The sequence below is a fragment of the Oxyura jamaicensis genome, chromosome 5 (assembly GCF_011077185.1).
Source record: "Oxyura jamaicensis isolate SHBP4307 breed ruddy duck chromosome 5, BPBGC_Ojam_1.0, whole genome shotgun sequence".
NCBI classification, from domain to species: domain Eukaryota; kingdom Metazoa; phylum Chordata; class Aves; order Anseriformes; family Anatidae; genus Oxyura; species Oxyura jamaicensis.
Window position 1 is genome coordinate 42,512,855 of NC_048897.1, and position 144,179 is coordinate 42,657,033.

At 38.8% G+C, this 144,179-nt stretch overlaps 4 protein-coding genes across 15 annotated transcripts in view; 2 read left to right on the plus strand and 2 right to left on the minus strand.

The window, feature by feature from the left end:
• The window catches only part of SLC25A47 (solute carrier family 25 member 47), a 16,268-nt gene extending 714 nt beyond the window's left edge, over nt 1-15,554 (plus strand). The window contains exons 1-6 of one of the 3 annotated variants that reach the window (XM_035327962.1): nt 1-452; nt 11,688-11,731; nt 12,010-12,081; nt 12,426-12,528; nt 13,217-13,490; nt 14,383-15,554. The exon at nt 1-452 is cut by the window's left edge and continues 714 nt beyond it. In XM_035327962.1, coding sequence (XP_035183853.1) covers nt 13,226-13,490; nt 14,383-14,669 — 552 coding nt within the window. In that variant the 5' untranslated portion in view covers nt 1-452; nt 11,688-11,731; nt 12,010-12,081; nt 12,426-12,528; nt 13,217-13,225 and the 3' untranslated portion in view covers nt 14,670-15,554. Of the gene's footprint in view, nt 453-5,039; nt 6,107-6,179; nt 6,364-11,687; nt 11,732-12,009; nt 12,082-12,345; nt 12,529-13,216; nt 13,491-14,382 lie in introns of those variants that run through there. The other 2 variants (XM_035327961.1, XM_035327960.1) reach the window with 2 other exon arrangements.
• A 2,394-nt stretch (nt 15,555-17,948) lies between these two features.
• Nucleotides 17,949-40,863, minus strand: WARS1 (tryptophanyl-tRNA synthetase 1). Its single transcript, XM_035327955.1, has 11 exons — nt 40,812-40,863; nt 38,082-38,298; nt 36,818-37,025; nt 30,205-30,313; nt 29,183-29,302; nt 28,423-28,605; nt 27,679-27,779; nt 26,362-26,474; nt 25,341-25,514; nt 22,294-22,434; nt 17,949-20,561 (listed from the first exon to the last, which is right to left on the minus strand). The coding sequence occupies exons 2-11, from the start codon at nt 38,193-38,195 to the stop codon at nt 20,403-20,405; spliced, it is 1,422 nt and encodes a 473-aa protein (XP_035183846.1). The 5' UTR covers nt 38,196-38,298; nt 40,812-40,863; the 3' UTR covers nt 17,949-20,402.
• Nucleotides 40,864-41,263: 400 nt separating this feature from the next.
• Nucleotides 41,264-105,854, plus strand: WDR25 (WD repeat domain 25). Of its 2 annotated transcripts, none has more exons than XM_035327953.1 (7): nt 41,264-41,404; nt 43,707-44,482; nt 78,498-78,645; nt 88,567-88,697; nt 102,687-102,857; nt 104,424-104,564; nt 104,945-105,854. In XM_035327953.1, the coding sequence occupies exons 2-7, from the start codon at nt 43,766-43,768 to the stop codon at nt 105,164-105,166; spliced, it is 1,530 nt and encodes a 509-aa protein (XP_035183844.1). In that variant the 5' UTR covers nt 41,264-41,404; nt 43,707-43,765; the 3' UTR covers nt 105,167-105,854. The 2 variants fall into 2 exon arrangements, with proteins under 2 accessions (XP_035183844.1, XP_035183845.1); XM_035327954.1 differs by lacking the exon at nt 41,264-41,404 and adding an exon at nt 41,705-41,745.
• A 20,365-nt stretch (nt 105,855-126,219) lies between these two features.
• BEGAIN (brain enriched guanylate kinase associated) overlaps nt 126,220-144,179 on the minus strand; it is a 161,645-nt gene continuing 143,685 nt past the window's right edge. For 8 of the 9 annotated variants that reach the window (XM_035327948.1, XM_035327940.1, XM_035327944.1 and 5 more), the window contains 4 exons: nt 135,081-135,188; nt 131,572-131,655; nt 128,440-128,487; nt 126,220-128,316 (listed from right to left, as the gene is read on the minus strand). In XM_035327948.1, coding sequence (XP_035183839.1) covers nt 126,964-128,316; nt 128,440-128,487; nt 131,572-131,655; nt 135,081-135,188 — 1,593 coding nt within the window. In that variant the 3' untranslated portion in view covers nt 126,220-126,963. The remainder of the gene's footprint in view (nt 128,317-128,439; nt 128,488-131,571; nt 131,656-135,080; nt 135,189-144,179) is intronic. The other variant, XM_035327943.1, reaches the window with a different exon arrangement.

Genomic DNA, 144,179 nt, shown 5'->3' on the forward strand with positions numbered 1-144,179 from the left:
TCCAGCTCCATATGGAATATGTTTGTTGCATTCGTCGCACACAAAAGGCACCTACTTCTTAGAAACTGAAAGAACAGGCTTAACAGCATGACTAATGCACCTCCGTGGAAGCTTCCCAAGTGCTCTGCATGATGGGCACTCATACAGCTCCTGAACTGAAGCCAAGGAAAAGACAAACAAAGGGTGATAAGTGAGGCTGTGAACTTCATGTGATATTCAGAGACTAATGCTGTTAGCCCCTGTGTCTGAGTGTTCTTTGCTAATGCCGGGGGTGTTACTGAACAGGCTATGCAAACTGCTGGCTTAGTCTTCGATTTTTCTCCAGCTCAAGCCCATGGAAAATGTCAGATTAATATCAGAGGCACATAATTGAACGCTTGCTGATGAAATAGGTCAGTATTTCTACTCAGATTGTGTACTCTGCTGCAAAGACTTATGACAAACATCCCTGAGTGAGTATCGATCAAGCTTGCCTGGTACCAGTAACTCGTCACTCACAACTATATGGTGATCTTCGCTGGCACTAAACTTGCTTTGCAGCATAATTTTTAAGGGAGGTGCTTTATTTTTGCTTGAATGCAATAATTAATTCAGCATAATTTCACTTGTTCTCTGCTACTGCAAGATAATAATCTTCTTATATTCCTCTGTATATATCCCATCTTAGCATAAGCTCATAATAACACTGGTATTTAAAAAACATTCTATTTTCTGAACGCATTGGTGCTAGTTTTGGCAGTTAAGTATCTTTATAACAATCTTTCCCATGTGACTTCAGCAGCTAAACTCCTAAATAATAATGGTTTATAGTTCTAGAGCTGGGGTTTCTTCCAAATTTCCAGGAAGTGTTGAGGTTGTTAAATCATATCAAATTAGGTAGTTCGGACAGGAAGAAAGGCTGCAGGATAGTCAAAATAATGCAGCATCCTCTATGTTTTTCACTGCTGTAAAGCAGAGTTCTGAGGTCTCTGTAGGGATGCACACACTGGGGAAAAGGCAAATCCACAGACACTGCAACAGCATCAGCAATGGATCTTGGTGCTTGTTACTGCTCTTACCAGAGATACGCTTTGCAGCCAAACTACTGAATGACTCCTGCTGCTCATGAAAGGTTTGAGAGCTGTGTATTAATATTGTAATGACAAATAAATAGTATGTTATTGCCAGGTGGGTAAAAGGAGACGGGGAATGGAGAGCCTCCCTGCGGTGGGAGCAGGGGGAGGGAGCTCCTGGCTTCCCAAACCTGCTGCAAGGTCACAGGCTACACCTTCTCTTCAAGTGCAGAAAATGTGCAAGAAGTTGGAAGGTGGCACAGAATGCAATCAGAAGTCAATAACAGTCCTGACATCCCCTTCCTCCGTCACAGCCCTTCCAAAGTGCAATCACGCTCAGCTGGCATAAAATCCTGTACAGGCGCTGGCTGAGATGGTGCACTGTCACTTTTCCTCCTTCTTATCATAAAGATTAGGATCTGGGAGGATAATTTATACAACATTAAAAAGAACCATGAGACCTATGGGAGTTTGTGAAGGGTGGGTGCTAATGCTGGTATTTCCACTTTTTCCCATGATTTACTCCTGAATAGCGGCTGGCAGACGTCTGACAAGACTCGGAAATCCTTGCAGTGGCTTCAAGGCAGCGGGCATAGAGCACACCGGTTGTGCTGATGAGAGGATTAGTTACAGGGAGATTGAGTGACTTGCCCAAAGCCACGCAATAAATCTGTGTCACTTCTTAATCACTTGCAATCATCATCTTCACCTCCCTTGGAAATGCGTCATCTTCCCTTCCCTGGGAAATGTGTGCAGAAACATTACATCCTTCTATCGGCTTTCCGGAGGCGAAATCACCAATCATTTATACCTGCCTAAAAGTGATACAGTGGCCGATGCTCAGAGTGGCTTCCTTGCCGGTTTTGTTTGTCTTGCTATAAAAGTCCTGCAGTAAATACACGAGTCCTTGGCATTGTTGGCTTTTCATTAATACCCGAGATAGAGCACAATGCGAAAATTTGATCTGAAGCGCAGCTGGAGCCAAGAGGTCCCACCCCCTTTTCCACCCATCAGCGCACAAGCCAAGTGCCAGGACCTGCAGCTCGTAGTGCTGGTGTCACTCTTCCCCCTCCTGCAATTTGCAAACAGCCTGGTGACGTAGCAGAGCAGTGCTATTTGAACAGCCCCCGCACTCAAGGATTTTCTGAAATGAATTGGAGAGGAGTTGCTGGGCATACATGTGAGTGTGATACTAGGCAGTGTAAGGGGAAGAGTATACGCAGAGCATTATAACTCGCAGTAAGGCAGGAATGTTTTCTCAGCAGATCTGGCTCGATGAGCTAGCAGGTTGTTGCAGAGGCAAGAGGACTGGCTTCTTGTTCACTTTGCAGGGTAGATGGAGCTGGAAATGTCCTGTGAGCGGTCTGGGGAAGAAGGGTACAGGGATGTTCCTGCTGTTATATCTCACCTAAAAGATGCTCCTTAACATTGCTTTCCCACCTACAGCCTCCCCTATCCACCTTTGCCTTTGCTCCGTACACTTGTAGCAGCCCTCTAACCTGGGTGCTGCTTTGGCTGTGGTGCTGTTCCTGTCTGGGTGGGCAGGCAGCTGCCTCCTCCTGTGAGCAAACGGAGTGTTTCATCCATCACACACTGTGCAAAAACTAAGCTCTTCCTCACTTTTCTATCACTTCATTTCATAACTTCTTGCAGATTGCTTCATATCATCAGATCCGTCTTGTCATCTGACAGCACCTTCCACGCTTTGCTTTTTCAAAATCTCCTGTGAAATTCACCCATTTTGAACAAATCACTCCTAAACACTTTGCTTCTGAAGAAAAGACTTTTGAGTTATTTCTAGCAGAATCCTCTCCCTTGTAAAGGATCACAGTGTTTGTGTTACGTATCAGATTTCCTAGGGTGTGCTTTGAGAAGACCGCCAGGGCTGAGACCAGGCACTTGCTCTTTGCGTAGATGTGGCCCTGATGTTTAGTGCAGGCTGGATTAGCAGTGATCTATGCCAGTACTTAGACATGGTGTTCCCTACATGGAAGGAAGACAGGAATGGCTTACATGTGGTCTGCTGGAAGAGAAACTTGAAGATCTCCCTGAGAATTCAAGATCACTTTGGGCTGGATTTTTGGAGCTGTCTTTGTTGACCCATGGCATTGAGAGGGCTGAATGCTGACGTGTGTTTCTAGCAAGGCTGGCATCTGGGAGCTGTATCTGATTATCTCTGAAACCTGGAGAAGAGGGGGTGAAGGAGGAAGCTCCTTCATCAAGATGTAGGGAAAAGCAAGGTGTAAGGGACATTGTAGGGGACGTCTCTAGGAGGACTCCTGGTACAGGAGGCTGAATCGCTGCCTTAGGACCTTTCTCCTTAGTGGGGCTTTGGTCTGTACTGTGTGTCTGCGAAGACAGGCTGGAGAACTGCTGTCCCCAGTACCCACCAGTGCAGGAACCTTGTGGGGACTAGAAGAGCCCTGGCCACACCATGGAGGCTGTGGGGCCGGTGCTTTCCTACCTGCAGCCAGCAATTGTGTCTCAAGAGGAAAGCAAGCAGCGGTTGGCTACTTGCTGTTCGGGGACTGCTATCAGGTGACAGTGTATACAATAACACAGGTTTCATGTCTCCGATGGGATTTCCTTCACTCTGAATTACTTCCTCCGTACTTGTTGCTGTATGGATGCTTCAGCCCTTGCGTGGGGCTGCAGTTGCAGAGGGCTCTGTCCTCGTGTCCATCACATGGCCACCGGGCTGAGTGACTCACATGTGGCTGAAGGGGACAGCAGCGGGTGTGGGTGGCCACACAACCAGGGAGAAGGAATGGAGACTACAGTAGCAGAGGCATTTTCCTGCTGTGACATTCCTCAGGGCTTGTATTACTCTGCTAAGTGCCCACAAGGCGAATGTCCATGACGGAGATGCGTGCTCGTGTCCTCCCGGAGCCGGCTGCCCTCAGCGGCAGCCCCACAGGGTGAGGGGAAACGTCTCGAGCACCAAAATGTCCCTCTTCCAGATGGCCTTCTTCTGAGCCGCAGCTGTTTGTAGAGCAGTCCCAGGCACGTGGAAAATGACTTCTCCTGGTGCACCTCGCCAAAATGACTGAAGGTTATCCAAGGGCTTGAATCTAGCGTCTGCTTTGTGCTATGCCCAAGCATTGGTGTCAGTGAAGGGAAACAAATAATACAAATGGTTAACTCTGTTGGAAGGGAAAGGTTTTGTTTGTTTGTTTTTCAGTCTCAGAAGTTTTCATAAGGAAGATTCCCTTTGAACTCTTCAGCTTAGCTGAAGAAGGTGGAATTTTTTCTTGGCTGTTGCACCATTTCACGGGAAGTATTTATTAGCCCTAATACTTCAGGCAGCCAGTCTCTATTTTCCTGCTGGTGTTGCGTCAGTATCTGCAGAATCTTGAAAAATCCCCACCCCCACAAAGCCCCCAGACATGTGATGGGAGGAACACATGGTGGCACTTTTCACAGTGGGAACATCATGAGTTTCTTCACTGAGCCTGGAAGCAGCTCCCAGAAAAGCAACTCTAAGCACCCTTGTCTAGCCGGTGGGCCTGAGGACACTGCTCCCTCAGGCACTGCAGGCTGCAGGCTCCCCGGCTGCCCGCCTGCAGGGACCGTGTCCTTGTCCCCATGTGTCACCGAGATGCCAGGTCCCACACCCTGTCCGCTGCTGGAGGAGGGCCACAGGGATGTAATTCTCCGGTATGAGGAGTGGAAGCAGCACCTTTCCCCACACTTGGCATGTACAGGCTGCTGATGCACCATGAACAGCTCCAGTATGGTCACCAGAAGTAACAAGGGAGGGCTACTGAATAACCCGGTGTGTTTCAGCAGCTACATTGCCCTCTCTCTAGGTAATATTTTACTTCTGTTTTTAAGTTTTTGCTGTCCTCACATGACATTACACTGGAGAATAAAATATGTTATATCAAGCGTAGCATGTGTGCAGGGAAGGATGCATAAAAAATCACAGAAGACAAACTGATAAAAATCCTTTAATTTTTGGTTCCCAGAAAATCCAAACTCTCATGGTAATCTGTGCTATATGTCACTGACACTTCCAAAGCGTGCACTTCAGAGAGAAACAGGGTCTTGTGAAATGTGCGGGAGACTTAGCACTGGGGATGAAAGTCCTCAGCTCCTCTGTGAAGCCAACCCAGGGGGGCAGCAGCCGTGAAATTTTCTTTCCACTTTGCTGCCAAAGTGCCTTGGCTCTGACCCGGTGAAACCTCATCAGGAGAGGTACAATTCAGGTCACGGCTTGGCAAGCTCTTCACTGCATCAGGACTTTCAGGTTCATTTGGGGCAAAACTTAACCTCTTCTGCACACACGTGGCAGCCCTCCAGTGCAGGGCTCTTGCAAAAAAAGAAAAAAAAAAGAAAAAAGAAAAAAAAAAAAGAAAAAGAAAAGGCAATATGGCATTGTCATGAGCTTCATGTGTGCTAGGATGCATTGCTGGATACGTGCATCCACAATGGGTAGGTAATTGTTTATGGGGCTGTGGGTAGGGCTTTAGGGCCAGCTGTGCAGGGAGGACATCCAAGGAAAATTCTCTGGGGAGGAAGGGTTTCCCTGATGGGAAGGGGGTCTGCTCCGTCAGGAGGGAGGGATGGGGGCACATCTCCTACACAGCCACGGTGCTGCCTCTCTGTGATGCAGGACGAGAGTGTCTTCTGTCAAACCCGAGCCAGGCTGGCTGCTGGGGTTAATGAGTGCAATGGGAAATGGCCCTTTCACAGCCAGCCTTACCCTGCAAGGCACCACCCCTTGTGATTTTCCAGGCAGAAAGGCTCTGGCGCAGCGTTGCAGGGTTCGGGGGATTACTTATTCACTGTGTTCCTGGAACAGCTCCAGCCTTCCTGTCCCTGCCTCCAGTGTACAAATTCATCAAGTATCCACAGGGCTCACAATCCCCCGCGGCAAGAGAAGACAGCAGGGAGGTGATTCATATCGCAGAGCACACCGTCTCCGAAGGACCTGCAGGATTTGGGGAAGGCTGAGCCGGCATCCTCCCTTCTTCCACCTCACTAACGCTTGTTCAGGGTAATTAAGGCAGCAGACTCGGTCCGGATGGATTTCATTGCCGGGGCCATCGGAGGTAAATAAATAAAGAGGTGCTTGTTGATGAAAGCGGGTAGCTGTGTTTCCTTGCTGCTAAGCTGGGAGTCTTTCTGTGGGGGCTGCTTGGTGAAACCCTCTCCTGCTTTAACAAGCAATCATAGCAATGTCATCAGGGCAGAGAGCATGCTGAGATTTCCTTGTCTGAGGTCATTGCCCTGCAATCTGCTCCCTGATGCCAGCGGGAGGAAATGAGAGACAAAGTGGGACACGCTGCGTGCGGACACAAAGCAGCGGGTACAGCCCGGGCAGTAAATCCCAGCATGGCTGAGGGGGTCCTGGCAGGGGCTGGCTGTGGATGCTGAGGACACGGGGGGGGCGCTGAGGACACGGCTGGCAAGGTGGGAGGGGTGGAGGCTCGGCTTTGTCGCAGCCGGGAAGGTCTGAGCGAATGGCATGTGCGTGGTTTCGGGCTGAGATGCGCTGGCAGCTGCTGTGGTTATTTCTGTGCAGGCGTGTTACATAGCAGGCTTCAGTATGGGAGAAAATAGGTTAGCTGCACTTCAAAAAAGGAAAAGGAGAAATGTGCTATTTCATTTTAGACATTTTTAGAGCACATGCTGTTCAAGCCCAGCTTTATTTTAAACCACAAAATATAGGCACCGGGCTCATATCTCTTCTGAAATCTGCCTGCCAGATCTAGCCTGGCATCAAGTACCAGGACAAGAGGCTTGGGGTTGCCGCTGCCAGGGACCAGGTAACCTGGCCACATGGCTGGGATGCCCAGCCCAAGCCTGCACGTCAGAGCTGCTGAACTGGGATGACTTTTGCCCTGCCGCCCCTTTTGCTTCTTGGTGCAAGCAGGATGAGGCTCAGAGTCTCAGCCCTGGAGGTGCCAGCTGCTCCAGGCTTTGGTCTTCCCAGGGTGCTGGGGGACCCTGCTTGGGAAGGGCCCCTCCTGGGAGAGGGGGATACAGCCAACCCCTCCCCAGCAGCTCACCCCTCTCCGCCTCTTTCCTTGCTGACTTCAGAGCATGCAGAGGAGTTGGGAGCCCTGTGCTGGGGCTGGCAATGGGAAGCCCATCCCAGAGGGATTCACCAAACCTCCTCTGATGGGTGGTGTGAATGGCTGGGCTTGACTGTGTTTGCTGGTTGGAGACCTTTGCTTGTGTTGGCACAGCTGTAGCTGGCAGACAGGGGTGCTTTCTGCTGTGCTGTTCCCTGCTGGGAGCTTACACAAAGGCTTCTGCAAGGTAACCAAGCTGCAAGGCCTACCCCAACATGGGACAGCTTCCAGGGCTGGGACAAATTTTCTGTGGGAACCGGGATGTTGTGGTGATGAGTTTACTTCACAGTTTGTGTTTGTTAGAGCTGAAGCAGTTTTTGTGTTCCCAAGGAGGCTGCAAACCCAACTGGAGTGCATCAAACTACTCAAGAGGCAACACAGATCACAACAGAATCACAGAATCACAGAATGGTTTGGGTTGGAAGGGAACTTACAGATTTTTTTCCCCTGCCACAGGCAGGGACACCTCTCACCAGACCAGGTTGCCCAAAGCCCCATCCAGCCTGGCCTTGAACACCTCCAGGGATGGGGCATCCACAGCTTCTCTGGGCAGCCTGTGCCAGTGCCTCACCTCCCTCTGAGTGAACAATTTCTTCCTAGTATTAAATCTAGATGTACACTCTTTTAGTTAAAAGCCAGTATCCCTTGTGCTATCACTACCCTCCCTGACAAAGAGTCCCACTCTAGCTTTTTTGTAGGTCCCTTCAGGTACTGGAAGGCCTTTATAAGGTCTCACTGGAGCCTTCTCTTCTCCAGGCTGAACAACCCCAACTCCCTCAGCCTGTCTTCGTAGGAGAGGTGCTCCAGCCCCATGATCATCTTTGTGGTCCTCCTCTGGACTTGTTCTAATACATCCATTTCCTTGTGCTGGGGACTCAGAGCTGGGTGCAGGGCTCAAGGTGGGGTCTCACAAGAGCAGAGCAGAGGGGGACAATCACCTCCATTGCCCTGCTGGCCATGCTTCTTTGATGCAGCCCAGGATTCAGTTGGCTTTCTGGGCTGTAAGTGCACATTTCTTGCTCATGTCAGGCATCTCATCAATCACCACCCCCAGGTCCCTTTCCTCAGGGTTGATCCCAATCCATTCTCCGTCTCTGTATTTGTGCTTGGGATTGCACTGGCCCCTGTGCAGGACCTTGCACTTGGCCTTGTTGGCCACAGAGTTGTAACCTTGATCTGTTTTCAGAATGTTTTGGACAAAGCATGGCTTAAGTACCCCAGAAAAGCAGCAGGGATGCTGCCCTTCTGAAACCCACGTAACCTCCCAGCCTGGCTCAGGCACCTGCACAAATGTTGTGCATCTCCTCTGGGATATTGCTTCTGTGTCCATGGGACAGGGTCAGCATCTTCAGCCAGGAAAGCAGTGACCTGCTGCTGTGCCTCCAGAAGACAATACCATGTGAGAAGCATGCCTAGTGGCTATGGAGACTTTCAATAACCACTAAATGTGGTGGGATGCCCCAGAAAGCTGCTTATAAGGATGTAAGGATGTCCTTCTTGGCCAATAAAGCCAGCTATGATTTGAGAAAGAGGTTGGACCAGAAATCTCCTGAAGTCCTTTCCAGCTTGAATTTCCCCATGTGTGTTTTGTAGCCCTGCTCCTGCATCAGCCCACGCCTGGCAGAGGATGTGTACCGATGCCTGGGGCTACTGCTGACCTGGGGATGACCTGACCCTTGTCCCAGCAGCAGGGATTTGGGATGGGGCAGCTGAGTCATCCAGCACCGCCCCAACAGGGTGGCAGAGCTGCCAGGGCTGCTTCCCTGCACCCTGCTGCGAGGTTACACAGCGGGAACACGCAGCCCAAGGGCAGATAAAATAACCCACCTATGGAGGGAACGCGCTGTCTCTCTTGCTGGCCACAGCCAGGGTCACGTTACTGGAAGGAGCTCAGCTTCTGTAGAATATGGGATGTTTCTTATGCTCCCAGCTCTTCACAACATAAAGGCCTTTGGAAACTGCTGTCTACCCACCCAAAGCACAAGGCCATGATCCCTGCTGCTTCCAGGGTCTTGGAGCCAGGACTGTGCCCCCGCTGGGAGCTATTGAAGGCTGGTGGGCTCTGTGAGGGGCCACTGACTCTCTGCTGACTGCTATTGCTGTGACCAGGACCCCTCCTTATTTTAGTTGCTTGGCCAAAGTGGCCTGATTGTGAAGAGAAGGTGAGCTACCCGTTTTTGGGATGTGTGTGTAGGGGATGCTGCAGCCCCTGTGCAGTACCTGAGAACATCCCAATGCAGTAGGTGTGACAAACGTGTCCCTGCAGCACATGGGGATCACTCACCTGGCTTTGCCACCTGTTTCCCTCACAGCCAGGGTGATGTTACTCCCTGAGTGTCCCATAGGACCCCTCTCCCTGTATGCATGCTATGCATAGCTGGCCTTGTTCGGTTCTGCCCCGCAGACAGTGCACGTATGGGTCATGCTATCTTTGTCCCAGGCTATTAATATCGGGTGACATTGTGTGGAGCCCTTCTTCCTCAGCCTTTGACAGACTTGGCTGGGCTCCTTGGCTCTTAAAACTTAACTCTGTTGGCTCTTAGGGAGCACAGTTCACAGCAGGCCTTGGTAGCTCAGAGGTGTTGGGGCTCACGCATCCACTTTGATGGGGGCAGTGACAAATTTGCCTTTATGCTCTCCCCCCACTTGGTCAGTCCTTGAACCAAGGTGTGCAGGAGCTCTTTGGGCTGAGCAGCAGAGTGAAGCAGGCTGGTTTGGGGCAAACAAACCCGGGTTTGCTGCCTGCTGCCGGCCAGGAAGCTGGCACAGGGCAGGTGGCCCCGGGTTACTCGGTGCGTTGTCACTGCCTGCGCAGCGCAGCTGCTTCGCTCCTTCCAGCTGGGTTACGTGTGCTCCAACCCCCTTCCAACCTTCTCCCATTTTAATCCAGAAATACAGAAAGTCATTTCTTGGCCCATTTTTACCTTTGCTGTTATTTATCTGTGTGCAGAGACTCCTACAGAACAACCCTCATTTTCCTGCAAGCAGGGCACTGTACTTTTATTTATTTTTTTCTGAGCTGTGCACTTCAGGATTGCTTCCCAGTGACTCCCACCAGCAGCTGCTGCTTTTCCCCAAAACATGGCAGCATTTTCAGAGCTCCCAGGCAGCCCTGTGCAATCACAGATGAATGTGCCCAGTGAAACACCCACAGCAACTACTGTATTTTTAAATAACTTATTTTTTTAAAAGAAGGAGTCACCGGGAGGCTGTTTCCAGCTGTGCACTGTGTCTGTGACTGCCCTGATGGGCTCACTCACGAGCTTGATTGCTGTGTAAATGACTCACGGGGGCACAGCTCTGCTGTTGCCCAGCCTGATCCCCTCTCAGCTCACTTGGCATCCACAGACCGGGGGGAATTCAGCTGCTCAGGCCCCGTGCCCTGTCCTGTGGCGGTGAGGCAGGGATGGAGGTTGAGCTACTTGTTGCCATATCCCCACTGCAGCTCCTTCGCTCTGCTCATCTGCCACCGAGGCAGTAACGTTGTCTGATAGGATTAATGCGCTTCCAACGCTGGTGGCTATTTTAAGGTCTTGAGCTGTGGCTGGGTGTCGATGCAGGGCTGACAAATCCCCCTAGCACACTGGAAATGGTGCTGCTCTCCCAGGCAGCTGCATGCAGGGTGTGCTGCTGGGCATACCAGCTTTGTGTATACCCTCCCTGTGCCTTCATCCTGCCCTGTCCCACGCCAACCTGGCCTCCTGCACAATGCTCTCTCGTCTCCAGCCTTCAAACCTTACTTTTGTTCCTTGCTTTGCTTTTGCAGTGTACAGTGTTTGGTGCACATGGGAGATGCTTTTCAGAGGCTTAACCCAGTGAATTAGTGCTAATGAAATAGGGTAAACCCAATGACGTCCTCACCCAGGGCTCCAGCTGTGCCCTGCGGAGTGCAGCCAGGATGTGTCCTGTCCCTGGCATGCAGGAGGCAGCAGGAGCACTGTTGCTGTCCTCAAGGCAGAAAACAGGTTGCTGAGAGCCTGTAGTGCCCGGGGACCACCCCTCTCTTAAAAGCGTCCTCGTGACTGCGGCTTTTATTCCTTAATATTCCCAAGTCAAGCACAGAGAGCCAAAATTGTTCCAGAGCCCCCTCGTGCTTCACTCCTCATGCAAGGATGCTTGCTTATGGCGCAGAGAGGCTTCAGTGACAAAGCTGAGAGGGGGAACAGCCCAGTATTGTGGATCATCCCCTCAGCCTTCCCACTGGGTCCCCTTTCTGTAGGGCCACACAGAGCCCCCACAGCTGGCAGCATGCATGCAGCTAGCGAGGCTTTCTGTGTTTTTCCCAGCCCTGCCTTGCACCCTGGTATTACTGATCCTGTCAGATTTCCTGTGGTGCTCAGATTCACTCTCTTAGCATGCTTTGATCGCTCATAGAAACCCACGTGTTTTGCTCCGTCTCTGTTGGCTCAGGCATTGGAGCTGGAGAGCAACCTGCTGCCAGGGACTGTCGGGCTCTGCAGCTGCATTTTCCTGCTGTCCCCTTAATGACCTCCTGGGGAAAAGGGCCTGTCATGATGTGTGCTGGTAACCGTCTCCAAAAACCTCTCTGTTTCAGGTGGCCTCAGCACAGCAGTGGGGTATCCGCTGGACACAGTGAAGGTACCTGTTTAAACTATTTCTTGACCACAGACTGAAAACAAATAGGCCATCTGGATGTTTTTCTCCTTTCAGAAAACAAGTCCCATGACTGAGTGCTTTCAGTTTTGTCACTGCAACATGTTTCGTTTTGTTTGTGTTGGTTTTCTCTTTAAGATTTTTTTTTTTTTTTTTTGAGGGTGTGTGTGCTGTTTTATGTCTGATTAACTACTTTGCTATGGCATTTGTTGATGGTTTTTAAACCTGATGCCCGTATTTCTAAGTTGCCCCTGTATTTGTAGGTGAGAATTCAGACGGAGAGGCATTACAAAGGCATTTGGCACTGCATTCAAGAAACATACCGGACAGAAAAAGTAAGTACCTCTCACCAGCTGCTGATACATGTTATGGATGGCTTCTTGTTTCAGAGGAGCAGAGCTGCCTTAGCTTGGGGAGGACAGGCAGCAGTTGTACAAGCACTGGCTGGGAGAAGGGTTAGGATGAATTTTAGCTTTGCCACTGATCTGTAAGATGTAAATAAGCTTTAGCTCAGCAGTGAATGGACAGTGTTTTCAAGCAGATACATTCCCTTGTCATTCTCTCTTAAAAGTCTTATTTTTTCCTCTGTTTCCAACCAGGTTCTGGGATTTTACAAAGGGGTGTCTGCATCGGTCTTCTCAGTATCGCTGATTTCGTCCGTTTCATTTGGTACCTACAGAAACTTCCTTTGTAACATCTGCAAGCTGCGATACGGCGCTGCTGACGCCAAGCCTTCCAAGCTGGACGTTTCCCTGGCTGGAGGTGCTGCTGGTGCCGTGCGGGTAGGTGAGCAGCCAAGCAGGAAAGCACAACCATGGGTCTTGTTCACAGACACACAGGGCTGGAAAAGCAGCGATGTGTTCTGCCGGGGGCTCAGCGGGAGGCTGGCTTGTTTTCTTGTGGGGTCCTGCTCTGTGACCTTGGCAAATGCAAAACAAAACAGCAAGGAAGAAAAGCAACCTGGGCAGCAAATGTTCCCAGTGGCTCTAATTGCAGGTTTATGTAAGAAAGGCGTAAGTCCGTGTGCAAAGCACGGGCTGGTGTTCTGGCAGGGGCAGAAAGACCTGGCTGGTCACTGAGGGCTGCCAGCGGGTATCGCCTTCCTGCAAAAAGGCTGTCAGAAAAGGACAGAAAGACAATTCCTCACCTGCAGCTCTGTGGGGCTGGGGGCAGCTGGAGCTGTCACCTGGAGGAATTAATGTGTGCCCACAGTGAGCAGTGTCATGGTGTGGGGGAGCAGCTCCGGAGTTTCCCATAGGCAGATGGATGTTTGTGAGCATCTGCAGGCACCATGAAGCCCATTACCCCGGGAGGAAACATGCACACAGTCACAGGCAGGTGGAGGCAATCCAGGTGTTAGGTAATAAACAATATTGCCTGAAAAGGTGGGAGACATAATCTGAGGGCTCAGGCAGGATGCACATCACAGTTTAAAAGTGAAGGTTTAAGTTACATTCTCTAATATTACAGGTTGTGCTGATGGCACCCAGTGAAGTGGCTAAAGTTCGGATGCAGACCCAGAGGAACCCTCATCCTTCTGCCACATCTGCCCAGCCCAACTCCAAGCCAAAATACCGAGGGTCTCTGCACTGTCTGAAGGTGATCGCCAAGGAGGAAGGCTTTGGGGGTCTCTACAAGGGCTGCTCTGCATTGCTCTGCAGGGATTGCTCTTCTTCTGCAATATATTTCCTTACCTATTCTACCCTCTGTGACTGGCTCACGCCAGCTGGGAAAAATAAACCAGGTGGGTATGGGAAAGAATCTTGGGTCACCTGCAAAAGTGGCTTATTTTGTACTGTGCTAAGAGGGAAATTGTGCTCTCAGGCTGCTGGGGCTGTGGTGGGTGTATAGGGCTGATGATGGGCCAGATCTGAAGTCTCCCAGTTGTGATTTGGCTCCAAAAACCAAACATCCAGTTTCAGAAAAGACCACGTAGGTGCCATTCCCCAGTGAGCATCTTCCTGAGAGCTGTGGCAGAGCCAGCTGAAGCGGGCGTCAGTGCTCTCAGCTGCTTCACACCTCTGTGTGTGGCAGTGAAGCGGTGCTGCCCCTGCATCAGCCCCTGCGATGAAAGCAAAAACAAGCATGTTGTGAAACCAAGGGGCACGTGGTCAGTGTGAGATCACACAGCTGCATGAGCTGGACAAAAAATAGCTTTTGGAAAACAGGTTAAAAGGTTAAAAAAGCTTTTGTTTGCCATGAGCTTGAGGAAAGAATGCTCTCTTCCTCTTCCTCGTCTATCCCAGAAACACAGCTCGCTTTTTGAGCTGCAGCTCCTCCATCCTGCAATTGTCTGGCTCCCTAAGAGGCTGCCAGCTCCCTTACACATCGTCCTGCAGGAGCAGGGCCGGCTGTGGCCATGGCTCAGAGCGCCCGGCCGTGGGGAGCCGCGACGTGTCCCGCTGGGATGGCAGCACGGTGTGAGGGGAGATGCAGGCCTGTGCCCTGGGAAGGCCAAGTCCTTCACACAGCGTGTGTGGCCTCACAGCTCCTTCCTGTCTGCCCCCCTGCCCCTAAAATTGTAGCATGAGGTTTGGAAAGACTTAAAGTGTCTGAGGAAAACAAATCTGAGCTGCTTCTAGTCACACTGGTGCAAGGCCGGGGTTCACTGCTCCTCCCTCTGCTCTCTCCCACAGGTTTCCTGGTCGTGCTGCTTTCTGGTGGCTTTGCTGGAGTCCTGGCCTGGGGATTAGCTACCCCCATGGACGTCCTCAAATCACGGATGCAAGTGGATGAGTCGGGGCAGGACAAGTACAAGGGCCTCATCCACTGTGCGAGACAAAGCGTGAGAGAGGAGGGCGTGAAAGTGCTTTTCAAGGGTTTGGGGCTGAACTGCATTCGGGCCTTTCCTGTGAACATGGTGGTGTTTGTCACATATGAAGCTGTACTGAGATTTACGGATCATTTTACAAACAAAAAGTAGCTCATGCAGCTCTGTTGTGAGGTGTATTTTGTTGAGGTTGTTTTATTTTTGTAGCACAACACGCACAACCGCTGAGCCCTGCTCTCTGCTGATGGACAGCGTAAGAAGCAGGGGCATTGCAACACAACGCCAGATGACCAACATCCTTGTTTTCTTCTTATAGGATTACAAACTCATCAGGGAGTCTTGCATTTGTGTACAACATCCCTTTTATCTTGTTAATGTATTTATACTGTAGCTGCTGAGACTTTTGTGAATATTTATGCTCTAAAAAGCTACTAGTCTTAGAGATTTTGGGAAAGGTTTCATTTTCTGTTCCACCTGCACAGAAAACAACCTTCACTGCTGAAGTTGAAGGGACTTTGTGTACGATTTAACACTACACGGTGTGTCCTGTAAGGCATTCACTGAGTAATTTACAGATTTGTACTTCAATCCACAACTGGTGGACTGTTCATTCCCAGCTGTAATTCTGCCCAAGTTCTCTACGATTACATCCCTTCAGTAGCAGCTGAAATATGAATCTCCTTGCTTTTTCCTGGCATTTTTTCATGAGTGGCAGAGATAGTCTGCTTACGTAATCGCTCTAATGGCCTCATTGGAAGTGAAAACAGGCATCAATTCTGGAAATCACGTGTTTTTCTCCCAGCGCAGTCCCCAGCCACAGATCCTGAGTCCCCTTCTGGCAGTTGAGCGCACCGCATGCCTGGCGGTGGCCAGAGCTTCCACAACCCTCTCTGGTCCTGCAAGGAGGGCTGGGGTGGATGCTAGAAAGCTTTGCTCCTCAGAGGAGAGACTGCCATGAAATCTGTGCGTTGGGCAGCTAGGTAAGTTGAAGAAGAATCGCAGAACTGTATAGCTAAGATTTGCTACTTAAAAAAAAAAGTGCATACTTTTCACTTCAAAATGCATTATCAGGAGCAGCCAACTGGCTTTTTATTTATTTATTTATTTATGTATTTATGTATTTATTTTTTTTTCTGAAGTTACATTTTGATGGAATCTGTTTTTAATCTTAATTTGCTGGTCCTGGCTCAGGAGCAATGTAGATGTTTTCTATATCCATTTTTCTCTCTGGGTGGTGACCTCTGGAGTACGCTGGATCTGTTCCCCCATCAGAACCTGCTGAAAATGTGCTTTTTTGGCGGGAAAGAGGAAGACCATTTTTAAAATGAGTTCTCTTACTCAGGTTTGGTGACCTGGTCCACATGCACTTTTAGCAGTTGATAGCACAGACCTGATTACACTAACAGCAATTTTGCAGCAGACAGGACTTGGCAGTCACCCTGGACATGGAAGAAAGGATCTTGTACTAGAAGGACAAGTTTAAAAATTTCAGATGCTACTAGGAAAGAATAAAGGCAATCTCTTTCAGATATAAACTAGTAAAAAGTTCCAGAACTGTCCTGAAATCTAAGCCTTCAACTTGTTATTTAGACACCTTCACAGCCATACTATTGAACAGTTATCAGAATTTTGGTCTGAGTCTGTCCAGATCTTGCAGCTGATTCCAGAGCAGGTTTAAGAGGCCAGACAGGTGCAGAGTATGTCACCTTACAGGGGAGTGAAGTTAAAGACCAAAAACTGGATCTGTGTATGGGCTCAGCAAGCTGCAGTCCCCATTTATGCCTTTAGGATGTCAGCTCCAAACCTCCTTTGTCCTTACAACAGAAGATTTAACTAAGTCCTCAAGGTTTGGAATTTCTCTTAAGATGGCTCCTAAGAGACTACTACTTTCACCTCTTTCTACGAGGGATGCATCTAACTGAGTGCTGTCCCAGTAGGGCAGGGATTTATCCCAGCTCTGTTGGGATGTTTTCTGGAATCAAGTTTCTTTACACCATATTATTCTCAGCTGACCTTACTTCTCAGGCATTATATCCTGTGAACAGAGACAGCAAAATATGCCTGTATGTCAGACAAAACAACCATTTATTATTAGGCAGTGTTGATACCATCCACGGTCAGCCTGAGGTTTGAAAATAAAGTCTAATCAAAAATAGCTCAGATTACCCAGTAAGTTCAAGCATTCAGATGACTAAAAGTGCCTCTTCCTGTGGGTGTAACTGTCATAGAGCTTGTTTCAAGAAGTGAGAATTACAGATGAATTATAAAATTGATGGGAGCAACCATGGAAGCAAGTGAGAGGAGTTGAGAAATGTGAGCCCCCAGGCATTTAGCATCATATAAAAGCAGGTTCTCACCTGGCCTGAATAAATACTGGATTAGAGGTAAGTTTTATCTTTATACAACTTATTTCAGGAAGCTAACTGCTTGGAATCCAGTGTCCCAAAAGCCTTTACTGAAAAAAAATACACAGGGTATGGCTGACAACCTGCTGTAGAGCAAGAACCCACAGTTAGTTCATGCTGATATAAACTACCCCCAGGCAAAGGGGGTAAGCACTGTAAACTGTCTGTGTAAGCACTGTAAACCCAGGCACATAAATAAGAACTGACTTTTGTTTAACGACACGACACAGTGTACATATTGTGCAATTAACTACATATACAGCAAGCTGGGTGCTTGGCTTGTGGATTTCAGAACTTGGCTGCTTTATTTTCTGATTCCTTTGTATTACCTTGACCTTCAGTTACTCTATTTGCCTCTCCGATAATCACAGAACCATTTCTTCTGATATCCAGCTGAAGGCCAGCCAGCAGAATGAAGATACCACATATCTCTCTGCATAGACTATTTCTTTCAGTAACAAACTTGCTGGCTGTGAGTAGACAATTTTCTTTAGAAGTTACGTTCTGCTTCATGTTGCTGGTAGTTCCTGTTTCCTCTGACAGTGTTTAACAATATGCAGACAGGTTTCAGTATTCCTCTTAGACTGTGGGAGAGCCAAGTGAAGCTATTCAGAATCTGTGCTCCCCAGACAGCTGGAGCCCATTTAAGTACAAATCTTTCACACCAAACCTACAGAAACATCGTGGTAACAGGTCACATTGACCTCCCCTTGTTTCTGAGCTGGCTGCTGTACACAGGGAAATTCAACATCCAGTCTTCCTTGCAACCTCTTAGTCTCTGGATGACCGACCTTCATTACCTTGGTCTGGGAGAAATCTGAGGTTTATCTGTTAAGATCAGATAGATGGGGTTACAAGGCCCCCTTTTTCACTATTTGAAAGGCACTGGACATCAAAACAATGACCAACTCTATGGAGTGACTAAATCAACAACCAAAACAGAAGGAAGAAAGGTCAGAAATATAGTAAATTAAGACTGTTAAAAGTTAAAAAGAAAAAAAAAACACAAAACCAACCACCAAGCGAGTTTGATACAGACTTTTTTATCTACATTTTTATTACAGTGAGATAAACGAAGTATTACAAGTTGAGGAAAATGTAATGAACGTTGCCTGATAACGCCATTAGACATTTCACCCATGTGTTTGAAGACTGCCTTGTCTTAACCTTTAAATACCTCTGGGACGTTAATTATAATTGCAGCAGATTTAGGAACTTACCAAGACTCCTCTGAGAAACTGTCATTTCAGAAGCACATTTTGTAAGCACATTGTTTGCTCAGTAAACAAGTATTAATTTTGCACTTTCCATTCCAAAACTTTCAGGACAGATTTTAACTGCTGTGTTATAAAATTAATCCATATACCTAATTAGAATAGAACACACTACTATTTCTCCTACAGTGTACTTCCCCTTCCTGAGTAACTAAATTTTTAGTTAATGAAATAAATCTTGCAGGACAGTTCTGCATATAATGTTTTCAGGAAGAAATCTGCATTATGACTTTATAAAAGCCCATAAAAAGTCACTTTAAGTTTTATCTTCTATGCATAGCTTAAAAACAGCAAAGAGCAGACTGCGAGAATAGGAAGGTCATCACTGAAGTCTACAGTTACCACAGATTAGTTTATTTGCTACTGTATTTAAGAAGCTATTTTTCTTTTCTACACAATCACTTTAAAAAATGCTTTTCTATTGATTGTTAAACACTTGTCAGCACTAAGATACTGTACCCATGGGTTATAGAGAGGCAGTCACTGGTAAACATTTACTTTAATATTTTAAAGTTCATGACATTAGATTAGTGATACCAGGTCACGTAAACTGTAATGAAAAAGACAAAACCTAGGCATTGATCTTTCCAGCACACATTTGGAACACATGCAGTAGGACTAAGCTTGCTTTGCGTTTCTGTCTCCCCTCAGTCCCTTGCACAAATATGATGATAACACTAGCAGTGCTACTTAATAAACAGCATGCATTTCCACCTCAGAAATGCAGGTCATTTTTGGGGAGGATGTGTACATTGTGTTGCAGAACTGCTACAGCTAGGAAGGGGGCAGCACCAGCCCCAGGCAGGGCAAATAATCCAACACATTCTCATGTGCTAACAGGCTGATGCAAGGTCTCCCGAATCAGTGAAACTTTTCCCTCAACTCAAGTGTAATCAGCTGACTTCAAGGGTTTACAGACTGAAGTGTTTGTTTTATTTTTTTATTAAAAAAAAGTAAATGCAGAAATCACTAAATGTCTACTAGACCCCACACTACAGAACCTGATGAATTTTAAATCTTTCACACCTTATTCAAGTGCCTTATGTTTTAAATGATTTGCAAATACCATGCATCAATACCCACCTGTATTATCAAAGGTATGTTTATTTGATTTAGATAAGGCTGTCTGGGCTAGCAACTGTATGTTCTATATAAAGAGAAGACAGATCTAATAGTTTCCATTCAGCACTGTACATACAGAAACAAATTAGCAAATTATTTGATTTTTTTCATAAATCATAGCAGACATTAAAGTTCATTTTAAGAAAGGAGATACTGAGATATTACATGAGGTATTTTAACAAAGTGTATTTTCTTTCTTAAATACATCTTAAAATGTAAGTACCCCTATCTTGACCTGGTGCAGAAGAACAGGACAGGGCAGCACTGTAAGTATCCCTGCGTCCAGCAGCAACTTCATATTCACAGTATGATTCAGCATTTAGTATTTTCATAACTAAAATTTGCATTTCTCTAATATCTTCCACTTGAGAATATCAAGGGACTTTATAACCTTGTGACTGCCTCTTCCCTTCAGAGGCATTCAGACCAGTTAAATAGCTGCAGAAACAGAAATCCAGTGAAACTTCTGTGACTTGCCCCAGGTCAAAGAGGAAGAGGATTGCAAAACCAACCTGATTTTCTTTCTCCCATGCTCAGTTCACAGATCTCTATTCCTTTTACATTGATCCAAGACCTAAGTTACTGTGTAATCTGCTTTGTAACATCCACTTTCTCTGTGTGTGCAGCATGCTCCCAGTAGCTCCAAAGGACACATAGTCTAGTAAATCAAGCTACACAAAAAACAATGGAGCTACCAGTTATTAGTTTGAGATACAACCTCTTAACAACATATCTACAACAATTTACAAGTTAGACTTCATCATTAAAATGGCATTTTTATTTATATTTTCAACATGAAATACAATAAAATACAGTCTTGTGCTGACAGACATGCCTCACTGCAAGATTGGGCCTTGTCTTGTACAGATTCAATGCCTTTATTAACACACTTTGATTTTAAATAGATATGAGTCCAATTTTCAATTTTTCATGTACTCTGATGTTCATAGGAAGTAACTCACTAAGCGCAATATTTATAAAGCAGTGATTGCAGGCTGTACCTAACTAGGGAATGATCATATACAACAGAAGACAACAGTTAATCAATTTTGGTTCATCAAATGATAAGTTACATAAGCATTACTTCAAAATTCAAAAGCTAGCTTCCGTGGAGTCATAAATTGCTTCACCACTTCATCTGTGACCTGCTTCCGTCTCTCTTGATGAGCTGCTATCATGGGCTGCAATGTTTCAATAAGCACCTTCTTCAGCTCCCCCGTGAGCAATTCCCCACTTGTATATGCCTGTCAAAAAAGTGTTGCTTGCTAAGTATGGTGCTGTATGGAAAAGGACCTAGTGACAAATATTTCTTTAAAAGCCTGGTTGTGGCAAATGAAGATCTGGATGTCTTAAAAAAAAGCACATGCCTTAAAAAATCATGTGGTATCACTCTGAAAATGTAACCTGTAAAAATTGCTTGTTGCCTTTTAAAAGATTTAAGGTAGTTTGGCAATTTAATGTATGACTAATTATATGGAATAAATAAAATACATTCACAAGAATTTAACTGGGAAATCTTGTAATTATTTGCAGGAAACTGTTTTTCTTCTTTACATACCATTTCAAATAAATAGTTACGCTAAGCTGGGTTCAAATTCCCCTATTGTTCTCTCATCTAGTTTGGGTAAGGTATTAGATGTGACTGAAGTATCCTTTTTATAGGAAAGAACTCAGAATCTCTGTTCACAGTAGTGTTCATATTCACGGTGGGTAAGCCACACAATTGTTCTGCTACTGAAAACGCTTTAGCTAAACAGGTGACTGGGTTCAGCCCTGGTTAAAAAACACGGCTGCAGCAGTTCAACTATGATTTGAAGTGACAATAAACATGATAAACTCACTTCCCCTTGCAATTAAGCCATTTGTAATACTGAATTGGTATTATAAAATAAATAAGTAAAATATCTTAACAAGAATGAACTGTTTTAATTTCAGATTTTATTTTTAATCTTTTTTTTTCCTCTTTCTCAATAACACTGATGTTGCTTTCTCTGAGTACCCACTTCTGAAAGCTTCTCCCTGTGGTACCATAACTGAAACAGCTCCTCTACTGCCACTATAGGCACAAACTTCATGTTTTCTAATCTGATTCTGAGGCATCAGTGCTGTAAGCTGCTGGCTGTAGTACAGGCTTGTGCCCCCTCTAGCAGAGTTGCACTGATTTTGTTTCAATGGTGGGAGACTAATGGAAAATTGCTCAGCGTGTCAAATGTACAGATTTCCATAAGGAATTTGCAACAGATTTCTAGGGGATTAGTAGCTATCCAACCCTGTCCTTGTGTGGGAAAAAGCAGAAGGTTAGAGAAGAATCTGTAGCTCTTGCCCTTCTTGCAGCTGTTTCTACCAGGAGAAAGCTGATAAGCCAATATGACGTGGGTACTATTAACTAAATATACTGCCTTCCAAAGAAGGTGTATTGCCTAGGATTGATATGACACCGAAGCTCAAGGCAGTGAAATGCCTTGCTACCATCCCTAGGGACGGATGTCCGCCAAACAGGTTCAGGGAAATGTAACGTATACAAAGCAGCTTGTGCTTGGGCTCACTTTACTCCTTATAGTTATTACCTTTCTTTTGACGATAAGAAAAAAAAGATCAGCAAGCTTTTGAAGCTGCAGAGTATTCAGGTACTTTACACATATGGAACAGGCAGAGTTTATTATACAATTAAAAATAACATTAATCCTAAGGTAGAATCATTTAAAAAGTTGGGGAGGTACTGATATACAGTGTTAGAGATCTTTATGAAAATACTTGGAAATAAAGTTTTTTTTTTTTTAAAAAAAAGAAGGACTTGTGAGAAAGGTGAACATTGCAACAAAAATACAGAGGTCTTAATATAAAAACTTGGAAGGAATGGAGACCGTAAGAGTAACAACACAATTACCTTCCTGCAGAAGGTTGATAGGAGGACTTAGTTACAGCCTTGCCCTCACAGTAAGAAATGAACAATACTTCTTCAAGTTGCCTACTTACCTGCTTCAGTTGTTCAAGCCTGTCATCATCTTCGAGGAAGAAAGTCAGGTACATAAAAGACACATCGACATCACAGTTACCTCCATACTTCCTGTGCTCTTCAATAGTATCTCTGCCTCCCGAGAAGGCATGCTTGTTTATCTGAAACAATGCAATGGTTTTATGGTATAATTTCTACTAAACTGCAGATTACTGTATTATAAAGAGGTACATCACAATCCTCCAAATCCTCTATTAAGAAGCTGAAGGGTGACTGGGACAAGTTAATGCAGAGCATCAAGACTAAAGCAGGAAGGCAAAAGTCATTGGAAGTCAGCAGAGAAAAATGCTACATACATACTCCACAGGCTGTGGAGTATGCCAGACCAAAAATGAAGCAAAAATTAAGAAGAATCCACACCATTATTTTGTGAAAAAAGTGCCTTTTGTTGAAGCTGTTGCCTGTTGGATGGACTTTGTACTTACAGAAAATGTACTTTCTGTAAGAAGAAATAAGACATTCATCCCATTAAGAAGTTAATTTTGAAAGAGATGAAGAAGGCCTGGAGAATTTTTGAAGAAATCCTAGAGAGAATCTAACCTCTTTTTCAGGGAAAAGGAAAACAAAAGAAAGCAAGGCTAAACATTACAAAACCCTAGCTGGAATGACTATCACTAGACAAATGCACAATTGTTCAGTCTAAAAATGGAATACTTGCTGACTCCCAACCTCCTACTTTTTCTTTTATGCATAGCTTCCTATGGGCAGGTGAACTGCACTGGTGAATATATTTACCTGCTAATCCCACTCCCAGCTAATGCAGAAGCCATGGCATATTTTAATTTTTTTTACATGTATAGAAATCTCAGAGGATGCTAATTGTGCCACAAATATAAACAAAGCTAATGGTCAGGAAGAGGAAAAAAACCTTCTTCAACCATATGGTGGGCTTTCTTTGTATCTTGTATCTATTCAGACATCAACAACAACCAGCTAGGAGACACACATGCTTATGAAGGAAGATTTTACTAGTTCTGGTACTTAGGAAGTGTTATATATTTACAATTTCAGAACATTCTTATTATCTGTATTATATAACACAAATAACATGTTTTTTGTTTCTTTCTAACCACTGTATGATGATGACTTGTGGCACTGAATTACAAAAATTATGCAGCAATGAATATCTCAAGAAAATAAACTGCCACCTGTCACATTACATCTATTCTTATATTGTAGAACAATCTGAATAGCTATCTCAGAATCTGTAAAATTAGGATTTAAGATATTGTTTTGCACTTCCCCATACCTATTCCTTTCTAGATTTTGAAGTCTTTGTATCTTTTTTTTTGTATATCCATATTTTTACCGTTTATCTTCTTACTGAAGTGAGAGGGATTAAATACAGTATGCCAGGTGGAGGCACATTATTGTTTTATACAAAATGTTTCCTACATTAATTTTGAGCTCATTTCTTACATATTCTGGCATTGACTTGAGATTTGAATGATTCACCTGGTGATGCATTCATCTTTTCACTGAATTATTACAGATAAAATAGTTTATTATAATGTTGCCATTTATCTCCTTTGAATGGATTTCCCAGAAGCTTCTCAGCCTTTTCCAGTAGCTACTAATTCTTCATCTTATGTTACCTGGAAGTTTTGAACTCACTACTTAGCAACATACTAATGATCTGAAAAATGCTGCAAGCAGTAATTCTTTTTGTACAGCAGCAGCACTCTGTTTTTAACCTTCATGCATCACCAGAAATCACCTTTCCTACTCTAATTTTTAATTTCTTGGCCATAAAAATATTTGGTCTTTCACTCAAGCACTATTTCCATAGTTACTTTTTGATGGGCTTCAGAAGCTGAAATGCATCTCAGTTTGTCCTCCATTACTTGATGTTTTACAATGTGTTCAGGATTCACTCTTTACAGTTTTTATATTCCAAGTAATTAGAATTATTTTGTTACTTTTCCCACATTTTTAAAGGTAGCAGAAATAGGACTTGTTAATTGGATATAAATCATCTTGGATCTCTTCACAGATTACTACCTATTTGCTAGGAAAAATGGAAGAATATTATCAGTATTACCCCTAACAGTATATCCTCTGTTCTGAGATTATAGGTGCTTTTTAAAAAGCAACTGTGTAACTGTACAAATAATCTGGAATTCTTATCATCCAAACGCATGACGAATTCCAATTTTTAAAAAGAGCACTGTTTAATCAGTTTCTACATAAGATAATGAATTATTATGAAATGACTGCAGAAGAATCTGACCAATATATGGGTTTGTCAACCATAAAACAATGAATCCAAGCCCACCTAGCAGAAACAACACATGCATCTTTTTTCTTTTTGTGACTGACAGTTACTTCATGTCTGGTTATCTTGTCTGTTTCCAAATCCTTTTTCTGATTTTTATTTTTTTTAATACTATAGAACATGAGAACTTTTGCAAAACCTAAAGGCACTAGGAATATACTCAGATAGGAGAAAATAGCTCTTCCAAAATTAGGTGAAAATCAAAATTTGCAAATTTGAGGATGAAGTGCATGGCAGCGGATCCCCAAACAGTAAGGAAAGTATGGCCTGTGTTCTAACTGCTACTGTGCAACACCTGGTGCTCCTGGCATGGAGAGGCAGTCAAAAGAAAGAGCTGTTTATTTGATTTACATCAAGGACTGTTAGATTCCAAAACTATGGCAACGTAATATTTATTTCTAGAGCATGAGCCTCCACCGATCTTATTCTTACACCATTACTCAGACCCATCAGATGAACAAACACGATGTTTTGTACATTATACTATTGAATAATAGAATAGAAGCATTGTTAGCTTAGTTGGTAATGCAAAAGATTACATCTGATAGTCAAGCTAAATTTGTGTAACTTGGTCAACTGTTAAAGATGCTTTCCAATGAAATGTATGGGAAAAAAGATGCAAGCACGTCCATGTGTTCAAAGGAAAGATTAAAAATTTGCCATTGTAAACATGAACAGCACCACTTCTATTTGTCATAAAGCTTTGCGAGCTCAAGTTTTTAAGATTCTTACCTTTGTCTTGATTTGTTTGGGTGTATCAGTGAGGAAGATAGAGGAGTTGGGGTCACTAGCACTCATTTTTGTCTGTGCTCCTTGCAAGGCTGGGAAGAAGACTGAGTGTAGTAAGGCTGGTTTAGGATATCCAATTCTAGGTGCTACATCTCGGGTCATTCTGAAATAAGGATCCTGGAACAACCACCAATAAAAGCACAAAATAAAGTTGAGAAATGTGTTTTAAAGGCTGATTAGTGTTGGATTGTTCATGCCTTAACAGGTGGTCTCAAGAAAAAAAAAAAAAAAGAAAGTCCCATAACCTATTTCCAATTCACAGACTCATAGAATTATTTAGGTTGGGATAGACCTCTAAAATCATCTAGTCCAACCATTAACCTAGCACTGCCAAGTCTACCCCTAAACAATGTCTCTAATTCAGTCCACCCAGAGGAACAAACAAACAAAACCCAAATCCCCCCCCCCCCCCTTTTTTTTTCCATTGCCTTAGTTTCACTGCGCATTCTGATTCCCTCACTTAACAGACACATGTACAAGAATTTGGAGGTGGATACCAACCCAGATGGCAAGCTTTACCCCTTCAAATCTAGTTTAAAGCTCAACACATCAGCCAAACTAACTCATGCACAAAAGTCCTTTTCCTCCTCTGAGAAAGGTGCACCCATCAGGTACCAGCAGGCCTACTGTTGTGTAGACCATCCCATGATAGAGGAACTCAAAATTCTACTGGTGACACCAGCCTTGTGGCCATGTATTGATTACCTGGGGTCTGCCTGTTCCTTTCAATATTGTTCCCCGGCAGTGGAAAGATAAAGGAAATGTGAAAAACCAGTAATGGATAATTATTTTTAATGGCCACATGTTCTTCCATCCTCTCTTTATAAATCTCAGTTGTTAAGGTTCTGCAGGCTTTCTGACAAATTATTCCAACGCTTCTTTACTTTTACTGATAGAAGGTTTTTCCCTAGGGTACAAGTGCTGCAAGTTAAGGCCCACTATGATGAAAATATGATTTTCTTACCTGATCAATAGCACATGGAATAAGACACTGTAAGTCTTCCTTGCCATTGAAGATCTGTGGAAATGATGAACTGAAGGATGGAGCAGCTTGAATAGCAGGAAAACTGATCTTACCTAGAACATAAGAAGTTTGGAAAAAAGTGAGAAGTCAATATACGCAATGATAAATAGAACCTTTTGAAATATGTAAAATGCACATGTGAGTCATTTGGATACTCATTTGAAGACCAATACCTGTCTTTATCAAGCCGTATTGCCTCAGCTGAGGAAATCTTTTCATCTTTACCTTCTATGAACTCAACAAACCATCAACTAAAACTAATTTAGGTACTAATGAAAAAGGGCAGAGGGCAGGCTGTGATCACAAAGTTTCAAGACAAGGTTCAGCAACACATGCTTTTTATGCTTTTCCTTCATCATTGAATAATCTATCCTTCACAGAAATATACTTGACTGTATCATTACTCTGAGCTGCTCTTTTTTTTTTCCCTCTCACATTCTCTTTGTGAGAGAATTAGTATAGAGATACTTATCAGGTGAAGTCTCCTCTAAGATCTTAGAATCACTGCTATATGCATGCTGTTCAAAAATCTCAGGTGTGGTTAATTTTCTTTTTATTTAGTACTTACTCACAGAGTGACCAACCTACTTCCCTGATCAAAATACTCTCAGAACAGAAACCAAGTAGTAGATTTTTCCAAACATGGAATGAAGTCATTAATACAATACCAACATTTATTAGAAAACTGGTAAGGCAGAAATAGGAATCTGTTTTCTGGCTACAGTTACATCTGAAAAGCTGACCAATTATTGGTCAGAGAATGATGTTAGCACTCAGGAACACCAATGTTTTAATGCCATCTTTGACAGAGATTCTTTCTTTGGCCAATGTGACAGAAACCTACAATCACATTGAAGTAAATGGAAGTTACCTAGCACCATGACAATAAGGCTTTTGAGCACTCCTTATCTTTTCTCAAATGTATATGAAATGTTTTCTACTTTTGCAGTAGAAATTTCTAGAAAGTATAGTTGACTACAGCTACAATAGTTCTAAAAATCAATAATAGTTCTCTGTCTTGATCATTTCAGCTTTTGTGTTTTGCACTTTCTTGTTATTAATGCTACACCCTAGGAATTTCACTGTCAAGTGTTTTCTATATAATAACACCCTGTTAGAATCAGCCTAGAAACAGGGATCTTGTTTTTCGCATCTGTTTCATGAATGGCAGACACCAATCTCTTCAAATAGTTACTTAAATAGTGCCACAGAAAGTGAAAGCAAGGATCACTTCCAGTAACCCATGTTATTTCCTACCAATGCAATCACTGTCTGTAAAGCCAAAGATTCCTTTCACTTGGTTAAATGTAACATGCTTCTGGACTTTGACGATGTTTCTGTAGAATCCCGTACTTGACCTGAGAAAAAGAAAGTGGAAAAATAACGTAAGAGTGGGAAAGCACAGATAAAAGCTTCCAAAAGCTGAGACTGTTGCAAAACTTGCAGGATTAAATCTCTGAAGGCATTGTTTTGGTCTTTTTGTGGCCCATGGAGATGATAATGAGAGGATTTTCTAAGAAAGGAGCTCCAACAGAGGTTTCTTTTACTTAAATCTTTTTTAAAGTTTCCTTAAAGTTCAAATGATAATCTTTCATGTTGTCTTTAATTAATTGATCATAACAGTTGATGAAATGCATTTAGTTAATGCAGATAAAGTATAAACACATCTCAAAGATTTTGATGCCATTTTAAAATCAACCTGCAGTTTTCTTGGTGGTTTAGGTATTTTTACATTTTAGCAGCTTCAATATATTTTTGTAATTTAAATTTAAGTCCTGCACACACAAGTATTTGTTTATATATTATACAGAAGAATTACAAGAGGATATATGTAAGATGTTGAAGAGCACAAAAATGTATGTTTCTACTTTAAGTATTGTAAAGCTTGTCTTGAAGCTTTTAAACCTAGATACACTAGTTAAAACAGTGTTGACTGTCAAAGCAGAAGATAAAATACAGACAAATTTTTGGTTTCAATGCTCTAATGAAATTTATACTTACCCCAAGTAGTCTAAATCAGAAAAGATAAAGGTTTTATTGACGTCAAAACCACATGCAATGATATCTTTTGCATTTTCTTTAGCATATTCATATGCCTTCTCAGTTGTCAGATCCTTCCAGAGGTACTTCTCATCATCAGTTAACTGTATAACTAAGGGAACATCAAATACTTCTTGCAGCCACCTTATAAAAGTAGAAAAATTTTATCTCAGAATGGTTAAAAATAGACATTTTAGCCACACAGTTAAAAATATTTCTAAAGATTTAAACAAAAGCATATACAAAGGACTGCACCATATGCAGTTGCTTATGTTTAGCTGAGCAGAGGTAAGCATATTATACAATTTATAATGACAACTTACCTGAAAAAAAAAAGACTCGTTGTTTCCTGTACATATGCTAGCATTCACCATTTGCAATGACAGAAGAATTCAAAGAGATTTTTTGACTCAGAATCCAATTTCTTAGTGTCCTGCTGCTGCAGGCACCACCTCTCACAATGATGCTATTGAGTCTCATCACAAACTTGTGTTTGAGAAAAACAAAAATTCTAAGGAGTGCCGTCAAGTTTCAGGTACAAGGAAGATGGCTTTATGGTAATACACGGACTGTTAATGAAATGTTAAGATTGCATTGTTCATCAATATTCACCTCAAAGAACTAAAACTTATTGCATTGCATCCTTTAGTTCCATAAGCAGCATTCAACACTTTCTTAGAAAAAAATACTTTGACTCATTAAAATTGTAGAAATAGCTTACTTTGTGAATATAAACGGGATAAGATGACCAACATGCATTGCCTGAGAGGACGGCCCTCTGCCTGTATAAAGGTAAAAGGACTTCTTATTTTCGTAAGCATGAAGGATTTGGTCCATATCCCTGAAGAAGAAAAAGCAATCAAAGGAAAACATGAGGCAATTCAAAGAATTTATGAAGAAATATTTTCTGCAATTCTTATCTATTCAAATTCATATGCTTTTAAAGGCAAATGTATGAATAAGTGAAATATAGTATCTTAAGTGTCCTAGAAATATATATATTTTTAATTACTTTTCTGATTTAAGAAAAGGATTGTCTTGTTCAGCCAGTTTATGTAGAAAAACAAAGAAAAATTTACTTAATTGGATAATAATTTCTAAAGCCTTGTGAAACAGAGCTGGAAATTATTTCCCAAATAAGGTGTTATGTTAAAGCAACCTGGTTGGAATGGTCTGTGGTGGAGGTTATGCCCTCAGTCATGCTCAGGCACTTACTTGAAAAGTGCTAGCTGCCATGGGCCAAAAGTTGATGCATGCTAACATTTAAACAGTGTAGATGACTGTCAGGCTGGTGCTTAAGATTATTCCCTGAGCCTTTTTTATGTAACAGTAAAGAAGTATAGGTCCACAAGCCATGTGGACCCCTGATGAAATCAGCAATGCCAGCATATGAGACTTGGGGTTCTTTGCCAGGTCAAATTCTCCATCTGGCTGTTTACATACTGGCTCAAAGTGGAACCTGTACCAAGCAAAGATTCCCTGCACATTTCTCCTTCTATTTAGGATTAGTGAAGACATATCAGAAAAAGATGCATGTACCCAGAAAGAACACAGTCATTCAAGTTTTGACAGGTAAACCTGGAGTAGTTGCTATTTTCAATTCACAGTTGATTTACCTTGGTGTAAAGAACATGGTCTTTTGCTAGGCATAGCAAATGCTCAAAGAAAGCCTGTGAGCCCAGGTAATGCTCACAGAAAGTGTACCTATTCTGGCCTTTTTGAATTTTAATGAGAAAAACTCACCTGTGAGAAAAAAAGATTCCTCTACGTAGAAAGCGGTGAGGTTTTTGCCCAATAGCTCTTTCTATTCGATTGATCAGATCTGTGTCAATTTTAGTGCTGCCAAACCGAACTATAATAATAAAATATTAAAAAATAAAATAAAATTAAGCATAGCATAGCTATGAAGAGATCTTGCATTTACCTAGAACATGCCAATGCAGCCTAGATCAAAAAGAACATCTTTAAGTTTTAGGAAAAATGTAAAATGGCTTGATTTCCTGATTCTTCCATGGAGTCCCAGCAGTAGTCCCTGATATTAACTCTATGCTAGCAGGCTCAGTCTATTCGCTACATCTCCATTTTGCTCCATCTATGATTAATTATAATAGCCGTTTCCTTAAACAAGGAGTATGCTTATTCAGAACAAAAGGTATTCTAGAGAAACATATCAAGGTCAGTAACTTGGCCTCCATAAATCAAAGGATAAGAATGGCTGCAAGGCTCTGAATATTCCTTTCTTGATGTCTGAATTTTCAGCCCTCAAATCGTGTTTTCCTCTTTTCAACCCCGAATGCTCTTCTCCAAACTTCATTTTTCATTTATATTGACATGATTACAGACACTGCTCCCCTCAAGAGGCTTGAAAAGGTAATGCATAATACCCTTCGTTGCATTCAAGTAACACTTATTACTTGGAAAACAGTTTAGGGAAATCAGCTGATTAAAATAAAACAATATTTTCAGAGGAAGTGATTTCATTCAAGAAGGGTTTTGTCAGACTGAAACAGCAGCATTTTTTTCCCATTGCAGATGAAACTGAACTGGGAAAATCTTTTATTTCATTAAAGCTTCCTATACTCCAATCCCAGTTCTTGGATCCTAATAATCATGTCCATTCTCCGTTATTTTGACACACTAAAATAATCTAGACAGGAATCTACTCTTTGCTCCTATTCTGCTCTACTCAGAATTAAAACAACCTGTAGTACTAGCTATTAGGACTGACAAACTAAACAAAAGAACAAAATAGATAAAAAAGTACATTTATATATATATAATAATATATATCCATCTATAAAAAAATCAACACAAAAAACAAGCCTTTCTGTGGGGATGCGGTAATTCACTGAAATGTCCTTCCAAAGACTGTGACTTGCTACTAGAACAGGTAGACTTCTAATGTTACATCCTAGCACATGGTAATGATCCTTAGCTGGACAGTCTAACAGTTTAGACCACTAGAGAACATAACAGAAAGAGGTTGATTCCAACTGGAGGCAGAACTCTTTACCTGTGCTGTCTACCCAATGCACTGCCTTGAGAATACAACTCATTTTACACACAAAATTAATCTACAGGGACATCAAGGAACATTGAATACATTTGGGGTAATTTGGAAAGTCAAATATTCAGATTCCCTTGTCTTATTATACAGCCAGACTGCACCAATCTCTTTCCCAGAGGAGGAAAAGAGGCTTTCAACCCTTTACAGCACAGGTTCTCAGAGCACAGCATGGAGGCTAATTTTAGTCAATCAAGGCTTTGTATATATCTCAAAAAGGATTATTTCAGACCATGGCCATCCTAATGCTTGAGACTGCAGCGCTCAAAATAGATGGGACAGAAGACTAAGAAGACCAACATGCACCCTTGAGCACTGGGATGCTGAGAAGCATGAAGTACAGGGAAGTACCCCTTCCACAGTCTGGCTGAAAATTGGGATGTATGCTTAAGTTTGATGCTGTACTTTGTTAGGTGGACTATTAACTGAACAACCTTGCACAGACAAAAATCAGGACCCCTCACTGAAGGAAAAGCAGGAAAAACTATTGACAGGAAAGAAGAATAGTAATGCATCCAATCTGAGCATCAACTTGACTAGGTTTCTGCAGCTTCAGCCCCTCTCCACCTATTCCGTTTTCTTCCAGAATTACTGCTTATGCACAGTATTAATACAAGGCTTTTTATATAGTCAGTACACTTAAAGTTACGTGAATCCTTTACTAAATGGGAGGGAAAACGAGACCTCTTGTTTCCCACTGGATAATGGTGAACAAGTTCCTGTTTGCAACTGTCCATTCACTGGAGGTGACTCAGGAGGGACAGCACACAAAGAGAGCACCAGGCCCACCCACTGACTCATTAAAATAAGTGCCACTAAAAAAGATAAATGCTGGTTCATGATTCAGCAAACACCACTTTAATCCATATGTCTTCTGAGTGTTTCCAAATGTGCTTGTCCCAAGCAGACCTTAATTACTGATTTAATTTCTGCCTAGCAAAAAAATGCATTACAAAATGCCAAAGTAATTCTAATTTGGATGAATGCTAAATAGAGACCAAATGAAATGAAAAACGTTTGATTCAGCAGAACAGTAACAAAAGGGAAGAGGCTAATCTTATAGAGAGAGGTTCTGGAGTCTCCCTCCTTAGTTATCTTCCAAAGCCACATGGACATGGTCCTCGGCAACCTGCCACAGGTGGCCCTGCTTGAGCAGAGGGGTTGGACAAGATGACCTCCACAGGTCCCTTCCAACCTCCACCATTCTGTGATTTTATTATTAAGAAATCATGAGAAAGCTGAAGACTAACTGAGGCTAGCCACCTCAGAAATACTTACACTGTCACAGAAAGTGATTAAAAGCTCTTGTATTACAGAATCATAGAATGGTTTGGCTTGGAAGGAACCTCGAAGATCACCAATCCCCCTGCCATGGGCAGGGACACCTCCCACCACACCACATTGCCCAAAGCCCCAACCAGCCCGGCCTTGAACACTTTTGGAGACGGGGCAACCAGAGCTTCTCCGGGCAGCCTGTGCCAGTGCCTCACCGCCCTCTGAGTAAAGAATTTCTTCCTAACAGCTAATCAAAATCTCCCCACCTATAGTTTAAAACCATTCCTCTTTGTCTTGTCACTATCCATCTGTAAAAAGTCGCTCTTCACCCGTGTAGAACAGTTTACTGGAAATGCCTACCTAATTGTATTAAACATTAACAGACTGTGTGACTCCCTTTTCTTTGTCCATCTTCATCTTCCTTGTTAAAAGACTGCGTAATATTTGCCTATATATTTCCTCTAATGAGGAAGTTCAGTGTATTTTAAACTCTCTGTCCAGAAAGAAATCTGCCTTCCTAACCAGCTTCTGACAAGGACACAGAGCCCTTTTCTTTGATCCTGCTCTTGATCTCTAGTGTTCTATCTTTTACCAAAAGACGGCTTTACTCTTGCTATATGTAAGGGGTCCTGAGAGCTGCCATTTTCAAGAGCAAATTTACATTTGCTGAAAATTTAATGCGTACTTTTCCTTTTTGTCATTGCCTGGTTATATTTGCATACAAATAGTAAATTATTAGTTTTCTGTTATTACACTAACTTTACTGACCAGGCCAGTCTTGATAATCTTTGAATGGCCATGGAAACTGGGAGAGGCTCCTGTGGACTGGAAGAAAGAAAATACCACTCCCACATTGAAGAAAGGCAAAAAGAAGAATGTGCAGTACTGGAGGCCAATCAGCCTCCCTTCAACCTCCAGAAATGTGATGGAGCAAATACACCTGGAAACTATTTCCAAACATTATTAAAGATGTCAAGGTGACTGGGAGTAGTCAGCATGGATTTATGAAAGGGAAATTGTGCCAGTCCAACTTATTAGCCTTCTGTGATGATATGACAAGCCTAGTAGAAGAGGCGAGAACAACAGGTGTTGTTTATCTCAATTTCAGAAAGGCTTTTTACACCATCTCCCATCTTATTCTCATAGTCAACTGATGAAGACTGGACCAGGTAAGTGAGATAAATGGGCTGAATTGCCAGGCTCAACCAGTTCTGACCAGCAGCGTGAAATCCAGCTGGAGTCCTGATGTTAGTCATGTAGTCCTGAGGGTTAATACTGGGGCCAATACTGTTTAACAACTTTGTTAATGATGTGGACGAGGAGACAGAGTGCACTCAGCAAGTTTGTGGACGATGCGCTACTGGGAGGGGTAGCTGATACACCAGATACTGCCATTCAGAAGGACCTCACCAGGCTGAAGAAATGGACTGACAAGAATCTCCTGAAGGGGATGTAACAGGGGATGAACAAAAGGGGATGTAAAGTCATGAATCTGGAGAGCAGCACCTCTGTGTGCTGGTACAGGCTGGAAAGCAGCCTGGAAGAGAATGACCCTAGGCTCCTGGTGGGCAAGGAGTTGAAAACAAGCCAGCAATGTGTCCCTGTGTCACTGGAAGCCCAATGGCCTCATGGGATGTATCAGGAACAGTGCTGCCAGAAGGTTTAGGGAGGTGATCCTTCCCCTGTCACCACTGGTGAATAACACCTGGAGTGCTGGGTCCAGTTCTGGGCTCCTCAATACAGAAAGAATCCAGACATACTAAAATGAATCCAGCAAAGGGCCAGAAAGGTGAAAGACTTGGACCATCTGTCATATGAGGAGGTGCTGAGAGAGCTGGGATTGCTTACTCTGGGGAAGAGAAGGCTAGGGGAGGGGATGGATCTTATCAATGAGCATAAATATCTGAGCAGAGGAAGTGGGGGGAGTAAAGGAGATATATTTCATACCGTGTATGGTCAAATGCAGGAACAGGATGCCCAGGAAGGCTGTGGGATCTCCATCCTTGAAGATGCTCAAAATCCTACTGGACAAGGTCCTGAGCAATTTGCTCTCATTGACTTTGTTTTAAGCAGGGAGGTTGACTAGATGATCTCCCACCAACTGCAAACGTTCTGTATCACTTGCAATATTGATCTCACTGAAGTATTAACATTGTTAAGATACAGAGCTCCTTTTGACTTACCCCTCTGCTTTTTTCTCATGCTCAAAACACAAAAAAACCCCACATATTCTCTAGGGATGTTCACCTCTAGTACTTAGCTAACAGAACCTTTCTTCTCAGAATATCTGGTTTGGTGCACAAGCAGGCACTTAAGTGTACATCCAGGACAACCATTTGAGAATACTCCTTTCAATCACACCATGCTCTTAGCACTTTCATTTCTTCTATCCCTGAGTTAAAACAAACACGCTGACAACTTTATAGGGTACCACTAGCATATAAAAAGACTGTGGGTGGCACAAAAATGTCCTGTATTATAAGAGCTATTACATTAAGCTCTTGGACAATACTTTGTGTTACTGTTTTTAAAAGAAGAGGAGGAAGTTTATAAAGAGCAAACAGTAACTATTGCATTTTCTGGAGTGGTTAGCGCTCTTCTCTGAATAATTTTCAGGGTCTCCGTTAGAATAACCTAAATGACTCATCCACCAAATTCCCCAGTCCGTTAGCAGTGTAAATAAAGAAGAATTGGTCTAACCCTCCATTGCTGAATAGGTGAAAATGACATACACAGATATACAAATGGGTACTGGGAAGTAGTATAGTGCTGTCAGGTAGAATAATAGCATTACTTTAGCTAATTGATTTACAGTGAAGTCATACTAGCCATTCTCAGAAAGACTTTGAGATTGTGCCAACACAAGTATTCTACTCTTTCCACTATTATACAAAATTCCCCCCCCCCCCCCCCAAGAGAACAAAAAAGCCTTCTCCAATCTACATAGGTAATGAGATGAGTGATCTTGTCCATTTCTAGATTCTAATAACTTTCTTCCTTCCCCCCCACTGACATGTATCTTTCTCTGCACGCTTCTCCCTTTCCAACTTTTCATTTCTCCTATTGCCTTCTGCAGACTAAGCCAACATACACATACATTTGATGTGATCATCCAGTAACATCACACTGAGTTAAAAGAATGCTGACACTAACAACTGAGCTCCCCAAAGCAAATATACGGTTACCACCACATAAAGGTCTGCTTAATAGCTTGTTTCTCACACCAGCCACGTACAACTGGTACAGAATTTTCACTGAGGTACAAACATTTCATTAAAAAGCAAAAATAGCAGAAATTAATGAATAGTTCTTTCACCTATTTCTAAGCTATGCACTCGAACTGTAAAAATAGACTATAAAACAAGTAACAAAGTTAACTAACGCCCTGTTTCTTAAATTATAGAACTTTGCAAGTTTTGTAGCTTCCTTATCTGAAATATTTTCCATTACATTTTCCATTACATTACATTACAAATTACATTACATTTTTCTGGCATGAGTTTTACCTTCTCCATCCCAGCCAGCACCAGTGTTTGATGCAGTGCCTTGTGAAGGTGTCATTACACTTACGGATTTGTATATTGCTTTTGGACCATCCCTGCTCTCCCTAATGCAGAAATCAAGTCAGATGCAGAGAGATGGTAGGAAGAATCCTACAGCCTGGCCAGAACACTCTGGACTCTAGCTGTTCTGCACCACAAACACTGAAGATACATATACCCATTCACACTGTCCTCATTGATGTACCTTTTAATAACAGTCCTTATGCTAAAAACAAACTGAGTTAAACTTATTTTAAACTGAAAAGTTGTTTGCAACATGTTTAAGTCTTCCATAGGAAATCCCTACCTAGGACACTGAAGTTCTATAGCAAATTCTTCAGACATGAATGCTAACATTAAACATATATTGTTCTAAGTAATGGTGTTGATCAAGATTTGCTATAATATGCTGTTTCTGTGATCATTATGACCACTCTGCATAAATTCCTTAGAAGCAATGAAGAAACAGTTGTACCTATGAGTTTGTCATAATCCACGCCTTTAGCATTTGAGGTCTGCACTGTCCAGGGGTCCACAAAATCCTCATCCTCTTCTTTAGTTGTACCATTGTTTATTAATGCGAGGTCTGTTGGAGGTAAGCCTGCCTGATAATCTTGTCCTGTTGTTGTTTTATATGACAGCTTTAACGATAACAGCATCCTCACTGCTGCATCTATTTCATCCTGAACAAAGGAAAAACAGCCGTTTAATGACACAATTGAGATAGACAATTACATGAATGTCTCAGTCCTCCAAAATTCTGTATCCATGGTTTGACTTAGAGCTTTTACAAATAAAAGCCCTAAGCTTTTATTTATATGTTTGCAGCATCACTGCCAAAGGTAAAAGTAAGGAAAATAGCAGGTGACACAGTTTCCCAACCAGCAGAACTTGGAACACCACTGGCAAGGTATTTAAAGTACCTCTGTTTCACTTCTCTATTTTTGCCTGAGGGGAAAAAAAAAGCCTGCTTTTTGGAGGGATAACAAATTCAACATTTTAAGCACAGATTTCTAAGATACATGGATACAGTAAAATACAATAATTTACTTTATAATGAATGTTCTTTTTGTAGTTTACCTTAAAATAACATATTTATTACAATTCAATGACAGACTTGAAGACAAAGAAGAACATTAAGTTCTTTACAACTCCCATTGCTATGACTTTTTTTATACAAAGCTATTGTAACATCTCATGCAAGCAATACATACATCAAGCTTTATACAATGCCTAGTTTTCAAGGTTTACTCCCACACGCAATCCACAAAGAGAGACCACATGAAACCTGAGCTCTCTTCGCCAACATAGTGATGATAGAGCTGAAAATTAATGGCAAATTACTACAGGAAGATTAAACAGGGACTGTTACAGGAAGACACATTTGTTAATGCGTACAATAATGCTCCCAGAAAGACTTTAACATAGAATCTAAAATCAGGGCAGAATGAAAATGACAAAAACTTCATTTGAAAACCAAATACCTTGGATCCCATTATGCAGCACAGCACGTGGCTGAAGCAGCCTTCCAGGCCGACAGCTCTCTGTTCTTACTTTACAACTTTGCTCTTACTAATAACTATCTTGCTCCAGATATGTCCACAAAATGGACATACATATTTTAAACAAAGATTTTTTTCATACTGTAATACAAAACAGATCTTAGAACAATCATTCTTCAGCACTCTTAAAGACAGACCTAGTCTGAAAAATGAGTTCAGCACATGGAATGGAAATACCTTTGGTGCTTTTCCTGCTTTCAGTGCTCTGACTTTCTCTCCTTGTTCAGTTACTCTTTCAAACAGCTGAAGTGGACTCAGGGATTTCAAATCACAGTTTGGACTATCAGCCATTTTGCTAGAGTGTAAAAGATCTTTTTATTTACAATTCAGCTAAATCCAAGTTCCAATTTTTTGGCTTGTAGATTCAGAAGCGCAGTAGCGAAAACCAGGAGGACTGTGGAGCAAAAAAAAAGTGTGTTTTATTCTTTCATATATATCTTGAAGGTTAGTTGAATAAAATAAGAACATAAAAAGACTTCACTGACCCCATACCTAATTCTATTCATATCAGATTGATGAATGTAGAGACTTCAGCACAGTGAGCTTCAGAGAGCAAACAAGTTTGATATTGACAAGTAAACAGAACTGATATTGACAAGGGCATCAAATAAATTTACAGATCATTCCAATGTTGTTTCTAAGTATCCCATTTAACACTAGAACAACTTTTCAAAAAGGTGTCAAAGTAATTAGAAATATTTAACTCGGAGCATCTGACTCCTGATTAATTTGTTTGGACTACTCAATACCTTGTCAAATTTTGTTCCATAAAAGCTGAATGATCAAGAGATTCTCATAACCATTATAAAGAATTTTGTCTTAATATACGCAATCTAATCTTTCAACTCATAAAAAAACATACAAGAGAAAAGCCTGGTCTTTACTGCTTTCCTCCAGAGGTTACAAAACTGATGATCAGTGAGAAATGCTGCTTTCTAAGAAACGATCAATTCTCAGGTAAGCAAGTCTGTAAATTTACGGAACTATTTGTTTCTTAGCAGTACATAATAAAAATAATGCTAGAAGATGGCTTAAGTCTGAGAATAACAACACAGCAGCCTTCCTTATGTCCAACATATACCTTAACCAGGGAACCTTTCTAGCGCTGAGTGTGCCCTTAATCCACAAACAGACTTCTCTCCCAGGCTAACACAGATAATATTGTAATGATTAACAACAGCACAGTCTGAAAGTTTCTTAGCACTCTTTTAAAAAAATAATTAATAGCATACAAGACTGGAAAATTACAACTGCACAGTTTACACTAACAAAGAAAGTAAGAAAGTTAAATAATGCTGTTAAGAAAGTGTACAGTTTGGGTTATCAAAGGCATTAAAATCAAGGTTATTTTCACTCTACATCAGAAACACCTTGATCTTTATCCCTTCAGTTTTAATCTAAAACATGTTACAAGTAAGCTCTCCTGTACTTAATTTTAATGAGTACAAGGAACACCTCTTAGTAGTTTCCAAGAGTGGAAAACTCCTGTAATATGGACTGCATTGAATTCACTTTTATTTTACTATATATGGCTTCCATAGAGGTGCCCCAGCAATTTCTTCCTCCAACTTTTCCAAAATTACCTGATACATTGTTTTTAAGTACTCTCTGATCTAAAAAATAGACTTTTATTGCCGTCTAAGAAATCTGGTGAATCTGTTATTAGCCTGCCATGAGTGAAAACCCATTTCAACTACAGAAACAAGACTCTGTATTTTAAGAAATCCTTCTTTAAAAAAAAATCATGCTCAGCAGCTTCCTGTACAAAATGATATGCTCTTTAGCAGTACACAGGCTAAATTACCATTTTTGGGGGGTCATAATTTAAGCATCTGAATATTTAAATATTCAGAACTGTGGATAAACAAGCATTAACTTAATATGGTAAGAGAGAATTTAAAAACCATTATGATTCTGATTTTGCCATATTTACATACAAGAAAATAAGTGTTAAGAGAGAATAGGGCAGAAACCTCTCTGAAAAATAACACCGGAAGTCAAACTGCAGCTATCTTAAAGCGATGAATATGCTACAACAACAAGGTACACAGAGATGCATAAAAAGAATTTAATAAGACCTGGAGCTGATAAAAGGAGATACCAGTACAAACTCTAATGAGAAAAGCAAACTGAGGGAAAAAAAAAAAATCTATGGAAAATATCACTGCAATTTGGCCAGGGTGGCAAAGTGCTGCATCACAGCCTGATGTGGTTCATTATGCAATCACCCAAGCTATTGCATGGGCTTTTTCTTGAGAGGAAAATGATGTCATCTTAGTTCACACCGATTCTTAATTTACCTGCACTATAATCAGAGGGGACAGTGACAAGTGCAATGAAAGCTAAAATAGTAAATTAACCTCACAGTGAGCTGCAAACAGCTGTACGTTGGAAATAGCATCCACCCTGGGTGCTCTCGCCATGCCCGTGAAGGAAGAGCTCTGTGCCCCCTGATGACTTTCAAAGGATTTTGCACATTCTAAGGGAGCTAGCTGAATGTTCAGAGACTAAATCACATGTTAAAACTTTTTTCCTCACTAGAGGAACATGCCTCTCAAATACACTTAGTGGTACCCGTTAACGATTTTGTAAGAAATGGAGTTGTAAGCTTAGTGCCTTGTCATCTCCCACTTTCAGAATGGAACCTGGAGAGCCTCCCCAGCACATGTTGCTCCATTCAGAGCATATTCAGCCACAGTGAATCACAAAAGCTGATAAAAAACCACAAGCATTTGACCCCCCTTTCTCATAATTAAAAAAAAAAACTTAAAAAATAAGCAGGTAACAGTTGAATTAGCTGTTGAGCATGACTTCAAAGCGGCCCTCCCCCAACACAACCAGCCCTGTGCACATTGACACCGCGTGTGGTTAAAATGCCGCCGGGCAAAGCCTCCCCGGACAACTTACGAGGGTCTCGCTGGTAGCTAAGCCGCGCTCTGGCCGAGGCGCCGCGTCCCGCACAGCCGCACCATTCCCAGCGCCAGCTCCGTACAGCCCCGAGGGGAAGGGGAACCGCAGACCCCGCCGGCTGCCGGGCGCTACCGGTCACTCACGTACAGGCCGGGGGCAGCGGGCTGCTCCCCTCTGCGCGCCCGGAGCTCCCCGATCCCCGCAGATCCGGCCCCGTCAGACCCGACCCGGTCCTGTCAGACGCGATCGTGGCAGAGCCGCTCCCGCCCGGCCCCTCGCGGCCCGTGCGCCACCTCCCCGGCTCCACGCGTCCCGTTCCGGCTGGGAAACGCGCTCCTCCCGGAACCATCATTTCCTCCCTCATTGTCCCCACCCGCATCCAGCAGCCCCTCCTGCCCCCAGCGGCCCCCGCGGAAGGACTCGCCATCGCCCAGCGAGCCGCGGCCTCAGCACTGCCCGCCGCAACGCGCTGTGCCTGCGCGGGAACGGCGAGAAGCCGGCCTGTTAGAGCGAGGGGAGCGGTTTCTGCCCGGCGCGTTTATAAACGGCGGAGCTGGCGCGGGAGGCTGGGTTCCGGGGCCGCCCCTCAGGTACTGGGGGACCGCGGCGGGGCGGGGGGGAGCGGCCGGGGCCTCGCTGGGGGGCCTGGAGCCTGCCTCGGGATCTCCTTGGCTCCCAGCTCAGGGCAACAAAGCTCTGTTGAAACGTCTTCAGGCGTCTCTGTTGGCTTAAATCAAGCCGTTATTAAGTTAGCAGGTGGTTAAGGTGTGCTTCTGAGGAAGCACCTCTGGTCTTTTTTCTGTAGGGCAGCATAAGGAACTTCTAGCTGGGGTTTTTCCTTAGAAAGAGGAGCTCCATGGCAAGGCTTGGTGATGAATGCATTGCTGTTCCCAGAATACTGAGGCCTGTGGGTGCTGAGTGTTGTGCTGGGATGAGTTTATGTTGACCAGTGTAATTTAGCAGTTTCATTTCAGTAACGCCTTTTATTCTTATCCTGATACCTGCAAGAAAATGCCTTCTGCTTACCTCAGAACCTCACCGTTGCATTGCTTCTTTTCTCTGCATGTTTAAAAACAAAATAAAGTGGTTTTTGAAAGTTTAACCCATTTTACTTGTATGTCTTCGTTCATAGCTTTCAGCCAGAGGTCAGCTTCTTACCATGTTTGTTCATTGTGAATCTTGGTTAGAATCTGTTTCCAATCTTACGATATGAATAATAACCACTTACTGTCATTTGTGAAGTGCAGTCCTTCAGCATTAGTACTTATTTGGCGAGAGTTTTCAAATAAAGTTGACTTGAGGGAAGAAGGACGGTTATTACTACTTTTACTGTTTTTAAATGAGTTGTTCTGGAACACTTCTTAATTATTTTTCCTTTCCTTTGACGTTGTCTAAGTGCAATGCTGTTTTAACAAATGAAGCTGTATTACTCAAAACAAACAAAAACAGAACACCTCTTGCAGATGTAAGTTGCTGAAATTTACAAGTGTCATAAACCACAGATAAAGACAAAATGCCCTCTAGAGGGAGATCTTGATGCTTTTATGTGGTAGAATGTTAGTATCTGTGTTCCAGTTAAGCATTTTGATCACTTGGAAAGGGTCTGATGTTGATGAATGTGTATGTCTGAATGGGGTTTGTGCTTACCAACTTTGTCACAGAATGCAGACCGCAGCCTGTGATGAAACTGTGCTGTAGGTTAAATAAAACCTGCTCATTTTAATTCAAATAGATCTCATTCTGAAGTTAAAGTAGTAATCCTTACAAGTTCCAGCGTACTACTCCAGCAGTGGTGTTTGTAGGACTATCATTTGTGGCATCAACCCTGCAAATGCTTATGGACAACTGCCTTTCAGACAGCAGTCTCAGTCCAGATGCTTTTGAGGGTAGCTTCTCTGACCTAAATTGAAGATTTCAGAAACTGATCTGGAAGTCTTGGAGGTTAAATCATTGTAGCACCATGAGTGCTCACAGCTGAGCAAGAAAACAAAGCAGAAATAGTTTCCCATTTAATCAATCTTAGTAATTGAAGGGTAGCAGTACTTTCTGATCGCAAACAGCAGAGGTTAAACGTTATTTTTGCAGGAACCATCTATGATTTGAATGTAGCTAAACCTGTAGTCCACATGTGCCACATAGATTTTAAAAGAAACCTTTTTTTGGGATTGTTACAGTTGTAAATTATTCCAGGTTACACAGATAATCTCAGCATGTGACTTTCATAGAAGGTATGAAAAAGTTAGCTCCACAGTAAACTTTATTTTCTGTAAGTGTGAGCAGTGAATTCAGTGTAGCTTCTGGCCTATGCCTGTTACACTAAAGGCTGCGTAGAGCTACCTCGGAAGGTAGTTAGAAAAATTCTTCATCGTGTAAGACTACCGAGTGGATCAAAAATACATTGACTGTTTTAGTAGCAAATTGCACTCCTTCATGCTTAGCAGCAGGGAGGAGTTGAAAGAAACCGTTACTGTTACTTTCACTCCAAAGCACCTGTAGTGTTTGTTATTATAAATGAACATCCTAAACCACTGCATAATTACGCTGCCCTCTTGTTCACGTCCGAGGAGGAGGGAGTTCTACTGCAAGTTAGGTGGGAGTGATTTGCAGTACTCATGCTGGAAGTTTGTTTTCCTTTCCACACTCATTTTTTCCTTGTGTTCCGGTATGCAAATGCATCTCTGCAGTGCATTAAAAATGTATGCAAAGTGCTTGGAGGCAATTGATGTTGCACAATTGAACGTACAGATGTGCTATAATAGAGGAATACATTCCAGGAATAAACAGGAGTAAAATACTTAAGGATTTTGTTAAGAAAAGCTTATATCTTTAAGTTACACATAGTGTAGTGTCCATAATAAATTGTGCTCTGAATGGTCAATTTTTTTATTGTAGATCGTTGTTTTGGAGGATTCCAGCACTGAGGTTTCTGGAGTCTGCTATATCAAGCCATAATGAGTTCCTCACTGGTTGCTTATGATGATTCAGACCCCGAGGCAGAAACTGAAAAGACTGAAGTCCCCAGTACTTCTAGCAGACAAACAAGCCTTCCGAGTTCTTCTGTGAAGCCTGTTCAATACTTTGCACCTGGTAGTTTGAGAACAAAATCTACATATGAAATGCAGCCTACTGAGAGCACTGACAATTTTGGCATAAGTATTGTTTGTGAAGATCTTCCCGAGCATTATGCACCAAATAATAACACTGATTTGACATCTCCTTACAGTAGGAGAGCATACTCTAGCCATGCTGCATTATGTATGCCCTACAAAAACTATGAACAGGCATCGAGCTCTTCGAGAAACTCTGGAAATGGCACTTCCCAAAAGCGAATACATATAGACAGTCCTACAACTATAAAAGGAATTAGACCATATATCCCCAAAAGACTGCGTCAAGAAAACTCCAGTACCTGTGGAAAAAAAGAGTCTGAACAGGGTGAAAGCTCAAATTGTGATGTGAAGCTAGACGTATCAGGAGAGCAGACTATGAGAAAGATATCTGAAATAATTAAGCCATATTTGGGATCCAAATATAAATTAACTGAAATCCCCAAAAGCTTAGTATTTCATATGATTAAACACAGCAGTCCTGTTAATGAAATCCAGTGGTGTCCGGTACGAGAACAAAGTCACATGCTTCTCTCAGCTTCTATGGATAAAACAATCAAGGTAATGTAAAACAAGATGTTTTTTGGACTGATCAACTAGCTTAAAAATACTGTATTAAATAATGATCTTCTGAGATTAGTATCTTTTTGGCAGTGTGTTTGGCAGTTCCACCATATGCATTAAATTAATGGGAGGAGATGCTTTTACGTACCAGACCTGTTATGAACTTCCAGCCTAATGCTTTAATGTACCTACAATCCTGTTATTTCATATATTTTTTTTTATTAGATGTGTTTTAGATCTTAATTTAAGAAGTTGGATTTCTACTGGGTTGTATCTTGTAATTTGTATTAACGTTAGGTTGTTGTTACTTCCTATCTAAGGTCCCAGTGGCCGTAAGCACTGTGGTACAGGTTCTGAAATAAGTGCTGACTTCACATCTTTGAAGCGGTGGTGTTCTTGAATCTCAGACATAGCTCTAGTTCTTTTCTTTCCCTCCTTAATGTCTCTTAAAGCACTGGTATTCACAGAAAAGAAAAAAACAGGACTTATACTATAAATAAAACTTCCTCCTCTCAATTGCTTATCTTTTTAAACTCTTATTCTCTTAATTTCGCTTCTAGCCAGCATAACCTGTCATATTAGTGAATTTTGAATACTTTGACCTGTAAGGTAATTCTTTCCAAAGTATTCTTGTCCATCTTTTTCATAAAGGCAAAACAGAAGACAAAAGTACACTTGTTTTTCTTTGCAAATCTTCCTTTATATACTGAATAGGTTAAATCTTGACTGCTAACTGAAGAACAACCTTAGACAGAAAATATGGTATGCAAAAGGCCCTCTTGGATGTTTTTGGCAAGCTGCATTGTATATTTGGGTTGTACAAAATTATATGTACCTTTTGATTTCTATATGTCTCAATTTGACTTTAGGAATGTGTATGACATTTTAAGATACTGCTTGTTTACCATCCCAGAGCCTTATTTCAGTGACAAGTGAAAGTAATTATAGATGTACTAAACTTGGTAAAACAACATAAATGAAAGTTGTCATTGCTATGTAAAATTATTAAAAAAAAGTGTGACTAATAGCCTGTCTGCTTTTTATGTTGTAAACGAGAAGAAGGTTTATTCTTGTATTTACTAAAGCAATGTTTCCACCTCTGTTTGGAGGCAATCTTTAACAGTAAAGCTGTTATTTGATGGAATCTATTTGCTTTAGGTGCCCCAAACTATGGAAATAAATGTAAATGGAATATGTTAATGTTCACCACACTTCAGAGTATAGGAATCTAAAACATCAGTAAAGTGACAACATAACTGATATAAAACCTACTAAAGTGCATCTCAGTATTTTGAAAGGTAAGCTGTAGAGAAATACCTAGAAAGGAATGCTTCTTACTGCTATTTCTTAATGAGATTGAAGACTTAAGGTATGAGCAGTAGCATCTTTGAAGTTTGTGCCTTTATACAAATACCTTTCGAGCCAGTAGAGGGCACAGTTAGATTAAACATTTTCTGGATGTTACGGAACTAATTTCTCTAACTTTCAAGGGTCATGAGCCCATAAATCTCTAATGACTATGACAGCAGTGGTTTCTCTCCTGGGATTTTTTTTTCTTGGCTGTCTGCCATTGCCTGGAGTTGTCCATTTTCTGGTGTAAGCATAAAACAAGCAATTGAAAACACAGATGTAAACGTACTATTTTATTTATTTATTTTTCAATCCCGTAACTTCCTTCAGCTTTTCCTTTTGTTGTTTTCTTCCAAAAACACCTGCTTGGAATTAATAGTTTAAATCCAGGCAGTGGAAACTTGTTCTTCTTTCCTTTTAATGGGAATATCCATGGTAACAGACACTCAGGATGTCTGCAGTATTTACTTTGAGCATCTGATTTGGATAAGACTCAAAGAACAGTTAGAAGCCTAAAATCCTCATAGAATCAAGGCAAGTAGGCAATCCAGAGCCACAAAATGTGTGCTTCCAGTTAATCGTGAATTACTGAAAATTAATATTTTTGTGTAAGTATCCTGGATTCAGTCCTTAACTTCAGCCTGTGCAGCATGATATTTATTGTTTGAAGATATCAGTCCAATATCAGTGGAGATTTCTCAGAACTGAGAGTTCTGTCTAAGCAGATCAGACTGTGGTGCTCATAGATCTTTTCATTTAATCAAAACTAAAGTATAGTCATAAGCAATTTTTGTATTATTTAGCCAGTTTTGCATCTTTTATGTTCTTCAGTGTTTAAATATTCTCCTCTTAAATTTTTCATCACAAACTAAGAACTTTCCTTTCTGGGAAAGGATTTTTTTTTTTTTTTTTTTTTTAACATAAGAAGAAAGCTAAACCCAAGTATTTCTGTCTTAATTTAGAAATTTTAATTTCTTTATTCCCATCTAAGATATTATGAGTAAATCATGATTGTATATTTTATATTCCATATCATACAGGGATATATCTGAAATATATAAATGGAACTGATAATGTTTTTTTTTGTATTATGTATATATCCTGTTTAAATCTGGGTAGATAAGTCTTCCTTTTTTGTTTGTCAAGTTTAACTAGTGTGCACTTTACCATCTTCTTTATGAATTGCTGTAAGTCTTACTACAATGTTTGCAAAAATTGAGTTGATGTTTTCAGTCTGTTGACTGAAGAGTAAGCTAGTGTTGGGTAAGATCATCTGGAGAGCTTTGTGTAAATGTCTTACATACTTAGGAAGAAATGTTTCATAGGATTTTGTTTTTGCATAATAAGTGTTTGTTCTTAATGATTTTTTTTTTCGGTGTGTATGGTTGCATTTAAGAAAGCGAACGGAACAGTTATCAACTGGTACTGTTGGAAAAAATCGGTTACCAGCTCAGCGGTGTAATGCTCCAGAGTAACACTCCTACCAGCAGATGGGGCCCTTCAGTATCTTAGAAAGGGATGGTAACTTCTACGGGATGGTAATTACTCTTTTAAAGAATGGGAGACGTTAGTGTTTGCCTCCATTTTGTGTGTTGAAAGACATTAAATTTAAAGTTTATGCACGTGTTGCTAAAGATATGAGTAAACTTCATATGGACTTGAAAGTAAGATGCAACTTCATATGGGAAGCTATAGGTGTTGTAGGTTAATTACCCACATTTCTTCCAGTCCAGAAGATTTAGGAGAAATCTTCATGCTTTGATTTACTTATTTAGTTTTTTTTTTTTTTTTTTTTTTTTATTTTTTTTTTAAATTAAGGAATGGAAAATAGTTATATTTAGGTTTTGGCAATAGTCCTTTATCCTCCATTTTCTTTGATTTTTGATCTTCCCCTTTCAAAGATATGAAGGGGAAGCTGATAAGTTTCCTGCCTCTTTTGCCAGCTACCTTAGGTTGGAAGCACTGATTCAAATGAGTGTGGTAGTGCTCTTCTTCGCTAATGCATTCTAAATGAATTTTTAGTGGCTTTTGTTTCTAGTTTAAGTATACATTTTAAGGATTCTGAACATGATTGTCTGTGTGTTTGTCTAAACTGATTTGATTCTTGGCATAATACTTTTTTTCCCTATACCTTTTGTTTCAAAAACTGCTCTAACTAAAATTTAGAAATTTGCTACTGCCACTTTTGATTTTGTCAACTTAAACAGAGGTTGTGATTTTAATATCTTGGTTAGTAAATTTTCAATAAATTTTGAGACAACACAGTTATTAAAGGTACCTAAATTTTGTAGTGTGGATACTCAGAACTTTCTGAAAATCAACCCTGCTCAGGTATTTCTGGTTTAGAACCCCAAATATAGAATCCTAAATCACAGGTTGTCATTGAATACAGCAATTTGTCTTAAGTAGCAGGGTCTTGCCCAGCGGTCAGTCTCTAGTAGTAGGGTCAGTAAGTAGATGCCAAGAGAAAATGAACTTGGCAAAGATTTATGGCCTTTAAGTCCTCCTCTAGCCAATGCTCATTTGAAAGTCAGGGGATTTCTGAGCTCCAAAGCATTTAATCTTTGTAACTTCCTAACTCAGTAGATCTCCACCAGATACTTCTCTGGTGTTATGAGACTATCTTGTCCAAGGGTGTTAGCCCCAGGGTGTTATATAACTTACACTGGTCAAATCTAATGTATGGATTTTGCTTTCTGGGGTGAATCTAATACTAATAGAACTATTATTATTATTATTTTTATTATTATTCAGAATTTCATCTTTTATTCTTTTGTGGTTGTGTGTTCTGTAGGACAAAGATGGCATAGTAGTATATTCCATGAATTTGTTATTCTTGATCCTGCTGTATCAGGCTGGAAGCAGTGGAACATGATAGCCTCTATTCATCCATATAACGTGTGTGACACTTGTGATGGCAATAGAGATTTCCTACGCATCACTGTTAACCCTGTGTCAGAGTAACAAGTTCTGACATTTGTTTTCAAACCTTCTGCAAGCAATTCATTGGAAGGAGCCAGTATAGGTGCTCATTGTTCTGCTACATGCCTGTCTGTTAATACGGGACTGAATTTAGGATGCCAGCTTGCTTCCTATAAACTCACACGTAGCTGTCAGATGGTTATAGCCTTGTCACCACTAGGCTAGGTTCAAGCTGCTCACTGAGCAGGGTTAGATGCCATGCTACTAGTACCCCAAGCATTCTGATTTTTAGATTGATTTTAAAATTTGTGACAATGCTCATTTAACTGTAGCTGATGCACAAAATGAGATTTTGGGGAGACTTAAATGCACTCATTACACTTTAATTGAAAGAACTTTCAAAGTGATCTGCTCAATGTCAGTGCACTTCTAATACTGTATTGTAAAAGTAACAAGAAGTTCTTCCCATTATCTTGGAAGTGGCAAAGAAACTCATTTTGGAGAATGGAGAATGTACTGCTTACCTAGGTGTGAGGAAAAAAGCACTGTCATTCTCTTGTTGAAGAGGCTACTAAATAGGCTATTCTGAAATACTGAAGCTGACTTTTCTTAATCATGTCTTGTTCCTTTTTCTGTTTAGAACTATGTATATTTTTTTCCAAGGATTTTGAGCTCGCTGATTATTAGGATGAAAGTATGCTTATTTGATACATGTGTGTATAGTAATACTAGTTTCTTGAGTGCTGAAAGCCTTTCTCTATATACCTTGGTCTTTTTCTATGGAAATTATTTCATCTATTTTTTCCACATAATGCTTATTTTATAAGAAAAGGAGCATCATGCAGGAAGGAGTGTGCTTGACCATGAACAAAAGCTTCTGGCTGTGATTCTGTCTGGGTGATAATACAGGTCAGGAGGTAAGAGCCAGCTCTTACCCGACCGTTCTGCAAAAGCCATTAATGCAAGTTGGTAAAGAACAATTTGGGAGGGTGGTGGATTTTGGTCTCTTCATCACAAAAATGTTGGTGGGATTGTTACATGTTTTTATGTGTTAATACCTAGATACGTTTGGAGATCGTTGTTATATGGAGATGTATTTTTTTAATTATTTTCTTGTTTCCAGCAATGCTGTTGTCAAGGAAACAGAAATCCTTGTAATGCCTTTGTTCACTTTCTCAGAATCCACAGCTGGAGATGACTTATATAGTTTTTATTATGTTCTTAGTAGTTGACACACTCTTGTGCCTCAAAGGATTTTTCAAAGGAGTATGTTTCTTTGAGTATAAACAGCAGCATCCTGATATCTACACTGTTTGGTAGGCCACTGTTTTCTTTCCTTTTTTGTTAACAAGAACTAAATTCAGTACTCCTTTAGACTGGAATTTATCCTAATGCTTGCACAAAAATTGGTATTAAACAAAAAAGCGGTGAATATCTCAGCTTCTGGGTTATGTTTTCAGTTCTGTAAGGGCTTTTGTTTTACTTCTCTGCTGGTTCTGGCTGGGATAGAGTTAACTTTCCCTGGAGCGGCCCATGCAGTGCTGTGCTCTGCATGTGTAGCTAGAACAGCACTGGTTTCACACCAGTGTTTTGTCCATTGCTGAGGAATACTGGCACAGCATCAGGACTTTTTCTAATCCCCCACCAGAGCCAGCACGCTGGGGGTGAGGTGAGGAGGGAACATCACCAGGGCAGCTGACCTAAACTGACCAAGGGGATGTTCTGTGCCATATGGTGTCATGCTCAGCAATAAAGGTGGGAAAAGGAAGAAAAGGGGAGGGTGTGGGCTCTCGTTGTGAAAATGTCTGTTCTCCTGAACAACGGCTACGTGCATTGAGGCCCTCCTTCAAGGATGTCGTCAAGCATCGCTTGTTGGTGGGAAGTAGAGCGTAATTTATTTCCTCTGCACTTCCACATGGCCTTTGCTTTTTTCCCCCTTTTTCCTTTAGTTACATTATTTAATTAATAGTAATTTTCCCTTAATAATATTTTTTCCTTTAATTGAATTATCCTTATCTCAACCCATGAGTTGTTTTTTTCTCCTCAGCTTTTGAGGAGGAGAGGGAGTGACGGAGCAGTTGTGGTAGAGCTCAGCTGCCTAGCAAGGTAAAACCACCAACATCACGCATGGAAATGCCTCCTGAATTCGGGTCTCTGTGTGGAATACTAGAGGAGTGCCCCATGCAGTGAGATTTTCCTGTTTTATGGCCATGTTTGAAGATGTAGCTTTGGGGAAGAGGAGCAGGGGAAGAATGATACTTCATGGTACAGCTAATATGCCTGTGTTTTCCAGAAGTGGGAATTACTTAAAGTTCAGAAAATAAAGCTATTCTGAAAGCAGTAGAACTGACGGAGTCTGGCTGTGTCTTGAGGCTGGCTAGCTGTGGATTTTCTTCAACTTCTCTGTCCTTCAGGGCTTCTGCAATGTCTTTCATTTTTTATTCAGCTGCCTAGTTTGTTAAATCTTGAGGGGCAATAAAGTCCTTCTCAGACCTCTGAAATTTAGTTGAGAGTGAGCAAAGTGACAGTGGGTGAGACGCACCAGATATACAGCTCTTGTGACAATGTTATTTTACAAGCCTTTCTTTCTCCAGGAATCCAAAAGGATGGAGTATGACTCTTGAATATCCTTAAAATGTTGTGGAAGAAGACATTCTGTTTCTTCACGTTATATAGAAGGATGTTTTTGGTCACTCATTAGTTACAGAAATATCAAAGATATTAAATGTTTGCCTGACTTTTTCTTAGAAACCTGTCTGTCCTGAATTGCTGAGCTTTGCACTTCCTTTCTGCTAAGAGCTCTTCCAGCTGTTTACTGTCTTCCTCCTATGTGGGTTTTAGCAGGCAAGTAAGCAACCTTGTCCTCCCCCAGCATAGCCAACGACGTTTGCCAGCATAGCAGAGGAAAACGTCGGTGCCAGAGATGGCAATGGAGCAGTGTCCCTAATGAAGCTTAGCTGATAATGTCATAAATTAAGCCCTCCAATTACATGTAGGATCTCTGTGGACAGCTCTATGGAGCAGAACATCATCTGAGATGGGAAAAGCATATTGTGGTGTTATCTCCCTTCCAGATGCTTCAGTAATATTCCTGGTCAAAATGTTGTGATTTTTGGAGCTTGTAAATAACAGAGGTAGGATAGTTTTATGTTCTCAAGTTACTTTAATGCACTGTGGGAGTATCAACCTTATCACTGGCAGAGAAATCCCAAATGTTTCTACTGTTTAAAAACATAAATAACACCAGTGTAAGTTTGCTTCTTTTCTAGAAGTCTTGCTTTATAAATGCCTCTTACATACTGCTACATATATTTTTTTAAAAAATCTGCTAACAAAACTACAAGACATCTTATGACTTGGATTCCCTACCTCTCTTGGTCTGTCAATGTTGTCAAGGAAACAGATCTTTGAGAAGCTTTGCTCTACTTTTTCAGGTTCTATAGAGAGATTACTTGTGTTGGATTTATCCAGCATCAGGAGCAGAGGCAATTTGCCTGAAGTTTCTATCACTTATGTTTTTGTTCTTGTCTTTTTTCTTTTTAAAAGACTTTATTTTTAGCACATGTAAAATTGCTGCATCTTTAGGCTTATAATATCAGTAAATGTACCAAAGGTTGTTGCCTTTTGATTTTTAGATGAAGCCCAGTAGAACTTTAATGATAATCTTATATATTTATGCTATAAAGACAAGTGTTAGTTATAGATTCCCTTTAAATTAAAGGGAAAAAGAAACATTAATAAAAACTTTGTTCTTCAGAGATCTTGCTTCACTACTGTGGAACTAATGACTTACCATCTCCTATCATACACATCATGTTTCGTTGCAGTAATCCTCCATCTTCAAAGAGAAATGCATTATGTGGCTGGTCTGGAAGTGTTTGATTTGTCTTCCAGTACATGCACGATGGAACGTGCAGACTTATTTATTTTCTAACTTTAAACCCAGCTGCTGCTTTTAATCCCAGGACATATCTAAAATGCAATTATAGAAACTTTCTACCTTTCTTAAATGTTTCAGTTGGCTAATAGACTAAAGACAATGGCGTGGGAGAGAATGACAAATAATAAAGACTGCATGTTTGTATGTTGTACACATGCCAGCTGTGTAGCACCTTCCTTTATAAAGTAAGATATTTGAATTCACTCTGTTCTCTAGGCTTGTTGCCTTTTTCTACATTAGCATTTCCTCACTAAAATAATTTTTCTTATTCTGAATGTTGCGGTTAATGGCTAGAATATAACTTTTGCCATGTGAGCAATATGTCTTCCTTAATGATAAGCTTAAAGTTGTTGGTGGAGAAATAGCGTGCCGCAGATTTAGTTAGCGGTGTTACTGACTGGTTATTGAGGTTTCTGCATGCTATATATAGAACTGGCCTGGAGCTGCTCAGGGAAAAATATAATTTGTAACTACAAACTATAAGCAGGTAAAGCTATAAGGCTGTTATAGTCCTACAGCTTAATCGTCTCATATACAGATAATTGAAAAAGTCTGCCTGAAAGTGCTTACTTTGCATAAGGAAATTTCTCTAATAGTTTTGGGTCAGCATTTAAATTTGAGAACTATACATTTTTTTTTTTTTAAGAATATTTTCATATTTGTGAGGAGAAATAAGTGGCTGATGTAAGGGCATTAATTTAGATAAGAATCAGCATGATAAGGTATGTTACTAGTTTGTATGTTTCCGATGACTTATTTCCTTGCTTTCTCGTTTGTTCACTTTCTTTTCCATGACTCTGTTAGACTCCCTAGCCAGACTTTTCATGTCTTCTCTTTCTTGACAATGTTTCTTGCTTCTCATTTCCTCCTTGTTTTCTCTGGAGCTTCTAGCTGCTTTCTGCCCCAGCTTGGTGTTTGTGATACCAGCTTAATCAGCAAGTGTATCTGGAACACTTTTGTGTAATGTTGCGTACACAAGTGACTTTTTTGTACCTCATTTAACCTTTATGTGTACCGTGGTGTCTAAACTCTTGTAGTGAACCTGGCTGTAAGTAGGACTTGTTATTCGTAGTTTCTTTTGTAATCTTGCTGCTGTGTGATGGATTTGGGGTGTAACATTGGGTGCAGCTGGCTTTTGTTACTGAAAAAAATAATAGTTGTAATGAAAGAGTGATTTGAGCAAGCCAACTGATATATGGATGGAAGTTGGCTTTCAGATCGTTATTTTAAATCATTATCTGCACACTGTCCCTCATAGTTAGATATTACTTCAAATCAGCATGAGCAATAAGGATGAAGCAACTGCTTCGTGAAATAAGAGTCAACCCGTTAATATTGGTGATGGAACAGAATTTGCTCATAAATTGGGATTAGGCTATTTCTCGTGGGTAGAGATTTGTACTCAAGTACAACATTATTTTTAGAACTGTTGTAGCAATGCATTATCATGTGCTATTGTAGAAATACACTAAGCACTGTTAGCAGTATCTGTCAGGACTGTGCTGTAGAGCAGCTGCCTTTCATCTGATGGTTAGGTTTAACAGAGCTTGGCCATAGCCATTGTCCCTTCTGTGGATCATGTGCCAGAAGGAGACAGCTTAAATTGCTTCTTTTAGTTTCTCATGTTCATGCTTATTTGTTTTATTGATTGCGTTAATAGAAAAGATGGTTATCTGATCATATTGATATATGTAGTTGTATAAAAAGCTGTAGAGTGGCCTTTGGTGAATCACAAGTTTAATATAAACACAGTAGCATAATACAGAAATACAGTCCAAACAGGTATGTTTTGAACTTGATAGTCACTGTTTAACTGAAGCTTAATGTAAAAACGAACAACTCCCCCAAAGGGTTGGTAAATGGCAGTTTTCTCCCTCTGTTTTCTGAAATAGCTTACATGTCAACAGCAAATATATATGCCGTGTTTCAGAAGCTGGGAGTGTAGTTGATAAGACTATACTTATTCTCTGAATAGAGTATCATTTCTTACTCTAGTAATGGATGTACAAAATCTGCAGGGTGCAAGTAAGTCTTTGAATGTATCTATCCAGGCCTTAATTACCCTGTAGGAATCGAGGATGCTTACCATGATGTACAATTTGCCTCTGAAGCACTCTAAGTCTGAAATTGAGGTGTTTTAACACTTATGAGGAATCCCCACTTTTAATAGAGCATAGATGTATGTGACTTGGAAGTGATTGATGCTAATGAATATGATACGTTGAGGTGAAAGGAAAATCAGATTATTTAATAAATGGCTATAGCAATTTAGCTAATCATCTCCTGGGGAGTTATAATACATGTACTCTTCTCCTGGAGTTCTTCTCCTTTGCCTGCTGGTAAGATATCGATTGCTTAAGTGTTTTGGGCACAATTATTAACTGCTAGTGACCACTACTGTGACTGTGCTTTTAGGTATTTTGAATCCATTATCATTCTTAATGTGCTATTATTACTGTGACATTGATGAGAAACGGCCAAATGCATGCTATGTTATTCTTCTCCTATACAGTACAGCAATCAAAAATTTGGTGTTCTGAAGTCATTTATAATAGCTACTTGCCATTATATATTAATTTCCCTTGTGTTACTGCATTTATTTGCATCAAATGCTCTGCTTTAATCATGTCATCCCAAATATGCCTAATATTGTGTGTAAAGTAGTTTATTTATCTGAAGTGAATTTTGTATTCTTTCTCAAGCCAGAAACTTTGTATACGTGGTATACGGTTGGGGATGTGGATTTAAGTGCTTTTGCTGTACTTGGCTTCTCCTACTGCCAAAATATTTCCCACTTTTCATATTATACAACAAACCATAGCTTAAATTGCTGACTGATTTGGAAGTATATTGTAATTTCTGCTTTTCTCTTAACAGTTTTCCAGGAACTTTTCATTTGAGATGCATCTACAGGGTTAGCTGTATTGCAGTGATTAGTCACAGAACACTTAAAGGGTAACTGCAGAATAGGTGGGAATTATTCCCTTTATTTTGGTGTGTGAGGGGAAGTTACTTCTCTTGTGCTGTCTGCCCAGAATAGATGTATAATTGCTATATTACTTTTAGGTGGCTGAAAAATTAATCTGCATGAGCATCTTCCATACTGTTAATCATCTATGGAGAATCTGTGGTTCACTTCAGGTGTGATTATCCCAGAATCCTTCTGCACAGTAAAGAACAAACTATGTGAAAAGATGGCAGTCAATGGCAGAAATACTTTGTTGTGAAAAGCAGAATCTTTGATGAAGTAATATTTTAAGCATCCTTTACTGGAAAGGTACTTATTTACAGATTGCCTTTTATGTGAGCTTTGTTTGTAATGTAAAGGTTGCCTGTTTTCAGAGGGGAAATAGGAAAAAAAAATCTCTCTAGCTTGTGGTGCTTTTTTATTGGCTTCTTGCCTTATTCAGCATTTGGTAAGAATACCCCTTCTTTTGCAAATAGTGGAATTTAGCTAAAACAGATTGTTTGGCACAGATAATTAAAATATCACATGAAGTCTGATCATATGAATCTTACCGTTTGGTCTGCTTTGCCTCAACTGCTCTTGCAACTTTTGTTTTATATTCTGGCTGAAAATTTCTGGTGTTTCATTCAGAGTGCCTAATACCTAGTGTTAGACTCCAGGCTCCTTCAGTATCAGTTTCCATATTACTTCAGAGATTACTTGATGTAGATTTTTAAATGATTCAAGTAAGTAGCACGTGTAGTCTGCACACTGGGTTATGATCTGCATGGTACAATACTGTCATGCCATCTGTGTAGAGGGGATGAATTTCCATAGTGAAAAACATGTTTTTAAATGTTATTTTCCTCTTAATTTGCTGTAACTTCTGTTTTGAATATCAGAAATTTACACATTTATTCCACTGCAGTGGCAAAAGTTAATATCTTGCCAGAGTTCTACAGAAATAAAACAGGAGAACAATACTAGCAATGTAGTTTAGCTTCTTATTTATCCCTTCTATTTCCTAGCTGGATTGTTCTAAAAAGCAATACCCCTTGGAGAGCACCCAGCTTCTCTGAGAGGATTAAAATCTTCAGTAGCTTTACAGATGTGTACCATAGCAGCTGGCCTTCTGTTAATGCTTGCTTGGATGACCTGACTTGCTTCAGGCTAATGTTTGCTTGGTATTGTTGGTGTAATGTAACCTCCTGCTGCTGGTTTTATTCTGCTGACCGCTTTGTGTGGGACTAGAAGTGGTTCACGCATAACTTTCCAAAAGTGTTACTGAATTTTGACCAAGTATTTCAACGATATTTTTTGGAGTTCCTACACAGAATGCAGAGGGGCAAGAAAGATCTATACTATGTTTTACTCCTCCACTGCATTTCTTTTCCTGGATAAGCCTGAGTAGGTTGAGCTTTTTTGCCCCTGAAACGTGCCTTTAGCACTGTTTATTGGAGAACTACAGTTGTGATTTTATTGACTACTTTGGCTGAAGATCACTTTTATCTGAACTTGTGTCTTCAGTAGGAATATGGCAACATGGTCATAATTCTCACAGTTGTTAATGTCCAGAGACTTTTCTTGCTTTCTCAGTCCATTTACAGCTTAAGGAAACAGATACTGGGGAGGGTAGGTAACAGTTGGATCTCTTGAGAAAACCCTTCTCAGGTATGGAATTGGGAATTTGAGGTATATGTACTGCTTTGGGTGAGGTGTTGTCCCTGATGAAGAAAAGACCAGTGCTTTCTTGGAGCATTACACCCTCCTGAGCAAAAATCCAGCTGGTTGCTGTTAAAAGCAGGGTGCAGAGTCAGGGTTTAATGACCTGCAGCAGGGAGCATCTCATAATCTTGTCTGTTCTTCAGGCAGTTGGTGCTGCCAACACTTCTAATGCACCTTTGAAACAGAACACTAAATGTGTGTTTGTTCATGCAGGCAGCAGCAGTAACCATCTTTTGGACAATGAACAAGGTCAGGAGTTTCTTGGCATTACACATTTTTTTCAGAAAACTTTTTAAAGAAACTTTTCACTTCTATTTTCTCTCCAAACATCATTCTTGACAATTTTTTTTTTGGTGAGACTTGATATTTCAGTTATAGAATAAAGTTGCTAGTCAAACTGGATTGAGAGATACAGACCCATAGGACGTCCTTAAAACATGCAATTATTCACACTGTTATTTTGACTGATTAAATCCTCTATGACAAATAATTGGTGAGCAATAGAGGAAACTTAATCTATTGCACTTTAAAATGCTGCCAAAATGTTTCTTCTACATCTTGGAGCACATTATTTATTAATCTCTTTTCTAGTAGAAGGAGGCTTTCGTTACTCTTAGAAGAATAAAGGATAAAATGTCAAGGCATTGCTGACACCCTGTTCTTGGGGTCAGTTCTTTTCCCCTATTTTCAGGTTTCTTCTCTTCCTGGAAGTGTTGATTATGGCCTAGATCAATGTTGATGCTCAAAGGCTCCTTTCTTCTCTGAAGACAGTAACAGTTATGACTTTCTTCATCAACAGAATCATGTCAATGCACTGATGTTAACATTCTTGTGCTATACATCATATTTCATCCCTGCAGTTTGACTGAATTTATGTTTTCCTAATGACCTTGACTCAGCTGTAAACAAGACAGAAGAAAATATACAACCTAATGTGGATGGCATCCTTAGTATGCGCAGTAGTGTGCTCCTGGCTTCATGACGAGTATTTTCAAATAACTATCACACACATCAGTCTTATGAATGTGTGTGTAATTAGGGGAGCTCAATCATTTTTATTTTTATTTTCATTTCCATCTGATGGTGTGAGGAACTTATTTTTAACTATCTCTTCTGAGAAAACAATCTAAATTAGTGTTTTTATCAGCTTTAGGCTGAAGAGGAGTTTCTTAACACAAGCCACGTACTTGCATTTGAACACATATTCCCTACATTAGCAGGTAAGCAAAGGTATCCAATTTTCCTGAGCAACAAAATACTTGATTACAGGTCTAATGATAGTTTAAGAGGTGTTTTCAGATGTGCTGAAATCAAGGACTTGAAGCAGATGAACTTAATTATCTTTGTGAATATTCACAATCACATTATGTACTTTAAATGTCACATTTGGAAATAGTGCCTCATTGCTAGTTAATTAACAATAATTACTCAAGGTAGTACTTACATTTCTGGAATTTCTTACTGACTGTGAAAAATGTTTTACTTCTAAAGGTTTAGCAGTATAAGAAGTAGATTTTACTTAATGCACTCTTAAAGTGTTACTCTTGCTTAGCCCCTCTGTTCTTTTTACATCTCATACCACTGCATGGAGAATCAGTTGGTCCATTCTCTTTGCTACATCTGGACAATGAGTTTAACACATGAACCACGGTGTATATAACTTTTTTTTTTTTAAGCAAGCAGTTAAACTCTTATTAGAAGAAGAGGAGAGAAGCAATAGAAAATTAGACTGGCAGTGTAGCAATCCATCATGAAGTGTTACAAAGGTGTGTTGACATCTTCAACCAAAGAAATATGGTTTATGATAATACCAGAAGGTTTTTCCAGTCATAGTGCCTATGCCCAGTATGTCGTTCTCTGTAAGAACTGCTTTTCTTGGCAAAGAACATCATACAATACAAGGTAGCTTAAACGGCAGCCAAAAAATACCCTGCCTCTTAGATCCTAGAAAATCCTCCCTATGTTCCTTTTCTCATCTTCTCTCTTCCATCTTTTTCTGCCTTTAGAAATTTAGAAATTTAATTGAAATGTGAAAGGATTCCCTTTAAGTCTTCTCCCTTCCAAAATAAATCTATCTTCAACAGTGATAGTTTTCTTGTTTGCAGCTGCACACTTCACATGTGCATGTGTGTGTCTGCATGTATAATTTTTAAAGAGCTTAAAATAACAGAAAGCCTCTATTGTCAATTAGGCTTATTCTTACAAACTGGATGTTCTCTTTGCCTGAAGACTTGAGCACTGTGTGAGTGAGGTATCCCTTGAAATCCTGGCAATAAAGTATAACCTACTTTACATAATCATCTTTTTTTTCTTTTTTCTGTAAAGAACATAAAATGCTTTATTATTAAGTTTTAAATTCATGGCAGCATTTATAATGTGGAAAGCAGATGTTTGAAATCTCAGGCATCAATTTAAAGCTAATTCTGAGAACAGGAAGAGAAGCTACTAAAATTTAGAGACAGTTATGTAGATTAATTAAACTAATTATGTATGCATTGTGTGTGGGGAATGGAGATGCCTTCATGTACCTGTAGTTATATTCAATGAAGTGATGAACATTATTTGGGGTGTTATTATTAAAAGAAATAAGTAATGGGAATACATGGACAAGAATATGAGTAACAGGAAGCTGAAATGATAAAAATGAATCAGATTGTGGAAGGGTCCAACATGTTATGTGAAAATAATAGTGACAGTAGTGGAAGTGCTAACACTTCGCTGAGGAAACTTCCCAATAGTAATTTTTCAGTTGTAGAATGACCTGGAGGAAACAAGCTTTTCACAATTAACAGTTTTTAATTTAAAATATTTATAGAATATCATATACTTTGTCTAACTTAATGGTAGTGTTCTGAATGTCGAAGGACTTACTATATTTACATTTCTATGTCAAATAGGTTGAAGCAAAAAAAATACTTATTGTTTATTTCCCCCCCTCGCTCTGTCCTTTATACATGAGGGACTCTTTTCTTTGCTTTTTAAGACTGCTGATAAATCTATTATTGAGTTGTTTAAGTACAAAGCCTGGATCATCAAAACAACAGCTAATGTTAATTATTTTTTTGTTCTCTTTTAATCTTTAAATTATTCTTTTTGTAGTTCTACTGTGATAGCGAAGTAAATACACTTAGATACTTCTCATGGTGAAGTAACAGTCTCTAAGCATGTCATATTGCAGTGAGAATCTAATTCTGCTTGATGTCAGGTTGTATCCCTTGAATGTTTGTTTCCGTAGTATCAAGGAGTTGAGCACTCTGGGACCTGTGGTGGAGGCTGCTATGGGTGTATCTGCACCGGTTGGCTGGATCTCTGTGTACTGTGTTAGGACAACATACGTGAACATGCAAAGACAGCTTTGCTGACTAGACATGCATTTGGTTTGCAAATCATCTGTCAGTACCCTTTAGGATAAAGGGCTTCATGAAATCTCTGTCAATAACTTTCTTTTGGTTCGACTCTGTAATAGCTTGCTTTTCAACATTTAGCAGGAGAGAGATTAAATTGTCCCTGTGACAACGCACAGAAGCACCACAGGGCAAACAGAATGATTTTATAGTAACCAAGCTATATTACAAAGAGGAATATTAAACATATGCCTCATAACAGAAGATAAGATTGCAAATATGAGTATCAGGCCTCTTTCTGTCTAATGGGTTGCATAGATATGCAAAGGAGAAATAACAAAAGCTAATCAGTTTTGTTTTGTGTAAAGATGTTAATATGTAGATACTTGAATTCCCTCCAAAAAAAAATTTAAAAAAAAATAATTGAGTAATCTAATGATGCGTGTTGACGTTGTGTAAATTGCTTGGAGGAGCTGCAGTAATCACTTCGCTTGAAAAGAGAACAGGCTTAAAAAGAAAATGGGATGACACAGCTGATGTTGTACATCTGTGCTAAAATTCCTGTGAATTAGTCAAGTCTAAGTTAACCTGAGACAATCAGTGCAAGGCTGGTCTGGGCTGTACCAGCTGGAGAAACCAGCCAGAATGGTACCCTTCTCTTGGATGGGGATACATGCAGATGTGAAGAGCAGGAAACAGTGCAATGGCCCCAGTATGCTGGAGATAAATGTGGCAATGAAGTATATTTGTTGGTGACATGGGAAGCTGGAAGGGCAGGTGAGGTGAGGTGCCTTTCAGTCACAGGAAGGCTCCTGGCCCACTGCTGCATGGTGTTGCCAGTAGGCCAGGCCACAGTTGTGGTGGTGTGTGTGTGTGTGCTGGGTGAGGAAAATTGAGTTGAGTGGTGTATGTTTGGAGGGAAATCGGGGAAAAAAGAAGAAATTCCAGTCAGCAGTGTCTCTACAGCATCTAAATGGCAGGAATGTGCTGAGGGAATTCGTCTTCTGTGCGCACATTTAAGGAAAATGCAGGCTCTGGAAGGCAGCCATTCCCATCTGTGGTACAGACTGTTTACTTCGAGTCAGCACATCTTATAGCAGTGCCTGCTATATCCCAGGAGCCAAATGTAAGCCTCTGAGAAATCCCAAGGTCTTTAGAGCATCTACACTTCCCAATGCTACAGACGCTTCTCATAAGTGACAAGGAAAACCAAACATCTGTGACATGATGATGCCTTGTATCTCAGTGTGTTCTGTAATACTCTCCAGCTTTCAGGATTTAACAATATTTTTACAGACTTAATTCTGAAAAAAAGCTGTCTTCAGCCATTCAGTAGAGAGTCACCCAAGCAGGAATTCCTGCTGTAAAGAGATTTGACTCTTGTCTTGATCTCTGTAAGAGGAGCATCAGCAAGGACTCTGGAAATTAATTTAGTGCTGCGTGGTGTTGTCTAGAGGCTCTTTAATTTACATAGAAAGCAAATGCATCTGACTGACATACCGCCATTAACTGTGGGTGTTGGATGGCAATAACTTTCATCAGGACATATCAGCTTGTTCCAGGGGAGGTGGGAGACCGAACCTGGTGCCAGAGGCCTTTGTTACTGTGACAATGCAGTCACAGGTGTATTCTTCAGAGCAGCTTATAATTATCCTCTGTTGTTTTAAGTAAGCTATCAAAACAAATCACCTTTTTCAGCACTCTCTTGTTGTCCTGACTAATTTGATTCTAGTGCCAAAGCCGGCTGAGGTCCCTGCTACAACTGCAGTTCAGGCTGACCCCCAGTGTCACTCAAACAACCCTCCTGCCTGTCATCACGCGGCGTTGTGCCCTGGGAGATGAACAAATCTGCTCTTACTTGAAGACCTTTACTGCAAGAACTTAATCAAACAGTGAGCTTCCAGTCATCTTTTCATAGCTGTTTCTGAACTCTGGCAGGATAAGGCTAAAAAAAATGAAAAACTAAGCTGCTTTTTCACACCACCCTGTATTCCTCTGCACCTTGGTTACAGTTTACATAAATGATAAAAATGTATAGTTTTCTGGTTATTCAATGTCTTCTCCATTTTCAGTTTGTTTCCCCTGGGATGGCAGGCATTTCAATTCATATGATGTCTAAGGAATACTGGGTTGCATAGTGCTTCTCTTCATTACTCACTTCACTGAAAGTATTTTTATTATATAAATATTTAAACATGAGGCTTAAAAAAAATAAAGAAACATTATGGGATACAGTTGTGAAAATGAGATCCTTGTCTGTTCTTTTATGATATTGTGATGATCAGAGCATGGTTTGGGTTGGTTGGGACCTTAAGGATCACCCAGTTCCAGCCCCCTGCCACGGGCAGGGAAATCTCCCATCAGACCAGGTTGCCAAAGCCCCATCCAGCCTGGCCTTGAACACCTCCAGGGATGGGGCATCCACAGCTTCTCTGGGCAGCCTGTGCCAGGGCCTCACCACCCTCTGAGTGAATAATTTCTTCCTAATATCTAAACCTACCCGCTTTTAGTTTAAAGTCATTACTCCTTGTCCTATCACTCCACTCCCTGATATACAGTCCGAACTCATTATTAGTTTTAAGTGTATAATTGGTTCCAAGTATTCAGGTGGTATTTAAGCAGTGTTTGTATAAATCTTTAGTTTTTTTCTGTTTGAAACACATCATTGGGGTTGGATGAGATATTTTTCCTTAACTTCCAAGTAGTACGGAATAATTTTTCCCAAACAAGGTGCACTGGTTACAAGTCGCACCCTGCTCCAGCCTTCAACCTGTAATTATCTGAGTTGAAAAATCAACTGTTGTTGAAATTGGTCAGTATTTATTTTGGGTTAGAGGTTCAAAACTGAAGTGCTTCTATAACACATGATAGGCGAAAGCTTGCACAGCAGTGATTGTATTTCAATAAGGTAATGATACTCTAAAAGTACCGTTCAATAGGTAGTAGTAATGGCTTAAGCCTGTGATTACTGGACCCTTGGGAACACAGATCACTCCTAAAGAGTCCATAAAAAGTAATTAAGAAAAGCAAGTTGCTTGACAGTTGGCTTAAGGTAGCTGCATATTGTGTGTTCCCACCAGGGGTGCCTTTTATTTCTGGAAACAGATTGAAAACCACTTAAGTATTGCCTTTTTTTTTTTTTTTTTTTTTTTTTTTTTCCCCCTCTCTCTTTTCTTCTCAAAGAAAAGGGATGTGGTTGATTATTGCATGTTCCCTAACAGTACACTTTAAAATTACATTCAGGAAGAAATTGTCTGGTTACTGTTCTGCTGCTCTTTGAACATTGTGTGTTCCTGCAGTGTCACACTGTTGGTGCCCAGAAAGGGTGCTCTGCTGGCATTTCTCCCACCGCTGAAACCATCCATCGGGCAGTTTACCACAACAGACCTACATCGGAATAACTACTTGATTAGCCTTGGAAGTGCAGCTGAGGTAACCCAAGCTTACTACAAGGATGACTCATTCTGATTTTGAGGGAAATGATCTTTCAGATGAGAAGTGAAGCAAAGGTTATGGAATCTGTAGTCTTAAAAGAGAAGCATTTCCAGTGCCTGAAGATGAAGAATCAGTATGCATTTAATGAATGTGTTAGTCATTCTGCAATATCTTTCCTATCCAACTGCTCATCACGTAGATGTAAATACGCTAACTGTTCTTGATGGTACAGTTATGTGATGTATGTATAAAACTGCTTAATCAGAAATGATTTGTATTGTTAATATTTCCTCAGCTAGGAGGGTAAGTTATAGTAGATACTGTAATACTGAGAGATTAAAATCCAGATTTTCGAACCTAACCAGAAGCTTGCTGTTTAGTATAACAACCCCTACCCTCAGGTTCCATTGACATTAACGACTCTCGTGAGTGCTAGCACATCTGGAATTCAGACCGCTTGAAGATTAATTCTTACATAAGCAAGCAGAAGATTAACAAACTTTAAAATTGCAGATAGAATATCCAAAATGAGGATGACGTAGTTATTTTGGCTTAGAATACCTCTTATGGTGAGAACTCATATTTAGTCTGTTTCTAGTAGACCTTTTTGTGTTCCTCAGTTTAAAATGATCGTATGACTTGTAATGAAGTAGTTTTGCTGTTGAAGTTAAACACTATAATAGTCTTTTAATGGCACCTTAATGGCATCTCTAAGGACTTGCACTGAAATAATTTTACCTTCTCATAATTGCATTTCATAATGGACTGTAGCAATACAGTTTAAGGTCTCCTTATTTTTTTTTTTCCCATTGGTTTGTTAAATATAACAAATGCTCTAAGCTACCATTCTGTCAAATAAAGGAAGTATTAGATTTTGTTGTTGTTGTTGTGCATGATATATCTTCCATACTTAAATATTTTGTCTCTCAGCAATAATAAGGTAGTCTCAGCAATAATAAAGTAGCAACTGATTTTCATAAAACTTTATCTATATTGCTTAATAACAATAATATGTGTATTGAATTGTTTTGGCTTCCAGTCTGGAAGAAAAACATTTGTCATGTTTATTTCTTGTGTATATGTGACTCTGAAGCTAGGTGTTGTGAAGCAGATTATTGCATATCCAGTGCTTGTATTATTCTGTGTAAAAAGTCTTAAAGAATGTGCCTACTCAGCTTTGTTATTTTTGGTGAAGCCCCAGGTGTTGAATGGAAATAGTTTGTTATAAATCTGGCCTGACTTCAACTCAACAGTCACGTTGTCATAATACAAATAAAATTTAACAATGGATTGCCATGTCATGAAAACACTCAGATATAGTAGCTGGTATTGAATAATGCTGAAGCTTTTATCTGTGTTGTTACATAAAAGATCTGACAGTCCAGGTTTTCATCCTGAACTTGTTCATACCTTGACTACTTTATTTCATTTCCATCACAGTTTTACTCTGTGAAGGCTGTTACTTTCGAGCAAACATCCTTTATTTAAAAAAAAAAAAATAAGCTATTAAAAAGGAAGTGGTCACAGCACCGATCCTGCCGGAGCTCAAGAAGCATTTAGACAGTGCTCTCAGACATGTGGTCTGAGTTTTGGGTGGTCCTGTGTGGAGCTAGGAGTTGGACTCGATCCTTGTGGGACCTTGTTGGGACCCTTCCGACTTGGGATATTCTGTGATTCTAATTCTAATCTGCAGCTTCAATTTATAAAGTCAACATGGCCTATTTCTGAAAAACTATGTAGAACTCTACCACTTTTTTTTTTTTTTAATTTAATCAAGAGTTTAAATATAGTATCAGTATTCCCATATTTCATGTTGCAAAATGTAGGCATGCATTACTTTTGTTTAGCAACATTTCACCCGGACAAGAAATGTGTGTGTGTGTGTGTGTGTGTGCTATCAAAAAGTCCCTCAAGTGAAGGACTGGCTAGGAGAGGGCTGTAAGAAGTTGGAGGATTGAGCTTATTTGTCCAGGAGCTACATATAATTAATGCATATGATTAATATTGCAAACCACTAAGTGGAAGAAATATCTTATCCCAGCTTCCCATCTTGTCTGTCATTCTGTAATTACAGGCACAGATACTGTCCAAGAACAGGAACTCACTAGTTGCAATACTTTCTTTACTTTTCATTTCTAAATCAAGAAGATGGAAAAAAATGTTATTTGCAGGTAAAATTAATTTATTCTGACAAAAATGCAGCACATAGGATTACACTTCTGTTTTTGAAACAATTGCAACATAAGATTTAATTTGCCAAGTAAATTAAATATCTAATGCTTATATTAATCTTGTTCAGTCTCTTACCATTACACATTTTTGATTTACAACTTTCTTAAGAGCTCTGTTTGCCAGTTTTGACTTTAAAGGCTCCCATGGAGGCTGTATTAATTATACATAGTGGCAAAATCTCAGCCAGTTTATATATTTTAAAATTATTTATGTTTTCAGTTTTAATCAGTTGGTCAAATGTTCCTTGTGCTGCAAGTCTGTTTTTGCAGTATGGAATTGTTAAGTATATCTCCAAGAGTAGATAGCCAACAAAAAAACTCAGGCTAAGTGTAGTAGCTCTTACTATTAACGCTTTACCAAGAACATTTCCATGTTGTGTATGAAAAGATAAATAATTCTTGACATAGCAGTTTGGGGGTTTGGTTGTGTTTTGTTTTTACAGAATTCTACTTAATTCTTTTGTCTGTTCACTTGCCAGCTGAAAATGTCAATGTTTTATCTTAAGTCTATGTGTAATTTCTTAAATTAATTTTACAAAATACTGGCAGCTCATAGCACGCTTTTGATTAAGTTTTTATTTTCCTGCTAATGGCAAAAATGCCTGAATGAAGCTTAGTGACTAGCAGTTATGGAATCTTCTTTGGGAAAAGGGCTGCTGAGTTTCTGTGGGAGGGAAGATTAAAAGAAAACACAACAAATAGTTGGAAACGTATTTCATGGGCACGCTTAGTAAGTCATGATGAAGGTTGTAGTGTAACAATTTCTGTCTCTGTCAGTTCGTAAGCACTGTCTGTGGCTGGAGTCTCCCATTTCACTCGGCTCTGGTGAGGCCACACCTCGAGTACTGCGTTCAGTTTTGGCCCCCTCGCTACAAGAAGGACATGGAGGTGCTTGAGCGAGTCCAGAGAAGGGCTACGAAGCTGGTGAAGGGTCTGGAGAACAAGTCTTACGAGGAGCGGCTGAGGGAGCTGGGACTGTTTAGCCTGGAGAAGAGGAGGCTCAGGGGTGACCTTATTGCACTCTACAGGTACCTGAAAGGAGGCTGTAGTGAGGTGGGGGTTGGTCTATTCTCCCACGTGCCTGGTGACAGGATGAGGGGGAATGGGCTAAAGTTGCGCCAGGGGAGTTTTAGGTTGGATATTAAGAAGAACTTCTTTACTGAAAGGGTTGTTAGACACTGGAACGGGCTGCCCAGGGAAGTGGTGGAGTCCCCATCCCTGGAGGTCTTTAAAAGACGTTTAGATGTAGAGCTTAGGGATATGGTTTAGTGGAAGATTTGTTAGCGTTAGGTCAGAGGTTGGACTCGGTGATCTTGGAGGTCTCTTCCAACCTAGACTATTCTGTGATTCTGTGATTACTTGATGCAGCCTAAAGGAAAGTGATTGGAATATGCAACAGGAATGCAAAATGTTTTGTAGTTGTTGTCCATCATGGACTGTTAGGAGAACATTAAAAGGAACAACAACAAACACAACAACAACAAAAAAAAACAACCATCTCCTCATGGTGTGGAATTTCAATATGGAGGAAAAAAGTTTCAGGTGCAAGCAGTATTTCACAAGACGTTAAATACCTATAATGTAAATGACTTCTCATGACTGAAGGTAGCAGAATCTGAACTAACGTGAGCTAGTGGCTGAGCAAACTACAGAACATGAGATGAAATAAAACAGCGTCGTAGTGGTGACTTTCTCAGTGGAAAGCTACACCCGAGCTGTTGTCTTTAGTAGCTACAGCAATTCATCTTTTATGTGTTTAAGATATTTTGCAGTTACGTATGGCAGTGCTGGGCGTTCTTGATCCAAAGTTTAATCATTTTATGAAATTTGTGGTGAGTTTGAATTCCTGTGATAGTAATTTCCACAACTGAATTTCATGTTATGTGAAAGCACCTTTTTTTTTTTTATCAATTTAGACTGCATTTAGCATGTGTTTCAATAATGCTTCATAAATACGATGTCTTCTCTAAAACTATTTCTAATAATTCTTAAAAGATGCAACCAAATCTTTGAAGTGGACAGCTTTTTATCACCTTGTTTCATTGCAGCTATAGTTTTTCTCTCTTTCTTCTGTTCTTTTCTAATTTTTCTCTTTTCTCTGTACAGTTTCTTTCACAATTCCTTTTGTTATCCCTCTTCTACTTTTTTTCTTCGTTATTTAATCCTATTAAATCTTTAAGAGTTAACCAAAACCAAATTCTTCCTTTGCAGTTAAGAGGAATTGAATGTTTTTTGGGGGGGGTTAGGTGGAGACTCTGTTTATTTGTTTTTATTTATTTTCCTAGAATATATAGAACATGCTTTATCAAATGCAGGAGAGGTACCAAGAACAGGAGACACTTTTAATACCAATAAATCACTTTCAGCCAGTCCCTTGACCCAAAAGCTTCCGTGTGTTTAGTGTCCATGCTTCTGTGGCTGAGGCATTTAAAGCTTTCTAGTTCTCTCTTCCCTTCATGTACAAGTATTACTATTAAGTGCAAACAGTGACACTGTTCATCCAGGTAACAGTTCTGTGATCAAAATGGATATCCTTAATCTAAGCAGCAATGAGTAAGTTTTGGGTTGTTTGCCAGGTTTCTTGTAGTTAACCCAAATGAAATGCAGTTGTAACACATTCACCAACTTCAGTAAGATGTAACTTTGCCTCTGATTTAACTTTCTTATGCTTTGAGTTCTTTTGTTCTTTCTGGTCTGTTAGGACATAAGACTCCATCATTTCCAAATTGCTCATGTTTCCGTATGTCTTTGAACTGCCTGGGGGCTGCAATCTCATCAGTGGTGCCCCAAAGGTTAGGATAGCCAGAGCTTCAGGAAGGATGTTGGAAGTTCCTGGGCGAACTGAATGCTTTCTGGAAATCTTTAAATATACCACTGTTCAGTTGAAATTATCATTGAATTGCTGGCAAGTTTGTAGAACAATAAATCATGGCTTTATATTATTGGCATCAATAGTGTAAGTTTAAATACTTCTTTTTAAAAATAGATTATATTCTCTTCTTTTTAAAAATAGATTCTATTCTAACAATAGATTCTATTCTATTCTTCTTTTAAAAAATAGATTCTATTCTAAGTTCCAAAGAAGAAATCTAGTGTAACAAAACTAAACATACTAGAAGTAAAGACAGGAATGGGGATTTTTTTTCATATTTTTATATGTGTATATATATAATATTTGCAGATACATGCATACATATTTTATATGTGCAAAACAGTCTTTGCAGTTCTTATTTTGTATGATTTTGTCTAAATCAAATTTTTGTTTTAAATTATGAGATCTGGGGAACCTTTAACACTGGAGTTCTCTAATTCTGGGTATTGTAACCAGGGTACTCAGAAGGATTTTTTTCTACCTCCTGAAGCTAAATATATTGCTTGTACCTAACTCTGCCCCTGTTGGATATTCACAATGATTAAAGCTTGTTGACAAGTTTGCAAATCAGTTTTCATACCACTGACTAGTTTCTAACAGCACTGCTAACCACGTTAGCAATGTGCTACTTTTATGGTACCTAAAAATGCTTCTGATTGAATAAAATCTTCTGCAGAGTAAGGCCTATATTGATATCTAATGTATTGGTCCATTTTCTTGTAAGGAGAAGATTTTCCAACTCAATGATTTGATAAATGTATTTGAAACACTTTAATATTACGCTTTTTGTTGAAAAATGGTGTGGGACCTTAAGGTAGCTGTCTCAGCTAATTTAATTTGTCATATTTTGCTGCTTTCCATTCTCCTTATTTCTACAATACTGAGGGTGCTCCAGTAATAAACTATTCAAACACAAACTCTTAATCAGATATTATAATAAAGTTGTCTCTTTTTTATCAGCCACTAGTCCTATACATTTGATTTATAAGAGAATTGTCTTTTGAATTTCATCTGCTGCAAGAATAATGCTAGTGAAATTTGCTAAGTGCTTACTCAAATGACAGCACTGATATATACTTCTTACACCACGTCTAGATTAGGAAAATGGATGTCATCTAAAATATGTTCCCTAGCACACTGTAAACATTGCTGGAGTAAGTGTTCATCACATCTGAAAATGTGCTAGCTTTCTCTAGCTCTACAGAATTCTGCTGAAAAGCTCTTTTTTTTTGGGACCCTTGGCTTACACATTAAGCTGGTATACCCTTAAATGACAAAAATCATTCTGTATAACAATCCGAACATCTATTTGCATCCTACTTAATTGAAAATAAGTTTATTAACATTTACTAGTTATATACTAAGCTGGACATTGGCTGTTAGTTTTTCCTGGACCTTTTTCCTTAGCTCTTAGTTTTTGCACAGTTGGATAAGTTTAGACATGAATGCAAAAAATAGTGATCCATTCTGTTCTCCTTTCAAGCGGTTAACAAAACTTCTACTAAAACTATAATATTTATTTAATTATTTTTAAGATGACACTGAGACAAAAAATGAAACAAGCTAATTTTTCCTCTAGTTACCCATCTAATTTAAACAAGTCATATGTCCATTCAAGATTTTTTTTTTTCTTCACACAGTGGCTTGGAGAAGCTTAGGCACACCTACCAAATCTGAAACAGCAGCAAATATTTTTGCAAGTTTTCTTTGGGTCTGCTTTTACCATCTGACCCACCGACTTTGGAAGAACCTTTTAAATTACAGTTCTGAGCCTGCTTTGCAAACTAGGAAACAAATTTGCTATAGATGATGTATTGGACATCATTATTTAGCACATTTATTAGAAATTACAGTATTTAGATATAAGGTTGGAAAAGCACTATGGTTCAGAGAGCATCATTCTCTTGAATCTCTGCATAGTAGCAGACATGATAATTTCAAATTTCAGAGAGAAATTCTGTTCATTTTTTAAAAAAACATTATTTTTTCCTTTTTTACCCAAGTGAGAAATATTCCAAAAAAGGTCATGTTGCCTCAGCTTTGCAGGTCTGTGAAGCAACCTGAGCCTGCTTTGTAAGGGAGCAGCATACCTTCTAGTTGAAGCACAGTACTTCTTCATGCTTTCTATAGGTTAGTACTTCTACACTACTGCTACCCAAGGAGACCTCACTGCAGCTTTCCAGTACCTAAAGGGGGCCTCAAGGAAAGCTGGGGAGGGGCTCTTTGTCAGGAAGTGGAGTGACAGGACAAGGAGTAATGGCTTTAAACTAAAAGAGGGTAGGTTAAAATATGAGGAAAAAATTCTTTACTCGGAGGTGGGGCCCTGGCACAGGCTGCCCAGAGAAGCTGTGGATGCCCCATCCCTGGAGGTGTTCAAGGCCAGGCTGGATGGGGCTGTGGGCAGCCTGTTCTGGTGGGAGGTGTCCCTGCCCATGGCAGGGGGAACTGGATGACCCTTAAGGTCGCTTCCAACCCAAACCACTCTATGATTCTAGGATCATCCTTGCATAAGGCTGTTTCTTAAATACCATCATATTTAGTTTAATATATATTGGAAAAAATGTATGTTGGAAAAAAATTCTTGTCATTCACGAAGTGGAAGCCTTTGATAGAGGAGGTTGGTACTTATGGAAGAATGGCACAAAGTGGTTAAATTGGAGAAGGAAAAGTTTTGTTATTTCAACATGGATTATCTGCTGAAATTTTTTTGAATCAATACATTAAAAGCTTTAAATTTTATTATGCATGGTCCAGAAATTAATTTATTATTTAGTATTCCTGATTGACTCTGTTGTTTGACTTTATGCATACAAATTTAAAATGTGTACGACTTAATACCTGGTACTTGCTTCCAACCTCTAATTTATCACAATTGAATCATTGTTCATGGGTTCATCATGCAATTAATGACTGTCTATTTGAATAGATGTACCTTTCTCTTTCTAAAAATAAGGTGACTATGTTTTCTTTTCAGCAATCTAATTTGCTTGGCGGCTAGCACGTTATAGATAATCATAGAGTGGCAATGAAAGGGACATACTCAATTCCTAATTAATCAATATTCATATGCTAGATTAGTTCTCATATTATTTTTTTTTACTCTGCTTATGATGCTGTGTTCCCCCACCCCCCCAGGAAATAATGCCTAGTTTGTCAGTGAGACAAAAGCCTCTTTTCTGTGTCCCAGTTGATAGTAAAGCAGAACTCTGCACCTCTGCACATTCTTCTGTCCCTGTTATTTCTTTGTGTATCAAATGCTTACCCTCTCATGCTTTCTTTTGTGATATACCAAGAAAATTTTTATTATCTTCAGCCCAAAGTACTTTATTTTCAGGGACTATTTTCCTGAAAGATTTCAGTCAGAAAACAGGATCTGGAAACATACCATCTGTAATAAATCTCTTCTGTTATATTGTTTAGTTGCTTATGTGATTTGTGACTTATATGACTTTTGATCTTGAGTGTGAGGAGGTCTGGTTATATTACCTAAAATGCTGGTTGCAGCATTTTCACAATGTTCCTAAATGATACAGGAAAGCAAGCAACTTCCAGTGCATTTATTTCCAAATATGATGAAGAATGTGAAAGAGCAATTATAATAGAACATGCCTTAGAGAAAGTAAAAAGAAAATTGCTTTTTAAAAGAAATCACTACTATAATTTTGTCACTTGGCTGTTTGTACCTGCCATTTTGGCCCTATATATTAATCCTAGCAGATAAGCATGTAATCACCGTGCTCTCTGTAATAGAAAAGGAAAAGAAATGAAAGCAGTCCATGAAAAAGAAATGAAAACACAGTTATAAATAGCAAAGTAGAAAAGAGTAAGCTAATACTGAAATATGAACCAGCTTGATACATTAAAGCCAATTTTAATAAAATTAGAAAAAAGTGCAAATAAAGTGTTCATGATTCCTTAATGCCAGAAATGCATTGAAGAAAATCTTTGAAAATAACTAGGTAATTTCAAAGCTTTGACTCTTGGCTGTTTCTCTCAAATATTCTTTCAAATATTGGAGAATTCATTTGTTAATAACCGTAGATTTGAAGGAGATAATAGTTGTGTGCCTTTTTCCTCGTAGCAGTTGCATATATCACTGTTTTGGGGATTCTTGGCTAAAGGGGAAGGATTGTCTGGTTTCTGTATAGAATGTAAAACATTGCTTGAAAATGTGGCAATAAGCAGTTTTTCCAGAGTAGCAGGCTGAAAGGTGTACTTTCAACTCTTTAGCTCAGCAATTAAAATTGCGTCTGACATCACAACATAAAAAAGCAACTTCAGATTTGATGAGAATTTAATATTTTATCTAGGAACCAGGCTGACAGTAAGAACTGAGTTTTGATAATTGAGTATAAATCTGTCCTTCCAGACAGATGCGTGGTAACATCTAGTCCTATAATACTTAATACACATGTTTAAATGCCTATGAAGGAAGATGTATATCTCAGCCTGTGTATTTTAATGAGCTACTTCCCTCCACCCGAGTAATTTATTATGTACTGAATATGTGAGCCTTTATTCCATATAGATGTATGTTTATTTTATAAACTTTATTTGAAAGGTTCGTATTACTAGGTGTGCCCAGAAGTCAGCAAACTTTGGTATTTAAAATACAACTTTCTAAGTAATTCTAAGATGCTTAAAACTTCTTAAAAACAATTTCAGATTAAAGCTGTAGTTCTACAATAGTCTTTTTTAAAATTGTAGAGTTACACTTATATGACTGTTCTTGAATACAAATCCTTTTTCTGAGCTTGTATGTAGATGTCATTTAAAATGAGTTTGGGATCTTTTGGGAAAGAGTCTGTAATCATGTTCCTTTTTAGCAGAGAAGGAGGGCTTGTCTTCAACTTCATTCACTCAGAAGAGGAAGTTTTTAATAGCCCTTGTTCCTAGGGGACTCTCTTGTATTCTAACTTGTACTAGGCCCTGAAATAAAAATGACACTGAACTCCAGTATCTATATTGTAATCTAGTTCTATATTCCTTGCAGAATTGTCACACTCAACACTGGTTTATTGGTGTGTGGTTATTATTACTGTGGTAATTTAGAGAACGTGCTTCCAAGTTCAGGCTTCATATGCTGGATTCTCTCTGTTACCAGCTCTGTAACCAGCTCTGTTGGTTACGTTCATGTGGTCTTTCAGAACTTCATTCCAGGCTTATTGCTCCATCGTGTCAGAGCCAGTATATCAAAAAAGTCAAGAAAGAAAGTCTAGGAAAAAATGTACACACAGGTTATTCTTGAATCACTCGAGCATCTCTTAGATTATTGAAAGAAAAAACCTAAAATGCTCTTCATCCTGTTAGTCTGTTAATCTAGCATTTGAGTGTTTGGCAAAGAGAACTGGACTTGCATGCAAAAGACTCATCCCTTTGCAGTCTCCCTTCTTTTTTAATAATGGTGGCTGCCCATACAGAATATGCACCAGCTTCAGAGCAAGCATTCATCTGAAGCTTGTGGTGGGGTATGTGGTATACTCCCTCTAGCCACAATTTTTTCCTTTTTGTGATAAAGCAGTAGAAATACTATACCACAGGAATGGAGAAGTACTTAAGAGATGTGCTAAGAATGAAAATTTGATGGCTTCCTTGTGATGATCCTTGATGGAATTTGAAGCATCTTTCCTTTGTGATGAAATGCAGTAGATTCTCCATTTATGGAAACTATACGGTTAACATCTCTATCAGTTCTAGGCACAGAAGAGTTTTTGTCACTTGGGACAGACATATTCAGTTACAGTTGAGCACTCAGCTCCTGTGTTTTAGTAATCTCTTATTTGTACACAAAGTGCGTAGCTTGTTCTTTAATTGTCTTGTTTCAGTGCTACACACACTTTTGTTTCTTGATATTCAATGGCTCACCCTTTGAGGGAGGCCTTCCCATTGAGTCTTGAGGTTCAGAAAGGACCTCCTTGCTTTCTAAACTTCTTGGAGAGGAGCCTAGGTGCAGCTGGACCCAATCCTAGTCCCATATTTGGTCAATGGTTTATATATAAAGGATTATGTATACAGCCACTTATTACACTGGAAGAGGCTTCCTAGTGGGTTATTTGATGGCCCATGTCTGTCAGTGTTCAAGAGCCATTTGGACAATGCCCTCAACTTTTGCCTCAATGCTTTAACTTTTGGTTAGTCCCTTAGTGGTCAGGCAGTTGGACTTGATGATCTTTGTAGGTCTCTTCTGACTCAACTATTCTAATTCTAGAATCAACATTTGCCTGTTTCAGTGCTTTACCAATAATTTTTACTGAGGCGGTTTCATAAATTTGAAAAGATAGGTAATTTATTAAGGCAACAGATATTACAGACATTACATATGTTGACTCTTACTGCAAAGACTGAGCTTGAGTGAGTTGTTCAGCGCTTTAGTTATCCATATATTCCTGGGTAACATCTATCAGAGTTGGAGGTGAGTCTTAGCATAGAGGCATCCCTGCTTGGGAGAGAGGGAGGTCCAGGCCTGGTGACCTTTCTGATAATTGGAGTTATCATCCTCAAAAACAGAGGGTATACTTCAAAAAACAGATTTATACTTCTGGTGAGGTGGGTCTAAGTCATTTATTGTGTGCTGATCAGCTCTCAACAGGGCTTGTTGTGTTGTTTGGTCAAGAAGAAAAGAGGAGGAGGGGATGTTCCTTACAGAGACAGGTTGCTTTCCCAGCTTTACTTGAAATGTCAGGCTGTGAGGCTCCTGTCTCATCCCTGACATCACTTAATTGCTGTATTTGCTGGACCTGTTGTTCAGCTGCAGACCTCCAACATCTGTCTTGCTCTTTGACCAGATGAGCAAGATATGCATGTTAATCAACTCACATTCCTGCTCAAGGCCAGTTTCAGCAATTATCTGCCGATTTAGGTATTTTGACATCAATGAGCCTGGCAATATCCCACACCTTTATGTGACATTCTATGAGCATGGCTGTGTCCCTTATGTGACTGCTGGGGATCTAACTGTAAATATCAAATATCACTTCTCGCAAATAGCAAGTAGAGCTTCCCTTTTCCTGTGGAAGATGGATGTTGAAACTTAAAATACTGAAATTGTTCTGGGGATACGGTGCACACTGTCCTTGCAGCAGGGCACATGCTACGTTCATCAGACAAAAGACTTGAAGAGAAATCCTTGGAGGGAAATGTGGAGCTTTAGAGGGTGCACTTTTTCCATTTATGCAGCTTTTTAAAAATCAAGCTGGAACTAAGAAGTGCTGTTGATCTTGCTTTACTTCATCCTTGTAAAAATTGAGTTTTCATACTTAATCACTAAAACATGACAGAAAAACATCTGAAGCGTGTACCACCTGTTTTTCCTTTCATCTTGATTCATTCGCTTTCTCATATTAAAACCCCTCCAAGACACAATTAACCCTTTTTTAATACTGTGAAGCTTGAAATAATCATTAAAACTCATTAAAGGAGAAAAACTTGCTTTCAAAAGCAGCTTAATATTACATTTTCCTGATTTCTTTTCTTGTGCTTAGAGTAGAATACTTAGGATATGGCCATCATGCTTATAGACTTAACTGACTATTCATGTAATTAATGGTAATTGGTTGCTTTGCATTGCAGAATTATGCTTTGTGCTAGAAGATCCTTTGATGAATTAATTCTCTGTAATGTAATGTTGTCTTCTGAGTATGGACTATCATCTAATAATGATATTGTCAGCAGGTCCTTTTTGTCCAGTAAGAAGAAATTTTAATTCAAAATAAAAATACATTACCAGAAATCTTGATTATTTTACCTTTCCTGCTTATATTCTCCTGTACTGTGAATTGTGCTGTTGCCACAAAGTACACACCTACTTACTTTTTTTTCCCTCATTTAGTGAATTATTTTTGTTTTTATCATCTTCTAAACCGCAGACATGCAGTCAATTGTATTTTAATACTGACTTCAGTTCTCAGTGTATGCATATGTAAAGGTTGAATTTGTAAATTGCCTGGTCTGTTCCCAGCATTATATGAACAATCTTAAAATTTATTTATTTAGAATAGGTAAAATTCTGAATAGCCTTCTAATCTCGTAAGCAGTGTTATTTAAAATTTGCTAGTTTTTGAAGGATGAAAATGACTGATCACCAAGACAAGAACAGCGAACTCAGATGGTGACTTCTAAGCAATAAATTGCCTTGGGTTTTACTTTCTGACAGATATGGCAATAAACTTGTCATGAAGCACTATAAAAGCATTGATTTATTTGTACTACTAATGTTGGAAGTAATATAATGGAAGATTGGCCAGTATGGTTGTAACATTTGTTATGTATTTTATTAAACAATTCAAATAACAGGTATTATAGGGTATCACACAATTATAAGATATTTTATGAAATAGAATAGAACCTTTTACTGAAATAGAATATTCTTAGGTAAAATAGTGTGGTTATTTAGCTTATTTCTGACAAAGGTGAGTATACTGAATCTTTATTTGGGTCATTTTTTGCTAAACTTCATTTTTTTTCTTAAAACTATGACATAAAGAGCATTAAAATTAATGCTAGTATCTGTTTTCTAGAATATCCTAGTTGGAAACAATTGCCTTTCTTCATGTTTTAAAAATATGATCTGAACTATTTATATGCTGCAAATATTAGTTGTTACATACTTATGTAGATAACTAGTAGAACTGTATTTTCAGAAGTGCTGAGCATTGACCTATTTCAGTTCAAAAGAAACTGAAAAATGAGAGTACTCAGACCAGTCCTTTACATGTAGCTATATGATGATATTCTTATCTAACTCCTCAGTGAAGTTAAGGTAAAATTCTACTTAAAATTACAATCTGCAAGATTGAGAGATATGATAATAGCCTATCTATAGGCAGATGGGAAAGCTGTAATCAGCTGGGATTCCTTTTTGTTGATAGAAAGGAAGTACTGATAGAGGTAAATATTTTGGAAGAAAAAGTGATTTAAAGAGAAAGGATATTTGATGCATCCCTGCACAGAAGCATGGCAGAAATAAGAATGGAAAAGCTTAACATGAATTGCCATTGAGAGGAAAGTAGTTATTTCAAGAAATAATACAAGTCATGAAAATGTATTACTGATTTGTGCCTTGTTAATAAAATGCCCTAATTCTAATCAACCATGCAATTATTTCAGATATTTACAGCTTAGCAGATATACATTCAGAATGCAAAGCTTTCTCAGCTAGACAATGATTAGCTCTAACTACTTATCAGTACATTGAAAAAATTATTCTCGTTCTTTATGATTAAAGTTGTCCTTATCCTTCTTTTTAAGATATGGGATGCTGTAGACACAGGCTGTTGTCTGAAAACATTTTCCTGTCACTCCTGTGCTGTCCGAGCTGCTCAGTGGTCATCTTGTGGACGAAAGATCCTCAGTGGGGGTTTTGATTCCATGCTGCATTTAACAGATGTGGAGACAGGTAAAGGCCACACTCTGGTACAATTCAGCCCTATTTGTTACCTTTGTTGAATACCATTAACTTTGGATCTCATTAACATTATTTTTCTTTTGAAACTACAGGTACAATCTATAGATCAAAGTTAGAATTCTTGTAACATCCTCACTAAAAATTACTCAGCAATTAAGGGTAGTTTGAGATACTTAAGAAGACTGAAATATCTTTAACCTAATGATTACATGCAATTTCTGTTGTCAGATACTGCACAAATGAACAGAATGAAACTTGCGTATTTTTTATGCTCTGTTATTCATTAAAGTGTTTGCAGAACCTCTTTGGGTTGACTTCAGTAACTTTTATACATATGGCTAACTTATAGAATTATAGAGTAAAGAAACTTAAATTATGATTTGCGTTCAACATTCCCATTCACAGTTCAAGGTCAACAACACCACTCGTAGTGTTGGTAACAGCACCACTCACAGTGCAAGGACTGTGTTCACAGAATCATAGAATGTGTTGGGTTGCAAGGACCTTAAAAATTACCTAATTCCATCCTCCACCCTGCCATGGGCAGGGACACCTCCCACCAGACCAGGCTGCCCAAAGCCCCATCCGGCCTGGCCTTGAACACCTCCAGGGATGGGGCATCCACAGCTTCTCCGGGCAGCCTGTGCCAGGGCCTCACCACCCTCTGAGTGAAAAATATCCAACAGTTAATCTAAATCTCCCCTGTTTTAGTTTAAAAACATTACCCCCTTTTCCTATTGTTATCTGCCTAAGTAAAAAGTTGCTCTCCACCTTTTCTATAAGTCCCCTTTATGTATTGAAAGGCTGCAATGAGGTTTTCCTAGCCTTCTCGTCTCCTGGCTGAACGTCCCAACCTCTCTCAGCCTGTCTTCAAAGGAGAGGTGCTCCAGCCTTCTGATGGCCCATCTCTGGACCCACTATAACAGGTCCACATCTTTCTAATGCTGGAGGCCGCAGACCTGGACACAGGACTCCAAGCGGGGCCTCACAAGGGCAGAGTAGAGGGGCACAATGCCCTCCCTCCACCTGCTGGCCACCCCTCTGTTGATGCAGCCCAGGACACAGTTGTCCTTCTGGGTTGCCTGCACACACTGCTTGGTCATGTCAAGCCTTTCATCCCCCAGAACCCCCAAGTGCTTCTCTGCAGGACTGCTCTTGATGGGTTCTCCCAGTCTGTGCTCATGTCTGGGAGTGCCAGCACCCAGGTGCACCACTTTGCACTTGGACTTGTTGAACCTCATTCAGTTCACAAAGGCCCACTTCTCAAGCTTGTCCAGGTGTTCTCAGTCCCTGAGACTGAACTTGCATTGTTTTGATGCAGTTGTGAATTTCATTTAGGATTTGATTGTTTTGACCTCAATGAGTCGCATCCTGGATGTTCTATCTCTCCACCTGTCCTTCACAAGGCAAAACAATTCTATCAGCATTACTTCTCTTCTCCTTTATCTATGCTATCAGCATTCAGCCAGTGGAGTTCTTTGGGGCCGTTCATAACAGAACACCTCTCTGTGTCTATAAATACAGGATTAGGCCTCAAATGATTCAGCAGAAAGTGAAGAAATGATTTTTTTTCCTACTTACTTTTTTAAATAGTTAATTCCTGCAAACTTGATGTATATATATGTAATGTATATATATATATAATATATATATACACACACACACGAAGACTTCAAAAGAAATCCTTAAGTAACTGTAAGAAGTTTTTGTCTAGGAGGATTATCTCTTACATAATATTAAGTAAGTTGTATGCAAATATCCGGAGAGCAGAAATCCTATTCAGATAGACTGGGAAAGTGGCCAAGGAAATTTGTGCATATTGTTCACATCAATACAGGATTCTCAGCCATGCTCTAGGAATTTATTTTTCTCAAGATTTGTCATACCAGAAGTAATTAAATTCAATAATGGCTGGAAGGGAAATGTTGTAATTTGAGAATGTAAAACATGTGACACAGTTATGGAATATTTATGTTTTCAGAATATTTAGGCTTTGTAACAGTGAGAAGAACTTTATATATCTTGTGTAGTAGTGTTACATGAGGTTAATACACCCAGCCATTAATTTTATTAGACTTTTTATCTTTTTTATTTTCAGTCTTCATTGTAGCAATCTTCTTATTTCTAGTCTCATATATAACTGAAACTTACTAACCTAAGTGGAGTTAATTCTTGACTCAAGTGGTTATAAATTCTTAACAGAGTGGCTACTGAGGGGATTTATAGTGATAGAATACATTTTATGTGTCTGAGCCATTTGAAAAGAGTGCTGGCGGAATGTCTTGCTTTATAAAACTAGAACAAGTTCCAGAAGTAATAGCAATGATATATTTTAATTTTGAAAGTTTCTGAGACTTAACTGTCCAGTAATGGAATAGCAGCCTTTGTTTGTAGTGCTTCATTTGAAAAAAGGTATTTCTAGTATTTGAGGCAGTGACAGCAATAACAATTTTTATTTACCAAGTTTCAAAACAGAGAAGCTTGTAAATGGCTCTTTCCTTACTGACCTCTGAGCTATGTAGTATTTCTAACTGCTTAAGTAAACTGTATGTGCAAAGGCAAAAAGAATTCTTGGAATCCTTGAAAATACGAGGTATTCATTATTGACTTATTTTAAGGACACGAGTGTCCTTTTAGCTCCTGTGAACTGCATTTGTATTTTTGATTCTTAGATCTGACTTTCAGTGATATTCACCTGATTTGGAAAAGTATGATAAGAGCAATAAGAATTTTATTGTGATTTCATTCACATCCAGGCCATTTTATTTTGTGTTGTAAAGTTACTCTCTCTTTTTTTTTTTTCTTCATAATTTCAGTCAATTCTTTCCAGAGAAACAGAGCAAGCAGTTTGCCTCTGGAATTCAAATCAATTTTATATAAAAAGACTCATTTCCATTTGAAAAACACTAAGGCAGCTATAAGATTTTGATTTACATTAGTTCACTGAATCATTCATTCCTCCTCACTCTTCATCAGTGCTGAGATGATTTCTTCTTTGATTAACTTCAGATAGATGTTAGAACTGTTCCTGCACAGAAGACTTTTACATGCTTTTTTGGACTTTGGTCTTAATTACTTTCCATTGCTAGACTGAACTAACTAGCAATGTGTTTAAGTGTAGTAAATGCATGCTGGTGGGATTGTATAAATAATTCTGTCTTTAAGGCTCTGTGCTCATCTCTCATGTACATTGTTTTGGTTCAACAGTTTTCTAGTCATTTGCTGAGGTTTAATCTTTCTCATCTTAGTTTTCAGTATATTTTTTTCTATATTACATCTGTGTTACAAAAATTGCTATGTCTTCATCATCCAAAGAAACCTAACAGTCTGAAGAAAATGATTTTTAAAAGGTTAGGAACAGTTGCAAATACAGCTAGGTATGCTATTATTATGCGTAGAGAAGACAGTGCCAGAATCTTCCCAGAGATGCACAATGAAAGGATGGGAGACAAAGAACAAACGTAGGAACACAGAAAACTTAGGCTCAACTCAAGGGTCATCAAGCACTAAAACGGGCTCTGCAGAGAGGCCATGAAGTCTCTGTACTTGGAGGTACTCAGAACTGCAGTGGACATTGTTCCTAAGTAACCTGCTCAACTAGACCTGCTTTGAGTAAGGGATTATACTAGATGATCCCTGGAGGTCCAGCCTGCATAATTCAGTGATGCTATAATGAAGGATAGGGAAAGAAGAGAATTCAAATGATGAGATACAAGGAGTTAACTTGCCCTGGTTTAGTGAATATGAAATTAGATGTTGTTGTCAAGTCTTCTAAACTCTGTTTATATAGATCATCATTTATTATCATAAATGATTTTCCATTATCCTAACATCAGGTTGTCAAGGTAAGATTTTTCCATTCATATGGTTTTCTTGGAAAATGTTATACCTATTCTACAGAGTGTATGCATAAAATATTTAAGGAATTCACCTGTTATTCATGTGAGTAGTTCTGTGGCTACAGTTAGCATAAGGCAAGTTCAGAGCTGCAATATGGAGTTCTGTAAATATTAATAGATCCAAAAATGTGATTTTCCTGTAAGGATTAATAATTGATATCTTTTTATCATCCTATTTCATATATATATTTTTCATTTTAAAATTAAAACCTTTTGAAATGTTTCAATATAATACGAATGATACTAATACAGCAGTCTGTGAGCCACTGAGACTCCCTGGCTTTGTTCATCTTGCACTACACTCACATTCATTTTCTACTAGTGACAGTTCAGATAGTTTGTTGTTCATAGAGTAACAAGTAGTGCTGTATTCAGAGAGCACTGAGCATTTTGTTCCAAGAAAATTTGCTTTAAAAACAATTCTAGATCAAGTCCATTTGATATTTACCATCTGTTACATCCAGATGTAACTGAGAATCTCTACCAACTTTAGAAGGGGAAATATATTTTTAAAATTTATTTATAACTGTTTTATTCTTGGAATATATTTTATTCATCAGTGGATTTTTCATTAGTCACAAATGAATTGGTACAACAACATAGGCAGAACATTGGCTGGATTAATATTATTTGCATATTATAGATACTTTTCATTCTTTAATATTATGACAGAGGGAATGTTCCAACAAATGTTGGCACTTTTCCTAAGTTGCCAAATGCTACAGTTGTATTTTAGTTCATAGACTGAGCTTGGTTTCAAATATAACATCCTCAAAACTATAATGGGGAATTTAAATTATTTTGAAAGATTTCACATTGCCATAGGCAGGAAATGAAGATGTTGACTTGGAAAGGAGTTTCATGTATATATATATATATATACATGAAACTCCTTTCCAAGTCAACATCTCTCTCTCTCTCTCTCTCTCTCTCTGGTGTGGCGACTTAAATATTTTTTTTTCTTTCATTTGTTTTATTTTAAATTATTTTGAGAGTTTGTTAATGGCACACATTTTGTGTCTCCAAGAGGATGGCCTACATTTGCTTTTCTATTTTATTTTCTATTTTAATTTATTAGCCCTATAGATATAACATGATTATTGTTAATGTAATTCTGTTTGTTCAAATAGAAATTTTAGTGCTCATACATAAACATCACCTTAGGAGAGCTGTGACTTTCTCCTCCTATTCCTAACTTGCTCTCCCAGTACTATGTAGATAGTGCATGAATATTCATTAATGCATATATTTTATATGACACCTCAGAAAAAAAAGACCAGTGGATTGATCATTTCATTTCGTTTCGTTTCATTTCATTTCATTTCATTCTTTTGAATGCACATGGTTATCTTTGTGAGGTCAAAAGAGCCCCCCACCCCCCAAATCTAGCAGTTATATGTTGAACATAGTTTAATGGTTACCCTCCAGCTAGGAGTTAACAGAATTTTATTTTTTATATTCACTAGTATAAAGTCCTTGTAATAAAAAGAGACAAAGATTACTTTTGAAATGTTTTCAAGAGTCAAAGGTAAAAGGATTTAATATTTTAAGCATCTGAAATATGTAGTGGAAAAAATTAATAAATGCATGTAGTTGGTATAACTTAGATTCCTGGAGATAAAACCAAACAATTTGTAAGCACGTCAAGATAAAAGAGACAAGTAACAACCAACATCAATTTGTTAAGAACAAATAACACCTGATCAATCTAATTTTCTTCTCACTGTTGTATATGAGAGAAGGATTGTGACTGAGGGTGATTTTTTTTATTGTTTCATGTCTTTTTGTAAATGCAGTAGGGAAATCCAATCTACTCTGCAAGATTACTCTTATGTCCTTGTAAGTTTTAGGCTTCACTTTTCTTTACTGATTAGTATAAGTAAGTGAACGTTTTGGATTATACATGTAGGGGTGTGAACCTTAGGACCACTAAACACAGTTACAGAAGCATCCAGTGCTCATTAACTGTGCTGATGTTCTGTGAAAAATTCACAATGTTAAATAGCCTTTAAAATATTTGATTTCATAGTTGAGCAGTTTCACAGTAGGTTGCAGCATGAAGTGAGCAGAAACATATGTTCAAGATCTCTTTAAAGACTTTTTTCATACTGTGTATGTTACTGGTGAGCCTTTAATGAGTGAAGAATTGAATTAAAGCACTTTAAGAATATAAAACACATAGCAAAGATGTAGTAGGTATTGTTATTGAAATTGTGAAAATTAAAGATTGGGAGAAACATTTGCTCTCTTCTTTGTAATAACAACCTCTCACAGAGGAAAATGATCCATGACATGTTTTTTCCCTCAATTAGCCAAATCAATTTTCAGAAAATATAATTTTCTACAGCCTGTGTGTTGGTTGAGTCTTTGTTATGCTACCTGTAGGAACTAAAATGCAATAAACACATACACAATGCAGATATATACAAGCTTGCTGATTTACACCCATTGTTTTCGCTTATGGATATGGGAGTTTTCTACTACAAGGACATCTTTTGCAATATATAAAATAAGGCTCCAAAACATTGAATATGTATTTAATGTTAACAAACTTACAACAATATGCATAATTGCAACTACAGATTACTAGAAATGTGTAGCAGGATCTCCAGAAACCGTTAAAGGTGAACTTCCGAAGTTGTGGGGCTGGTTTCCATCACAACACAGTTACACGTATAGCTCATAGTAGTAAAACACACTACAGGAAATTTGTACAGAAAAAGGACTAAGAGTTGAATTCACAGTTTTCAACTATTGAATTGTGTGAGTTATATTCTGCCACATCGTCTTCCAAAGTGATGTGTTCCTTCTCTTGGAGGGATGTTTTTCCTGTTGTTGAGGTTCTGAAAAATTTCTGGGAGCAGAAATTTCATTACCGTAGAGACTGTGCCTCAGCAGTTCAGCCCTGGTGATCTAAGAACTTAAAGGAAAGAGTTTGAGGAATGTAGTCACATAAATGTTAGGAAAGTTTGTGTTGCAGGATTCAGGCATATTTGTGTGACAAGCAGTCCTGTGTATTGGGCATAAATCTCAGTTTCAACAATAGGAGAATTTCCTTTCTGTACTGTTGTGTTTTTCCCCTTTTGAGTATGCTCTCACTTGCTCCCATGCTTTTCTCTTCTACATTCCAGTCTTTTTCTCATTTTCTGTGACATGGCAGTAGAATGAAATTCACGTATGCACCTAATAGTGCCAGACTTTTCAGAATGGTGTTCACTGAGCTTCCAGAAAAAGAGATTTGATTAAATTTCACTTTGAGGGGAGAAAGAATGAGACTGAGAGGTGTAATTTAGATGATTAATTAGAGAGCCTGAGCTTTTAAAGTTAATATATCACAATTCATCCTCAGACCAGTGGAAAAGGTAGCGTGGTTGATATCTGCATCAAACATTAAGGTACAATCACAAAATCAGAAATGGAGGGAGCTTAAAGAGTGTTGAGGAGAATAAGATGCTCATGTTGTTTGCATGAATTCTGTTTGTACAATTACACTGTAATGTGGAATTCATACAATTGCACTGTAATGATCTCAGGACTATTAGTGATTGTCATTGAGAGCTTTTGGGTAAATAACCAAATGATGACAAGATGACAAGAAAAGGGCAAACACAGTAAGCGCATCTATCTTTTAAATGGGGGAAAATGAAGTAGGGAATCAGAGAATTTAAGTTTCTGCAGAAAATGTTGGGCAAATGACCAAATTACTTGGAAGTAGCTGGGGATGAGATTGAAAGATGGACTAATTAATAACAAATCATGTCAAATCAATCTTATTTCTTTCTATGGAAAGGCAACCGATCTTGTAGTCAGTAGATGAAATGCATCTTATATTTAGTGGCAGATTCTTTTTGGTTGTGTCTTACTTGACTTTCTCATGCCTTAGGCTAGAGAAAATGCTAGAGCGTTGGTAAAGAGCAAAATAGTGAGCGAAGTGTATCCATTATAGATAGAAAATGCAGTTTTCATAAGTCTTGTGGAGGTAAAAACAGATCTTAGTAAAGTCAGGTAAGCAATTAATGTTCCTCAGAATGTGAAGTGGTGAGTTCTACTGGACCTCTTATGTCTATATCTAGCACCGTTTGGACAATGCACTTTCTGGAGAGTTGTGACTGTTTGTTCTGATGCTGTATGTTCTAGTTGACAAGATTACAGGTAGGCTGTTGCTTTTCCAATTCCTGGCTGCAGTACCATAAAAACATATTAGTTATACTCCCAGAGAGTTTATTAAACTAGGTACTTGTAAGAGCCAAATTCTTTCGAAGCAAAGTGCTATTAGATCGACCAGGGAGCCTCTGTGCGCATATTCAGTGTTTTCTCAAGAGTTCTAGATGACAGAGTAAGATGCATGCACATGTGGCTTTTCTGTAGCTTTCAAATGATGCACGGATGAGAGCAATATCTTGTTGCTCCTATTACTGATGATTTTAATATCTTCTTCATTCCCTGTGGAGTCTATGTTTTTTCTGCCATAGCTGTTAGGATGCTGAAAGCTCCCATGACGAAAGATGGTCACTGTTGCACGACTTGTATGAAGAGTCTCTGCTTCCCTTGTGACTTTTTTTCCTTTTGGGGAAGGAACTTTAGGGACTGAATTAAGTCTTCCCCTCAGTTGTGACAAAGAGGCCCTTTAGATATTGCATGGGTGATCAGTGGATAATCCATTAAAAAAAAGAAAAAAGAACCTAAAAAACCCTATGTTCATGTAGAACAAGTTGCCTCTCCCCCCTTACATTCCCAGCAATCTGTTTTTGCCTGCCAATGCTAGCTCAAAGTGTACGTGCATAAAGTACAATCTTTCTCTGCTTTCCTTTACAATGAATAAATAAATAATTTGACAAGTCTATTCTCTTGACTATGTAAGCTTATTTCAGCAGAAGGGGAAAATGGAACTGATGTTGAAACCAAATAAATTGGCTCCAAATCATGAAGTAAGCAGGAAAAATACTATATGAATGCTTATCAGTATTATCCACCTAACAGGAAGTATTTATACCTGTCACTATTTTTTTAAAAAAAAGTATTTCCAATAGCTTAAGACAACTCTCATTTGCTGAAAATCTAGATTAATTAATATTTTAAGAATTTTCTGTTATAGTATGTGTGTGTTGTTTTTTATTTTTTATTTCTGTAGCACTTCTTCATTGTGGCTTGGGCAATAATTTTATTTAATGTAGATCTTTACATGTAATATGTAGAATATAAAAGACATTGAAATTATGAAATTAAATTAATTTATTTATCTTGGTTCATGCTGCTATTTCAAAGTAATATTTCAGTGAACATATGTTAATGTCATGAATTTGTTAGCACAAAAGCAGTAGAGTGTGGAAAAGTCTTATAAATTAACATAGCTGAATTCTGTTGCCTTTGAAAATGTCTAAAATGCAATTGATACTAACTGCATGATCCTGTGAGCACAAAAAGATTAGTGTGCACAATTAAATGTTGGGAACAGAGTATCCATGGGAACAGCTACTGCCTTCATGTGATGGTATACAAGTTATTTCCTTCTTTCAAGATGAAACTTCACTCCTCCCTTCACAGAAATATAAGTAAACCACCCAAAAGCTGTAGTATACTTTGGGATGTGGGATTTCTATACAGACAGTAGTCTTTTCTTCTAGTTGTTATTTTCATCCCACTGATAAAAGACTATGGCTTCTCTTAGGAAAACATTCATATCTTAGATTTGAAGATTGAGCCCTGCCTGTCAACTGAACTGGGACCTTGGTGGTGCTCCTCTCCTTCGTGTGCAAAACCACTCGTTGTCTCCTCTCAATAGGAAGCAATTGGTGGTGAAGAAGCCCATGAGCAGGACTGATTTAATGTGGGTGGAAATTAGTGAGTTCCATCTTGTGTTTTCAGGAAACCAGAGTAGTCCCAGGCACTTGAAACGTGTTAATACAAACATACTCACTTTTGACTAGCTAGGTATTTTTTAAACTTGGTTGAAATTAATAATGATTTTCATTTTCTGATCAATTTTTAATCTTCAATTCTCACTTTATTTTAGGGAAGCAGATATTTAGCAGCAAAAGTGAATTTAGGATCAGCGCACTGAAGTTCCACCCTACAGATTCAAATATTTTCATTTGTGGAGGGTTCAGCCCGGAAGTTAAAGCTTGGGATATAAGGACTTGTAAGGTAACGGATTTTTTTTCTCTTGTAAGATGTTTTCTAGGTTGAATGTGCTATGTATTACCAAGCTGCTAGATGGTCTTTCAGTGAAATGTTATTCGTAAGCATTTTGCATTTGTCATAGATTGTATTGCCATATGTTGATATGAACCTTTGTAATGTTTTTGAAGCACAAAGAGGAACATTGTACATACAACAAACATGATTTTTTTTTGGCTTTATAAATATGGGTAATGTATAGTTGAATTAATAAGCCAATAGCGTGCTTCTTTTTTTTTTTTTTAATATTTATTTTTTTTAAAAAGGCAGTTGTGTAACTAGGAAGCTCTATAGCTGTTACACATAAGTCAGGGTGTGTGCACCTGTATCTGTTGCATAGAAACCTGAAGTAATTTTCCATGCATGAAAGGCCACAGAGAGGCAAATATGGTCTTTGCCTTTACTTTATCCTGAACCACGCAGAAAAGCATGCTCCCGTCTGTCCTTCAGAGTTCAGGTAAGACCAGAACTGTATTGTTCACCAAAAATGGAAGCCTAAGCCAGGCAGACATCCACGTGCACAGAACAGCTCAAAGAGCAGCAGTGACTGTAAAGTGAGTAGTTCTTTGTTTTCCTTTGATTTTCTATGTGGGTAGAGCCTGCTTGTCATAGTTAGCCATCTGTTTGCTCTTGAGGATGGCAGAAGGGATCTGAAGAAGATCTTAACTGAACACTGTCTCTCACCTTGATGCACTAAACAGCATAATAGGTGAGGGATGCAGGTCGATATTTCAGGTATGAGAGCTCTAATGTGAGCTGTTACGGGAGTTGCTCTATTAAGGAAATACAGTGTTCTTGTACAACCAGCAGCTTGGTTGCTGTGCTGCAATTGTTACTTTGGATTTATCTCTGATGTTTGAGAAACAATTCAGGCTTTGTGGTGTGACTTTTTATTAATAATTCTGTAGGTTCTATACCTCAGGCTTCCGTTACATGAATAAGTTATTAAAAGAACATTAGTATGTACATATCCAGAGTGCCAAGTCTGAGGCTACTCTGAAAAAAAATTTAATGAGAGTTTCAGAGTTACACCATCAGTGGGAAAACCTATGTAAAAAGTGTGACGGAATTTATTCCATGCATACTTGTATGACGAGCCGTTTTCCCTGATAAAGGATATGAAGAAATACTTGAAGGGCAGTGCCATGACAAAAGATAATTATAGTTTTATTTTGCAAAATAGTAAATGCATATTATAAAGAATAGCTATGTAACTTTTGAAAAGTTAAGAGACTTTCCATAGTAATTCTTCTCTCCTTCTTCCTGTCTTTCACTGGTATACAGTATTCTGGTATTGCCACTAAAGTGATTTTGGTGTGCTGTGTTTATCATAGGCAATTTATGGAACATTGGAGTATGTATCACACAAATGGAAAATAATGCCAGTTCAAAGGGTGTTGATTTCAAATGGTCAGAGGTCACCCTGTAAATTTCATGTAGGAAAAAAATATTATTTATTTTCCTGTCAGGGTGCTGGAAAAGAGAGACTAGAGGAAGTCTTGTCTATGGAACAGCAGTGTTATTGGTTTCATAATGTGCACATGAAATATGTGCAATTTTTGTACATACATTTTGTACAAATGTACAATTTTTCTTTCCTAAGACTCTTACAACAGTAGATTTTAATTGTGGGGAGGAGTTGCAGTCTGTAATTGAAACCTTAGCTGTCCTTTTTAACACGGAGAAGCCATTGAATGTCATGTTAGGATGAATTTTCTTTAAAAAGTATTTCAACCAAATGGATATAATCTTTTTAAAGCTTAAAGATCGCTGACTATATTGTTGAATTTGAGATATTTTATCCTAGTCAAGCAGATATGGGTGACAAAGTATTCCTTACGAAATTTGCTAACTTGGTGCAACAAACTTTCCGGTAAATGACATTGTAGTTATACACAAAGTCAAATGACAGTGTGGCTGTCTACAAAGCTAGAGACATTCTTTACTTCACCACCTGTTGTTTCTTTATGATGGATTTTACATCTTTGACTGTCTGAAAATCCTGCAAAGATATTTTTCTCTAGATTTGAAATCAGCTGTGATTGATGAGCATGTTCCTGCCAAAAATGGCAATATTTCCAGCTTGCATGTGTCTAAGGTGCCCAGTCTCTACAGATGGAAAATGGTAACTGCTTGTTTCTACAGTACAAACAGTACAAATGGCCAACATGGTATGTTGCAAAAATGTGCCTGTCTGGAAGGTAGCTCTCTAGTGGAGACAGCTATGGAGGAATATGGTGAGAAATCTTTCACAGATGGTAGGGGACAGTCTCAAATAACGATAGTGGAGAAGGCACTTCAGTTTCAAGGAAATAAATAGAAGAATCTTTTACAATGGATATTGACAGCTCAAGGGTTACGCTTAAATAATACTTTTTACAGCAATTCTGATGCCAGAGATTGTGATGAAAAGACTTGAGCCTGTGCTGAAAGACTATGCTAAATTGGCATTGGCTCAAGTAGAAGTAAAGGGCTAAGTAGCAGATGTAAATGCTTGTGCTGAATAAGTTGGTTCTGAGTCATCTCTTGAGTCTTGAGTCTATTGTCAATATCTCTGCCAATTCTTGGTATTCTGGTTTTGTCTTTGAATGGTGTAGTGTTGTTGCCAAGACAAATAGCTTGAAAAATTATTTTCTTCTTGGGTCCTTTTTCCTCTTTGTGAAAGTTCAGAGTGTCAATACTTTCTCATGGTACCTTGCAAAGTATCAAGCAGTATTTTATTCCAAGCAATGAAGACACTAATTGTGTTAATCACTTAAATAAAGCTGCTCCTTCCTGTTAGGATTTAAATTCCAGTGCTTCAGCTCAGCCACAGCCCAGACTGTGCATTTATGTCTGTCAATCCTGCTTGTAGTTCAGGTTTGTGTAAATGTAAGCTCACAAAGCAGTTCTTCGTGAACAGGAGCAGGTACGGGACAGTGTGTACTTCTTAACCCATGAAGAGGCTGCAAAGCAGCATGTCTACCAAGCTGTAGTTGCTGTATGTTGCCAACCAGCTTATCTTGCTGTCCCCTAGAAGACGCCGCCAGCAGATATATGCATCTCCTTGCTACAAGACTGCAGGTTGCTGATTGACAAGGGGCAGTTTGATTGCCTGGGAGTTTTCTCAGTGAAACTGTTCCTGGAAAGCAACAGGAGAGGGGAAATGCAATCATGTCCCTTACTGAAGAACAGCATTGCTAGAACAGAGAGAAGGCAAGCGGAGAAGTGTATGACATGGTTTACATGAGAGATTATTGCAGTAAGAAGCAGACAGTTGAGATGGAGAGATGGAGATTACAGTGGAAGACGAAGAGATAGGGGCTGATGTGCAATTTGTGAGGTATTGACTTATTGAAGGCAAAGAAGGCAAACCCATACTGATAAATTGTAGACTTCAATATAATTTGTATTTTTTGTAATTCTGAAAACAAACAAACAAACAACAAGAAAAAAACAACCAGTAGCCTGGTTTGAAATAATGTTCTGATATATTTTAATTCTGGTAACTACAGTGTAAACTACATCTGGCAAAACTGTGGAGGAAAACTGCATTTTTCAGTACTTTACCACTGTCTAGTTATGAGAAATGAAATATGGCTGGAATCACCTTTGTGTGGCTTGTGGGGGATGTGGAGGATGTCATATAAGCTGCATGTATATCTGCGTTCAGAGCCAGGAGTGAACATCTTGGGTGACAGCATCTATAATTCATTTCCAGAGGACAAACAGACACTTAAAGCCATTTATGTTCATATAGACTAGTAGAAGTAAAACATTAATACTTAACATTTTATTAATTTGACTATATGTTCACTCTCAAACAGCCCCCAGGTTTGCTGCTGATTAGGGAGTCTTTATGCTCTACTGCACAACTGTTTTTTTTTTTTTTTTTTTTTTTCCACCTCCTTACTTACTGATTTGGGTATGGGTAGGATGCCTGTTTGAAATGGGTACAATGAGATAAGATATTTGTCTTTCCATGGGCCACCCCCTTTCCACATTTTAATGCTGTTATGCTGTTGCCCAAGTAGAGGGTGTAGTCCTGGTTGTTGCAGTACAAATTTTTCTTTTTGACTGAGAGCATTGCTGTTGTCATATAACTGGTTGCATGCTGTGAAGTCTTTCGATCTGATTTTATAATGTGATTTCTCAGAAATCTGTGGCCATGCTACTATGTACAACAAAATTAAGACTAGTAGAATAATGCATTTTTTTCTCACAGAATCACAGAATTTCTAGGTTGGAAGAGACCTCAAGATCATCAAGTCCAACCTCTGACCTAACACTAACAGTCCCCACTAAACCATATCCCTAAGCTCTACATCTAAACGTCTTTTAAAGACCTCCAGGGATGGTGACTCCACCACTTCCCTGGGCAGCCCGTTCCAATGTCTAACAACCCTTTCGGTAAAGAGGTTCTTCCTAACATCCAACCTAAAACTCCCCTGGCGCAACTTAAGCCCATTCCCCCTCGTCCTGTCACCAGGCACGTGGGAGAACAGACCAACCCCCACCTCGCTACAGCCTCCCTTGAGGTACCCGTAGAGAGCGATAAGGTCACCCCTGAGCCTCCTTTTCTCCAGGCTGAACAAGCCCAGCTCCCTCAGCCACTCCTCGTAAGACTTGTTCTCCAGGCCCCTCACCAGCTTCATAGCCCTTCTCTGGACTTGCTCGAGCACCTCCATGTCCTTCTTGTAGTGAGGGGCCAAAACTGAATGGCTAACTCAATGGCTCTGTACATTTCAATGGCTAACTGTACATTTGTATGGCTAACTGTACATAACTTCTCAATGGCTAACTGTACATTTATGTTTATAGTGCTTAAGCTCCTGCTTTAGAACCTGCTGTAAAGAACTGCTGAACTCAGGAATGCAAACCTTATTTGCGTCTGTAACTGCAGGACGCTGCAGTGCTCAGAGTAAGCTTCTGTAAGCTGGTGTTAATGAAGAGATAAAAGTAACATCCCACCATGCTACAAGGAAATATTTTACTTTCCAAGAGGACAAACAAGTGAATGAATGTTTATTCCCATAGGTAAAACAGGAAAGCTTTAAGCTTGCTAAAACAACGCAAAACAAAAACACCCATCCTGTTTCTTTTGTACAGAGCCTGTACTTGTTGTTCCTTGGAAGTTTTAAAAAGCTGTTACCTGCTTTGTTCACTAGGAAACAATTATATTCTTGCAGAACATCATTAGTCAGAAAACTAACCAATTAAGCAGTGTATTAGGAGTATTAATTTTAATAAATAATAGCAGTGTTTAATCACCTTAGAAAGTGGATGCTGTGGGTTTAACTTGGTAACAGATATTGATGTATTTTTTGACATGTCACTTTCAAAACATTGAAGTTCTGTGTGCACTAAAGCAGCAGTGTAGCCTGCTCTCATGCTATGAAATATTTCCAAAGGAGGGAGGGAGCTTCTGTTGCCCTTTGTTTTCCCCATTTAAGGTATCTGTAGCTCAGCAGAGGGTGTAGACTGTTAGGCATTGAGTTTTGTATTGGCTCTAAAAATGTGTTTTGATTTGAAGAACTTTGATTTGAAGAACTGGGTTTGTATGCTTACTGAGTGAATGTCAAAGATCTGAACTGAGTAGAGAAAAGGGGAAAAACATCAAACTCTGTTTTTGTTGGTTTTGGCTTCCTCTTGCAGAATGGTGAGTATTGGATATGCATCATTACTACAAAATAATGTAGTTATATTTCAAACTCTCAGCTGCAGAACAGTATGTTGGTTAGGCATGAATCATCACTCATCAGTATCTCATATATGTTTCTTTTTGTGGAATTTCAATAGATTCTTCAGGTATTCCTGTTTCTATTGTTACCTTTATTGACAAACTGCAAACAGCTTGCTTTCATTCTTTTCCATCTTACACACTTAAGGTCATGTTCAAGATTGGATAAAGTGTACTGCCCAGTATGTTGAAGTTTATCCTGTTCTAATGAGTGCATTTTGCTCTTAGCTAAAATAGATGTCTGAGGTGTCTTTCCACTTAGTTTCTGTTTTGATGCAAAAATCCTTAATATCTTTCACATTCTTTCACCCTAATTTGTTAAAAGATTTTCTTTGGTATTCTTACTGTTAAAAGTTTCCAGTAGCTTTTGTCCTATTTTGCATCTTTTTTTTTCCCAAGTGTTTAACCTTTAGCTTGGAACAACAGTGTGGGTGAAGTCAATTCTCTTTGTTCCCATCATCATACTCCTGACAGCAATAGCCTTTTTAGGCCTTGCAGCATATTTTGTCAATACAATAAGCATCCTAAACTCATTGCATGTTGAAAACTCAATTTCAGCATTCGTTGGTAATTCAGTTCCAGAGGCCATCCTTTAGAATGCACTCCTGTCTTTTGACAGGCTGTCTTCTTGCAGCCTATGTGTAGCAAAACAATAATATTTCAGGAAAAGGGGGAATTTTTGTTGGAAATTCAAATAAAAGTATAAAGCAGCATAGAGACGGACTAAAAAACTATTGTCCAATTACACACACACACATGTGTATATATATGCAGTGATTCAGATGAGCTCTCCTATGCCATTGTGCCACATCAAAGATTTCTGCTGATGGAAAATGAAATAGAATAACTGATAGTGGTATATTGCCAATTTAGTAATTCTGATACCTCATTTTGATTTTGGCTGGCAACTGATTTTTAACAGGAATGTAAATTTATGAGCATAAATTGCTAGTATTTATTCATGTATTGAATGTGCTATAAAATTTGATTTTTAAGTCTCAATGAAAATGTATGAAGATTGACTTGAGGCTTTCTTTCAGCTACTAAAACATAAAGAAATGTAGAGTAGGCTATTAATCAGAAACAGATATAAAAAAAAGACTTATTGCTATCCTTGTTCTGTTGAGCAAATAGGAAAAATGATTTCAAATGTAACTTTGGGTATTGAGCAAGATAAAGAATGGAAGAACAATAAGAAAGTCAAAATCTTCAAGATAAAGCTAAGCATAGAAATGAATGGCTGGAACAGCTTGTTAACTGCTCAGTGAAATGTAAAGTATACAGGCATCTCAAAATTATAGAGACAAGTATTCAAAGCCTGAAAAAAAAGGAATAAAGAAGAATAAAGGAGGCACTTGAACAGAAAGTACAGATTTATTATAGTGGTATTTGTTTGTATTAAACCTAATTTTGTCTCTCTGGAGATGAGATTATTCTATAGGCCTTATATTGCTGTATAATGGATTGATTATATTTATGGAATACTTGGAAAATATTTTTAGAAGCTTTATGAAAAGACTGGTAAACTTGGAAGTGTGTGTTAAAAAATGTATAAATAAAAATAATAAAACAATTCAGAACTCTGCAGTGCCAACTAAGGAGGGAGCATCATAGGACATCATCTCTGGACTTGAGATCTGAACTTAGAAAAGCCCTGTTAAAGGAACCATACAGTAACACCGAGACCTTAAAGTACTTATGTATTTTAAAGGTATTCGTTTTCACAGAGCTGTAGAAGAATGTCTTAAGATGTTCAGCACAAGCCAGTTGCATTACACAGTCACTCTGTTTTGACTGCTCTACATTAGCTTTTCAGTCTGGAGACAATATGTATTCCAACATTTTACTCTACCTAAAATTTTAATGTTCCTTGAAATACCAGGGAGAGCAAAAGGTTGCGACGTGTATCATTTAGCTTAGCATTTAAGGACTTCTTTGTGTTCACAAAAGAAAATAAGATTACATCTATTTTTTTTTTTAATTTGGGTTCTTAGATTACACGGTTGTAATATCAGAACAAGACTACAACTACAATTGTACTGATACTACTTTTAAAGGAGCTAAAATTCCTTATAACGAGTGAATTGTCAGACTGAATAGAAAGGATTCATTTACATGTGCCAGCAAACGTGTATATTATAATGCAAGGATGCTGTTAGCCCTTCTGAAAGGAACTCATATCTGAATGCATTAATTTAATTTTTCTGAATGTATCCATTCAGAAACACTTCGGGGATTTTTCAAATTTTACCTTTTAAGTGTCAAAATGCTGTTTCAAAAGGATAAACCCATTTTTTGATTAATTTACTCTGACATAGTCAAAATGGTGGAAATTGTGATTTTGAGCTTCTAAAATTAGACTGGAAATGTACTGCAGAGTTTTTATTATTAACAAAGGCCAAGGTAGATGTTGTTAAAATTTTGTTTGTGTTTTTTTCTCATTTTTTTTTTTCCTCTGGATTGAGCACTGCTTAGCCATAAAATTGCAGCTATCATCTACAGCTTTATGCTAAAAAAAAAGGAAAAAAAGATTCTCTTTAGTTTTGTTGATCTATTTCTTGATACTTGAGCTTATAAAGAGATAAGCCTGAGTCATTAAAGCATAGTTTAAAAATCTAATAAATATCGAGTGCAAGTGCAGTGCATTTGTTTCCTTGGAAACATTCTATTGCAACTTCTTTAAGATGAGATGCAGTCATTTTAAGTAGCTTGTATTTAGGAGACCTAATGAATTTGTCTCTGGATAGCATATAAATATGAAAAAAGGCTGTAGAAATTGGTGGAACAACTTGTACTTCTGGTTTCTATAGAAACAACTAATATATTGTCATGTACTGATGGTATTATGAAGAACAATGTAATTAAAATAAGATCATTTATTTGGTGCATTAGAAAACTAAAGTTATTCTTTCACTGTCAGAGAAAAATCTTTACTGAATCTATGGATAAAAAGTTCAAAGAAAGAGGATGTCAGTACATTTTTATAAGCATAATTGCGTGTGCTTTTAAATGTTAATATTCAAGGGTCCTTTTTGAGTATGCAGGCACATTTTATGTGGCTATAACACATACATGAGCACTGCTGCTGTGTTTACTCCTGTTGTGGTGCTGTCATGGATCAGAACTGTAGACCTGTCTGTGCATGCAATCTCTCTGGCACAACTGCTCCCTACGAGACTGAAATGGGCCAAGAACTGGCCAAGAACAACAAATGCTTCTTTCTGGAGAGTAAGTATTCACATCGTTGGGAAATTCTGGTTCTGGTTTCAGTCCATTTCTGGACAAATTTTAAACAAGCACAAAAGCAGCAACTCACTGGGCATTGAAAAAAAAGGAGAGAGAGAGTATGAAAGCACTGCAGACTTATTTATCAAGATTTCCAGTAATGGTTACCCAGTACTTTAAAATTTGTGGCTTTGGGACTTCCTACACCACCAATGTGGTCTTTGTTTTTCATAGCTTGCTTTGAGTTTTCACATTGTGAAATTTTGTTCTTGATTTCTTTATTTTTTATGTTGTCAACATAAACATGGCACATTGTTTGCATGGGACCACCCCTCATGTCACCAGTCTTATGTTAAAATACTTCAAAGAACATAAAACTACAACAAGTTTGATTTTCCTGTCTATGCTATTACCATGGATTTTGATTAAAACAGCCACTGTAGCTTTTAGATGGAGATCAGAAACATAAATTGTGTTTATCAATAGTCATGGCTTTGTTTGAATTTGTTACTGTAAAGCAAATAGAAGTTATGTGGCTCAACACCTTACTCTTACCACAGTTTAACTGATTTATTTTGTAATGAGTATTATTTCCTCTCAACACAACACCTTACACTGCAGTGGAAGAAATGCTGTTTTTCTGTGCAAAATGAGCTTTCTTTTTAGTTGAAACATGCTTTTTATTCCTTGTATTGTGGTAGTACGGTTTCACAAATGAAACTTAAATCAGTTGCCCATTGCATTACCCAACGTGCCAGTAGGAAGAGGCAGTTTTGTGCCAAAGCACTCAATCTAAGAAGCTAAGCCAAGAAGAGTAAGAAAAAAAAAATATAGTCATTTTACAGGTTGGAAACCACTGCGCTGGCTGATCAATGACATTTTCCGTGACCTTCCAGATTGCCTGTAGTCCTCTTAGATTTGTTATGAGACCTTATTTCCAGATTCTCAGAGCAGTGGATGTGCAGGCACATTTCTTTCTTGTCTAAAGCCGGAGGGGACTTGAGTGAAGCAAAGTGCTGGTGGGTGGTGGGTGACCAGTGGCTGAGGACAGTGCCAGGTGCTGAAGTGCTCGGACGGATGCTCCGAGCTTTCCTGAGAAGCAAAAGGCACTGCCTGTACTTTGTGCAGAGAAGTATTATAGGACATCCACACGAAATATGTACCTTGAATTCAACATCACAGCACGCTTCTCAAATCACCAGAGCCATAAGAATCTATTTGAAACTGATTTAATTTGCCCAAATTACCTTTCTCGTTGCATGCCTGCAGCCATGAACTCTTGCTGTTGTAAAGAAGCTTTATTATTTTGTTGGCTTTTGTTGACACCAGAAACTATTAGGCCTTCTTTTTGAAAGGATTTCATTTATGTCCAGAAAGTGCTTCGATTGAACAAGTGGATTGTGGTTTTCCAGTGCTTACGGGTGATAAATCTGCAAATAGAAAAAGAGCAAAAGCTGTTATTAACAAACTAAAGCCAGCAGGGTAGGAAAACTCATGCTTTCCCGAAGTGAGTTCCTCAGGCATGTCATGAATTAATTGTCTAAGGTAGAACAAAACAGGTTTAATTATGAGTACTTTTCAGAGCAGGGGTGTTGCAATTAGTTATTTTTGAAAGCCATCTTTATGGAGGAATTTAAATACTATGTATACCAAGTTCCCAGCTGCTTTTCAAAGTGTTAATTTATTGTTCTCTGAGTCAGTTCTTACTATGTGGTTTGGTGATTAAACAGCATAGTTTTTCTGAGGAACATGTCAAAGGTATAGAAAAAGATAGTATTTTATACTAATTAGTATTTTATACTAATTATTTTATACTAATTTTTGTAGACATTTTTCTGAAACAGTGCTAAGTTGTACAGGGTGATTTGGTTGGATATCTTACTGACTAGCAGACAAGCAGATATATTTAATAGTTAGCAGTGAAAATGTTTATATTCATAGTGGCTGTTTAGGTAAAGGCCCTACAGAATTTCAGCAAAACTTAAAAAGTATGTTTACTTTGCCATCTTCACAATTTCTTCCTGCTCCAAAAATGTGTTAAAGAAGCCCCCAAACTAACCTCTAACAACGCTGGACAGCGTGTATAGGGGTTATACGTACATATATTTCACAAGAGTTTTTCTAGAGGCTTCACATAGCTGAGGACCCAAGCAGTATGTCTGAGTTTGTTCCATCTTTAAATTAAGGACATATTAAAGAATCGTTACCTTGAATCACTGTTTGGGACTTTTTAATCTTTTATTACTCTATTTTGTTCTTTTACATTTCCTGGAATGAACTGACCTTCATTTCTGCCTCTGTGTTCCCATTGCTACATATGTCTGTGCTTGTCTGCTCTCTGAACTTCCCAGCGGGAACTTGTCACCTCTGTGAAGGTACTTCACAGAGTAGCTACTTCCTCCCCTTTATAGGGGTGGTAAAGCACCCCTCTGCGTTTGTGTCCCATCCTCACGGTTTACATTTATTTCAGTTTTCCTGCAACTCGTACAGCTGTCAAATTTTTGCATGGTATTCCATTTCACATTCCAGGCAGCCATTATAAATCAGGTATATTTGCCTTTTTTTTTTGACTCCTATGAAACAGCTTAATTTTCTACTTTTCTAATGAACTATGTGCTTCTTTTTATAACTCAGTGAAGAAATAGATATACGTGGTGTTTTCTCCGTAGACAAAGTGGAGACTATAAATATGCAAATATCAATTTTGGCTTTACAAAGTTTAATTGCTTTGTATATTATGCAGATTCCTAGGATGAAAAATATGACTTATGCAATAACACAGTTGTATATTCTGTATCTTAAAAATGCAGGCAGATTGCTGAAAAGTGAGCCAGTTTTTTCAGTCTGCAGGTTTACATCTTACTGATGTTATTGCTGTGTGTGTAGAGTGCTTGCATGACCAAGGTTCTTCACTGAGTGCAAACATCATGTTTCCAAACTACATTTCACAAAGCCTGTGAAAAGCACTTGGAACAGCTGCTGCCATACTTCTGCACGCTGAGATCACAGGAAGCAGAGCTGGAAGGGACCTCAGGAGATCATCTAGTATCTCTGTACCCTACAGCAGGATCAGCTAGTTCTGAACATTTCCAGACACTCAGATTTTGAGCTTGAGGCAAGGAGTTGAGAAGTTCTGACGTTGTGTTTGATATTGTAAATTACTTTTTTTTTATTGTTTAAAGTATAAAACAGAGTTATAATCCAGGTTATTTCATTGCAGTACCTGATTTTTTTTTTTCCTCAAAAAATGTCTGTGCTTACAGTATCTATGCAAGCTCAGTAGCCATGAACTCTGTAGCCACGTGCTGTTACGGGTATAAGGCAGGCACTGAAATGCCTCACAAGTTAAGAACCATTTCAGTATAATACTCCATGCAGTCTCTCTGCTCAATTGATATTTCTGTGAGGTTTCAAGGACTAACCTCTGAACACCCCGGTGGAAGTGCAGGCTGCTGTGTTTTAGCTATCTTGGAGAGAAAGATTTAGATATGAATAACTAAGAGGCTTTTGGTGTCCTAGTTTTAAGGATCAGAATATTCAGAGATGGACTGCTTTGATCTGGCCACTTGCCTTGAAGTCTCTCTTCATTGGAGGTAAATCAGAGAAAAGGAAGCAAAGGTATTGATTTGTAAGATTCAAAGTAGACAACACGGATGCAGAATTTCATGAAGAAAGGCAGAAAGAAAGGAAATTCAAATTATTCATATATTCCTTAGAATACTTCAAAATCTGTCTCACATCTTAGGATCCAACTCACAAGCTGTTAAAATATTCAGTCCTGTGGCTGAGGATACATTTCTGCATGCATCCAGGACTCCGTGGTATAAGTCCTAAAAGAGAATCTCGACTTTGGGAACTCTAATATTTTTTATTTGGAAAGTGGATTCGGGAACTTTGGTATTTGCTCTTACAGCACAAACTTCTTTAGAGACTGACCATGTGCATTAATTACAAAGTTGGAGCTACTGCATGAGGCACATTATTTACTGCTGAGCTCAGATGTACTTTAAAGTGTTGATGACTCTTTCTTTCCCTGCTGCCCTCTGTTCTTGGCAGAGTGGCAGCAAAAGTAGCAGCAGAGGCTGCCTCATGCCAGAGCCTTTGGTGGGTGGATGAGGTAGGAGTCCCTACAGACAAAGACAGCAGGCTTGCTGAGTCCTTAAAGGACTGAACTGCTTGACAGCAGCACTCTTGTCACCACCATCCCCTCCTCTGGCAGCACTTTAGAAGAGTAGTCTTTGCTTGGGTTTCCTTTTTTTTTTTTTTTTTTTTTTTTCAGGAGGGGGTGTCAGATTGAGCCCTTCATGGAGTGAGCTGTCCTCTGCAGTGGTGAAGAAGGTGCTTCTGCAGAGCATGTCCGCAGGTGCCTCCTGGGCAGTTTCTCACCCAGTGCGTGAGCTTCCTTGTACAGCAGCATGGCACTGGGATAGCATCCCAAATCATCCAGTTTACTTGTCCCCTGTGATTTATAATTAAGTCTAGGATGATCCACAAGAGTATTCACTTCCTACCATGTCCTTTAGGTTGCAAATCCCCACTGACCTAGTTGCTTTCCTTTCCCTGGCTCTATAACTAGCTGAAGATTTTGGGAACAAATGGACTGAAAACAAACTTCTGACATTTCTTGGAAGGAGAGCTCCTCAGATTCATCCTCAGAGTGCACTGAGTTTGTAAAATAGAAGGGAGCTTGTGTAGACCCAGCTCCACAGCATTGTATCAGCTAAAACTCTTTTTGGATCCAACTCTAATTCCTTAAGAATTTATAAAAATCTTAAGTATATATATATGTAATATATAACTTATGCTTTCTTTTGTATCTCATGTAATTTTTCAGTGTGAACTATTTACATACATTACCAAACTATTTAATGTGCTACTACTTAAACTCTTAAAAATGAGTTTTTTCCACATATTAAAATAACATATTATTGGTTGGAGATAGCAATTAATACCAAGAAGACTATCATGTTCTTATAATCTGTCCAAAAATGACAAACTTTCTTGTCTACTAGGTGACAAGAGTTTACAAAGCTGCAGTACAACAGACACTGGATATACTCTTTCTCACTGAAGGAAAAGAATTTCTCACAAGCACAGATGCAGTAAGCCGGGACTCAGCTGATCGTACCATTATTGCATGGGACTTCCAAAGTGCTGCCAAAATCTCCAATCAGATTTTTCATGTAAGATTAACAGCTGTTATTGTTTGGGTCATGATGTAGTATTTCATGCTTGTCAGTATTGTAGAAAATAAAGCTGGAATGAGGGCTATTGATTGAGTTTTATATTTGCATAGTAATAGCAACCTGATACATGCATATTGATATTTTGTATGGCATAATCACAGAGGCAAATTTTACTTTTATCAATACAGATACAGTGTTTCTCTCCGTAATCTGTCCAGACAAGATATTTAATGGACTAAATTGTCTAGAAAGGCTGACAGCTTCAAAGGAGATTACCAAGGAAGTTAACAGATAATTCCAACTCCCTGGATCTTTTCTGAGAACCCAAGTCTAATATCCTATGTAATATAATATGATTGAATTGTATACAGATGTCTGTTGGCTGGAATGAACAGTTCTCTACTGACAAGGACGTGCAGTAGATGATCTAATGGGTTTGTTTCATGTTTAATTTCCACAATTATGTCTTTGTCTAATATTAGATCTTCTAGCTTCCTGAATAGGCAATAGGGAAAAAACAAAAACAAAAAACCACCCGTGAATAAATAAAGTACAGAACAGTCAGGTTCAGTATCAAGGCTGTTTTTCAAACAACCAGCCTTTCCCTCCCTGTCCTCTTCCAAACAAACAAACAACAAAACCCCACAGCCTACCTTCTCTGGACTACAGTGTCTCTGAACTGGACAATTTTCCCTCTTCTGCACTGAAAGTAAACAGAAAACGACAGTGATTTTGGTAAACTCTACTTCAGTTTTCTGAATGTCACATTTGAACACTTCAAGGTGGGAGAGAACTTGTGGACTCAAACAGATAAGGTCCTGACAGGACTTAATCTATTGCTTATCTGCATTACCGAGTGAGTAGTTGAGCCTCAAAATACCCTGCTACTACTGAATACCCAGCATAACAGCACAATGCTCCTGCAGATTGTGTGGTGCTATCTGATCCCTTCCTCTTAGATCCAGTTTCCCCCCAGAAGTACGTAGTGCCCTGCCACAGAGTGCACTCCTAACCAAGCATGGCATGGTGTCTAATGTAGTTTTGGTTACTGTGCCCAACACTTTATGATACCCAGAATTGCCTTCCCAGTTCACCACTTCCAAACCACGTAACAAAATCAGTCTGATGATCCCATCCTGCTGCATAGCCCATTGTGTCCAGTGGTTACTATCAGCCTGATGTCCTTCATGTGCAGATATTCTACAGCCAAAGCCCACTTAATTTATATTCAGAGTGTCAAAATTCAGCACTCTGTCTTTTGTTTAGACTGAAAATAGAAGAGGGGTTCTTTCATGATTGGTTTGGACCTAGCTGAAATCTTCCAAAACAGGATAGATATTTGATTTAATATTTGACATGATGTAAAACTTTCAGTGGATTATAATGAGTTAAGCATATATTCTTAATTGTAATGAGTTTTATATATATGTATAGATGTAACGTATACCATGGAGATGACTTTTACCCCATCGTTCATGGTCTTTTGAATATGTCAAAAGTTAACTCAATTCATTTGAGCAAAACATTTGTTTCATGCAACATTTTTTTTTTAATTACTTTCAGGAGCGTTACACTTGCCCCAGTCTGGCTCTGCACCCAAAAGAGTCTGTGTTTGTTGCTCAGACAAACGGGAACTACATGGCATTGTTTTCTTCCCAGCGACCTTACCGAATCAACAAAAAGAAAAGATATGAAGGACACAAGGTATTCTTTTTCACCAGAATGATCATATCCAAGACTAGAAGCAAGACAGATAGAAAAGCAACTGTGCTTTTTAATAAGTCTGCTAATAGTGTTTGATGATAAATCAGTGATATGTATTAATTGCCTTCCTTTGCTTTCCCGTATGCTATTTTGAATCATATACACTCTGAAGAAGATCATTTTTAGAAGACTTTGTGAATACTTAATAGCTTGATTAAATAAGTTTGTGTTATAGCTGTGTCTTAATAAACACCTGGAGAAGTCCTTAGTGCATATTTATTTAAAGATTATTTTTTTTGGTACCATATTCATTTTCAGTATTACCACAATGAATTTCTCTAATCAGCAACAGGAATTATGCCGTTATTATTTTTTTACAGGTGGAAGGATTTGCAGTGTGCTGTGAATTTTCTCCTGATGGAACACTTTTGGTGACAGGAAGTTCCGATGGCAAAGTGTTTTTCTACAACTACCATACTGCCAGGATTATTCGCACTCTGTCTGCCCATAAAGAAGCCTGTGTGAGTGCAAAATTTCACCCAGTCTTGCCATCACTCCTTGCAACATGTGATTGGACTGGAGAAATCAAGATCTGGCAATAACAGGCAGAAAGACTTTTCAGAATAACTTTCCTCTTTAAGAAAGGTTTTGGTGTTTCAGAGTGGATAAACCATGATATGCAATGTGAAATTTTGTTGTGATGTGTTGTAGGCAGGAGAGACTGTCATCTTTCCTTCTGTCTGATAGATATATGCTTTCCTAATGTAGTTAAGATGATGTTAGCTGCTGAGCAAAGAAGTGGTCTTCCTCTCTCCCTGAGCTCTGGTGAAATATTTCTGCTTCTTGTGCCAATGTTCTGGTGCTTATTTAACTCAACCCAGGTGTGAGAAGCTAAACTTGAAGAAAAATATTGCTCTTTTTATGTAGCTTTTTACTGCAGCTTTCTTAGACCAGATTTTCACTAGTTTAGCTCCTTGCCCTGGTCATTGTCTAATGTGGTAGACAAGCAATAGTATAGGTCAAGGCAAAACAGCTTCTACTTGCAAGAAAGGGGATGATCACAGGGCAGGGGGACTGCCTCTCTTGGAAACAGGAAGGCATTACCAGCTCAGCTTACTGTAAAATGCTTTCTGAGAGTTCTAGGGAAAGAACTTGGAGCTAATTTTGAAGTCAATGAATCTGTGCTCTCTACATTCCCATCTTTATATTTATGAATTTTTAACCTGAATTTATCACTGTATATAAACAAAGCAAAACTATATGTAAATGTTTTTAATTAAAAAACAAACAACTTTTTTTTTTTTTTTTTTTTTTTTTTTTTTTACATATGGTGTCTGTATTTCACTGTTTTCCTCCTCTTATTCTTCACAAGTTCATACTCAAGACTATCATGGAATTGATGCTTGGTGGGAGGGTGGCACAATTAATATGCTAACCCAATTAATTCAAGCGCACATGCATTTCTCCATACTTCTTGATGTCATTTGCACATACAAAATTGTCATCATGGTATTCTGTACAGGGGATGTGCTTTGACATTCAGACTGTAGATGGCTATTCTGCAGCAAGTAGAAAGTCTGTTAGATCATAACTGTGTATTTACATTCTCATGTATAACTTCATATATTCTTCTGGTTTGTTCTGACTGACACAAATACAAAGTTTTTTTTTTTATATACTATTTTACACATGCTCAATTAAAATGACTTTTTCAAGGAAAAATTTTCAGAAGTCTTGCAAATGGCGTGTTCCAACTAAGAAATATGCAAAATGTGCTCCATTGGTTTGTGGTCTGTGTTCTCTATAGGTTGTAGTAAGAAAAAAGTCTGTACCAAAATTATGGATCCAATTATCCTCTGATTTTCATATAGTTTGAAATCTGTATCAAAATATTGTGGCTGCATTATTTTAATAGCCTTATCAACAGCTATGATAAATTTTAACACAGGGTATTACAGTTTAGTGATCCATGCGAGGTAGTGCAATTTTTGTTTCTGAGACTGTTCTCAATTTTTGCTTCCTTGTTTGGCAATTAGATGTTTGACATAAGCCTGAATTTTGCATTTCTCCTGACTGTCCCTCTAACATACAAGCCAGCTGGACCCTTTAATAGACAACTTGCTCAGTAATTTGAGGGGCTACTGGTAATTAAGCTGTGGTACTGGTGTTTATGGAATTCTTCTAGAACATCTTCATAAATTCAGAAGGAGTTCAGCTGAAAATGAAGCAGTAGTTGCAGGTATTTGGGTAGGCTGAATCAGAACTGCATGGCATTAGCTAAAAGGGTGGCTTTGTTTCCTTCTCTCCAGGTATTTCAATTCTAAAGATGCTCTTTCCATTTTAAAACTTCTGGCAATCAATTGTGTTAATATGAAGGATGGGCAGCCAATGCAGCCACGTGATACATGCTATTATTCTCTACAATAGATTATCTTGGGATGTGATAAATACAACACAGAGAAATGCCTCTGAAATAAATGTGAGCTCATGGTAGCCTACTATGATGACATATATCTGAATGATCTCTCAGCACATTCAGCTTCAGCTGAGAGCACCTCTGGATGGAGTGAAAGATCTTGAGATAACAGTATTTGAAAATCACTGAGCATATTGTACAGAAAAGTAACTTCATCTTGTAATTCCACCCATGTTGTTGCTTGTTTAATGTATGTCCTGAGGCAGGATTCTAGTGTCTGGCATATATCCTTCCTGCAATTATTTTGTAAGTATAATTTTAGACCATTTATAGGGGAAGAAAATAAAAAGAAGCTTAATTTTGATTAAAGGTAGTTGAGGAAAATAAAAGAAATTTGATACTGTATAATCTTAAGGAATATTAAAATTGGAATTGCATTTATGTTAGATTTCCAAGATGGTAGGAGTTTTAATTACTTATGAGATCCAGCCAACAGTTTTATAAAGCAATGAAATTATGTTCACAGCATTATCTTGTTAAAATCTCTTTCTAATATAAAACTGATTAAGACAGAGACTGAAATTTAATCATTTGAAATATTTTAGCATAGTGGTGTCAATTAAGTTTTCATTATGATTCAAAGACAAATTCTTCCTTGTAATCTTATGTAATGAACTGTAATCAAAAAATATCCACATTACTCCATCATTCTTCAATTACCAAATACTGTTTGGGCTGCAAACAAGGATCATTATGGTCAGATGAAGCTTTTAGAATGTAATGAATTGTTGGTTAATTAATTTTATTCATAAAATTGTAATCTAGAAATGTTTGAATCTTGCTTTAGGAGTAATTCTTCAAGCTTTATATAGAGCTTTCAGGGCATTGTGTGTTAGAGCTAAGCTGGAGATCTTCACCATTTTGAAATGGTTAGGCTCTTTGCATAAACAAGCTGGGTTCATTTTAGTCTATTTTGTACTGTATCAAAAAGTAATGATGCCATTCTCTACCACATTATTATTTGGTACTGAAGCGTTATTAATTTGGGGTGTCAGAGGATGCAAGCTATTCAACTGTGTCTTTATCTCAAAAACCTGCTAATTAGCAGACAGTTATTAGAATCATTGTGTGCACTGGGATGAAATGCTGTTGGTGAGTCACTATATACCTCAACTACAGGCCTAATCACGAAAATAGGGTATGGCATTACAACGGGATGACTCTTTTTGTAAATTTTTATTCTCTCAGGAAAATTTTTAGCAATAGGACTAAATTTAAAGCTTTAAGACTACGGCAGAACAGAGCAAAATTAGAAGATCAAAAAATTGCGGGATCTCAAGTTTTCCACTATGCTGATATAAAGACTTGGACTGCATTCAACCAAAAATATTTGTTCTGCTTTTGCCTACTCTTAATTTTGAACAATCCTTGCTCCTCCTAGACACTTCTTGCATCCTCATGATTTAATTTTCAGTTTTTTCTGTCTTCATTTCAGCACCTTAATTGAAATATGCAACAGTCTATACACTTACACTGTATTTGTCCTCTCTTTGAGAAATCTCATTTTGCATGTGCTCTTTGACCTGTGGCTTTAGGGCTTTCATTCCAGCTGTCCTTAGAAAGGAAGCCGGAAACCCCAGGATACCGCACCTCTGTTCATGCTTTTCTGTTTTCCAGCTTTAATGAGGTTTCCTACTTCTGGAGAGCCTCCTCTCTCTTATCCTCTCTTCTGTCTGCTTCTGTCTGCTTCTCTTTCTGCCTTTGATTACTGATTACTTTGATTTACTGTCTTGGAGATTCCCTCTATTACAGCTGCACCTACAAGGTGTACCCACTTAGTTTGTCAGGAGTGCACTTTTTGGAAAAAGAAAGCAAACAACATCTCCTGGTTGTTGCCACTTATTAATGCTTTGGCTCACGGAACACACAAACTGCATTTCTTTGGAATGAAACTGAGATGAGCTCCAAGAGCATATTGAACATCTCCCAGCTGCTGGAATGCGACTAGAGATGGTCCAAAGTACCTTTGTGCCCCCCATGCCCCCAAATGCATGTAGTTAATATGGGGCGTTTTCAGAAGTAAATGAAACAAACTTACTCTTGTAGGGTCATACTGCTTGCTAATGTAATTAGCCAGTAGTTTGACAGTCTTTTGGAACAAAACCCAGCCACATTTTTAGAAGCATTTGATCTCCAGCGGTAACAAAACTTTGCAATAAAACCAGCTGACCATGTCCCAGACCTGATGGATTCTGCTGCAAGTGTGAATGGCTGAGTTAGGGCAGAGCACTCTAGTCCGTAACAGGAATGATGGGTCCATAGATGGGATTTTTTTTCCCTTTGCTGGCTTTATATAGAGATTTAAAGGAATTAGGCTCATTCACCTCCGTTTGCAAGTGCCTGGATATCCTTCTGTACGGGCTGATTTAGAAGCCTGCCCCAAAATACCTACATACTGTGTAGAAATGATAAAGTTTCATCCAAATGTAATTCAGGCTACATTTTCTCATTTATGTGTAAGTGCCTCTTAAAATCAATCTAAAAATTCTCACAGGAGCTCTTTGGAGAAGGTTGAAATTCACTGAGGTTGAAAATGCCTGAAGTGGCAGTCCAGACAGCTTCAGGTCAGATCTATTCGTCTCTAGTTTTCATCAGGCAGGGCCACAAAACTCAGGTAATGTTTCTACTTCTGAGTAAGATTTATACCAGCGTGCTGTTGGAAGTGTGTCCTTAGAAGAGCAATTTGTGTAACTTGTGCCTAAGCATACTGTCCCTGGTACAGACAGGGTTACCTTGAGAGATCAATTTTCTTGCGTTCAGGTTGCTACTACCTTTTTACAAACAAGCAGTGAAGAATTGCCTCACAATATCACTTGGATTTATCTTCACCTGTGAACTGTTATTTTTCATGTTTCACTACCTTCTTTGCTACTTTCCTATTATGTGGTACAAGTAAATTGCAGAGTCCTACCTCAAAGTGCATAAGGAATGATCTAAGGTGAATATTCGGTAAAGAATATAATATCTTATAAAACAAATGAGTTATTTTGATTCTTTCCCTTTCCTTGTTTTGGTTATCTTTCTTGTTCTCAAAGAGAATTTCTTATAAGGAACGATAAAAGATGTGGTAGCCCCATCTAGTCTGGGCAGTTAATTTGCAAATCTTTGCTATTTGTTTTATTAGCAAACATGCAATTACGTGAAAGGCAATAACCATCTCAAATTGTGTACTGCTTTGAGTACAGAAAATAAAGGTCCTCTTATGCAATTAATATGAAGCATGTGGTCTGTGAATATATGATTTTTTTTTTTTTTTTTTTTTTTTTTTTTTTTTCTTGTTACAGCCTCAAGCAGATAATATTTTGACCAGGTATCCAGGCAAAAACTGTTCAGTGAAAGCTTAAACATACCCCACACCCCAAAACTCATCCACAGCTCTTTCTTTTTTAAAAACATCTTTTTAATTCTCTGATTTAACAAGGTTCTATGAGAGATTTTTTAATTATTTTCCTAGAAGACTGTAATGCCAGTGAGGGAAAAAGACATGGGGTTCCTTCTGTAAGTACGCAAGGAAGGGACATTTCTGCTCAGATCACTAGTACTAATCTCAAGCTGTGTTCATTTTTTTTCCTGCTTTTTAATGCCTTAAGATCTAAATGGCTGTTAGTAAGCAGTCAGGTGAATCACATCCTAACGTAAAAATATATGAGTCATTGCATATCCTCTATAGGATGCATGCATGGTATGCACAGATCTGAAAATATATAGAAATTCCTTTTTTTTTTTTTTTTCTTTTAAAAATGTGATGCCATTTGTATATCACAGATAATAAAACAAAGATTAATAACAACCCCCTAAATCCTACAGTCTGACTCAATTCTGCAATGCTTTAAATAGTGCTTAAATAGAGCATGTGTTTGGCTTTCTTCAGAGGTGCACACCTAGAGCGGGAGGAATGGGTGACAGCACACATAAGAAGCATAGCCTGTGGAAGCTTTGTAGAATAATAGGAGATTAGAGGGAAAAAGAAGACTGTTCTTGGAGGATGAGTGGTAGTGTCACGTGAAAGGTAGTATAAAACAGGATACAAGAAAGGGGAGATGAGAGCAGAGCAGAATGGATGGTAACTCATCCCAGAACATGAGAAGATGTGAAGAGCTTAATGCTATTCACAGCTGGGTATGCAGCACAGCTGTAACAGAGACCAGCCCGTGAAAGTGAGGAGAAATATGAGATGTGACAACATCAAGCTGGGAAGTCTGGGAATACATTTATATTTCACAAGTGGTGTCTGCTAGGGAAGGATCTGTTGTGTCCTTCACCAGGAGGGAAGCTGTTGAGGAAGCTTGAGCAAGCTGTGGCTGTGCAAGCCGAAGTCGGTAACACTGGGCAAGTGAACACCATGAATTAGGAGCTCTTTGACCCTGGCCTCTCTACATTTTCATTCTTGTCAAAGTCTCAAGCTGCTACAAGTAGGGATAACTCCGTGGTCCTTTTCAGATCTTGCTACGTTCATGCTGTGAGTTTGCTAGACCTGTGTAGCAGCAGTAACCTGGTGACAGCCTCTGGCTAATTTATCTGCCTCTCAGCTGGTGTTGTTGCTCAGGCTGCATTGCCACAATAGCCAGAATGGAGGGCTTTTCTTCAGCCCATGCTGCACCTATCTGCAAAACACAATGTAAATTTGTCATAAGTTTGGGGCCGTGCTTGAAGGACAGCCTAGCAGCTGATTAGTTTTCAATTAGTGAACTCCGTCACTGCTATCACAGTCTGGTCTTGGCTGCTTTAACATTAAGTGAATTGCTGAACTCACCTCAGGAGCTATGTACTGCCTTGGGTAATTGGTGTTTTGAGAGCTTTATGGGGAAGGCAGCAGAGGCAAGCATTGCATCGTTAAAGTAAAGACAATGCTTTTGGGATTCAAATTTCTGATATAATTTACATTAGAACCTCAGGTCTCTACTTCAGAAACACAATTTTTAATAATCTTTTTATTAATGACGTATAGAATATTTTCCTTTTTTATTGAACATGCCAACCAAACTGCCACATTAATTATGCACCTTTAGGGATTTTTGCTGATTAGTTTCTAAATGCCCTTCAGAGAGAGGGAGATTCAGAACTGACAAGGTCTGACAAGGTCTCTCTAAGGGAATCAGCATTTTCTCCTCTTACTTTTACATTTGCTTATGCTAAGATGCATGTTCTTTTTGGTTCAAATGAATTAAATGCCACTAGAATAACTGCAGATGTGTTCTTTTTAACAAAATTAAAATGTGGCACAATATAATTATTGGCTTAAATTTTCATCAATTCTTTAGCATTATTACAAAATTCTTATCTTCAAATTTAGATGAGCTCATGCAAATACTCAACATGCAAAGTGGCCTTCTGAATGATATTTCACCTCGTGAAAAATCCTGCTTTCTTTTTCTAGTATGGGTTTTTGGTGGATTTGGGCCTAAGCAGTGGAAAGAGACAAAATAAAGGTATAAATAGTGGGTAGCACTGGGAAGACTTCCTTTTCTCTACCCTCCCCTTTTCAGTATACTCAAAAGAATGCTGAAGCCTTCCCTCAAGGAGTACACTCCTAAAATCCCCGGGATGTTGACCTTTGCAGTATGTTTTAACATGCTTTTTACCTAGGTGTCTGTCAAGGGAGAGCTGTGAGTGAAATTGTATGCTTCACAATCTGAACCAAAATCTTTCAATAGTAACTTTATTTTATAGGGTAACAATTATACTTTATGATCTCAGAGGCATTTTCCAACCTAACCGATTCTATGATTCTATGATTTTATTCAGGTTAGGGGGCTTTTCTCAACATAGCTAGTCACTAAATTCCTCTAGCTTAATAAATTCCCATTAGTCTTGCATTAGTTATTACTGAACCTGGGACCTTCATTGAAAGTGGCCACTGTATAAAACAATACAGAAGAGTTTCATAACAATATTTGTCAGGGGAAAATTTTGGCAGTAACTTGAGTAAATTTTGGTTAAAATATCAATGGACTCTTCAAATATTTTCTAGAGGGCTGTTATTTTTCTTCATATCATAAGGGCTCATCATTTGCTCCTGAAATTAATAGCTCTGTTTTTATTTTTAGCATTCATAATTAGACATTAACTTGCTCTCTGAATGCTTACGTTTCAAATTCTGCAATCATTCCCTTTAGAGTACGTACTACTCTAAATCTCTCCGAGAAAAAATCATGACGATTAAGTATATTTGAAGTGTTACTACATTATCTGGGCAATTTATTTTTATATTCATGCAGGGCACAGTCCAATCCATGCTGAAGTCACTGTCAGTCAGAGATGACTCAAGAGGAATTCCAATAAAGGCTTCCACACAACGTCATTGTGCAGATCTAACCATTACAAACTCCTACACATCTCTTTTCTTTTTGCTTTTAAATATATCTTTTGCCATATATCTCAATATCCCAAGAATTGTTTTAAATTGCTCTGTTTTGATTTTTTTTTTTCCCTTATCTGCTTCTAATATTTCTCTGCTAGTCCATCTTCAGTGGCTCCTCAGAAAAAGGACTACTGTGTGTCTGTAGAGCACACTCTTCCCATCGTGTGGGAAGAGCCCTGATGTTGGAGGACTCTCAGCTGTCAGTTTTATCTGTCCTCTAGAGAACAAGCTAAACATGGTGGCAGTGGCTGTGTCTGGGAAGCTATTAAGTATGTATCAACACTACAGTGGCATCGTTAATCTTTCCATTTTGAGTGTCATTTTTCATCAGCTAAATAATACGATGATTTGTCAAAAAGGCAAACATGAAGCAAATTATTTTCTGCTCACCCAGATGTGGTGCTTAGTTTTCCAGAAACTAGTCTTCAGAACAGCCTTTCATTCAGGCAGCAATTTATAAACATCTTCTAGTGTTATGACATGTGCAGCCAGTGAGATGATAAAGCTTGTTTCTCTTTAATACCTCTGTGACCTTATGAAGCATGTAGGACATTCATGGTAGCCTGAACTTCTGTTTTCTTCTTGTAAACACACTGTAAAGGTAAAAAGCTTATGTTTTATATATTACACTGGTATAGAACAGAGGAGGTCCTGAAGTCTTGTTGCAGGGGACCACTTCCCAGAAGGACACATGAGGGTGAGAAGTGCATAATGCACTTGTCCCTTCTCTCTAATTTCCTAAGAGATCCCCAGCTGTGAGACTTCATGTCATGTCCCTTGAGCTCTAAAGATTTGTGTTAGAGTGGGATTCTCTCAAGAGCAGACCCAGCTCTGTCTGAGCAAAGCATTGTGTCTGGAAGAGACAGCTCTTGCGTGGCTCCTTGCCATCTGCAGAGCCCTGCAAAGGGAAGGGAGAACTAGAGGAAGCTGGAAGATGCAGTGGCAATGATTTATGCTCCAGAAAGGCTGATGCCTTTGGGTGTTGAGCATTCACTTGCTTCCTCATGCAGGTAAGGCACCCCTGTGACTGCCACAGTGGAAACTACCTCCACTGGGCTGGTGGAAGATATCCATAATGAAAAGCCTCCCCTATTTGTATAGGAGTTCTCAGTCTGTACTCTGGAAATTGCTCCTACAGGGTTTTGGAGGATTTGGTAATGGATCATTTCAAAGCATGTGTAAAGCCCTGTACTAAACATTTGGCACATGTTCACTTGCAATTGCAGTGATAATTCTTGGTGTCATTGGCAATCCCCACTGGCAATGTAGTCTACAGGGTCCCAAAGTATATGCACATGGTGAGGTATTTACTTACAGCACCTCTACCTGAGAGGTTGATCTTTAGCCCCTGTAAGCCTGTGACAAAACTGTCCTTTTGCAGAAGTGCTGGGGAACAGAAGAAATATAGTATTTGAGGAAGGAAAGCAAACTGCTATGTACTTTTGTATTTCAGTAATATTTTTAGGATGAGTTTTGAATGCTTTAGTGGAATAAACAAAAAAAGGAGAACTAACAATTTGTCTTGCACCTTTAATATGAAGAGGAGAATATTCTGTAGATCCCAAAGTCCAGGAAGCCAAACACATGAAATTTCTTCCTGAGATTGTGAAGTTTTTGCTCTGGGCTGCATGAGACTCATTCTGCCTAGGGCAACTGTCACAGGTAAGTCTTCTACAAGGAGAATGTTTCAGGAGAACGAGTTCCTCATTTTTCAGGAATTATGCTGTTTAACTGCAACATTTGTTCCTTGCTGTAAAGGTATTGCACAGTTTTGCTTACTGATTATATTCTATCTTTAAATTAGTCTTTCATTTGTGTGCTAGGGACCTGTTGTGCATTTAATGTCTCCTTTGTATCTGGGGTTATAAATGTATATCTAGCTTTTATGATACAGATTTGTTTCTCAGGTTTCAGATTAAACGTTCTTTCTATGTGGCTGAAACTCATCTAAATTATTAATAGAAAGTTTTTAAGGTAAGAAAATTGTCATAATTTCATTATTAGGAATAATTCATGTAAGTTAGCAAGCTTTATGGTAGAAAATATCTTCCTCTTAATCAGGATGTGCGTATACATGCAGCCCAGCAAAAACCTCTATTTTTCTGGGCAAAAAATATAATATAGCAGTCAAAAGGAAATTAATTTGTTAAAGAAAATTCAGAGCAGGTTGCTGTAGCTATTGGGGGATTATGCTGACAAGGATCAAGATGGGTAATTTATCTGCAGTTTGTATTCTAATTTGTCTAAATTCCCAAATAATTCTAATGTGATGCAGATGTGTAAGGCAATTAAATGTGATGGTCAACAGCCAGATAGCACACTCTGTGCATCATCAGTATGTTTAAAATGAGTCCTAAATCCTTTATAAGATATGGTGTGTGGGATGTCCCTAGAATGGCTAGAGGCATGAACTGAATGTGCTGTAAATAAACTATGGCATGAAAACTTTCAGTAGTGCCAAGAGAGGAGAGAAAATGCTGACGAAAGTTGAAATTATAACATTTGAATGCAGTGGGTAACTTCTGCTTGAGATACATATGGCTGGAGCAGAGAAAATTTGATTCAGCCAGCATAAAACAGAAAGAGAAGCATGATTCTGACACTACCATTATTTCGGAAAAATTTTGAGAGGGAAGTCAAGTTATGCTATGTTTTCACATCTATGTTTCCAAGGAGCTACTGCCCTTGCGTCCTTCCTCTCTGCAGATGTGAGTCTACAACACAAAGAGACACAACAATGTTTGTGGGGTTGCCATGTGAGCCTGTGGGAAAATTTAGAAATGAATAATTCTAATAATTCACAACTGATCATCTCTCCTCATTTCCAGTCTCTATTGCTTGGATAATAGGCAGCAGGATCAGCATGATAATGGTAAATGTAATGGTAGCCTAGATCCTGAGGATGTGGGAGGTCCACAGATTTGGCTGCTGTTTTCTCCCTTGTTCTCTGGATGTGTCTCGTTTTGTTATGTTGTTTGTCACTATGCAGTCCAAGGCTAGGATTACATGTATACCCCAAGATATCAGATGTAAGCATGCCTTTTTTTCTCTTTTGTTCCTGTGATTTTTTTTTAACTTTATTTTTTTTATATTTTTTTCTTCAGTGAGTTTTTTTGTTTTGTTTTGTTTTGTTCATTGTTTATAGCTGTGCAGTTCCTTGCACTATGCATGTCACAAATGTCAAAACCTGCCCAGACAGCCTATATTACCTTTATACCTGATATAAAGGGCAAATGTTGCTGTGTGGAGTACAACTAATGCTGCAGTATCTGTATAGCAACTGAGAGCCTAAAAGTAATTATCCTAGATTAAAGTGATAAAAATGTGACTGCCACCAGCCTCTGAAACGGTCACTGGGAAAGAGACTTTGCTTGTTGTCATTTGTTAGCAGTATTACAGTCATATAAATAAACTATGTCATCTTTTAGACTTGGGCTTAAATAAACTTAATAAAGTTTATATATATATAGTAATAAATAAACTTAATAAACCAGGGCTTCTTCAAGACTCTTGCATACTAGCCACCCACTGGAGACAGGGAGTGTAGCATGCTTTGCAATAAATGGGGTGTCTCTGGAAAGACTCTCTCAGATGATGGATGATTCCTTCTTGCCTTGTTAATAGCTGCACATGTCCAATGAACCATCTGCACAGCCCTGCCTCTTTGTAGCCTTCCTTTTTTAAAAATATTTTTTTATTTTTTATTTTTATTTTTTTTAGGAAAAGCTATTTCTTGTAATGGTTGTGGGAAGCAATATTCACTCAGCAGAATAATATTCAAAAGGTTCAAAGCAATCCATAAATATTGATGTTTAGCTAGCTTGGATGGCACTAATGGAAGAAGGGGCAGGTGTGTCAAGGTAATTTGTGAAAATGCCTTTTTTTTTTTTTTTAATAGATCTCTTGTATGGGTTGATAAATAGTTTTGGCTTACAAGCAAGTATATATAAATTGAGCACTTAAGAAATGTGATACATGTAATGTCAGTGCCTGTAGAAATATGAGGTAGAACCCAGTAATTTCTGAATACTGTATGCTGAGATGTTTGCTCCACTAATGTAATGTTTCAGTTTAAGAGGGCTTTGTAAGGAGAAAGAACTGGGAAGAGAGAGGGATGGCTAGCAGTCATGGACTTTCTGCAGACCCTGGAGAGACATCAAAAGGCAGTGCCAGGTCCCCTGGCTCTAAGAGCTCTGGCCAAAGTCTGCCATATTTGCTCTTGATCTCAGAGAAAATAGAGGAAACTATTTGAACCTTATCCAATATGTGAAGTATGCATGTGTCTGTGGTAAGGTACTGTAGCCCAGGGCCTATGAACATAACATTTCAGATTTCACATTCAAAGTGATAAAAAGTAAAGGGTAAGGAAACAAGATATTTGGTAAAGGTAGGCAGGTAATGCAATATGCATGGTCTACGCAATTACAATCAAGAGACTATTATGTCAAGTACTGTATAATCAAGTGATAAGAGACAATCCATCATTCATAACCATATATTATACAAATATAGAAAAATGATCCTAACTTTTCTTAGAAATAAAACACAAATGTTGGACAATAACTTTTTTGGCAGGGATTGGGTTTTGTGTGTGTATTTTCATGAATTGCAAGTTAGGTTGTTTGAGTGGGAGCAATACTTTCTCTCTGAACAAAACAGAAATTTAAAGCTCAAAACAGAATTGGCTTAGAAGTGAGAGACAAGTGGAGTTATGAGGATCTCAAGCAAGAAATCAAGTTTAATTGGTGCCGTCTGGAGTGCCAAAAAGTGCATTTCATCTTCATCATCAATAGGGCATGAAAGAAAAGTAAAAGACAGTCTAAATCTATTTTAAATAGAGTACTTGTTCATGTTATTTTCAAAGTCTGACTTCAGTGGATTTGTTGTGTTTCCACACCTTGGCTTCCTGGGCTCTGAGGTCTCAGTAATGAGCTGTTTACCAACACCTGTTTCAATTAGATAATTTGTCTCATGGTTCTTCTGTTGATCTGATTTAGTCTCTGGATTGTTTTTCTGCAATGACACAAGTCAGGTCATTGTAAGCAGGACTAACAGTTCTAGCAAAAACTCCATATCATTGTAGCTTACACTACACAATCTTTGTCTCCTTAAAAAGAGAGGGAAAAAAAAAGTCAAAATGAGAATGAAAGAAAATAGTCAGTGTTTTTCCTGGGACTTTTTCATAATATACCCTAAAGGTCATGGGAACACGTTAAAAGTTGTGAGTGGAATGTCTTACTGCATTTTCATTGTGCTGACACATCAAGCTTTCTTGCCCTGCCTCTGTACCCTTATCTGTCATGCACCTCATCAGGGAAACTCAAGGTGGTCCAAAACAACAAGCCACGAGTTCTCACCTCAGTTACATATTTGTCTGGACAGCTGTTGTGTATAATCTCTGAGCAAAATAAGAAAAAAATGTGTTTTATTGTACATGAACACTAACATCTTAGAAATGAATTGGCATTTTAATAGTTTTGATGTAAGGATTAATATTTGCATTTTCCTTCTTCCAGTTTCAGGTCTTGTCTTCATCACCTTCAGACTACTGTGGGCTCTGAAAGCACAGGTAACGGGGGTGAATCAGAAACTATGATTTAGTTCTTGTGCTAAGTCTGGGCTTGAGAAATCAAGCTTTAATTCTTTATTTCCCAATTAGTAACAAAACTAGTAGAAATTAGGGCAAGATTAAAATCAAATTAAACTGAAATAGTTACCTCCCAAGAATCTTGCTGGGATTAGCCATCTCATCCTACTGTAAATCTCTGGCCTTTGTGGACAAGAGCATTTCCCTAAACTGTGGAAGATAAAGTCTGCGAAGTGCTGAAGGTCCATTGAAGTAAATTGTCAAATTACAGTCAAGTGAATCATAATGCCTGAATTTATGTCCCTGACAGAAAGAATCCCACTAGAGTCAGTGCTCATTTCTCAGAACTGCTGCTGCTGCTTTCCGCATCTCACCAGGCCAGTGGCACAGTAAGGTCCCCCCAGTGAGAGGTCGCATCTCTTTATTTAGTACTAGGCTTTCTCCTCATACCATGCTGCACAACTGGTGTCCAGAATAAGAGGTTCTCTACCATAGGAATGAAGCTAAGAGACGGTTTGACTGGGAGCCCAATGAAATTCATAACTCATGTACTGAAAATACTTTTTATTCCTCCTAATCTGTTTTGGTGTGTCACATGTGAAGAACTGGAATGGGAAAGGATGCTGACTAGCACTGGTATTACAAATGCAATTAATCTGGGTCTTCACTTCTTTTAAATCACAGAGCTATCATTGCTCAGCTTGGTATAGTAAATATTGCTGTGGCTCACGTGTGAACTCTGATTCAGAAATTATGATGAAAAAATCTAGATGGGTGGATAAATTTAAATATGAATTCATTAGAGCTGACTTCAAAAATAAGAATTTTCTGAAGAACCACAGAGTATTAATATATATATGTCTGCATCGAGCATGCTGCTGAGAAGGTATTTAACTCCCATCAGGGATCTTTTTCAGTGATTGCATCTTGTATCAATTACAATTTTGGCCCTTGCAGACAAAGACATTCTCCCTACTCTGGGATGTAATAATTTTCTGCAGGGATAATCTCTCCTCTTGGGGGCTGGAGGGACCTTATCACTTCCCACAGGTATAGGATGTGAGTCTACAGGCAGCCTTGAGAAACTCTCATCTGGTGAAGGCAGAGTGCATTTCTCTGCAGCATGGGTGCTGCAGAAGCCTGTAGAACCCCAGGTCAGGGTGCTCTAAATAGCAGCTTTCTGCAATCTGCAAAGAGGTTATCATGGTACAAAGCTGGGCTCTTCACAGTGGTGCCTTAAATACTAAACTGGTGTCCAACCAGATATTGTGAGGTAAAAAGCTGTCCAGAGGGTGAGGGCTGGTCACCATCTGAGCTTACTGCCCACTCTTGTTGCAGATTGTCAAATTATTCTGGGATCTCACTGGATCTCTGACCTGTATGGCTAGCAGAAATTTAACTCAATATTTTCAAGGCTTTAGGAAACATTGTCCCAGTGTTACATGGCAGTAAATGTGACATTAAGATCCCGTTTCCCTTGTGATTCCTAGGAAGGGCGGGAATCCTTATCTGTTCTTTCCTACTAATCAGGAGCTTGTAGTAGTTGGCTTTGTGTGTATTTGGGGATACTTTATAGGAGAAGTTGCTGTAAAATAGGAGTTTATAAAAAAAATAGTAAATGTGTATGCATTTTAAAACCTAATTTGAAGTACTGTTTGTTAAAATTACTTTACTATGGGGAATTGTCATTTTAGCTATTTTGGAGCAAGTTAAAGCTCAACATCAGTGTATTTTCCATTCTGTAATTTGTCATGAAAATGATTAGCAGCTATTCATTGGAGACAACATATATACATTTATCTACCATTGTAAAGGATTATGGTATATGGCTCATATTAGGCAAATTCTCATGGCACATAGAAGATCTTCAGACAATGGTATATCCTCTCCAATTACATAATATAGAACATTTTTTTCAGCAGAGAACTTAAGTACACACTCAAATAATCCTGAGGTTAAGTTTCTCCTTGACCATTTATTAATTCATTTAGAAAGCAAATCTAGAGGAATTAGGATAGACTGGGAAGTGATAAATATAGCTTTGTAAGGTAGGCAACCCTTGTATTTGAGAGTTATAAAAGATCCTACAATGAAAGTGGAGAAGAATTGTGATAGAAGCTTTCTCAAGAGGGAGAAGGAAAAAAAAGGACATTTTTCTGCAAAGAGAAAACGTTAAACGAGCAAGCGAGAAGGGCAAGACAGAACTTCACTGGCAGTGCATCCACTGCACAAGCAGCAGAGCCCTTTATTGCATGAGAATTCAAGTTATTCTGTTTAGCTTCAGCTGAACAAAAACACACAGTGACTAAGAACAGCTTTGCTAATACAGCGACAGGAAAATACAAAGAGAAAGATTTGAGAGAAGTAGAGGGGAGCTGGAATGAGTGATAGGCTATTAAGAATGACTGAATTGCTAAAGTTGTTTTATAACAATGAGTTTTTTAAAGAAGACATGGAGGAATGATTAGGAAAACAATAAAAATCTTCTGATAATGTTGATGTAACACCATGCAGACAGGCATATATCAAGATTTAATGAATGCAGATCAACCTGTCTGGCTCATGGTCACCATTACACTGAGGACTGTTAAACCCCGGGCACTTTTGAAACTCAGTCCTTTTCTAAAAAGTTATGTAGATCTTTAAGGCTGGAAATTAATCCGCAATATGGGAATAGCAGGCTAAGAAAACTTGGTACTAAGGAGCCTCAGATCCACTGACTTCAGGAGAGATGAGAGTCTGACAAACGTGCAAGTGAAACTGTAAAACCTGAGAACATAGGAATTGAAACCAGCATTGCTCACCAGTGATGGAAGAAGGATAATACAAATCAACTCCACGGTGTTCAAGTCCATCTTTAAACCGAAAGCTTTTTGAGAGCGCCCATCATGTTACTATGTATGTGCTGAATAAACTGCACCAGACACAATAGGGAAGTACATGAAAAATCCTTGCCTTTCAAATGCACTGATTTCCAGGAAACAAGCTCCCACTCCAGAAACATGGCCAGGCATTCTTTGCATCAAAATGCAAACTTGCAATTTGGTTATGTGAAAATACATTTCATTTGAGCGAGGTTTTGCTTGTGGATATCTCGGACCAACTGCCTATTTCAGTGCCAGGAACAGAATGCATGCAGTCACTCTCATCTGCATAGTCCCCTCCTTTCCTTCCACTGTCTTGGCATTACCAAATATTTGACCCAACTTAGTGCTCATATTAAAATGCTCTGGTGTTCAGCAGCAGAAAAGTGAAGAGGATGTTTCTTGAAAAGATCTAGGAACAGTTAGAGTCCTGAAGGGAGTGTCTTCCAAAGAAAAATGAGTGGACTGCATCTGCACAATTTAAGCAGTATTTAAGGAGAGGTATCACAACAGTCTGTAAGAATTTCAAGGCTGTAAACATGAATTGGAAGAAGCATTTTATAAGAAAGTCCAAAGTCTTTAAATTAGTACATTAAAATTAAACAAAGGGAAATTAATCTAAGTAGCTCTCTAATAATGCTCTGTGATAGATTTTGGAGTGGAAATTCTTTTTAATTAAAAGTGCTGGAAAGAGAAAGGATTAACTTGATAAATCTTCTAGTTTGGGAGCAGAAGATAGAGACTGTTGAATTGAAAACTACCTAGTTTGGGGTTTGCATGACTTAAACTTAAAAACTTCAGCTATTTATAGACTTCTAAAAAGTTTAAAAGGAAGTGATATGTGTTATTCAAATTTATCGAGACTGACTTTTTTTAGCTTTAATTTTTGAGAAAAATATTTTTGTATCTTAAAAAGGTATTTGCTCTTCATGATTTCATAATACTTCTGCAACATTTTTCCTAATGAATTGTATGCTGTTTCCCAGGTACCTTTTTGTATTCTTGTCTCTTTTGATATGTGATTTGGTATGCCTCACTCTGATCTTTCAGCCTTTGTTGTTTTTCTGTGATCAATGTTCTGTGTCATGTACACTTTGGTTTCACTTTTCATTCATTAATATGACATTTCTCATCTTCTGCTTCACTGCACTGTCAAGAACTTGCCACATATTTTCTTCACCCTTTCTGTTCTTACTCATGGCAAATGAAATAGTTGATCAAAGCAAAAATCCTGTTTTAGGTACCTACAAACCCTGCATATAGAATTTGACTACTTTGGTCATCACTTGGAAAAGTGAGATTTTGTAGCAAAATGGAGACACCTTGGCAGTTTTATACTTTTTGAGAGGAAGTCAGGCTTTTATGTCCTTGGGAAAAGCTATTTCAAGGCAAATTCTCAGACACTGGAATTAGTTCTGAGGCACTTGTCTTTCTCTGAAGGTCTCTTGTTCTGTATTTCTGGAGTCACTTGTCATTAAGTGAACGTCACTTAACACTCTCTGATCACTTAATGATGAAAGTGACGTTCATCAGACCATGCCTGCTTGAATGAAAAATGGAAGTAAGATGTTCTGAGAACAATGGTTTAGATGTTTCTCTCCATTGTAAATGTCCTGCAGAAGGTAAGTGCTCTGAGAAACACTGTGGCAGTCAGCTCCATTTCACTTGGACCAAAGAACATCATCTCCTTCTGTTGTTGATTTGCTCTTCTACCTTCTACTTTTTTTTTTTTTTTTTTTTTTTTTTTTAACCAAGCTTAGTCTAAAACTTCAGTGACTGTTAAAACCATACTTAGATCAAATACTTTTTCTTGTGGTACTCCACCCTCCTAAAGCCACAAGGCACCATGCTGAGTGGAGAACTTTGGGGAGTCCAAGAAAATTCAACAGCTGGTCTAAAATATCTCTAACTATATATTCCTGCAATCAAAGTCATAACAGGATTATTGGATGACTTTCTCTAAGTGTGAAAAGGTAAGCAAAAAAATAAAGCACTACCACAAAGAAAATTGAAATCAACTGTGAAAACACCTTCCTAGCCTTAAACCTCAGGTCTCTGGTATTCTCAAGAAATCAAAAAAATGCTGAAAAAAAGGAGAAAATCTCTTATTATAATCTTTCAAAATTTCTTGTACAGAACATAAAAGAAAACAAATCTTGGTTAAACCAGTGAACCTGAGAAAAATTGTGTGATTTATTAATTTTTTTCTAATGTTCATAGAAAATGTGCAAACTTACTGACAGTTTTTCTGATTAAAGAGATATTATTATTATTATTATTACTTAAATCAATACATTAAAGTTGAATAACTTTTCTAGACATTTTGATCAATTCAGTTGAAATTCTTTGCAGGTCACATACTGTTAAGTAATGAAATTCAATACAGAAAAACATTAAAGGGTTATAGGCTATTTTACAAAAAAGCCCAGCACTAATTGGCTGAAAAGTCAGGTTTCAATCTCCATATTAGTGCACAAAAACTGAGAGAAAGAGTCAAGTGAAGCATAGAAGCATACTTTGAAACTTCATTGGAAGGAAAGAACATAATACAACAGGATATTAAATAATCAGATCTATAATAGCTAAAATAAACTTAATTTTGTATAATTGCCAAAATAGCAGTTTTGTGTCAAAAAATGAATGATATCATAATAGGATTGCTCTGATACTGTGTTCTAGTTCATAAATATCAGGATTTATTGTTCCATAGTGTATATACTTTAAGGTGATATAAAACTTAATTTTCACCTCTTGCATATAAAACTTTGTATTCATTGACAAAGGAAGTGAATATCTCATTGTAGACAGCCTACATTTTATGTGCCCGAATAAGTCAACAATAAGATTTTATTTTATTTTTATTTTTATTTTTTTATTTTTTCCTTGTCTGTTTTCTCTTAGTGAGGTAGGTGGAGATAGATTTTCTGGATCTCCAAGTCTGTTTAATGCAGGTTAGATTCTGCCATAGAACCAGTTTGCCTTTGGGAACATTTTTTTTTTTTTTTCCTAGTGGACTTGGTGGAATTGTTTGTGACACAGCCTCCCACTAGCTGTACGTGTGGGAGCATAAAAGCACAAGGTGCATAATAGTTTTTGTACTGAAGTAAGGCTCACTTTAGCCTTCTGCTGTGTCTTACCTGTATGATATTATTAGCTACCATTGTTCTCCTCAGTGCTAGTACAGCTCTCTGAGGAACTGTAGGGATGCAATGCCAGATCTTCAAAAAAGCACAGCAAGTACTTACATGCATTAATAATTGTCAATTTTTTATATTATCCAAGAAGAATGTGAAGAACAGTAGGAAAAGCAGTGGGAATTATTGATGCCAAATGCATTGAATGTGTGGCTTCACAATTTAAGATACTTATGTGGGAAGTAAGCAGTTCTATAGTCCTGGTTCACATTAACTTTCCAAGTGACAATTTTCAGACATTCGGTAGAAAATATATATTTTTGAATATATAATGAATGATAGGTCATTGTTTTAGCTTTATAGGAACTATTTTAGATTTCTACAGTGATCTCACTGATTTACTACCACATATTGCACTAAAGAAGGTCTTTCCCTATATATGAGCCTGTCAGAGACTGTATATCAAGTACAGAATATGTGCTCAATGAACGTGACTTAAAAGAATGATTTAGTATTTACTGCTGTATTCTGCCTGTTACCAAAAAACTATACTGAAACCAAGAAGGAAATCCACAGAATTTTCCTTTCTCTATGCTTTTCTCTTCTTTTGCTCTCTCCCTCTGCTCCTGTCCAAGTTGTACACTTCTGGTGGAATGATGAGAAACAGAAAACACTTGGAGGAGGAAGTGCAAAAACTACAGGTAAAACTACGTGCAAAGTGCAAAAACTACAGGTTAAACTAAACTAAATGAAAAAACTACAGGTTAAACTATGGATTCTCAGTGCCAAGGGCAAAACTTCCATAGGCTACAGAAGACCGGCCTTTCCTTAAATCTTAGAAAAATATGAAATACATATGAGAAAGTTTTGGAAGATCCATAAAGACCTGAAGGGTTGTGTCAAGTACATGTGTAATAGAGAAAGAGTTTATGTCACAAGTTTTCAAGTAGATTTCAAGCTTCTTTTCAGTGTGCAGAGCCTTTTCTAGTGAATTTAAGGGTGTTGATTAATGGTTTATTTCCTTGTTTTCCTTTCACAGGCTGATGAGAAGCAGTTCTTCCACTCTGTCAGGCCACAGACTGAGAACCGCTGCTCTGTGGTTTATACAGACTGCTTTGGAAAGCAATGTAAAAGAGTAGCTTTGCTCAATAACTTTTGCTGCACTGATACTACCCAGAGCAATCCCATATTCTGTTGTCCAGAGAATGTTTTAATGAAGGAAAAAAAAACACATAAAATATCTCCACTGGTGTCTTTTATTAAGTAATGCAAAATACAGTATTAATTATGACACTGCATGCATTTTAGACAATATAAATGCAAGCCTACAGAAAATGTGACAAAGAAACCCTCAATTACTTTTGAGGTAGTATACAAGGAAAAATAGGAAAGCAGAAACACAGTGGATTAAAAGAACAAAATATTGGTATCACTTTGTGCATACATTAGTCACTCATAAATACATTTGTATGAAATAACTTAAGATACAATTCCATTCTTTTTAAAAAATATACTTCTTCAAATTCACCATTCTTGTCAGTTTTGTTTTCATATGACATTTTATGGTATTTTATCAGGTGGATTTATTTATTTTTTTTGTCACTGTCGTCATGATTGTACCCTTTTCCTCCAAGAGTTTAGGCACAGATGGCCTCATGCACAAAAATAAATAAGAAACCTGCTTGAAGGGAAAAGAATCCTGTTCAAATAGCTTAGGATAGTATAATAAATACCATTTTGTTTATAAAAATATTTCAGGTTTATAAAAGAGGGGAGGGGATGATCTCCCATGTGGAAAGGATGTTAAGTGAAAAGTGCTGTATAGCATTTTTGGAGAGATTTTGTTTTAAACATATAGTACCATTATGAATATATATTTTATAATAATCCTGTTTCTGAGAAACTTATGTTCACTAGAAGTATCAAACACTGTTTGCTTCCTTTTGTGTGTTGTCTTATTGCAGTTCTGGAAGAAGCCTAGTTCAGAAGGGTTCCGTATAGTTGTGCTTTTGTAAGGCTGTCCTTCCGACTCAAACCAGTACTTCCAGTCCGTTGAAACTGCTGCTGTTTGCTGTGAATACCCGAATGGCTTCCTTGCTCCATGGAAGACTGGTGGATTTCTGAAGCCTCCATCGAACTCTGATTGAGGGACTCTGCCGAGCTGTTGGGGCTCACGTCCACGTATTCTCTTTTCAACACCGGGCTATTTTCAATGTTTTTGCTACTGCATAATTGGACGGTGATCCTTTCATTTTTTTGGTCTCTTGATTCTTTTGTTTTGTAAGTGGGCAACTTGTCCTGCTTACAGCTAGTGCTGATGTCAATGTTCAGGCCACTGTCTGTTCTCAGGAAGCAAGAATCCACAAGTCTGCTTTGGCAGATATCATCTCCCTCTGAGCAGCTATCTGCTTTGTAGCTGGCATAGATGGGGCTTGTTCGACTGTCTCCCTTTTTAATTGGGCTGCTGTAGTACTGCTCTGAAAAACTGCAGGGCGATAGCCTGCCAGTGTTCCTGTAAGAGTATGCGCCAATGTCCTCCACGCTCAATTGCCTCCATCGCCCGGGCAAGTCTTCTTCTGAAAGGTGGGTGCTCATTTTCTGATTCGCTAAAGCCTGCTGTGGTGTCATGGCTGAGAAATGAAAGGGTTCATTTGCATAAGGAGGCAGAGTCCTAGTGAAAGTGGGTGAGTTCTCGTTGTCGTCAGCAAGCTCCATGTGCTGTGCAGGTTTGGACTTGGCGAACCTGGGGCTTCCCTGATGCTCGTAACCTGCAGGTGACTTTCTTTCAAAGAGTTCGTCTCGGTTGCTCATGTAGATCGCTTGCTGAGAGGCTGTCATTGTGTTGGCTTGGGCGTTCTCCTTCTCCTCAGATGTGACACTGAAGCTGGAATAGGAGCTGGAGGTCGGCAAAGAGGTAATATACTCTGGGAAGGCTTCGTGAGAGAAGCTGGAATGGAAACCATCTTCTTCAACAGTACTGTCAGTGGAGTTTTGGGAGCGCAGGAACCCCACGTCTTTCACTTGCGTGTCCACACTCTGCCTCCTCTCCCTCCTCCTCTCCTCAGGGCAGTAAAGGGCAGTGTCACTGCAGTAGATGTCTGACTTGTACTGGGGCCTTTGCCCAAGTTTTCCAGCAGAGTCCTGAAATTCCCTCGCAGAGGGGCTTGACAAGTGTGAAGACAAGCTGTTTGGGTCTGGTTTTTCCAGTACTTTGGCAATGACACAAGTGGGTATGGTGTCCGCATAAGATGTGTGGCACAAGGGGACAGAAAGGCTGCACCCATGTTTTTCCAGATGGATGCTGACTCTTTCCTGAAAGTCAGATGGCAACTGCAATACAAAGAGATGGCAGAGGGAGGGGATAGGAGAAAAAGGTGCATATCAGTTCTTGTGTCTGCTTGGGCTTATGCAACATTCATAGAGGAGTGCAGTTTATGACATTACATAGCTCACCATATACGGCTCTTTGACTAATGTGATGGCCACAATCTCTGTGCATTTCTGAAAACAAATGTAATCAAAATAATTTTATTTATATACTTAACATTTGGAAGTCTTCATTTGCTTCCTCTCATGGAAAACACTGAAACTGAAAGGATTGCTTCCTAATGAATTCAAGTTGGATAGAAATGAATTAATGAACGTGGTAAACAATGGCCTTCAGAAGGCAAGTAGGGAATTACAGCCTACAGCAACACTTTCCAGACAGTGTGCATGTATGTGATTTGAAGTTGGGGTCTGGAGGTCTCTGCTGGGGTGAGGAAAGAAGAGGAAGAGCTCAGATGTATTCTATTCTTTTGCCTTTCTTTGAGCTTCTCTTGCATCCAGTCCAGAGCCAAATTGTCTCCTGCCCTTCAGTGTTGTGATTTATAAATGACGTTATTTGAAGAGGCAGGATAGTTGGTTTCACTGACACTTAAAGCAACAGTACTGGTTGCTGTGAGAGGAGTGTTTCTGTGCGGGGAGGAAGCAAATGAAACCAGCTACCTTGGCCCAGAACTTGGACCCTGCTTATCAGGTTGACCATCCTTATAAGCCTCTCAACATACCCTTCTCTTCCAGCAGCTGCAAATGGCTGCTTTTCTAGATTCTTACTGCACCAACAGAAACAAGAGCTAAGACCCAAAGATGCATTTTAATTCCTGTGGTGGAGCACTCAAAATTAACCCATAAATTTATTATGCATCAAAAATCATATAGTTTCTGGGGAAAGATGGAATTGGCTCTGCGGGCAGTGATTCCACCTGCCATCCTCTCATGTGGACCAAAAGAGGTTGAAAAACTGCATTCTGTGGTGCAGCCCAGTGGGTAAATCTTACATAAGTATAACCAAGCATGATACTAACCATATTTTTTCTGCTTGGCTCATTTCAAATCTCTACTGATAATCCTGCAGGAATACAAGTGACTGCTGCATGTGATATCTCCCTCAGTATTTCTTGCTGGAAATCAAAGAACTCATGTTTGGGCTAAGTTTGTAGCTGGATTTGTGACTTTGTGACAAGGTTAGCTCCCTTGATATCCATGTTGATTTGTGCCACTTAAGAATATAGCCCTGGAATTCATGGCTGCACTGTACTTGGCTCTGATTTATCATTATTATTATTAATAATAACTAGAAATCAAGTTGCTCTTTACCAAATAGATAATGGTTACTCTTCTATCCCCAATTATCACACTCCCATCTTATGTTTGTTTCTCTAGAGGAGACAGCCCTTTAAATATTGAGGCAGTCCTCCTCAGCCCCTCTCTTTAGGCGAGAATAATTCAAGATGTCTATTGCCTCTAATGATCTAATATTAAATAAAGTGTGAAGTCTCTCTTTTAGCTTCACTGGGAAGAGATTAAAGTTGGTTTAATCCCCAAAATTCAGTGTATTCAGTATGGCATGCTGTGAAATAGCACTCTTGTTAGTCTGGAGTAGGATGAGAGCTTTTTCAACCAACAGAATTTCTATGTTATTTTAGAATAATCATTAGGTTGATAATTATCTCATATATATTCCACTGGAAATAAAGAATATGATATTGCCAATCTGCTGGCAGACAGCAATATTAGTCAGAGTAAGTACGGATGGAACAAAGATTGAATAAATGGTTTGTAAAATAGGGCTGCTGTAAATTGCCACAAAAGTGACAAAATGAAATATGGTTAATTTAATATGAAATTGCTGTATGGGTCAACTATAATTTAGTATCCTGTAACATCACTCTTTGGTCTATTTTGTATACATTATTTAGATTATGATGCATTAAGAAAAAGGTTTTTTTTTTTTTTTTTTTTTTTTTTTTTTGTTATTATACTGGAAACTGGAATTACTAAAATGATATTGCTATCACATTACTATGTTTTACTATAGTTTAGGTTTCTGGATAATATACAATACTTCAAAAGGCAATAATTGTACTTGTAAGGAATTTAGTGACTGTGACAATGCATTCACACTTGTTACATTAATAAAAACTTGGAGTTAGGAGTCTGCCCATTTAACTGAGTGTATGACAGTCTGTGAAATTATGGGAGGTCCCATTTCTGATGGTTTTCTGCAGGTGAACAACTAAGTAACTTTAAGGTCTTAATTCTTGCTAATAGGCAGGGTGCTTTTGGTATGAATAACGTGATGATGACTCCTGGATATGAGTTGTAAGGAAAGTTACGAGGAAAAAATAACAGGATGATGGTTAATCTGGAAGTTTTATCTCAGTTCCAGGAAATCATTGCCCATTTGATTGAAGAGTATTGATCTATCTTTTTCAGTCTTGTTTAGTGCTCTTAAGCAGTCTACTAGCTTAGAGAAGCTAGTCACATGCAGTTTTGACATAATTCTGTAACAGAATCGCACAAAAGAGGCCATTTGGCAGGACACTAACCTGAAGGAACTGATAAAAGGAAGGCTTTTCTCTGTGACCTTCAACAAGCAAATATACATGAGGAAGGAGCTGTTGATCTGAGTAGGGTCCTACTTCACTAAACAGCCTTCTTCATGGAGATAACATTTGCTTCCCCTTTAAGGAGTTTGTTTCTCATGCCTAGCTTCATTGGAAGTGAAGATTATTAATTAAAGCTTACACCTTGGAAATCAATCATCCAGCGCTCTGGTTGCTTTACAAAAAAGATATTTGTTCTGTCAGTCTATTTTAAAATTCAGGTTTATAAATTAGCTGGACTGGAAAATAGCTTCAGGAGGAAAGCTGGTTATATCAGAATCTCTGATGCCTACAGGTTGTAATTTTTCCCCTTCTCCCTCTCCTCCCCAACACCAACATTTTGCAGTCCAGAGTTCCCAGCACTTTAGTTTTAATAAAACCTTTACTTTTCAACATGGTCAGGAGAGACCCCATTCTATTGTATAGCAAAGTTGTGGGAAAAAGAGTACCATGAATTTACATTACCAGCTGTGATTTTGTCAGCACCCTCCCTGGCTACACAGAATAGCAGCACCCTTCCACTTGCTTAAAGAATGAAAAAAAATAAAATGAAAACCTTAAGGCCAAAAAGTTCTGGAATTGATACATGTAAAATAACCTATTTTCCATATAATATTTCTTTATTTATTTAAGTATTCATCAGGTTTAGTCACATTACCTCAGAAAGTTTATGTGCCCTGTCATAATTCTTGCTGCACTGGAGCAATTGAGCAGCTAAATTGCAATCCTTCCTATAGAGCTCCTAAAAAAAAAAAAAAAAAAGATAAAGAAAAGAAAAGAAAAAGAAAATGTCTGTTTTAGAATTTGACGGGGGACTTTGAAGCATACTTTAACTTTTAAAACCATTAAGATTCTGTATTTCTTGTGTGGTGCAGTGAAGTTTGTCCCTTTGCTCCATGAGGGTTGATAAACTTACCAGAAATTAAAAACTGTAGCTATAGAACAATAATCTGCATTTCAAAAGAAGCATACTTACCATCAGGAACTATACTGTTAACATGCATGGAGCTATGAAGGCTAAAATAAGCATGATATTTTAAGCAAAAAGGAAAATTTAAGAACTGTCAATTTTTACTGAGTGTTATCAAGATTAGAACTGAGATAATAGTCTATAAAATGATGAAAAAAATTTATGAGACTGTGGGAGAAATTCACTGAAGAAATATATATATATATATTTTTTTTTTTTAAAAGTCCTTTGTCCCTCTATGAAATTTTCTGGCTGGTTCTTGGCTCCTTTCTTATCTTTCATAATGTAACTATATAAATACATTAAATCTCTCTGCAAACATTTGATGCTAAAGAACAGCATATTTTCCTTGGGTAAGAAAGTATTATGAGAATTTTACAAAGGGAAAAAGAAAATTTAGCAGGCCATTTAAACTGTTTTTGTATTGAATGGGTCCCACAGCCTACCTAATCTGAAAATGCAGTACAGGGATTTGCCTTTAACTCATTTTTCACCTTAATTTAATTGAATATACATGACTGTTACTGTGTCCTTCAACCAGTTTCTTTGGGTCCCTGGAGGTAAGTTATATGTTGCTTCTGATCAAGGTGCCGTTAAAAATTAAGTTGGCTTCACAAGTTGACTTTATAGGTGGGATCAGATGAGAAAGACAAAGCATAAATGACTGTGGACACTAAGCCATGTTAACCTGTAAAAATTAGAAAATATTTATAAGAAAAAAGTGTTAAATATGGATTTTTTTTTCTGGTGCTAGTATTATTTCATCGCATGCTCATTTTTACTGTTTTACTGGCTCCTTTATGGATACATTTTCTTTGAAAAGGACAGGAAGAAATTCTCTCTGTTTAGAAATATAATTTTAAATGTATTCTGCAATAACAGGCTCAACAAGACATTCTTGGGAATCTGTGAGGTATGTGGGTAAATGTATTTTTCTCATGAACTTTATTTATGTCTTCATATTCAAGGAACCTTAGAAACTTTTTCTGTGCAGGTGTGTCTGTCTGTGTCTGTGTGAGCATTAAACATGCTACTTTCTGCTTTAAATGTACTGGGGAGATAGATTTCACTTATGTAGGTTTAAATTTTATATTAGTACACATTATCTTTATTCCTTAAAATAGATGCAGTAGAAATCCGGAAATTCAATTTAGAAGCAAAATCTGTTGCACATGCATGTGATTCTGACACGTTACATGCACATTAAATGCATAATACATTGCTGTAGAATGGGTAGCATAGACAAGTACCCCAGGTCCCTTATAGCACACAAAAATGAAATCACTCCAAAATCCAATCCTTTCTTTAAAAGCTTTGAGGCTCTGTTTCTGTGAAGTGGTTGTCATGGAGAGTACAAAAGGCATTTCTGGCACTTTATTTTTAGCTACTTTAAAAATTACTACCAAAAAAATTACATGTGATTTAGATGTGCCACATGTACATTGTTCTCAACATGTTAGGGCACACTGTGTGGCTGGACGGACTTTGTGTCTTAAATATTTACCTGGATGGTAACTAGCCACATCTGTGGCAAGCAAAACAATAATCAGATCCTAATTCCAAAGTGTTTTCCATTCTCTAAAATATAGTTTTGTATCAAAAGCATAATTTTATGTGTGCACCAATGGAATAACGGTAAATAAAGTTGGAGGAAGAAATACTGGCAGGATAAAAACATTCTCCCCAGGTGGGAGTCTTCAGTTTAACACCCTGTCTTCTTGTTAGACTTAATATTAATGGATTGTTTCATAGTTTTTTATTTTAAAATTTGGAATTTATCCTTTACTTTTATTAGTGACACCACATAACTAAGGGCAGAATTTTGTCTGTGAATTGATATCAAGTGTGAAGAAGTAGTACTTGTGCTTGAGGCTTCTATACTGTAATGTAATATTCAGCATGGTTCACTATAATTCTGATGTCTTGGAAGAGTACTCTGTGTCCCAGGTCAGTCTAATCTGCGTTTAAAAAACTATCAATATTGAAAACAGTTCTTCAGATGTGGGCTCAAACCTGACTTCATGAAGTAGATATAATGCATGAATTCTTATTATGAAAGTTTTACCATTTCTTTCACTTCCATTTTAAATATGAAATAACTCAACTGATTTCAGCTGTAATTAGTCTGAATTTATAGGTGTGCTTCTAAAACCCGAAATTAGCTCACTGAAATTAACAAGTTCATTTAGTTACAGATAGTAGAATTAGGAAGTATCTATTGTTTCAACAGTTTCTGTGGAGATAAAAGATCATATTGTGGACTCTGTTTGCATTGGAAATGGTTAATCACATAGGCACAATTCACATCAACAGACATGTTAATTGCATCAGATGACCCCTGCTTTGATTTCGTGTGAAATATGGGAAGATAGCGATGTGTTAAAGAATAAGCATTAACAGAAACACATCTTCTGTAGGTGATTTTTTTTTTACTAAGTGTCTAAGGAACGGCACAACAATGAGCTAAATGTCTGCAATTTTCCTTTCTTTGCTCTCTATATTAAGTTTGTCCCTGGAAGGATTTCATGAGCTCGGTTGCCAGTTGCAGAATACATGCCAGGTTCCAGCACTGTTTAATGAGATGCAGGGTGACAATCACAAAATATATACCCTGTTTCATTTCACAGAGAAAGGTAAAGTGTTAATGTGAACCATAGCTGGGGAAAACCTGGCTCCCCCTGTGATAATCTGAGTGACCAGGTTGGGTCAATCTTATTCACTACTAGGAGAGCTCTCTCATGCTGGGCAACATATGTCAGTGAGCAAATACTGAAAGATTAGAGGAACTGTGGGAAATGTCAGGCTGCACACCGTGCCTACAAGCCTTATGATGAATCCCCATTTGAGACATGTTCATGCAGTAGCTTGGAGCATGTGCTTCTAATAGTCTGCTGTACTAGACCAAAACCAATGGCAAATTCATTGTGGAAATATTTCAATTTCTTAGAATATATTTTTAATCAGGTTTTGGTTAGACATAAGGAAAAAAAGTATCAATGAAAAGCTTCACTCCAGTCCCTTAACTTTAGAAGAGTCAAAATTACAAAATGATGAGAACATCAAACATGAACTTTAATTGTAGGTAATGTTACATTTAATGTAAACAATAAGAAATTATTCTATAATTACATAGGAAGTGTATTGCCTAATTTACTTCTGAGTATAACCTCAAGATGTATCCATAATTAAATACTTACATTGTCTTCTGACAACTTATCTATCGTCACCTTGGCCTCTATTAAGTGATTATTGAGTGCAATTATTTCATGGCTCAAAGCCCGTTTTTCTTCTTCGTAATGTTGACCCTATGAAGAAAATGGAGTAGTCAGTATTTTTTATACTGTCAGAATATTTCAGTAAAATGCCCAAAGCTTGATGTCATTCTCAAACCTAGGGAAAAGCACAACAGATCAATATATTTTTTATTTTATTTTTATATTTTTGCTATTTTCTCTCAGCAGATAAGGTGATGTGCTTTGAAAACATGGAGGTCAAATTAAACTCACACTAGGTACCTTCACAACAGGCTCTAGCTAGCCTGTGAAAAAGGATTCAGTTCAGCTTCATCTGTTCCTTGTTTGATGGAAGCCAGGGTTTCTAACCTAGAAGTGACTTAGGCTGCTCTAGGCTTTTGCTACAAGAATGTTTCAGTCATGACATTAGCTCCCATTCTCATTGGGATGGAAGAACAATGTTTTAAAAGGAAAGTAGCTGTGCCTCAGCCAATTTCTTTTTAGCTGTTGACTGTTCTGGCTGCTTTAAAAGTCCTGAATATGGTTGTTCATTTCTCAAGATGAATGTTTGCCTGATTGCGGGGTTAGCACAGGCACTAGCAGAATGTGACCCACTGTGGGATAATAGGAAAATAATCTGATTCAAGCTTCTTTCTGCCCACCAATTTAATCTTGTTACCATAAAGCTGTAACTCTTTATTATAAATGCAAAGAATTCAGCAAGAAAAGTAAAGTGCCACTGGCCCTTCCCCCTTGTGTCCGTTTCATATTACAGTGTTTGTTGCACAGCCTAATACATATATATATATATTTATATATGTAAAGTAATGATCATTTATAACCCTGCTTCCAGCTTTACATTAGTAGTAAAAAGTATGGTAGATTCTGCGTACTGTATCTAAGATCAAGGTACATTCCTTGTGCTCTGGTGCTCTATGAGACCACGATAAAAAGGAGGCTTGCCAACTATCTGGAGTGATATTTTAGAAAGCAGCTTCTCAATAACAGAAAGCAGGGTAAACTTAAATGTACATCTGCTTTGTTTTGTGAAACTACTCCAGTGACAAATTCACAATCTCACTTTCCATTCTAAAATTGTTAGAGTAATTTGTGAAGGATTTTCTCCAGCAGGCTGATCATGTTAGCTACTGAAATTTCCCAAATGCCATGTTGCCGGGGTCACACAAAAATCTTCCATCAACACATGCTCAGCATTGTCAGCTAATTGACAGCGATGGGAGCATTGTGTCTTGAAGTCTGAACGAATATCAAGGTTAATTATCCAGCTGCAAAGCACCAGGCTATATTATATAAAAAAGAGTTATTAAATTGGAAGTGGCAACTCATCCTAAATCGCTGTTTAAAGAAAAACACTTTCTAAAATGGTCTAAGTGAACCCATATCTTGCTTTAAACAGTGCAGATATGATTGGGGGGGTCACTGGCCTAGACTGTTTAATATCAGCTTTTATAGAGACTGGCTGCTCCCCGCTGTTACAAGCCTGGAGCCTGGTGTAGGCTCAAAACTCTCCTGTTTTCTTCCCCTTTGATCAGTTCACCAGTGCTCTTGCTGGCTGCCTGGGGATTCTGTCATGGAAAGCCAAAGTGTAGCTTGGAGAGCTTGCAGGAGTGGCAACCTCACTGGTTTGAACAAGACGCATGATCTTAGGGGCTATGTTTTTTAATTAGGCAGATTGACATGGTTTTATACGAGGCCCTTAACTCTCATTGATTTTAATGGGAACTAAACAGCTAGGCACTTGGTAAACCTCCTGGACATCTGTGCACCTCTAGAAATCTGTCTCCTTTGAGAGCATGACTGAAGATTACATTTTCAAAGGTATTTAGCTGCGTAATGAGGTAGACAAGAGCTATATTGGCATCTCCAACTACCTAAATATCCAGGGAAAATGTATCCCCTCAGTTTTCTAAATTGTTTCATGCTTTTGAAGGATCCAGGTCCCCTGAGTAGAGACTTAATGTTCCATATAACTTTGTATTGAAAATTTTATCAATCCTTGCATGACAAGTTGTCGTGAATGCCAGGGCAGCTGATTTGTAGGACCCCTTTTTGCTCTAAGTCTGATCTCAATGAGTATTGCTCTTGCCTAACCAAACTGAACTTGGCTTAATATATTTTGCAGTTCAGGCAAGATTGTCCAATCTAGGACTTATAGGCTCCAGCACAGACAGGAACTCATAAAAAGGCAACAGATTCAGGCTTTGGAAACAGTATTTTCCATTGCATTAAGTAATACTGAATTGACTGAATTACGGTTTTCTTTTATTCTAGTTACTGAAGCTTTTGGGCTGACATTTTCCAGACTTTGTATCTGACCAAGTAAGACTTAAAAATATATTTTGGATTTGTTGAAATGTAGAATTCACCTCAGTCCAAATTTATATTACATAGGCCAGGAGCTAGACACCAAAGTTACAGCCATCTCATCCATGCTGAGGAGGATTGGGAATGAGAAAGAAAGACTAATCTCAGTTTTCTTCACCAGTTTCTGTTAGCATCTTTCTCTGAAAATCAGTGTTGTTGACATGAGCAAGGAGCAGTTTGCCCCACTGTGGCAAAGCGAGGTGGACAGGACCCTAAAAGGCTTTTCTGTATTGACCACATATTCAGTGTCCCCACCTTTGAAGTTCAGGGCTTCAGCCAGATATGACTGTGGTGCAGTTTTGGCAACAAAGGAGCAGAGATTTAACCCTGAGACCAGCTTGGGGAAAACAGTGCAGCTGGAAGATGTGGCATGGTAGTGCTGGATAGCTGCATTAAAAGGATTGCTGGGTACTGTAAAGTGCAACTTTGAGCTCTCCAGTTGCAGTCAGGCAATCATTTTTCCAGCAGTGAGTATACATGACAGAGTGGGCTGGAAGGAGGACAGCCATCATATCAATGCTACGATTACAAGTTACAAATAGAGATGCTTATTTTACTTATAGCCACCTTCTACAGACCCCTCTGTGCCTGGCATCTCTTGGATGCTTTCTTCTGCTCATCCACAGTGCTGGTGGCCTCTCGTCTCTCTCCTTTTGGCACAGCTTTCTGTTCTTCAGGTGCTAACAACCTACCTCCTAAAACTCAGTAACAGATCAAGTTAATGGGGTTATTGATGTGCCAACAGCTTGCAGCTGGGCTGAGGGCCCCTGAAGCTTGATCCAAAATGCTGTGGATCTTTGTTCAGGGATTTTTGTTGAGTCAGCTCAATGCATCTTGCCTTGGCCTCCTCCCCTGGCACAGAGCCAGCCTAAAAGAGTACAGTGTATGGTGTCTGACTAATTTGCCAGAATTGTAGTCATGTGCCCATGTCTGAGTCAGACCAAATTAGTACTGCTGGGTGACTCCAGTGGTGCACAGTGCTGATATTAACGTTGGGGGGAAGCGAGCGCTCATGGTTGTTGCTCCTAGCCCGATTTTAGCATGAGCCTCACTACTCAGATCCCTCCTGATGAAGGAATTTGGTACCTACTCTTTCCAAGGGGATCTGGAATGTATCTATTAATTTGTACCTATGCCAGTTACAATACCCTCATATCTTCACAGATCCACAAAAATGTAAGGTGTGACTTTCAAAGCTCTCTGGTATTGTCTGGTCCCTGTGCCTGTTATTAATGGTATGAGTGGGGTGAAAAGAATTTTGATAGGTTGATATAGCATGAAATAATAAATAAGTGCATTTTGGCATGTAACAAAATCTGGATGAAAAGATCTGCTCGAAGCTTTTCTTATACCTTAGGGCATCAGCGAACACTCCTACTCTAGTCCTTCAGCACAGTTGGATAAAATGTAATAAAGTTGGTTGTCTCTCTGGTAATGTTTTACTTTCCCTTCAGTGCTTTCCTGTGTTCCAGCAGCTGGAGGAGGTCCTACTGCAAAGCGATGTCAGCTTCTCGGTCAGGGCTAGGCTGCGTACTTTGCTGTCCTGTGGGAGCTCTGAGATGTGTACAGACCTTTAGAAATCAGTCTCATTTTTGCAAATGAGCAGTGCTGCTCTGTGGAAATGTCAGCCTTCTCAAACATGGCAAAGTAAATCTGTTCTTGATGTTCCTGTAAGGAACATTTCAACGGATAGCATTTCAATGCTGTCATGAGAATAATGTCATGGTAGCAGTGACCATCAAGACGGACCAGCAACAGTCCTTTGGAAATGCCTCTTAATAAATGACATCTGAATGAAAGAAAGAAAGAGGGAGAGAGACTTGTTTGGTTACAAATACCACCAAAGTGGCACTCTTATCCCATCCCGAGTGCCTGGACAGAAGTTTACCCCAACGTTTATAGATATGGAATACAGGCAGAACCTTGTTCTCTCTCTCTCCATTTTTTTTTTTTTTTTTTTTTTTTTCCTCCCTCACTGCTGTGCTTTTCCAGGAGGAAGACAGCACTTACACAGGAGAAATTCCCCACCTTCAACACTGTTATCTCACTGTTTTTCTCAGAGAGCGCCAGCCATATTCTTTTCATTATAAATATTAATAGGTGCTGTAAGGTATCTGCTAAGCACGTACAGTGTATTTCCTGTTATTCTGTTGATCTTAGTTGGTGGACAAGTGTTTTGGGGATATATTTTCAAAACAAGATCTGTATATTTTATGGTCATATTTTATATTCCCTTTGAAATCATCCCATGAAGAACAAAACAGAGCAGTAGCTGAGACACAAAACTGGTAGGAGTGGCTGACACTCCAGAGGGTTGTGCTGCTATCCACTGGGACCTGGAAGGGCTGGAGAAATGGGCTGTAACCACATGAAGTCCAACAAGGGGAAGTACAAGGTCCTGCACCAGGGCAGGAACAAGACCAGGTAACCATGCTGGGGGCCACCCAGATGGAAAGCAGCTCTGCAGAAAAGGACTCGGTGGTCCTGCTGGGCACCAAGATGAACATTGTTCAGTAATGTGTCCTTGCCACAAAAAAGACTAAGATTATCCTTGGTTGTGAGCAGCTCAAGAGAGGTGATCCTTCACCTCTGCTCAGCACTGGTGAGGCCACACCTGGAGTCCTGTGCCTAGTTCTGCCTTCGCCCCCCCGCCCCCCCAGCACAAGAAAGCCATGGAGCTATGAGAAGGAGTCCAGAAAAGGGCCACAAAGATGATTAAGGGCCTGGAGAATCTCTCCTATGAGAAAAGGCTGAGAGAGCTGTGACTGCACAGCCTAGATGTGAGAAACCCTGGGGGGAATTTATCCATGTGTATGAATATCTGAAGGGACCCAGGCTCATTTCAGTGGTGTCCAGTGATAGGACAAGAGGAAATGGGCACAAACTGAAACACAAGAAGTTCCTTCTGAAGATTGGGAAGCACTTCTGTACTGTGCAGGTGATGGAGTACTGACACAGGCTTCCCAGAGAGGTTGTGCAGTCTCCTTCCTTGGAGATCTCCAAAAGCTGCCTGGACGTGGACCTGGGCAGCCTGCTCTGGGTGGCCCTGCTTGAGCAGGGAGCTGGACAGATGGCCTCTGGAAGTCTCTTCCAACCTCAACCATTCTTTGACTTCAGTAAACAGTTACGGCTTCCATACCTCACATATATGCTGTGATAACCACCATACAGCATTTGGGGTTTTTATAATATTTGGTATTTTAATATCCTATTAGAGGCAAATACTGACATCTGCCATAGAAGAAAATGCTTCTATTGTTATGCAAAGGAGATTTAATATATAATTAATACATCCTTAGGTCCTGATAAAATAGTGAATAAGTATGTATTGAATATAATACAAAGTCATTTTCTCTGCTATTCTGTCAAGACTTCAAAGAGACCTCAGGTTAGACTTGGTGCATGTGAATGCATGTCTTCTGGACTCAGTGGAGCAGCATCTAATTATTATTAATAATTACGCTAATAATGAGGGATGAGAAAGTGCTACCTATCACAAAGAAAGGACACCTAGATGCTCAGTACATTCTCAGTGATTGTTCAGTGACAGTATCTCAATGATGAGTGAGGATGAATTTGCTTTATAGCATCTGCCTGTGTACCTCTTAATCACAGTGAGTTATAAAAGCAGTCATCCCTTGGACAACTGAAGACGGGGAGAGTACACAATAGTCTCTCCCACCAGGTGTGGAAACTTTTCACTGTTGCAGAAGATAATTGTGTAACTTAGTTAAAGCTCATATGAACTCTTCTTTCCATCCAGGTGTGTCATAGTTCCTTCTGAGCAAGGCACAATTTGAAATACAGTGTTTAAACCAAGGGGCCTCTTAGCTTGCTGGCAGTCTTAAATAGAAACCAGGGTGGTGGTGGGGATGACTAGTCCAGGGGCATATCTGACAAAGTAAACAAAACAAGAATGAGAAAATTGTGGTGGAATAAAACTTTTTTTTTCCTTCTCTCTTTTTCTTTTTTTTTTTTTTTCTGTTATAACTCCTTAAGTTAGCAGCTGTTCTATTTGCAGTGCTTCCCCATAGACCATATGCATGACATATGTTTTATCAATTGACTCATAAAAAAAGCAAAATATGGTTTAGATTTGCAGATATGACTGGATATTCTCTGCAGCAATTCATGATGTTAAGCATTACTGCATGTTAGTGTCTGCTCTGCAGATCTTATTGTTATGGCAGATTACATGTTTGTGTATGCATGTTTATTGATGCTTTGGAGCTATGTGAGTTTGTATGTGAGTTCAGAGCCCAGAGCCCAGCTATGGATATCCCCTACTCACACGCACTTGCACCCAGGGGCAAAAACTGTAATGAAAACTGTGAGCTGTTGAGATGAGAACAAGAAATAAGAGTAATGAAATAATTTTCAAAATGATAAAACGGTGCCAGCTAAAGCCAGTTCATGACTTGAACCTTGGGGTGTAGGTATTTTGATACTGACCATTGCTTGATAACACCATTCAATGCCTCTTGCTTTTTTTTTTTTTTTTTTTCACTTTGCATAATAATCTTATTTTGTTTTAATGGCAAAATAAGTATCCAAAGGAGCTATTTTCTTACAGACTCACAGAATCCACAAATATATCTGTTTAAGAATGTGCATGGTTATGAGCAATGAGAGAAAAAGAGCCAAATGTTTTGCTAATTTATTAGGTAATTCTTTGTCAAGTTACAAACAAAACTGCAGGAGTCTGTAGGGTCTTATGCAGAGTCGGTGGCAGCATCCTGACTGCGTTTCAGGATGTGCCACTGCTTCATCTTTGCTTCCTACTGCAATATTCCCCAGAACACTCATCCTTGTCTCAACACCTCTTCATAATGCTAATAAAGCCTGGCTTTCAGGAAAGCTGTTACATTATGGTAAGGAGTAATGACTAATTCATTATATTTATTCTATGGTATATTAGTTATTTATTGAAGTGATTTTCTGTTTCGAAGCACAGGCAAGGCTGCATTCTTCAGAGAAAAATTTATGACATTAAGGGTTTTAAAATTCTCACTTTCCTGGGAAGGACAGAAAAAATACATTGCTGACATATGCCTGAGGCCTTACCTGTTGCAAAAATGTATGTCATGTCGGAGTTCTTCCACTCAGAGAAGATAGTGGCAAGAGCATTCCAGCATGACGGGCCCTTCTTATGATGAACACATAAGAAAAGGGAAACAATAGCTTAAGCTGGCTCAGAAAGGTTCTAGATTGTATGCTGCTGCCATAGCTTATGTTATTTTGATTTTGTAATTTTATGTAGGAGATAACATAATTAAGAAGGACTATATAATCATAGTGAAATGAAAGGGAATGGAAGATTCAGCTGAGCTACTGGTAAGGAACAAAACAACTTGCAATGAGAAAAAGAATTGTTATGTGCATGGGTACAAAAGGAGAAGTACCATAACTTCAGATCACACCAGGTAGGCTCACCAGGCTTGGAGCTTGAAGCTGTCACTCTAATGACTGTTTAGTGCTCAAAGTTTCTAGCCACACAGGTTCATCTGTGGAAACGGAGAAATTACTGGATACAGGATATTGCTTAGACTCTACTTAAATGGACTAGGAAGGGAAAGATGTGTTAATGTCTCTGAGTAAAATGTAAAAGGGCCTTGGAAAGAACATGGGGAATGGGGAATTCTGGAAATTGGAATCTTATATTTATTCATATTATTTACAGATAATTTTAATATGTAAATACATTCTAATTGGAGTTAACTACTCAAGCAAGGGCAATTTCCCAACCTAGCAACAAAACTAAGGCTAGATTATTTACAGTACTTTGCTCTTTAACACTTTGTTCTGCTCTAGGAATTTTTAAATTTACATTTCCTGCCACCTTTTGATATCTTTTCTTAATAATTAGGTAGGTAAAAGAAAAATGAATGTAATTGCTGTCTTAAAATAACTCTTGGGAGTTAACATAATTCCCTCTCAGAAAAGCTTGCTCTGACTGATCACACTCCTGTGGCAAGCCTGAATAGGCTCTGTAGGTTTATACTTGAGCTTGAATGCTCAAGATCTGTTCTTGTAGTGCAGACCCAGATTTGCATCCAAGCCCTGCTTGGTGGTGCCTGGCTGGCTCAGAGACAGCCACAACAGGCTGCTTGCAGGCTGCCCTGGTCTCCCTGCAGTGCTTGCATGAGGGGAAATCATGGTAATCAGGGTACTGGTCTTATTGCTTTTTTTTTTTTTTTTTTTTTTTTTTTAGGACAGAAATATTTAGGTTTCTGTCTCTTGAATATGTTCACGTTTAGGGCTGTCCCTTTTGTTGAAATGGATCCTTATAAACATGTCAACATACAATATGCGTATTTCCTATATAATATGCTCTTTTAATCTTTTAAAATTATTTAACCTACATTGAAACATCAGCTGAGATATTGATTGGAAAGATTTGGTAAACTGGGTGACAAATTGCAAATACAGTACAGGGAACAGTCATAATATACTTGAGTCTCTTCAGTGTGAATTAGCCCCTCATGTTTTATTAAAAATATCTCTGCTATTTAAAATGTAAAATCTCATGTTGGATAAAGATATTTATTTTTATTTTTATTTATTTTTTTCACTCCAATCATCCCCAGCTCCTTGATAACATTGTGAGAAAATCCCCATAATGTGTTTTCAAGGCAGAGAGGAAGTTTATTAAAGTAAAATGCTTTGTTCAAATATCCC

Excerpts from the sequence above, each read along its gene's own strand:
- WARS1 (XM_035327955.1), bottom strand. The coding sequence starts at position 38,195 with ATGGCTGATAGTCCAAACTGTGATTTGAAATCCCTGAGTCCACTTCAG. Across the intron at positions 27,780-28,422 it reads TCTGATTTAGACTACTTGGG|GTCAAGTACGGGATTCTACA; the intron begins GTAAGTATAAAT and ends TCTTTTTCTCAG. Across the intron at positions 26,475-27,678 it reads TACAGACAGTGATTGCATTG|GTAAGATCAGTTTTCCTGCT; the intron begins GTAGGAAATAAC and ends CTTATGTTCTAG.
- WDR25 (XM_035327953.1), top strand. The coding sequence starts at position 43,766 with ATGAGTTCCTCACTGGTTGCTTATGATGATTCAGACCCCGAGGCAGAA. Across the intron at positions 78,646-88,566 it reads TTTAACAGATGTGGAGACAG|GGAAGCAGATATTTAGCAGC; the intron begins GTAAAGGCCACA and ends ACTTTATTTTAG. Across the intron at positions 104,565-104,944 it reads AAAGATATGAAGGACACAAG|GTGGAAGGATTTGCAGTGTG; the intron begins GTATTCTTTTTC and ends ATTTTTTTACAG.